We start from the raw sequence: 132,102 nt of genomic DNA, 5'->3' as shown, positions 1-132,102 counted from the left end.
TTTAGCTCGCGTTGCTAGCTATGTTACTAGCTCTTGTGTTTAGCTCGCGTTACTAGCTGTGTTACTAGCTCTTGTGGTTAGTTCTCGTTACTAGCTATGTTATTAGCTCTTGTGTTTAGCTCTCGTTACTAGCTATGTTACTAGCTCTTGTGTTTAGCTTGTGTTACTAGCTATGTTCCTAGCCCTTGTGATTAGCTTTTGTTACTAATTAATTCTTAGTGTTTGCATCTCTGCGTGTGTGTCCGCCCCATTGTCTTGCCTTAGCCCCCGTTCGTGACATAATAGGTCCCCACCTTAAGGACGCAGCGAGATGTATTTTGTTCATGTTTTCCTGGAGTTTAACTCCATGAGGTTTCCCCAGACCCTACCGCTTAGTAGGCCAGCTCCATATGATGGAAGCGACTCATTTGTCGACGGCTTCCTTCTGCAGAGCCAGCTCTACCTGTAGCACCTTCTGGACCCCCAGCCAGCTGAAATCGACAAGGTACGATTCATGATGTCTAGACTGAGGGGTGCTGCTCGTGAGTGGGCCAGGCAGCTGTGGTCTGACGGGAGCTGTGCTGAACTCGGTTAAGGTGTTCGAGGGCCTCATGAGAGCAAAATTTTCACGTAGCAAGCGCCCACTGCAGCTTATACCCAGCATCCAGTGCCCACTGGGGATGTTAAATTTCCCCCAGTGCCCACTGCTGATGTGGTCCGGGTGCTAGTGCCTGCTATCAATGCTCGTGACCTCCCCATGCCCATTGGAGACGCTACACGCAGCAAAGCACTCACTGCAGCTGATACCCGGCATCCAGTGCCCACTGGGGATGTTCAATTTCCCCCAGTGCCCACTGCTGATGTGGTCCGGGTGCCAGTGCCCGCTACTAATGCTCGTAACCGTCCCACAGCCATGTTAGGATCCAGTCAGGATCGTTTGTTTAGTCACCCCAAGGGCTCCAGGGGTCTTTTTGTTTGTTCACCGGCTTTAGAGTCCTCTGCCGGTTTCGTCTGTTTCAATGACTCCTAGTCAGTCTAAGTCTTTGTCTAGGAAAGTTTATGACGGTATCCTGCCCGTTCGGGTAGCTTCATATTCGCCATTGTCGAGTCCAGTTCAGGTCATGTTCGCTAGTTCAAACTCGTCCAGCCACTGTGTGTAGTCCAGTTAATTATATTAGATCTTGCCTGTTTCTAGTCCGTCTGTCCAAGTCTGTCCTGTCTCCAAGTCAGGTTCCAGGAGTTCTAGTTTGTCTAGTCATGTTCCGTGTTCGTCTGTCTCGCTCGGTCTTAGGAGTAAGTCAACGGGTCAGGGTTTCCAAAACGGTCTGTTTGTACGTTCGGGCCCTCCTGCCACCCAGACAGAGTCGAACAGTTCCAAGTCCTCTCCAGTTTTGTTTCCTGTCAAAGTTCCAATCTTTATGTTCCAGCCTGCAGAGTTCAAGCCACAGGCTACTACAGACAATTCTCCTTCAGCTCTGCTGCTGCTGCCACCAGGCTTCAAGCTCTTCAGGTTCCAAGCAGCTGAGTCAAGAAACCTCTTCAGGTTCCAAGCAGCAGATTCAAGAAGCCTCTCCAGGTTCCAAGCAGTTGAGTCAAGAAACCTCTTCAGGTTCTAAGCAGCTAAGTCAAGAAACCTCTTCAGGTTCCAAGCAGCTGATTCAAGACGTCCCTCCAGGTTTCAAGCAACTGATTCAAGACGAATCTTCAGGTCTCAAGCAACTGATTCAAGATAAATCTTCAGGTTCCAAGCAACTGATTCAAGATGAATCTTCAGGTTCCAAGCAACTGATTCAAGACGAATCTTCAGGTCTCAAGCAACTGATTCAAGATGAATCTCCAGGTTCCAAGCGGCTGATTCTGGACGCCTCTCCAGGGTCCTCGCAGCTGGTTAATGATGTTTCCCCAGTGTTTTCGCAGCTGACTTCGGACGCCTCTCCAGGGTCCTCACAGCTGATTCAAGGAGTTTTTCAAGGGTCCTCGCAGCTGACTCCGGACGCCTCTTCTCAAGGGTCCTCGCAGCTGACTCCGGACGCCTCTTAAGGGTCCACGCAGCTGACTTCCGGAGCCTCTTCGCCAGGCTCCACGCAGCTGACTCCCGAAGCCTCTTCGCCAGGCTCCACGCAGCTGACTCCCGAAGCCTCTTCGCCAGGCTCCACGCAGCTGACTCCCAAAGCCTCTTCGCCAGGCTCTACGCAGCTGACTCCCGAAGCCTCTTCGCCAGGCTCCACGCAGCTGACTCCCGAAGCCTCTTCGCCAGGCTCCACGCAGCTGACTCCCGAAGCCTCTTCGCCAGGTTCCACGCAGCTGACTCCCGAAGCCTCTTCGCTAGGCTCCACGCAGCTGACTCCCGAAGCCTCTTCACCAGGCTCCACGCAGCTGACTCCCGAAGCCTCTTTGCCAGGCTCCATGCAACTGATTCCCGAAGCCTCTTCGCCAGGCTCCACGCAGCTGGTTTTTGTTTCCAAGTTGGCGCTCCCCGATGACGCTCCTGTTTTCGAGTTGGCGCCCCCCGATGGCGCTCCTGTTAAGTCAGCACTCCCAGAGCGTGCTTCTGAACTCTCGTTGGCTGATTTTCCATCAGCAGCCTGTGTTCTGACGCTTTTGTCATGCCTGCCTCAAGATATACTTAATGACTTCAAATTTGCCCCGCAGGGTCCAGGACCTCCTTGTGTTTTTTGTTTTCTAGGCAGGAGTGCCTTTAGGGGGGGTTATGTAACACTTGAAGCCTCTGTGTGCTCTGGAGCTTGTCTGCCACGCCCCCCTTCTCCGTGAGCACACTGTCTCCTGCCACACCCTGATTTGTTCATGTGGACTAATTATCTCCAGCTGCTCCTTATTTAAGGAGGCAGCTTTTGTGTTGACTTTGGGACATATTTTGAACTGCTCTGGTGTGGACTTTTGGACAGGACTTGGTTAACCTCTGTAAGCTCTGTTACTAGCTCTTGTGTTTAGCTCGCGTTACTAGCTTTGTTACTAGCTCTTGTGTTTAGCTCGCGTTACTAGCTATGTTACTAGCTCTTGTGTTTAGCTCGCGTTACTAGCTATGTTACTAGCTCTTGTGTTTAGCTCGCGTTACTAGCCATGTTATTAGCTCTTGTGTTTAGCTCTCGTTACTAGCTATGTTATTAGCTCTTGTGTTTAGCTCTCGTTACTAGCTATGTTACTAGCTCTTGTGTTTAGCTCGCGTTACTAGCTATGTTACTAGCTCTTGTGTTTAGCTCGTGTTACTAGCTATGTTTCTAGCCCTTTGCTAGGTTTCCCTAGCTTTTGTTACTAATAAATTCTTAGTGTGTTTGCATCTCTGCGTGTGTCTGCCCCATTGTCTTGCCTTAGCCCCCATTCGTGACATCACCACACTTAAAAGATGTTTTGGCACCGAGGATACCAAGCAATTTAGTGTTTTAGGTTTTATTTTGTCCCATTCTTCCTGCAAACACGCCTTAAGATGCCGTCTAAGGGGTCGCAGATCACGGGCGTTCAGATTAAGCTTGCGCCCTTGGCCTTTATGCACTGAAATTCCTCTCAATTCCTTGACTCGTTTAATGATTTTATGCACTGCAGAGGGAGTATTATGCAAATCCCTTCCAATCTTTCTTTGAGGTACATTGTTTTAACATGTCAATAATTTTCTCACACATTTGTTGACACACTGGAGATCCTCTGATCATCTTTGCTCATCAAAGACTCAGCCTTTCTTGGATGCTGCTTTTGTACCAAACCAGGATTACAATCACCTGTTGACATCACCTGTTTGGAATCACATCATTATTTAGTTTTTTCACCTCATTACTAGCCCTAAATTACCCGAAACCCAACTTTTTTGGAATGTGTTGCAGGCCTGAAATGCTGGAATGGAAGTAATTTAATAAATGAAATGAAGTTAAGCAGATAAAACATGAAATATCTCAGGTTCATCCTGTCTGCAATCAAATAAAAGTCAAAGTAAATGTAAGGAACACTGAGTTTTTATTTTATCTGCATTTTCCATACCTTTTCTGATTTGGGGTTGTAAAATCATTAGGAATTAGGAGGCCATGGCACAAAAGCAAATGACATTATAGAGCAAAAATACACATGCAAAAACTAAATTTTGTGTTTGACATAATACTAAACCAAACCAATAAGATTTATTTGTAAAATATTGCAATAGAACTAAAAACCCCATTTCTAGTTGGGACCACTTCCAAGTTGTAAAATGCCATAAAATATTTTTTTCAACCTTTATTTAGGGTGGCAGTGGCTCAGTGGATAGCACTGTCGCCTCACAACAAGAAGATCCCCAGGTGGGACTGTCTGGGTCCTTTCTGTGTGGAGTTTGCATGTTCTCCCCGTGTCTGCGTGGGTTTCCTCCGTGAGCCCCGGTTTCCTCCCACAGTCCAATGGATCCCCTATAGTAACTCCAATAGGTTTGAAATGGAATGTCCAACAAAGTCATGGTTAGGTGTCCACATACTTTTGTCTATATAGTATGCACTGTCATGGCTTATGAGACTCTTTCTGTTAAAACAAATCATTTTCGGGCGCCCAGGTGGCGCAGAGGGATATTCCGTTGACGCACCAGCACCGAGTTTCTGAACTCTCGGGTTCGAGGCTCTGTGTTGCCACCGGTCGTCTGGACGCCATCTGGCGGACATAATTGGCAGTGCCTGCAGCAGATACAAATTGGCCACCGTATCTGCAGGGTGAGACTGGACTATATGTGGGTGGGTTGGTGGGTTGGTGGGTTGGTGGGTTGGTGGGTCTTCATATGCTGTGTAAGGACTCTGATTGGCAGAAGAGACGCCCGTGCCGGAAGCACGGCCGAGAAGAGGAGGGCTGTACATGTGTAAAGAAGGCGTGGGCAGCGGAATGCTCTCCTTGGATGCAAATCTGGAGTCTGTCAGCAGCAGAAGACAAATTGGATGCCCTAAATCGGGAGGAAAAATGGGGAGAAAAATGCATAAAAAATAAATAAATAAACACACTTGCATCTGCATTTTAAGCACCCACCATTTGGCCTCTGACTAACCAAACTAACTCTGTTAGTTGCCTTATGTCACTAACATTTCAAATTTCAGTGTAAGACAAACACAGTGAATGAAAAGTTTATGAACAATTTTTTTCTTTAAAACCTCCCGTGAGTCTATTTTGCTTTCTTTAAAGCTAATCACAGACAACTGTGTAGTGAAAGCATCCTGAGCATGATAAGAATCTGTCCATCCATCTTCTTAACCTCCAGTAACTACATGACCCATGACCCAGTCTGGTTCAAGTGGTCATCCTTTCTGACCTGCTATCAATTTTGCCTTGACACCCCTGATGGGAAAAAAAAAAGATGAAAAAAAAACAAGCCTCAAGGGTATCAGATAGCATTTCTCTTCTTTCTTGACTGAAATTCAACCTTGTTCCTTATATCTTGCTTCCCACTCCAGTTTCAAAGTGAGCCGTGGTGCCCGTTCACAGCTAAAACATACTGCCCTCTCGCACTTTCTTAACACCGCCATTAGCCATCGTCATTTCCTTCACAACACTTGTGTCGTCTCATGTTGCATCTTCTAGGCATCTGTGGTTTTGCTTGGAGACTTTTTGTTGACAGAAAGAGCTCCAGCTAGGATGCCAGAATCTGTCATTAGCTTTTAAATCACTTGACCATACAGCAGTGGTCAGTATCATTTTAGCTGATAAAATCCTATAAAAACTACTATAAGATCCATGCAAACTCTACATAACTTATACTGTAGATTACTGAGGTACTGTTTCTGAGGTTAGACTCTTTATACCCTGAAAGCATTGAACAATGCAATGCAATATATAAATACAAATTAAAAACTACAATTATTTAAATTCCACCAAAACAGAGTTTGGGATTTTACAGTGTAGTAATATTTACTATGCATTTTATTTTATGTCAAATCTTCATAATGCAAAATACAAATTCCTTATTTCTGTAATGAAATGAAGTGTTAAGGTAATCTAAAAGTCATTTTAAATAACTAAAACCATTATGAAATAAAACCAACAAACACACCAAATAAAAACTGTCTTCATAATTGCAATACTGACTCACTTTCTTAACCGTTTATCCAATTAGGGTCGTGGGGGTGGGGTGCTGGAGCCTATCCCAGCTTTTCAATGGGCGCAAGGCATACAGTAACACCCTGGGCAGGGTGCCAGTACATTGATAATTGCAATACTTTACAAAAATGGGAAAAATCTCAATAAATACAAGAAATGTGAACAAATTTACTCACTCACTTTCTAGGCTGCTTATCCTAATCAGGGTTGCGGGGGGTGCAGGAGCCTGCCTGTATAGCGCAGTGGTAGCTCAGTGGTTAAGGTACTGGACTAGTAATCAGAAGGTTGCTGGTTCAAGCCCCACCACTGCCAGGTTGCCACTGTTGGGCACCTGAGCAAGGCCCTTAACCCTCAATTGGTCAAAAAAATTGTGTTCAGTCATAATTGTAAGTCACTTTGCTAAATGCCAAAAATGTAAATGTATCCCAGCTCTCAATGGCAGTTGTAGGGCAGTTGTAGCCTTGTGGTAAAGGTATTGGACTAGTTATCGAGAGGTCACTGGTTCAAGCCCACCACTGCCAGGTTGCCACTGTTGACACCCTCAGTTGCTCAGACAATATACTGTTACAGTACTGTAAGTTACAGGGCGCTAGTCCACCTTAGGGCAGATGTAAAAAAATTCATTTATTTGGCAAAAATAATGTTGATACAGTGCAGACCTTACAGAGGTATTTTCTTAACAGTAAAGTCCTATTTATGCATTTTTTCTATAAGCCTATACCACCACTGAGATTCGAACTCTGGATCCCCATACTGCAAACCCCATGTGCAATTACCAATGGATACAATGTTTCTGCCATCCCCCCACCTCAGACATAAGCCCTTTAGCACCACTGAGATTCAAATCCTGGATCCCCAGATCTCAGTGGTAGTAGATAGTGTACTATACTAGAGCACCCTCATCAGTAAAGATAATAAGGACTGGCATAGGGAGTGCACTGACATGTGCAATTAACAATGGCTATGATGTTTCTGCCATCCTCTCGCCTCAGACATAAACCTGTAGCACCACTGAGATTTGAACTCTGGATCCCCAGATCATTGGTAGTAGACAGTGTACTTTACCAGAACACCCTCATCAATAAATATAATTAGGACTGGCATGGGGAGCGCACTGACAAGTGCATCTACAAATGACTATGATGTTTCTGTCATCCCCCTGCCTCAGACAGCACCACTAAGATTCGAACCTTGGATCCCCAGATCTTAGTGGTAGTAGACAGTGTACTTTACCAGAGAGCATATCAGTAAAGATAATTGGGACTGGCATGGGGAGTGCACTGACATGTGCAGTTACCAATGGCTACAATGTTTTTTTGCCCTCATCAGTAAAGATATAATCATAATAACCTTTAAAATAATCTTTCAATGAATTATGCAAATATAAAATAACCACACCATATTAAAGAAAAGTTATATACTTTATTATTTTTATCATCAAAAAGACAATTTATATATAAAGTATTATACAGTGATACAGATGTGGTGTTCTCAGCAGGTAAGCAGTGCTACATTATAGTGCTTTGTGGTTGAGATATTTAACTGAGGTTCAAAGCAGTATTTTAGTATGCAGTCCTCTTTTAACCACACAAATCCATCTAGCTGCTCCAGATACAGACATTAAGCGGGTATTAAGTTGTTCACATGTGTCAAGGGAAAATGTAGATTAAGCAATACAATGTTTAAATACTGGCATTTAATGAATGTACAAACATAACCTTATCACAGTCCACACATTATATTATAATACATTATATTAACGTATAATACAAACCTCATTTCCCAAAAAGTTTGAACAGTATAATAAAATCTTTGACTTGTTTTAAATAAAGTAAATAGAGAAACACAGTATTTGAAAGCATGTGCAAAACCCAATAAAAACACTGTATAGTTGCTCAGCTGAAGATTTGCTGAAAAAAGTCAAGAAATTCTGCTTTCACAACAAGATCAAGTGGCGTTTCAGTCTCTAAATTAAAACGCAACGTTACACAGTGGTAAAAGTAAAACTTTTACAAATCACTGCTTTTTGTTTTTATTTCCATTTTTTAAAATTGTTCTAGTTTTTCTGGAATTAAGGTTCATATTAAATGTTAGATTTATTAGCCTATTCTCTGACTATAATGATTTTACATATAAACACAGGACATCTTAAAGTGTACATGATTAGATCAGTAGTTATATTTAAGTGTTTAATATTAAACATTATTTGTATTTACAGTTAATGCAATACATTTTGTATGCATTTTTGTCTTAATGTTATGTTTGCAGTATGATGTTTATTGCATACAAGTTTGCAGATTACTTACAAGCAGGTTTAGATTTTATTATATTTTCCTAAAAAAGTCAAATTGATATTAAAATGTATTTTAAACATAAAAATACATTTATAATGTGAAACGTAATTATTATTATTAGTATCTAGTAGTAGAAATCTTGTAATTACATTTTTGCATTGTTAAAATCTGAAGAACATTTAGAGACAAGAGTGTGTGGGCTGAACGCAAAGAACTTAAATTTGAACATTGAAAACTACAAGTTTATTTTCTACCAGTGCTTCTTAGTGCCTGAACAATGCCAGCACCTAAACAATGCTCCACCTTCTTTAAAATATTCCCATTTGTTTAAAATAAAAATACTGATCTTAGTACGACGTTGTATTAGGTACTTTTTTCTCATAATCATTTCGACTTTAATCTCAAAATAATTTCGACTTTAAAGTCAAAATATTATAAGAATAAAGTCGAAATATTATGAGAATAATCTTGAAATTGAAACTTACACGACTTTATTCTCAAAATCAAAACTTAAAAATATTTTTTACAGTGGCCCTAATACACCGTCCTATCTTAGATTGTTACTCGTGGTACAAGGTAATATCATACAACCACACAGTCCACATTTCACATTTCGTCAAAAAGAAAGTAAAGTTTTTAGTGCACTTACTGTAAACACATTTACTCATAAGGCTTTTCTTCAAAGGTGATGCAAAGCTTGGGATACATTAATATCAAAATTGATTAATAACTTATCAATAAAACAAGAGGAAAAAAGCTCAAACAATAAACCAAACAATTTTTGTTATAAAATTACATTTTAAAAGAATGTACCTAACACTAAATAAAACAACTATAAAGCTTTTTAAAATAAATATCTAAATTAATTCTGAATTCAATTTTAAAAGTTAAAAATCTAGAATAATTGTCTGAATAATGAACTCAGTCTCCTGAACTTAATAGAAACTCTCATGAGTGACAGTGATTTAAATGCATAAAGTAAAAAACAAATACTAAGCTAACTCATGCACGTTGTTTTTTAATTTAAGGTATTTGATGGGTAAATAGAGGTAAGGACACACTGACCAGATTCCTATTTAAATAAAACAAATATTTACACGTCTTTGTATTTCCTACCTCTAAGGAAACCCTATTAAACAAAAACAAGGAGAATCAAGTAGGCATTTTTAGTAAATGTCATTAACATGCAAGCATTTAAGGTTGCATTTTAATATTAATTTTTACACTTTTGGTGACTTTCCAACCTTATGCAGCTTTTTTGCAGTCAGACAATCATTTTAAGCAAAACTCAAAGTTCAGCTTTGGTAAACATTACTTGTAAATTTGTGTCATCAAACAGCAGAACTGTTTTACTATGTTATCCTCTAAAAGAGTGATTCTTTACTTTTCTACTGAGTAGATTCAATGTGGAATAAAAGCAGGGCATGAGATTTATAAGATTCAGTTACAGTTGAGGTCAGATGTTTACATACACTTTACAATTTTGGGATATTAAATACTTCTGCGACTGTTTTTCCTGGGTCTGAATGTTCACAAATCAGTGTTACAGTGTATCACAAAAGTGAGTACACCCCTCACATTTCTGCAAATATTTCATTATATCTTTTCATGGGACAACACTATAGACATGAAACTTGGATATAACTTAGAGTAGTCAGTGTACAGCTTGTATAGCAGTGTAGTTTTACTGTCTTCTGAAAATAACTCAACACACAGCCATTAATGTCTAAATAGCTGGCAACATAAGTGAGTACACCCCACAGTGAACATGTCTAAATTGTGTCCAAATTGTGCCCAAATGTGTCGTTGTCCCTCCCTGGTGTCATGTGTCAAGGTCCCAGGTGTAAATGGGGAGCAGGGCTGTTAAATTTGGTGTTTTGGGTACAATTCTCTCATACTGGCCACTGGATATTCAACATGGCACCTCATGGCAAAGAACTCTCTGAGGATGTGAGAAATAGAATTGTTGCTCTTCACAAAGATGGCCTGGGCTATAAGAAGCCCTGAAACTGAGCTACAGCATGGTGGCCAAGGTCATACAGCGGTTTTCCAGGACAGGTTCCACTCGGAACAGGCTTCGCCAGGGTCGACCAAAGAAGTTGAGTCCACGTGTTCGGCGTCATATCCAGAGGTTGGCTTTAAAAAATAGACACATGAGTGCTGCCAGCATTGCTGCAGAGGTTGAAGACGTGGGAGGTCAGCCTGTCAGTGCTCAGACCATACGCCGCACACTGCATCAACTCGGTCTGCATGGTCGTCATCCCAGAAGGAAGCTGACGCACAAGAAAGCCCGCAAACAGTTTGCTGAAAACAAGCAGTCCAAGAACATGGATTACTGGAATGCCCTGTGGTCTGATGAGACCAAGATAAACTTGTTTGGCTCAGATGGTGTCCAGCATGTGTGGCGGCGCCCTGGTGAGAAGTACTAAGACAACTGTATCTTGCCTACAGTCAAGCATGGTGGTGGTAGCATCATGGTCTTGGGCTGCATGAGTGCTGCTGGCACTGGGGAGCTGCAGTTCATTCAGGGAAACATGAATTCCAACATGTACTGTGACATTCTGAAACAGAGCATGATCCCCTCCCTTCGAAAACTGGGCCTCATGGCAGTTTTCCAACAGGATAACGACCCCAAACACAACCTCCAAGATGACAACTGCCTTGCTGAGGAAGCTGAAGGTAAAGGTGATGGACTAAACCCAATTGAGCACCTGTGGCGCATCCTCAAGTGGAAGGTGGAGGAGTTCAAGGTGTCTAACATCCACCAGCTCCATGATGTCATCATGGAGGAGTGGAAGTGGATTCCAGTAGCAACCTGTGCAGCTCTGGTGAATTCCATGCCCAGGAGGGTTAAGGCAGTGCTGGATAATAATGGTGGTCACATAAAATATTGACACTTTGGGCACAATTTGGACATGTTCACTGTGGGGTGTACTCACTTATGTTGCCAGCCATTTAGACATTAATGGCTGTGTGTTGAGTTATTTTCAGAAGACAGTAAATCTACACTGCTATACAAGTTGTACACTGACTACTCTAAGTTATATCCAAGTTTCATGTCTATAGTGTTGTCCCATGAAAAGATATAATGAAATATTTGCAGAAATGTGAGGGGTGTACTCACTTTTGTGATACACTGTATATTGGATCAGAATTATTTATACTGCAAGTTCTACATAATTTACTTTCCCCCTCAATATTTCTGAATGAATAGAACTGGTAACTGCTCTGTGTCTTTATTAATAGGATTGGTTTAACTGCACCCATTAGACTGAGTCAGAGGCATTACAGTGGAAAAGTCTAGGAAGCTCTGTACTAATCTCAAACAGCACATCTGAGGTAAAAATAGCTAAGAACCACAATAAATACATAAAGATGTGTATTTTAATAATTAATCACAGAAGAATAACAGTTACAGAAGTTCTCTTGACATAATGAAAGTGTATGTAAAATTTTGACTTCAACTGTAAAGCTTTTAACCTGCATTTAAATTATTCCGTAGAAGTCTAGAAGCTGAACTGAATCGGGTTTTATTTTAAACTGTTGTCTCTCTTACTATTTATGGATACCAGGTTAGCTACCCTGATAACACCCGACCTAGACAATTTAAGCAAGATAAATAACCAATAAACTCCCAACCTAAAAAATATTAGTATAAATATTAATATTACATTTATTTTTAATCACATTGCTAAATTTAAAGCGCACATTTTAAGAGTGACCAACATTAAGGGCAGTATTGGATTTGCTCAAGCAAGTGTAGGTTTTTAGAATATCTTCTGAAGGTCTGACAGATAATCATTAAGGCTATAAAACAGGTAGTCTGTGGCCAGATCTGGCCATTGATTTTAGTTTTTACTGAACTGCAGTGTGCATATTGGAACATTGGGACAATTTTTTGTGGATTTCATAGTGGTACCTTGAACTAGGTTTTGCCTTACTGACAGGGTCACCGACACACCACCAAAGTGGCCATCAGATTTTAGTGCACATTGCACAGTCACAGTAAGGAAGCTAAGACAAACAGATAGCAAACAGAAATGTTAGCATTATTGTATTATTTTGCCCTGTTTACCATTCTGTTGTCTTGGTCATAGTGTGCACTAAATATCTTATGCAGAGTGAATAGTAAAGTAGAAGACATTTGAAATTTGGTATTTGTGTCTTATGCCTGATAGATAGAAGTTTTATATGAAATATTTTATTCAGTAACCCCCTTTAGAACATATTATGTTCATATGTGAGATTTGTGTCTCTTCAACTGTTAGTTCTGTTGAGGTTATTCTGATAAGGGCCAGGGTGCTCCAGCCTGAGGCATTCTCACATCTGGAGGGCATTATGTGTGAGGCCTTGTTCACTGTTGGCGCCATGGGTAATGATGAAGACTGTGTCTCATCTATAGGAGATGGTTGATTAATGTAAACACTGTCACAGGAGCCTGGGGTCCCGGGTGAGATCAGATTTCTGTTGGGGTCGCATGGGGCAGTTGGAAATCTAGAGCTAATGCCTTTGGTAGACAAGAAGTCAGGTTCTTTGTCTTTGTGTTTGAATGCTATTGAAAACAGATGTGCTGTATGTAAATCGCTGGGGTATTTAAACCTGAGGTTGGCGTAAGGAAGGCAGAGAAGGAATCGGCTGCCTTCCTCCGGGCATAATCGCGAAATGTCTGTACTGACACTACTCATTTCTTTGAATAAACCTCTTAATTAAACATGAGTTAGTGTCAACGGAGTTGTCATTCCTCATTAGTACTTCACCACGACAAAAGACACCACAAAGATAGATAGATAGATAGATAGATAGATAGATAGATAGATAGATAGATAGATAGATAGATAGATAGATAGATAGATAGATAGATAGATAGATAACATATAAAACGTTACAATTTATGATAAAATATGTATTTTATAATGCCATAATTATTGACTCCCTTTCATCACACTGATAGTCTTGGGATCTTATTATTTGTTCGTGTGAGAGACTTAATAAAAAAGAACACACTATTTTGAATCCCCCATCTAAAATTTGGTGGTGTGGACAGAAACACCTGCATAAAATCGCCACCTTAATAGGACAAAGAAAAAGCAGGACCAGGGCTATTTCTTACACTGTTATCTCTAAGCCCATGATAATGTAAAGCCTGATTGACTATAGTCACCTATCTTTCAGCAGCTTCTAATTCATTTCAGACCTGTAGAATCAATTGTTTAAAAACAGGGGTATGTGTTCTAATAATCTAAAACACAGAAATACCAATCTGCAGAATTTTGACTTTCTTTGGTGCCTATTTGAGTATTTTAACTTGACTAATTACATTTTAAGACTAACAGTAATTTGCCGCTCAGGTGGCATAGCGATAAAATACACTAGCAAACCAGATCTGGGATTTCGAATATATCATATCGAATCTCAGCTAGCAAACCAGATCTGGGATTTCGAATATATCATATAAAATCTCAGCTCTGCCGTCTGGCTGGGCTGGGTGGCTGCATGAATAATGATTGGATGTTGTTCACAGGGTGGGATGAGCCGGACCAGTTCAGGTTCCTAATAACTGATGCAATTATGACTTCTGCTGGATGACTGATGGTGCCTGTGCAGAGTTGAGAAATAATGCGTGCACAAGGCTGATCCGCATATCAACTCGCCTTGTGCAAGTGAAAAAATGTCGGTACTGCACACGTGTCGGAGAGGGGCGTGTGTCAGTTGCGAAGGTCCTCAGCAGTGGAGTGAGTGGCAATCAGGGTGCTCACTACTGATATTGATAAATTATAACAAATAAATGCCAAATGCCAAATACTGTTTGTATTTTTTCCAGTTTTGTATCAAAAGCATTAACAGATAATCTAGAACTTCTAGCCCTATAATACATTAGATCTTTATTCTACTCCTGTTCAGGGACTGGGGTATTGAGCTTAAAGCTCAGCTACACTACAAGCTATACTGACTTTTTAGGGATTCACACTTAAGTTGCAAATTAAAATTTGATATATAGCCTACATCAAATTATATTAATTTCAATTTTTTTGCATAGAAATGATCTCACAAAAGATTCCCTTTATATTAACTGCAAGTTGCAAAGTCAGAATTTGGGAGCAAACAACCACTTCAGTAAAGCAGTTTCTCTCTACACAATTGACTCTCTTAAACTGTCCTCATAGTTTAAAGAGTCAGGGACAGTAAAGGGGGCTGAATGCAAGACAAACTCACTTTGAACCTCTACAGAGGGGAGCTTTTCTCTGAACCTGAACGAGCTCGGTTTGCGAGTACTCTTGAGTCTGTATTTGCGGTAGGCTCTTTGGATGACTGTTGCGGCCATTTCCTCATGCTTTCGTCGAAGAGTGCTGGTTATTGGCTCATATGAGACCTTCGAGGGGTTGTTTGCCATGAATTTCTCCTCCATGCTTGACTTGAGCATGTCCATTTCCCCTGATTCACCAAGCACTTCGGCTGTAAGAGCCAGGAGGATGTCAAGACAGTGAATCTTGTCTCCAGTAACCAATGGAAGGTCCATGGAAATCAGCTTGATCGTGTTTGGCTTTGGAATCTTCAGCGGATCCTTCAGTGTGTCACAGAAATCAGAAAGTGCACTGTAGCTAATGAATTGTGAGGCATCAGGATCAAACTTTTCCCAGGTCTCATAAAACATTTCAAAGTCATCCTCACATAACGGCTCGCTGCTTTCCTCTGTCGCTACGTTGAAGTTCTCCAGAATGATGGCGATGTACATGTTGACCACCACTAGGAAAGACATCACTATGTAGCTGCAAAAAAAGACTATTGCCACTGCAGGATTGCCACAGTTACCCCTGACGTCTGTTCCAGGGTTTTCGATGTATGGGTCACAGTCGGGGGGTCCACTGTTCATAATGGGAGAGAGAAGCCCATCCCAGCCTGCAGAAGTTGTGATCATAAACAGACATATTATGCTGTTTCCAAAGGTCTCAAAATTGAACATGTCATCAATGCCTCCTTCTTTTTTTACATAGCCAAAATTAGACATTCCAAATATTGAAAAGATGAACATGATCAAAAAAAGCAGGAGGCCGATATTGAAGAGGGCAGGGAGGGACATCATCAGGGCAAACAAAAGTGTCCGGATGCCTTTGGCGCCTCGGATTAGACGCAGAACACGGCCAATTCTTGCAAGTCGGATGACACGAAATAGAGTGGGTGACACAAAGTACTTCTCGATAAGGTCTGCAAGCATTAAGCCTGTAGAAAAAAATGTTGATAAGACATTAACATCATATTGAAGCAACAATATTTTAAAGTTTATATATTTTTTGTAGTTTTAATCACACCCATTTCTAAAAGGTGGGTGTTTTTTCTGCTCTGCTATAGATGTGCGAGGCCACAGAACTGGACTGTGCTGTGTCACGGATCCAGCCTCTGTGTGCTCCTGCTGGAGCTCCTGTGCACCTGCCACGCCCTCTCGGTTTGATTGGTCCCCTGCTTATAATTAGTCCTCATCTGAGGGCATTTAAGAGGGGAGCTGGGATTCAGTCTTTGGAGACTATTTTACGTGACTCTGTTCTGTTGGTTTGGCTTTGCTTGAAATTACTTTAGCCAGTGATTTTGGTCTGTCTATCTGTCTGCCTGTCTGTCTGTCTCTCTGTCTCTGTTTAGTCCTGTTTAGCTCTGTTTAGTCCTGTTTAGCTCTGTCTAGTCCTGTACTGTTATTGTTTAGCTTAGTGTTTAGTTTAGGTTAGCATTTAGCATATCTTGTTAGTTTGTCTTGTCTAGTTCCTACCTGTCTTGTGTAACCTTGTCATGTGTCTTGTCTTTTGTTATCATTAAATCTTTGTTAATACATCTCTGCATGTGTGTCCGCCCTCTCGTCTCGTCATAGCCCATAGCATTGCATGCTGTGCCAAAGCTCGCAATATCTGACCTTATCTGACCACTGTAGTATAATACTAGAGAAGTAATGAATAATAACTTTTTCTAACATTCTTGGGGTGAAACAATAGAGAATTACTGCTGTCATATTCAATTTTATTTATTAGGATTTATTATTGGGGATCAAACACATGATGAAGCTATAGCTTTCTCCAAACAATAGTACTTACCCATAATTGAAAGAATGACCACGATAAAATCAAATATATTCCATCCAACATGAAAGAAGTACTGTCGAAGGGCGATGAGCTTGAGCACACACTCTCCGGTAAAGAACATGATGAAGACGAGGTTTATAAAGTACAAGATGCCCTCAGTCTCCTCACTTTGGTCATCAGTCTCCACCATCATGGTGATCATGTTCAGACAGATCAATCCCATGATGAGGATATCAAAAAACTGCTTTGTCACGACGTCAAAGACAAAGCCTTGAAAACAGTTCTTCAAGTAGTTCAGCAAAATGCAGCAAAGAATTATTTCAGCATGAGGGAAAAAATAACAATTAGTGATTTTGTAGTAATAAACTTATTTATTTAATTAATTGCTTAATTCAAATGCTAAGATGAAGTCAAAAGTTTGCATACACATTAAATGAACATGGAAGTGTTCTAGAAATGAGGGGTCAAAAATAGTAGCAAAAACCCAATTTTCCATAATAGAATTTAACTTTGTGGCATCTTCTACTTCCTTTTTTCCCCCTCCCAATCTGGTCGAATCCAATTACCCAACTGCATAACGCTTCCACTCTACTGATGCTGATCTCCACTTCTGACTGTAGAGAGCCGAGACTAACACACGTCCCCTCCGACATGTGTGCAGTAGCCGGCTGCATCTTTTCACCTGTACTGGAAGCGTTCATATGTGGATCAGCTTTGTGTACAGAGAGCTTCACACTGATCAACGCATTATTCCTCTATTCTGTGCAGGGGCCATCAACCAGCCAGCAGAGGTCGTAATTGCATCAGTTATGAGGTCCCGGTCCGGCTTTCCACCCTGTATGAACAACAGCTAATTGTTGTTCATGTAGCTGCCTAGCCCACTCTGCCTCCTACTATCTTGTTAGTGATCATAATTAAATACAGCTTCTTTGTAATGAGTTAAATAGATATAGTTTGCACCCATCAGACTGACCCACCTGTATAATAATGGGTAGTGTATGAAGCTTAAGCTAAACAACCTAGAGTCTTTTGTAAGTACAGATGTCAATAAGTACAAAGTACATGGAATAGTGGCCACTTAGCCAAGGTCAGAATGCCAAGGTCTAAATAGTCAGATATAATCCAAAAACCACAATGCATGTAAACCTTTGACCTTAACAGTATATACTAAGGATGACATTTCATACTTGAGGACGAGGAATTGGTTTCTGTGGTTTCTTTGAGCCTAGTTTCTTCATGGCATTGTAGTACTTCTTCTGTTCTTCTGTCATGAAAAGGTCTTGTCCTCCAAAGTATAGACACAAGAAACTAATTATTCTAAATATATCAATCCCAATCTAGGTTTGGGCAATATACTTAATAAAAGAATATTCATGTGAAAATGGAAAATAAACTGTTGAACATATTTAGTATTCTGGCAAATATGTACATGCAAGTAATGTATTCTGTTAAAATGAATTAAATAAATAATTTAAATAATTTAGAATGAATCTGGAATGAATATTACTTATGCATGTATTCCTACAGATACCAAAATACTCTATATAATGAATTTTTTTTACACTTGTTAACAATAAATAAAGCTGAAACACCTGAACACAAATCATTTCAGGTGTCCACATACATTTGGTGTATATTAAAATTGTTAATGGTGTTGTGTTAATGATACTTATCTTTGACTTTTGTTGGTTGAAATTATCAATGATGACACCAATAAATAAATTGAGGGTAAAAAAAGACCCAAAGATGATAAAAATAACAAAGTAGAGGTACATGTAGAGGTTCGTCTCATATTCGGGTTGTTCATCCACCTAATTAGAAAGATAGATGTAATTAAAAAAAAAAACATCAAGAATACGTAATAGATTCTGTAGGTATGCATTTATTATACATACATTTATGGATAAACCTAATTTACCCACAATTATTCATCATCAATCTAAAACAAATAGTAAAACAGTATTTCCTGTAGTTTTTCTCCCAATCTGGTCATTTCCAATTACCCTGTCGCATTTAGCTTCTTCTCTACTGCTGCTGACATCCACTCCTGACCGAGGAGAGTCGTGACTAACACACAACATCTCTGACACTTGTGCAGTAGCCAACCGCATCTTTTCCCCTGCATGGGGCTCAGTCTCACGCTCGGAGAGTCACACAATGATCCCCATTATTCCCTGTCTCAGTGCAGCCATCAATCAGCCAGCAGAGGTCAATTATAAGGAATCCCCTCCGGCAATCCAACCCAACACATAAACCAATCATTGTTCACAAAGGTGTCCAGCCTGCAGGTAGCAGAGCTGAGATACGAATTCATGAGTCTGAGCAGTCAGCTCTGGTGTGCTAGCGTGTTTTACCACCTTGCCATTTGAGTGCCTTGTGTGCTCTATAATGTTTTAAAAACAGTGAACCTTACAAGACGTGAATCCACAGCAGCGTACATGATATCCATCCAACCTTTGAATGTAGCCTAAAAAACAACATAAATTAGCAGTATTTAATAATGCAAACATTTACTCATTCATTTTTTTTTACTTATTGTGATATTTATGTGTATGAATAAATGAACACTGACCACTTGCAGTAAGGACAGGTAGCCCATGCCAACATTATCAAAGTTTACTTTCAGATTTCTCCATCGCACATCGTGTCCGTCCTCCATTAGTAAGAAACAGTCGGTTTTGTTGTTCACTTCATCAATAGAAAATATCTCCTCAGATGTAATGTTCATGCAGTAATAGAACTTTCCAGCAAACAGGTTCACTCCCATTATGCTGAAGATCAGCCAGAATATCAGACACACCAGCATCACGTTGAATATGGATGGAATAGCTCCAACCAGGGCATTTACCACCACCTGCAAGTTCAGTTGGAGATCAGGAACCACAATACACAGAAATTGAGCAAGTGAACTGAACTGAACAGTTGGAGTAAAAAGTTTACATATTGTACTTGTAAGGGGCATGTTTGTCACAGGAGTCTTGTAATTTCAATTATTATTTCCAAAAATACACTGATCAGCCATAACATTAAAACCACCTCCTTGTTTCTACACTCACTGTCCATTTTATCAGTTCCACTTACCATATAGAAACACTTTGTAGTTCTACAATTACTGACTGTAGTCCATCTGTTTCTCTACATACTTTTTAGCCTGCTTTTACTTTGTTCTTCAATGGTCAGGACCCCCACAGAACCACCACAGAGCAGGTATTATTTAGGTGGTGGATCATTCTCAGCACTGCAGTGACACTGACATGGTGGTGGTGTGTTAGTGTGTGTTGTGCTGGTATGTGTGGATCAGACACACCAGTGCTGCAGGAGTTTTTTGAATAGTGTCCACTCACTGTCCACTCTATTAGACACTCCAACCTAATTGGTCCACTTTGCAGATGTAAAGTCAGAGATGATCGCTCATCTATTGCTGCTGTTTGAGTTGGTCATCTTCTAGACCTTCATCAGTGGTCACAGGACGCTACATACAGGGCACTCTTGGCTGGATATATTTTTGGTTGGTGGACTATTCTTAGTCCAGCATTGACAGTGAGGTGTTTAAAAACTCCAGCAGCGCTGCTGTGTCTGTTCCACTCATACCAGCACAACACACACTAACACACCACCACCATGTCAGTGTCACTGCAGTGCTGAGAATGATCCACCCAAATAATACCTGCTCTGTAGCGGTCCTGGGAGAGTCCTGACCATTAAAGAACAGCATAAAAGGGGGCTAACAAAGCATGCAGACAAACAAATGGACTACAGTCAGTAATGCTTCTGTATGGTGAGTGGAGCTGATAAAATGGACAGTGTGTGTAGAAACAAGGAGGTGGTTTTAATGTTATGGCTAATTGGTGTATGACTATTTTTTTGCTAGTAATTGTTTGATTACAGCTGGTGGCATCTCTGTGCTCATATAAACAGATGTACTAATTTAGATTTACTGCATCTATTTAAAAAGACTGAATAGTGGTCTCTTGCCAATTAGAATTAGAAGCTGCTGAAACACAGGTGACACTGTCCAAGGTCACATGAGCTTTACACAGCCTGGAATTAGAGACTGCAGTGCAAAAATCAGTAGCTTTTTTTGCACAGCAGCCTTGAAGGCTATGTAAATGGAAAGCAGTATGAGCTACTTTAAAGGTTTTTATCATTGTTATGATGGAATTAAAATTTCCTTTAATGAGAAATCAAATCAGGATGTTTACACAGATGAAAAAAAGGTTGTACATTATTTTGTATAAAAGTAATAAAAGTTTATTTTTCAGAAGTTTTGTATAAAATATAAAAGTTTATTTTGCATTTTATCAAATTTTCCTCCCAATCTAGTCGTATCCAACTACCCAATTGCATTACGTTTCCTCTCTACTGATGCTGCTCCCCACTGCTGATTAAGGAGAACGAGACTGTCACACGCCCCCCTCCGACATGTGTGCAGTAGCCAACTGCATCTTTTTACCTAAACAAGTCGAGTTCACATGCGGTACACATTGTATACAGAGAGCCACACCCTGATCAACGCATTATTCCTCGACTCTGTGCAGACACCATCAACCAGCCAGCAGAGTTCGCAATTGTATCAGTTATGAGGTCCCTATCCGGCTCCCACCCTGTATGAACAACAGCCAATTGGACATCTGGCCTATTTGGACTTACAAGGCAATAAGAATCTTGACCAAAGAAGTAAAAAAAAGGGCAAAATTAAAAAAGTTTGCTCAAAATAGCTCCCACAGTCCTGAGCAGAGATGGGAGAACCTGTTAGATGAACTATCTCTACAGCACTCCATAAATCATAAGTCTTTATAAATCTTTATAATACCAACCCAGATTTAAACCCCATGAAACATCTACAAATACAGTGGTACCTTGTAACTCAACGTCCCCTAAACTCAAAATCTTTGAAACTCAAAGCCCTTCATCGAGAAATTTGTACCCTTGAACTCAACGTGTTCAGTTTGTTTTTAAAAATGTATTTATTTAATTTCAAATTAACAATGAACAGTTGCTTTGTTCAGCACTCGACTTGAGCGGTGTGGTAGGTAATACGCCATCAAGGTGCGCATATGAGAAGAATCTGCATTTGTGAGAAATAACAGTCAGATTTACTTTAAAAGCTCCACATGTATCTGCGTTTAGCTGGATTTTCCTAACTGTTTCACTTTTAAACTTGTGTTACAGCTCAGGGTTCTGGGAAATTGTAGGAATCAGCCTTTTATGTTAGTGTTTTTATATTATATTTGTGTTATTTTCAGTGTATAAGTGTCAAAAACAACCCCATTATTTTACATTAGCCTAAAATATATGCAAGTCCACGGGACCATGAAACACATTAACAGGCTTCCCATACATCCTTATGGAAAATTACCTTGAAACTCAAAGCTTTTTAAACTCAACGCCACTCCCAGAACCAATTGACGTTGAGTTTAAAGGTACCACTGTAGAGGTGAAGATGGCATTTTGTTTGAAATCCAGTTTGACAAGGCTTTAGTTGATCTGCCATAAAGAATGTAATAAACTTTACACATCCAGTGTGCAAAGCTTGTATTCAAGAAGATTTGTAGCTGTAATTACTGCCAAATAGGTTTACCAAGAGATTTAAATAATTTAATAAATAAAAGATTCCAGTTTTTAATTTTTAATTCACAAAAAAACTCAACTTTATCACTGTGGGTGATTATATGTGGATTGATCCATAAAAACAGCAATTATTTCCATTCAGATTTAAATCCACAAAACAATGTGTGCAAAAACGTAAAGTCCACTGTACATAAACATTACTGTACAAAATTAGCATGAATATCTTTCTTGTATAAAGCATTAACATTTAATACCAGGGCTATACCACTAGTGGGAATGCGCCAGGGGGTTTAAGTGTTAAATTACAATTTGTAACTAATGTTATAATATTAAGTACTTGCCCTCATCCCCTCAAATCTGGATAAAGCACGAAGCGGCCTCAGAGCTCTCAGGGTCCTCAAGGATTTAATGGGTCCGAGCTCAGAGTAACCCAGAATGTTAGCCGTCAAGCTGATCAGCGACACCTGCACAACAAATTGAACAAATAATGCTTTACAAACTGAAAAACAAACGCAAAACAACTAGTTTCTCTAATAAAAAAAAAAGTTTCAACTGTAGGAAAAAAAGTCTTAATTTCTCCACTTCTAATTGAGAAGAGCAAGACTAACACACACACCCCTTGACACTTGCGCATTAGCCAACTGCATCTTTTCAAGTTCATATGCGGATCAGCTTTGTGTACAGAGAGCAACACCATGATCAACGAATTATTCCTCGACTCTGTGCAGGGGCCATCAACCAGCCAGCAGAGGTCGTAACTGCATCAGTCCTTATCCAGCTCCCACCCTGTATGAACAACACCCAATTGTTCATGTAGTCGAATGGCAGAGCTGAGTTTCAAATCAACGAGTTTGAAATGTCAGCTCTGGTGTGCTAGTGTGTTTTACCGCTGCGCCACCTGAGTGGCTATTTTTAAAAGTTTTACATTGGTTTTTAATTGAAAAGAATGCAAACAAGTTGGGACGGGGACATTTTACCACTATGGTATATCAACTATCTTTCTAACATTGTTCTGCGATAATTAAGGAATTTAGGACACCAATTATTGTAGGTAAAAGTCGATTAAAATAGTGTAAAGCAGATTTTTTTTCATCCTTTCATACACACCATAATGCCAGGCTTTTTTAATGGAAGACAGGTCTTCAATAATTATGTATATTTGTATTGGCCTTTAGGTCACATTGTATAGTTCTTTTGATGTTTATGATGATTCATATACAATCATTACTGTATACACCGACCAGGCATAACATTATGACCACTGACAGGTGAAGTGAATAACACTGATTATCTCTTTATCACGGCACCTGTTAGTGGGTGGGATATATTAGGCAGCAAGTGAACATTTTATCCTCAAAGTTGATGTGTTAGAAGCAGGAAAAATGAACAAGCGTAAGGATTTAAACAAGTTTGACAAGGGCCAAATTGTGTTGGCTAGACGACTGGTACAGAGCTAGATCTCCAAAACTGCAGCTCTTGTGGGGTGGTCCCAGTCTGCAGTAGTCAGTATCTATCAAAAGTGGTCCATGGAGGGAACAGTGGTAAACCGGCGACAGGGTCATGGGCAACCAAGGCTCATTGATGCACGTCGGGAGCAAAGGCTGGCCCGTGTAGCCCGATCCAACAGCTACTGTAGCTCAAATTGCTGGAGATGTTAATGCTGGTTCTGACAGAAAGGTGTCAGAATACACATTTACATTTACATTTTCTGCATTTAGCAGACGCTCTTATCCAGAGCGACTTACAGAAGTGCTTCCATAGTAAACATTTCATTTCTCAAGTTTAAGTAAACAACAGTCGAAGAACACAAATCTGCTGAAACCTGTTAGAACCAAAGTGTTTTTTTTTTTTTTTAGTAAATGTTAGTAAATAAGTACAAGTCAGCTTAAGTGCTTAGTAAAAAGGTGAGTTTTTAATCGTTTTTTAAAGACAGCAAGAGACTCAGATGTTCGGACAGACAGAGGAAGTTCATTCCACCACTTGGGTGCTAGAACAGAGAAGAGCCTTGATGCTTGTCTTCATTTAGTCCTGGGTGGAGGCTCAAGTCGAGCGAGACTAGTGGCTCGGAGGTTGTGTGGTACAGAGCGGGGTTTGATTAGACCACGAAGGTAGCTTGGGGCTGGTCCATTTTTGGCTTTGTAGGCGAGCATCAGTGTTTTAAACTGAATGCGTGCAGCTACAGGAAGCCAGTGAAGAGAACGCAGCAGTGGGGTGATGTGGCAGTGTTTGGGCTGGTTAAAAACCAGATGGGCAGCTGCATTTTGAATGAGCTGCAAGGGTTTAGTAGTGGACATGGGAGCTCCAGCCAGGAGGGAGTTGCAGTAGTCCAACTGTGAGATTACAAGTGATTGGACCAGAATCTGGGTAGCTTCCATGGAGAGAAATGGTCGAATCTTCCTGATGTTGTACAGGAGGAACCGGCACGATCTTGTCATGTTGGCTATATAAGGAGAGAAGGTCAGCTGGTTATCCAGGACAACACCAAGGCTTCGTACCTTATCAGATGGTCTGATCTGGGAGTCATCAAGAGAAATGACTAGGTCCTGTGTTGGAAACTGATCTCCGGGAATGAGCAACAGCTCTGTCTTGCTGGGATTAAGTTTCAAATGATGAGCTGACATCCATTGTGAGATATCTCGCAGACATGCTGAGATGCGAGCTGAGACTTGTGTGTCTGAAGGAGGAAATGACAGAACGAGCTGAGTGTCATCTGCATAGGAGTGGTAGGAGAAGCCATGGGAGGCTATGACCTTACCCAGAGAGCGGGTGTAGATAGAGAAAAGAAGTGGGCCAAGTACAGAGCCCTGAGGAACACCGGTTGAGTTGATATGGATCCCCTCCATGACACTTGGTAGGAGTGCCCTTCGAGGTAGGAGGCCATCCATTGCCATGCTGAACCTGTTACTCCAAGGTTGGAGAGAGTGGACAGGAGAATGCTGTGGTTTACTGTGTTGAAGGCTGCAGAGAGGTCAAGAAGAATGAGGACAGATGACAGTTTGGCTGCTTTGGCTGCATGAAGCTTCTCAGTAACAGCTACAAGTGCTGTTTCCGTAGAATGTGCTGCCTTGAAGCCAGACTGGTACGGATCGTGGAGGTCATTCTGAGTAAGAAAGGCAGATAGTTGGTTATAGACAGCACGTTCAAGAATTTTGGATAGAAAAGAGAGGAGTGAGACAGGTCTGTAGTTGTTAATGTCTGTAGTGTCTAGTGTAGGTTTCTTAAGAAGGGGAATGACCTGAGCCTACTTAAAAGCAGTAGGGACAACACCTGATGTCAGGGAGTTGTTGATGATGGGTGTGATGAAGGGGATTAGGTCCTGTGAGATGTCTTTGAGGTTGGTGGATGGTATAGGGTCGAGTGTGCATGTGGTGGGATTGCTGGATGAGAGGAGCTGTGTAACCTCATCCATGGTGAGTGGGGTGAAGCTGGTGAGTGTGTTGGTGGGTTGAGGGTCAGTTGAAAGTGGGTCAGTCGGAGAGAAGGATTGATTGATTTTGTCAATCTTGTCCTGAAAGAATGTTGCAAAGTCAGTAGCAGTGAGAGAGGCAGATGGGGGAGGAGGAGGAGGAGTGTTCAGAAGAGAGGAAAAGATAGCATGAAGCTTACGTGGGTCAGCAGCAGATTGTTCAAGCTTGGCTTTGTGAAAAGATGTTTTTGCAGCAGTCACAGTTCGTTGCGTATCGGGCAGCAAACCAAACCACAATATAAGGAAGGTGGTCATAGTGTTATGCCTGATCTTCACAAGCTGTTGTAACAAATTTGGCCAACCTTTACAATGGCTAGCACATTAACATGCAAAAAGGCTTGTAGAATGTGGCTGTAAGTTCTGGTATTTATGCTCCTACACTACATATTTTGCAAAATCTTGTTAGAAGAAATTAGACCTGTCAATGCAACAATACAACTACAAATGTGACCAGATAATGTATAAAGCAAAGTAACATTTTAATTAAGATAAAGCAAAGAAAATATTATATACATTTTTTTGTTATTTGAAAGCAGGTACATCATAGTGTTTGAGCATAATGAAACATAAAGACTTACATCTACAATGAGGAAGTCCAGCCAGCACCAAGCATTAGTGAAGTAAACTTTGAAACCATAGGCAGCCCATTTTAGGAGCATCTCAACAACAAAAATGTAGGTGAAGACTTGATCTGCATATTCAAGAATTATTTTAATCACTCTTCTCTCCTCAATGTAAACATCCTCAAAAGCCTGATCAGAAAAAAAGAAAACATGAGAAAAACTTAGAAGTATCCCAAAACCAGAATTGTGAATCTCATAAGCCCTACCCCACACCATACACAAAACAGTGCTATAGCGAATAAGCCACTAATCAGCTCACCAAGGCTCCACTGCTAAGAAGAATCATAAAGATGATGAAAGTCTCAAAGTAGTTGTGCTCCACAATAGTGAAGCAGGTCTTACGAAAGTTCCACCATGACTTTCCTTTGCCCTGGGTGATGTCCACATCAAGGCACGGACAGCGCCTGATACAATCTGCAATACAGGACACAGGAGCAAAAACACTACGTAAAACTTTATTAGTTTATTGATCACAGTCAGTATTATTTTCAAAGGACGCACGTCCCACTCATAAACGCAGACTGGAGGTCCTGTATTTTAGGAGTTGCGTTTGTAATGCCTCTTAATTAAATTAAAATAACAAAGGATTATAGAATGTAAATGATCATTTACTCAGTACCATGTACTGTCCAACACTACTCGTGTCTCTAGTCTTGTCTCCTTCTGTTTCTTTAAATTAGAAATGTCTCCAGTATTTATTGCAGTTCCTTGTATTTATTGTACTCACTGTGTATGTTGTGTGTTGTTTTGCACTTGTGTTCTGTGTTGCACCCTGGTTCTAGAGGAACGTTGTTTCGTTTCAATATGCACTTGTAAATAGCTGAAATGACAATAAAACCTCTGTTGAACTCTTGAGACTTCCATGTTTCTGTAACATGGACCCTGCAGTTATCTGAACACAATGATTAAGTTAGGATGTTTATCTAATTATAGATAAATACACATCAAAATCATGATACACAATTCTTGGAGTCACTGAATTTACATAAAAATTTTAGTCAATTTTTAGTCAATTAGTTTTTAATTGTCAATTATAAATGATCTGAACTTTAGTTATAGTTACAGCTGTATAGTTATTTATAGTTTTTTATTTACACATATTTTAATATTATTATTATTGTTATTATTATAATGCATACCTAACTAATCCCATTTTTATTCATATGCTTATTATTATTATTGCTATTATGTATATAGTACTATGCACATAGATTTAATTCCATATACAACCCCAATTCCAATAAAGTTGGGACGTTGTGTAAAACATAAATAAAAACAGAATATGATGATTTGCAAATCCTTTTCAACCCATATTCAATTGAATACACTACAAAGACAAGATATTTAATGTTCAAACGGATAAACTTTATTGTTTTTTGCAAATATTCACTCATTTTGAATTTGATGCCTGCAACCTGTTCCAAAGAAGTTGGGACAGGGGCAACAAAAGACTGGGAAAGTTGAGGAATGCTCATAAAAAACACCTGTTTGGCACATTCCAGGTGAACAGGTTAATTGGGAACAGGTAAATGTCATGATTGGGTATAAAGGGAGCATCCCCGAAAGGCTCAGTCGTTCACAAGCAAGGTTCACCACTTTGTGAACAACTGCATGAGCAAATAGTCCTACAGTTAAAGAACAACGTTTCTCAATGTGCCATTGCAAGGAATTTAGGGATTTCATCATCTACAGTCCATAATATCATCAAAAGATTCAGAGAATCTGGAGAAATCTGTGCAAGTAAGCGGCAAGGCCGAAAACCAACATGGAATGCCCATGACCTTCGATCCCTCAGGCGGCACTGCATTAAAAACCGACATCATTCTGTAACAGATATTACCACATGGGCTCAGGAACACTTCAGAAAACCATTGTCAGTGAACACAGTTCGTCGCTCCATCTACAAGTGCAAGTTAAAACTCTACCATGCAAAGCGAAAGCCATATATCAACAACACCCAGAAACGCCGCCGGCTTCTCTGGGCCCGAGCTCATCTGAGATGGACTGACGCAAAGTGGAAAAGTGTCCTGTGGTCTGACGAGTCCACAATTTAAATTGTTTTTGGAAATCATGGACGTCGTGTCCTCCGGGCCAAAGAGGAAAAGGACTGTCCGGATTGTTATCAGCGCAAAGTTCAAAAGCCAGCCTCTCTGATGGTATGGGGGTGTGTTAGTGCCTATGGCATGGGTAACTTGCACATCTGTGAAGGCACCATTATATGCTGAAAGGTACATACAGGTTTTGGAGCAACATATGCTGCCATCCAAGCAATGTCTTTTTCAGGGACGTCCCTGCTTATTTCAGCAAGACAATGCCAAGCCACATTCTGCACGTGTTACAACAGCGTGGCTTCGTAGTAAAAGAGTGCGGGTACTAGACTGGCCTGCCTGCAGTCCAGATCTGTCTCCCACTAAAAATGTGTGGCGCATTATGAAGCGCAAAATACGACAACGGAGACCCCGGACTGTTGAGCAACTGAAGTTGTACATCAAGCAAGAATGGGAAAGAATTCCACCTACAAAGCTTCAACAATTAGTGTCCTCAGTTCCCAAACGCTTATTGAGTGTTGTTAAAAGGAAAGGTGATGTAACACAGTGGTAAACATGTCCCTGTCCCAACTTCTTTGGAACATGTTGCAGGCATCAAATTCAAAATGAGTGAATATTTGCAAAAAACAATAAAGTTTATCCGTTTGAACATTAAATATTTTGTCTTTGTAGTGTATTCAATTGAATATGGGTTGAAAAGGATTTGCAAATCATCGTATTCTGTTTTTATTTATGTTTTATACAACGTCCCAACTTCATTGTAATTGGGGTTGTATGTAAATAGCTATAATTATAACTATATATTAATATTAATCCTAGAAGTATAAGTGATATTCTCTGTTTTTGTTGCACAATGCTACTATTTGCAGTTCTGGTAGATGCTCACTGCATTTCGTTGCCTTGTACCTGTACTGGGCAATGACAATCAAGTTGAATCAGTCTATGTATGTATGTATGTATGTATGTCTGTATGTATGTCTGTATGTATGTATGTATGTATGTATGTATGTATGTATGTATGTATGTATGTATGTATGTATGTATGTATGTATGTATGTATGTATGTATGTATGTATGTATGTATGTATGTATGTATGTATGTATGTATGTATGTATGTATGTATGTATGTATGTATGTATGTATGTATGTATGTATGTATGTATGTATGTATGTATGTATGTATGTATGTATGTATGTATGTATGTATGTATGTATGTACAGTGTATGTATGTATGTATGTATGTATGTATGTATGTATGTATGTATGTATCTATCTATCTATCTATCTATCTATCTATCTATCTATCTATCTATCTATCTATCTATCTATCTATCTATCTATCTATCTATCTATCTATAAATTAGTGAAACCAATTTGAAACTACTTACTGTCTAAATCAAGACTGTCACTAACATTGCAGACTAAATAAGCACATGTTAAAATGACTACTGTAACACCAACTGTTCATAGATCAGCCATATCAAACATGCTATACCATACTGGCTCTTACACTGTTCTGCTTCGAGAAAACAGTACTGTAGCTACAGAACAGCCACTTTTCTAATAATAAGGTATCAATGGTAACACATGTACCTATCTGGAGATACATGAACTTAACAGAATGATGAGTGTAGTAGATATCTTACTCTCAGTAAAGCAGTCCACCGGTGCGACGGAATCTTGTTCCTCTTCTGATTCTACTTCTTCAACTTCAGGAGGTTTGTCCACAGTGCTGCAGGTTGATGAAGCGTCATCATCTGCACTTTTCATCTGTCCAAAAGAGACGTTAAATGATGCGTCAAAAAAGACGATAAATGAAAGTAAATCATGGACAATCAACATTGTTTAGCCTTAAATTACCATACAGAGACTGTACAGTAAAACCTCTAAGCAGTGACTGTCAGTGTTTTTCCTTCCAGCACCCCCCACCACCCATACCCATCTTTCTGTTTTCAGAACATTTTCTAAGGACCTTCTATACAGTTTATAATATTTTCCTCTTGTACTTTATTGTGATGATGAAAAAGGTGCTTCATTTCGAAAAAATGGTGATGATCAAAAATTTATTAGGCATCGCAAACTCAAGTCAACGTCAATAAGTGTACATTAATAAATACAGTATATCATGCTGTAACATCTGGCCTCTGCCCATCCATCCATCCATCCATCCATCCATTTTCTATACACAGTGGTACCTTGTAACTCAATGTGCCCTAAACTCAACATCTTTACAACTTGATGCCCTTTGTCAGGAAATTTGTACATTCAAACTAGACATTTACCTTAAACTGAATGCGTTCAGCTCTTTTTTATTTATTTATTTAATTTGAAATTAACAATAAAAAGCTGCTTTGTTCAACGTCATCAAAGTGTGCATATGAGACAAATCTGCAGTTGTGTGGAATAACTGTCATATTTACTCTGAAAGCTCCACATGGATCTGTGTTTATCTGGATTTTCCTTACTGTTTCACTTTAAAACTTGTGTTATAGCTCAGGATTCTGAGTAATTGTAAGAATCAGCTTTTTTTGAATGCCAATTAACATTGATTTTCAAGGTACCATTGTATCATAGTTTCTCACACTTGCCAGCTGCTTTATTAGCAAACGCTTATTCTCTATAACCGTGATACTGGGCTGGTCAGTCTGCTCCAGTTTTCCTCTGGTGTGCGATGCCAGCACACTTATCTCTTTCTGGGAACTCACCTGGTTTTGTGGTGTATGGGCCCTTATGATGGAACAGAGTACCCAGAGGCCTTGAGACGACCCTTTTCAATAGTGGACCCTAGCCCTAAATCTGTATGCATAAGCTGTGCCAAGTTGTAAAGTTGGGATTCTGCAAAGCTGTGAGAGATATACCCTTATAAATTAAAAATACACTCACTAGGCTGACACTAACGCTGACTAAGGCTGACTAACACTAATCATCTCTTCATCACAGCATCTGTTGGTGGGTGGGATATGTTAGGCAGCAAGTGAACATTTTATCCTCAAAGTTAATGTGTTAGAAGCAGGAAAAATGTGCAAGCGTAAGTATTTAAGCGAGTTTGACAAGGGCCAAATTGTGATGGCTAGACGACTGGGTCAGAGCATCTCCAAAACTGCAGCTCTTGTGGGGTGTTCCCGGTCTGCAGTGGTCAGTATCTATCAAACAGGAAGGAACAGTGGTAAACCGGCGACAGGATCATGGGCGGCCAAGGCTCATTGATGCACGTGGGGAGAAAAGGCTGGCCCGTGTTGTCCGATCCAACAGACGAGCTACTGTAGCTCAGATTGCTGAAGAAGTTAATGCTGGTTCTGATAGAAAGGCGTCAGAATACACAGTGCATCGCAGTTTGATGCGTATTGGGCAGCAAAAGGGGGACTAACACAATATTAGGAAGGTGGTCATAACGTTATGCCTGATCGGTGTATATTAAGCATGTTTACGGCAGATCAAAGAGTTCAAACTGTCATACATCCGCATCTACTATATTAGGTTTATTTTTTCTGTTACTGTTATGTGTCTACAGCACTTGGGACATCTTGTACGAAAATATATCTGGTTTTACATGCTCAGTTCAAAAGAAGTTATATTTAGCAACATGAAGAAGATACTGTGAGTGATAACTGCGCTGCATAATTCCCCCCCCCCCCACACTTAGATAGTATTCCTCTTTCACTGACGTATCAACATGTAACTGAAGCTTAAGGAGTAAACAGACCTGACTGACAAAGCAGAATGTTGTACCATTTGCATCATCCAGCTATTTTTTTTAGTTTAGTTTGTGGTGATAACATGAAATAATGAAAAAATGAAATGAAATATAATTCTATGTAGAGAACCTAACATATAATAACATGTTAGAAAATATTAAATAAAATCTTTGGTTCTAACAGGGTTTCAGTAGATCTGTGTTCTTGGACTGTTGTCTACTTAAACTAGAGTAAGGCAATGTTCACTATGGAAGCACTTGGATAAGAGCGTCTGCTAAATGCCAAAAATGTAAATGTAAATATTAAAATGAAGTAGAAATGTATTTTTTTGTAAGTTACATTTAGTTAAAGGTTATGAGCTAATTGTACTCATTATGAAATATATGCTGCTTTAATTTTGACCCCATCATGTTTAAATTTTAGTGAAACAGGCCAGAATGCCTAGCACCACTAGCTTTCCTTCAGCTATGTATCTCCTTCCCTGTGGAGAACCATATCTGCTGATGTCACGCCAGGCATTTAGACACACGAGAGTAAGTTATGCAAGCTGCGTAATTCAACCCATATTGTACACATAGCTTCAAACAGTTGTCTAATGAATCAGAACTTATGCCTCTCAATTAAGCAAATGTTTGATTAGAAATTGGCCTTGAAGTATTTTTGCTCCTAGATTTGAAATGTATAAAATCCATATGCTGGTTTTGGAGGGACAGTTAGGCTATGGCTCTGCAAGCTGATGACTAAGAAATCAAAGAAAGTGGAACCCAAGAGTTCAGGTAGTTGAGCAGGACACGTTAGCTAATCATGCTGTGCTGGTGACTTTTCCCACGCTCCATTGCAGTGACATATGACCTCTGCTGTGTCCCTTAAAACAGATCCGTTTACTTAAGTTGAGCTCCTTATGCTAATTGCACCTTGTACCTACTAATTGTGTTTTACTGGAGGCTATTCTATTTAGCTACTTTAAAACTAAATCAGCACTGTATATACACTGATTAGGCATAACATTATGACCACCTCCTTGTTTCTACACTCACTGTCCATTTTATCAGCTCCACTTAGCATATAGAAGCACTTTCTAGTTCTACAATTACTGACTGTAGTCCATATATTTCTCTACATCCTTTTTTAGCCTGCTTTCACCCTGTTCAAGTATTACTGACATGGTGGTGGTGTGTTAGTGTGTGTTGTGCTGGTATGAGTGGATAAGACAGCAGCGCTGCTGGAGTTTTTAAACACCTCACTGTCACTGCTGAACAGAGAATAGTCCACCAACCAAAAACATCTAGCCAACAGCGCCACGTGAGCAGCGGCCCTGTGACCACTGATGAATGGCTAGAAGATGACCAACTCAAACAGCAGCAATAGATGAGCGATCGTCTCTGACTTTACACCTACAAGGCGAACTAACTAGGTGGAAGTGTCGCATAGAGTGGACATTGAGTGGACACAGTATTGTAAAACTCCAGCAGCGGTGCTGTGTCTGATCCACTTGGACCAGCACAACACACACTAACACACCACCACCTGGTCAGTGTCACTGCAGTGCTGAGAATGATCCACTACCTAAATAATACCTGCTCTGTGGTGGTCCTGTGGGGGGTCCTGACCATTGAGGAATGAGGTGAAAGCAGGTTAAAAAAGTATGTAGAGAAATAGATGGACTACAGTCAGTAATTGTAGAACTACAAAGTGCTCCTATATGGTAAGTGGAGCTGATAAAATGGACAGTAAGTGTAGAAACAAGGAGGTGGTTTTAATGTTATGGCTGTGTATATATATATATATATATATATATATATATACATAATTATTTTTTAATAATTAAGTGTTTAGGTTTTATTTTAATAAATGTGTACAATTGTATTTGTATGCTGAAATTAGTGCAGATATTTAAATAAAATATTATGGAAAATGTAAATAGTGATTGCTTACATACAAGAAAAGCTTACTTTTATTTTTTCATCGAATTTCACTTCATTCTCAGAGGCACTTTCATCATCATAGGGGGTTTTAAAATCCACCTCCCCCTTTGCTATTGGAACCAGTGACATGGCAGGAGATCCATCAAGTTTTTCCAGCTCCATCTTATACATGTTCTCTGACTCAGGATTCGTGTGAATCTGAACCAAATCATGGCTTTTCTCCTCTTTCTTTGGTTTCAGTCGGAACAAACATCTGATCTGTCTGATGATGAAGGCCTTGACCCAGTCGATGCCCCTGGTAATTCTTCCGATAGCAATTTGCAGGTTGTTCACTTCACCATCTTCATCCGATGATGCCAGGTTGTCTCCACTGAAGGAACTGAGCAGCAAGGCCAGGAAGAGATTCAGGACCTGTAAAAACATTGTTCGTATTTTTTAATCAAACAAACAAACTGTACTTCATTGTACTACTTTTTGTTTTATAGTGCATCTTTGATGCCTAAGATAGTATAAAACAGGTATCTTTACCCTTGTTGATGTCATAAAAGAATATATAAATGTCCCATGTTTATCTGGCATCTCATGATAGTAGTATACCCAGAACTTAGTTCAATAGTTTTTAGTATTTTGATCAAATCATATTTTGATCGTATACAGAGCAACTTGTAACTTGTAACTTGTAGAGGGCTTGGGTGGCTCAATGGTAGATTACGCTAACCCACTAATGCTGGATTCAAATCCCCAGCGGTTCTACTGGCCAGTCGGGCATCCACATGCATTGAGGGTTGGGTTGCCTAGGCACCACTATGAATCAGCATCTTGTCTGGAGTGTGTTATTGCATTGCAAGTGATGCCAGGAAAGCTGGACCCAACGTGACCCTGACCAGGATAAATTTTTTATTGCATTTTTCCCAATTTTCCTCCCAATCTAGTCGTATCTAATTACCCAATTGCATTACGCTTCCTCTCTACCGATGCTGATCTCTACTCCTGATTGAGGAGAGCGAGACTGACACGCCGTGCTCTGTGTGCAGTAATTGACTGCATCTTTTCACCTGCACGAGGCGAGTTCACATGCGGATCAGCTTTGTGTACAGAGAGCCACACCCTGATCAGAGCATTATTCCTCGACTTTGTGCAGGCACCATCAACCAGTCAGCATAGGTCGTAATTGCATCAGTTGTGAGGTCCCAGCTCCGGCTTCCCACCCTGTATGAACAACAAGTCAATCGTTGTTCATGTAGCTGCCCAGCCAATGAGTTCGAAATGTCAGCTCTGGTGTACTAGCTTTTTGTGCCACCTGAGCGGCTGCTGGTAAATCGTAATAATAATAAAAAATCATACAAATTCTGTACCATTTTGAATCTATGTAGATATCACCTCAAATCAAAATGCCTAAAACCTAAAAAGACACTAATTTGACTAACAAGAAGAAGTCTAGAATTATATTATTATAATGCTATGCAGAAAATTTAGATCATAAAGCAAACAGGCTGACTAGCTAGCAGCTGTAAAATAACTCGCATTGGTTATGTTTGCAAACAAGTTCCATTTTAATATTGAAACCTTTGTCTTAAATGTGTCATGATTCCAGCCTCTATGAACTCAGGTGCACCTGCCACGCCCACCTCTTCAGGAGCACATGTTAGAGGAAATCGTGATTGGTTCCCAGCTGATTGTTCCCAGGTGCACCTCGATGATGAGCTCAGGGGCATTTAAGCAGGCAGTTTCCAGTCAGTCTTTGGAGACTATTTTGAAGACTATTTATATAATATACCTTTCAAAAGATCTAAGATGAAACCCTATTGTTGGTCTAGCTTTTCTAGTTTTGCTACATCATCAGATTGCTCTAGAAATAGCTAAAAAAAAATATAGCCAACAGTGTTTATTTTAAATGGGTAGTTGATACTTGGAGTAAATAGAAGCTGTGTATAATTAACTTCCAGTGAGAGGATCACATGGTCTTGCTTCACTCCACAGGACAGATTTGCCTTTCCAAGCACGTCGAGCATCATCTACTCCAGCATGCTCAAAGATATCAGACTGGCATGAGCGTTCCAAGCATGTCCAGCATGTCACAAGTTAATTATCTGATAAAAGTCTTTCCAACTGTTTGAATATTTTCTTTTGTATTAAGGGAGGTGGTAATTCGTATGCACAGCTCAGCTGGAACATACTTTCTACATAGTATGCAGGACTGGAATAGCGTCCACAGAGCAGCAGCACCACAGTAGTAACCAGTATCTGTATTACCAGGTGAGGATGTGCCTGTATGACTGTCAGTAAGCCTTTAGTGTTGTATCTACTGTATCTATTATTTCATTTACTGACTCCACTGAGTGGGAGGTGATCACAGGTGAGCCATGGTACCTCCAAGTCATCAATGAGGCACTTAAAGCCTTGCATTAACAATCATAACCTTACACCTCAATTCTACAAAACCAAAGCCCAGCAAACTACAAACCACAATCAAATATTTTTTTTTATTTGCAAAGCTTCCAAACCAGGGTACAAACCCTGGGTACAAACCCTATTTCCAGAAAAGTTGGGACAGTCTGTAAAATGCAGTAATGCAGCAAATCTGTCATTTGTCAATTTGATTGAATCTTTATTTAACTGACAGGGTAGAAAGAAATGATTACTAATGTTTTCACAATCATTGTAATTTGTAAATATAAACAAATGCAGATTTTGATGCCTGCAACACACTTAAAAAAGGTGGGACAGGTACCCAGGTGGCGCAGCGGGATATTCCGTTAGCACACCAGCGCTGATATTCTGAACTCCTTAGTTCGAAACTCAGCATTGCCACTGGTTGGCTGGGCGCCATCTAACGGACATAATTGGCAGTGCCTGCAGGGAGGGATGACTGGAATATGTAGGCGGGGTCTTCAAACTTTGTGAACAGTCCATGATTGGCGGATAGAAGCGCCTGTGCAGAGTAAATGGGTGGAAAAAGGTTCCATTAAGGGCTGCCCGCAGGTCAGAGGAGGTGTGAGCAGCAATATACCCACCTTAACTGCAATTAGGGATCCCCCAGCAGCAGAAGACAAATTGACTACGCTAAATTGGGAGAAAAATGTGTAATATAAATATAAGATATATTTATACATTTGTTGGGGCAGGGGTGTGTTTAGCACTGTGTTCCATCAGCTCTCCTATTAACGAGACTTTTTAATGGTTTGCAAATTGAGGACACTAATTATTGCAGTTTTGTGAGTGAAATGTGGACTCATCTTATCACATCACACATTTCCACTGTCTTTCGGGGGACTGTATTAAGTGACAATGGTTTTCCGAAATACTTCAGAGCCCATGTAGCTATATTTATCATATTAGCATGACCGTTTCTACTGCAGTACTGTCTAACGGTTTGAATGCCATGCACATCCAATAGTAATTTCTGCTTGCCCAGCATCGAAGATTTTTTTAAATTCCCTGAATCTTTTACAAGCTTATGTATGATAGATGCTAAAAGACCTTAATTATTTGCATCCTTGCATTGAGAAATATTTCCTTTTTTAATATATTTTTTTCAATAGGGTAAAAGCATATATTTTGTTAAATAACTTAGACTTTGGTAAAAGGATATGACTAAGGAAACACTTACCACCAGGTTTCCGATCACCATGACCATCATGAAGACGATAATGCACATAGACTGGCCTGCCACCTCCATGCAGTCCCACATGGTTTCAATCCACTCCCCACACAGGATTCGAAAAACAATGAGGAAGGAGTGGAAGAAGTCGAGCATGTGCCAGCGGGGCAACTCGCAGTCCTCAGCAATTTTACAAACACATTCCTTGTAGCTTTTCCCAAACAGCTGCATGCCCACCACAGCAAAGATGAAGACGATTATGGCCAAAACGAGGGTCAGGTTGCCCAGGGCGCCCACAGAGTTACCGATGATCTTAATCAGCATGTTCAGGGTAGGCCAGGACTTTGCCAACTTGAAGACACGCATCTGCAGTCAACATCAAACACAATAAATGACTTCAAGATTATTGATAGATATTAATTTGTGGTCAGACGCCAGCATTTAAAGTGATAAAAAGACTGTTGTAAACTCAAAGAACTCTGTTAAACATGCCACATTAAAGTGCCCAATATTTTACAGTTAAAGTCAAATGTTTATATACTGTTGTAAAGGAAATGTACAACCCCAAATCAGAAAAAGTTGGGACAGTATGAAAAATGCAAATAAAGTAAAAATGCAGTGTTCCTTACATTTACTTTTACTTTTATTTGATGTCAGACAGGATGGACCCGAGATATTTCATGTTTTATCTGCTCAACTTTATTTCATTTGTTAATAAACCTCCATTCCTGCATTTCGAGTCTGCAACACATTCCAAATAAAGTTGGGACGGGGCAATTTAGGGCTAGTAATGAATGAGGTGAAAAAACTAAATAATGATGTAATTCCAAACAGGTGATGTTAACAGGTGATTGTAATGATGGTTTGGTACAAAAGCAGCATCCAGGAAAGGCTGAGTCTTTAATGAGCAAAGATGATCAGAGGATCTCCAGTGTGTCAACAAATGTGTAAGAAAATGATTGAAATGTTTACAAACAATGAACCTTAAAGTAAGATTAGAAGGGATTTGCATATTTCTCCCACTACAGTGCATAATATCATTAAAAGATTTAAGGAATCAGGAGGAATTTCAGTGCGTAAAGGTCAAAGGTCAACGCCCATGATCTTCGATCCCTCAGACGACACTGCATCAAGAACCGCCACTCAACAATAGCTGATATAACCACATGGGTGTGGGGTTACTTTATCAAACCTGTATCAAGCTCTACAACATATGCTGCCTTCAAGACATCATCTTTTCCAGGGACCTCCATGCATTTTTCAACAAGACAATGCAAAACCACATGCTGCACACATTACAAAGGCATGGCTGTGAAGGAAAAGGGTACTGGTACTGGACTGGCCTGCCTGCAGTCCTGACCTGTCCCCAATAGAGAATTTTGAAAGGAAAGATGCGACAATGACGACCCCGTACTGTTGCACATCTTAAGACCACAGTTGTAGCCTGGCGGTTAAGGTATAGGACTAGTAATGGAAAGGTCGCTGGTTCAAGCCCCACCACTGCCAGGTTGCCACTGTTGGACCCTTGAGCCAGGCCCTTAACCCTTAATTGTTTAAAAAAATAAAGTACTGTACAGTACTGTAAGTCACTTTGGATAAAAGCATCTGCTAATTGCTGAAAATGTAAATGTAAGACGTGTTTGCAGGAGGAACGGGACAAAATAAAAGCAGAAACACTAAATCACTTGGTCTCCTCGGTGCCAAAACATCTTTTAAGTGTGGTGAAAAGGAATAGCAACATTACAAAGTGGTAAATGCTGTACCGTCCCAACTTTTTTTGGAATGTGTTGCAGACCTGAAATGCAGGAATGGATGTTTATTAATAAATGAAATGAAGTCAAGCAGACAAAACATGAAATATCTCAGGTTCATCCTGTTTGCAATCAAATAAAAGTCAAAGTAAATGTAAGAAACTCTGTTTTTTATTATTTGCTTTTTCCATACTCTCCCAACTTTTTCTGATTAGGGGTTGTATTTTATGGTAGTCTTGGGATTTCTATGAGTTCCAAATCTTTATAGTTTTCTATGTTGGGTCAAATATACATACAGCAACATTATTCAGTCCCATACAGTATGTGTTCATGATTGATTACAGATGATGACCTGTTTGAGTCAACATGGTCTCCTTCCAAGGACAGGAAAACAACCACAAAACTCTCACCTTATGTCAAGTTTAAATTTGTTCCTGATTGTCATATGTAATCCCAGAACCACTAAAACAGGTCTGCCATCAATCAAAAGCTGTTGGAGCATGTGTTATACTTTCCACAATCAAGCAAGCTTTACACTGCCATGATGCCATGCAAGAAAGAAAATCAGCAACAAATTGAAATTACCGTAGTCCCTGATCCTGCCCTTTGTAGGTCTCAACCACAGATTCTACCCTAATGTTGGTCTGACTTACAATTCAGCCCCGCCTCAGGTTTATAATGGAATCTTTCACCTTGCTCCATGTCTATCTCTAGGTCTCTGTTAGTGATGCTGCTCTGTTGCCATTGGCCACTAAATCTGCCCTTACAATCAATAAATCCTGCTGTATTGTTGGTCTGATTCATCAACAAATTCAGCCTTAGTGTTAATTACCATTCTGCTACCAGCGTATGGCAATGATTTTGGTCCCAGGCCCTGCTCCTTTCCTCTTGTCTGTCTCCAGTGTCAGTCTGGCTTACCAATTCTGTCCCCCACAGTCAAAAATACACTTACCAATCTATTACAAGTATACACCTCCTTGTTTCTACACTCACTGTCCATTTTATCAGCTCCACTTACCATATAGAAGCACTTTGTAATTCTACAATTACTGACTGTAGTCCATCTGTTTCTCTATATACCTTTTTAACCTGCCTTCACCCTGTACTTCAATGGTCAGGTCCCCCACAGGACCACTACAGAGCAGGTATATGCAGTGACACTGACATTGAGGTGGTGTGTTAGTGTGTGTTGTGCTGGTATGAGTGGATCAGACACAGCAGCACTGATGGAGTTTATATATATATTTTTCTTTTCTTTTTTTATATATATATATTTTTTTATAAGTTTTTTCCCAATTTTTATCCCCCAGTCTAGTCGTGTCCAATTACCCTGAATGCGTCCTCTATACTGATTCGACCCTTCACCGCTGACTGAGGACGCCTCTCAACTGATATGCGCCCCCTCTGGTACGTACAGTCAGTACAGCATTTTTCACCTGCACGAGTCGAGTTCATACACTTGACCGGCACTGTGTATGGAGGGCCACACCCCCATCAGCATTATTCCTCAGCCCTGTGCAGGCGCCATTAGTCAGCCAGCAGGGGCCGCAGTCGCACCAGTTATGAGGACCTATGATCCGACTTTCTTACCCTCTAACCCTGAACAACAGCCAATCGTTGTTCATACTGCCGCCCAGCCTAGTCGGAAAGGCAGAGCTGAGATTTGATACGATGTATTCGAAACCCCAACTCTGGTGAGCTAGCGTACTTTACCGCAGCAAAGCATGCAGAGAAACAGATGGACTACAGTCAGTAATTGTAGAACTACAAAGTGCTTCTATATGGTAAGTGGAGCTGATAAAATGGACAATGAGTGTAGAAACAAAAAGGTGGTTTCAATGTTTTGGCTGATCAGTGTATGTCTTAAGTACTACTCTTGCTAACTTAGCAAGCCATTAAAAAGTAAATAACTTGCATGAGTTTATTTAAATAAAGTAGCTTCACGCATAAACTTAATGGAATAATAATAGCAAAGCAACTCTCGTATTTCCAAAATTGCCAACACCACACTAAGTGATACTTCTGTGTGTTATGATTTTGTAAAATTAGAATTTTTTCTTTTAATTGATTGCGTTTTTTGTTAAAACTCAAAGGCATAAATCTTTTCTTTTGTATTTCCTTTTTACACTGAGAAGCATCAGTCAGTATGATGTCAGCTATTTACCAAAACAAAGGTGTGAAGTCCTCCAATGGGTTTGCTGTGCCCCAATGGCTCGTGTTCAACCAAAATGCCCGCTGCGTGTAGCTCAAATTCTTCATTCTCGCCTCCGTGCTTTTTTACATGAAATAGAGGGACTAGTGTAATAAGTTTATTGTATAATTAATATTAGAGGTTTTATACGAGAAGCAATACGTCCTCCAGCAGCTCTACTTGAGTTTTCTTATGCAAGCACAGCTGGCACACACTTGGGACTGGATGTACTAAGAATTTCTACCAGTACCAGTACAGCTCAGGCTGAAGTTTAAACAACTGTCTCCATTTAATTAATTTATTTAGGGTAGCACTGTCACCTCACAGCAAGAAGGTCCCGGGTTCAATCCCCAGGTGGGGCGTCCTGGGTCCTTTCTGTGTGGAGTTTGCATGTTCTCCCCGTGTCTGTGTGGGTTTCCTCCGGGAGCTCCAGTTTCCTCCCACAATCCAAAAACATGCAAGTGGTGTGAATTGGAGATACAAAATTGTCCATGATTGTGTTTGACATTGTGTAACGAGTACTGTTTCTGTCATGAATGTAACCAAAGTGTGTAAAACATGACGTTAAAATTGTAATAAATAATTCATCAATTTAGGAATTTACTTAGGAAGGGGACAGGGTTGGAAGCATCTTGCTTATTAGTTGGTCATGTTATTAAAGTAGTTTTGTTGATCTGGCAACTTGAACACTGTTTAACTGTTTCAACATGAGCTTCCATGCAATAACAGTTTAAATCTTTGTTACTAAATTGTAATTTTTCTGAAGTCCAAGCATTTTAATTGCTAATTGGTTGACCATTTCCACTAGTTCACACTAGAATATGTATCAAAATATGTTTTTTACCTCACTTATCATTTACTCAGTACTATGTACTGGCCAACACTACACTTGTCTCTAGTCTTGTCGCCCTTAATTATTTTTTAGATTAGAAATGTCTCCAGTATTTATTGTACTGTTGTTTATCTGCACTGTGTTTATTCTATTGTCTTGCACTTTTGTTCTGTGTTGCACCCTGGTCCTGGAGTACTTGCATATAGCTGAAAAGACAATAAAGCCTCTCTTGAACTCTCTTATATTTGAACTAGAATTTATGCCCTTCACCCCAAGCAGAGTGCTTTGAACAGGCAATCTGGGCACATGGTGTGGTTTTAGTTATAGCCTTAGTAACTAAACTTAGCTTTAATTTTAGATGTGTTTTATGTTCATGTCATGGCCAGATTAAAGCACACTTTGTGCTACATGTTTTCACCTATGTACATCTAGCCCTTGGCATCTCACAGGTAAAATCACCTGCATGTCAAACTCAGATGTTGCAGTAAAATTATCATTGCACATCCTCCTTTTGTGAAATTGTATAACTCTTTACCATTTATATATGCAAATGTGAATGTACAGTGGTATGAATAAAGGTTTACTTACAAGTCGGAAGGACCGAAGCACTGACAATCCTTCAACATTGGCCAAGCCAAGCTCCACGAGACTCATTGTCACAATGATGCTGTCAAATATGTTCCAGCCCACCTGGAAGTAGTGGTATGGATCCATCGCAATGAGTTTAAGAAACATCTCAGCTGCAAAGATACCAGTGAACACCTACAAAAAAGAACACACAGCTCTATGACCCTGAGATCCAAAGAACTTATCACAATTTCAAACACTGAGCCAATAGCTGCATATTTAGTGCCTTACCAAGTTTCCAATACTCAATACTGTTTCAAAATCAGGAGTCATGGGGTAATGCTCCATGGCCATAAACACAGTGTTAAGTACGATGCAGAGTGTGATGCCCAGGTCCACAAATGGATCCATCACAAAGAGATAAACCAGCTTTTTAAACCTGATCCACGGTTCGCAGCAGTTCCACTTCAGGAAAATGTCTGCAAACTTGTACCAGCAGGGTGGGCATGGTCTTTCTAACTCTTCTAATTCTGAAAGAGTAAGGAGCTATAGATAGGACATTAATGTGTAATACAATTTTTTTTACAAATAAAAGCTACCAAGTTTTTATTTTCTATTCCTAGAGTATGCATTCACATAACCAGTCTTCAGTTATTTGTGTTTTCCTTGGTTAAATACATCTGATTGTACTGTGGTGTATAATTGGGGTCAAAGGTTTACATAAATATGTTGGGAAAATGGGCAGTGTGACATGGCAGTGTTGGGATTTTCATGATTTACTGACTAAATTATTAAAACTGCTTAATTACTGACTAAATTAACAATTCTTTAAAAACAAATCTATAGTTTATAGTGTTTTTTTTAAATGACAGAATTTGCTGGGTCAGAAATACATACATATTTTTGCTAGTTTAACTGCACTTATTTGACTGAACTACAGGCATTATCATAGGTGTTGGATTAGGGGCTGCCATTATTGCAAAAACTAAGAACAGAAACATAACACGGAGACAGTGGTAGCCTAGTGGGTAGGGTTTGGGCTATCAACTGAAAGTCTGAGAGTTTGAATCCCAGCTCTGCCATGTAACCACTGTTGGGTCCTTGAGCAAGACCCTTAACCCACTCTGCTCCAATTGTGCCGTACAATGACTGACCCTGCACTCTGACCTTAGCTTCCAAAAAATCCAAAGAAAGAATCTTGTTGAACTGTACACCTTTGTATGTACACTGATCAGCCATAACATTAAAACCATCTCCTTGTTTCAGCGCTGCTTCTATTAGACACTCCTACCTAGTTGGTTCACCTTGTAGATGTAAAGTCAGAGACAATCGCTCATCTATTGCTGCTGTTTGAGTTGGTCATCTTCTAGACCTTCATCAGTAGTCACAAGACGCTGCCCATGAGGTGCTGTTGGCTAGATATTTTTGGTTGGTGGACTATTCTCAGTTCAGCTGTGACAGTGAGGTGTTTAAAAACTCCATCAGTGCTGCTGTGTCTGATCCACTCATACCAGCACAACACACACTAACACACCACCACCATGTCAGTGTCACTGCAGTGCTGAGAATGATCCACCACCTAAATAATACCTGCTCTGTGGTGGTCCTGTGGGCGTCCTAATCATGGAAGAGCACTGTGAAAGCATGCTAAAAATGTATGTAGAGAAATAGATGGACTACAGTCAGTAAATATAGAACTACAAAGTGCTTCTATATGCTAAGTGGAGCTGATAAAATAAAAGGTGGTTTTAATGTTATGGTTTTTCAGTGCATATATGACAAATAAAGGCATTCTATTATATAACTGATAACAGAAACTTAAAACGTGCCAATTTTGAAGCAAAGACTTCTTTTCTAGACAGCAGCTTCTAAGACAATGGCAAATTAGAAACATACACCACATATTAAGTGTACTGTGTGTAGAACTTAAAAAAGAAATCAAATTGGTAAATGTTTCTTGAAAATATAGATATATTTTATAAATATAGTGTTCCAATAATTTGGTCACAGAAAAAAACATTCACAAAAATAATTGCAATCCCAAGTCTATGAACACTTTTGAGCAAAACGTATTTATCTAGCCCTTCATAACTTCATAGACTTTAATAAAGTTTCAGGAGCTTACCTTCTAATGCATGACTTTGAGCACTCACTGCACTGGCCTTTCTCTTGTGATAGTCCGGTTCTTCTATGAGGTCCACGGTTCCTTTGGATCTATTTAGTTCGGATACCTCAACCGACTTTAAACACAGCAGTATTTCAATTAGGACTTTTTAAGCTAGAATACTTTTAATTAAATGTTATACTGTACACAATTACATAGTTACAAGAAAAAAATGCTATTTAAAACGACTGTGATTTGGTCTCTAGTTTAGTGAAATTAGAAACAATTCTGCCTAAACTATATAAAGTCTACTTTATATGGCTAAAAATATGCTGCCTACTGAGATACCTTATTCTGAGCAATATACTGACTGAATAATGATAAAGCTTTGTGTGCTTCCTCAGCTGCAAATGCAATCCCAGCATTTACCAGAGCAAAATAAAAATGTCTATTATGGAATTTCTGGTGCTGTTTGACTCCTTTATCCATTTTAGCACCTCTGCCTGTGTTTCTAGTTGGTAAAAACGCCTCCATGAAATACACAACCCTGAAAAGTGCACTATAAACAAAGTGATCAGCAGCTATAGTTTGCTGTTAAAATTTATTTTACAGCAAATCTTTGGTTAAGGTACTGGACTAGTAATTAACGGGTTGCTGGTTCAAGCCCCACCACTGCCAGGTTGTCACTGTTGGGCCCTTGAGCAGGGCCCTTAACCCTCAATTGCTTAGACAGTATAATGCTGTCACACTACTGTAAGTCACTTTGGGTAAAAGCGTCTGCTAAATGCCAAAAATGTAAATGTACTTGGCTTGTAATCCAGAGGTCGCTGGTTCAAGCCCCGTGACTGTTGGGCCCTTAAGCAAGGCATTTAACCATCAATTGCTTAGACAATATACTGTAACTGTACTGTAAGTCGCTTTGAATAAAAACATCTGCTAAATGCCTAAAATGTAAATGTGTGTGGCTGTTATCATGACATCATGACTAAAAAAAGACATTATATATAATACAGAGTTCATGTAACACATCATGGTTTGGTTTAATGTCTTTGCTTACTTTTCCATCCTTGAGGGGTTTCATGACAATGTTTTTATGGTCGGTCTTTTCTTTACCACCTCCTTCGTCAACCAGATCATACTTTGCACTGCCATCAGCATTCTTTTCACTTGAAAGTGAGGTCATGCTGCCATTAATCATCTCTTTCTCATGCTGTTCAGACAAATGAAACACTTGTGTGAATGTCTTAAAAGTATTAAATATTCAAACTGATTAAGTTGCATAAGCACAAAATAAAAAAGCCAGTTTGTACTATAACCTGTTATATTTTCTAATTCATTCACTGTCAGTTTTACCACAGCTTTATCCTATTCACAGTCACTGTGGGTACAATTCACTGGGTGAAAGGTAGAAAACCCTGGACAGCTCACCATCACGGGGCTAACACTCAAACAACATACAGGCAATTTTAGTACCTCCAATTAACCTGACTACATGTATCTGAACTGCGGAAGACAATAGGAACTCCCAGAGGAAAGCCACACAGACACAGGGAGAACATGCAAACTCCACACAGAAAGGACCCTGACCGGTCCACCTGGAAAACAAACACAGGACCTTCTTGCTGTGAGGCAACAGTGCCATGCACCAAGCCACCTATATTCTATTTTCGCCTATAGTCTTTCAATATTTAGGGCAGTTGTAGCCTAGTGGTTAAGGAACTGGACTTGTAATTGAAAGGTCATCGGTTCAAGCTCCACCACTGCCAGGTTGCCACTGTTGGGCCCTTAAGCAAGGCCCTCAACCCTCAATTGCTTAGACATTATACTATCAGAGTACTGTAAGTCGCTTTGGATAAAGGTGTCTGCTAAATGCAAAATTTTTTAATATTTTATATTGTCCCATATTGCACTGGTCTGAAATAAATGGCTTCACAGAAGTTTCAATAATAATAATAATAAAAACAACAAGTTTTTATCAAAATAAATGTTCTAACCAATGAAAATCTGATAATATAAACAACTGGCATGAGAACAGCATGCTTGCCTCAGATTGCTTTTTGAGCTGCTCCATTATCCTTGCATACTCCTCCTCCTTCTCTTTAGCTTCAGCTATCGTGGCCTCATTCTGCTCGGCATATGCCATGGCCACAACAGCCAAAATCAGGTTGATCAGGTAAAAGGAGCCTAAGAAGATGATAACTACAAAGAAGATCATGTAGGTCTTCCCTGCTGCCCGGAGAGTCTGAATAAAACATAACAGCATCATGGAATTCATTATCGTACATCACTAAATGTGGTTATTTTTTAGAGGTGCATTTTAGGATACATTCTAACACAAACAGTTAAGATAGTGGTATCTAACAGCCCCCAAATATACCCCCTCCCACAAACAAATACCTCCTTCTTCAAATATACACCCCCAAACAAATAAAAGCTGTCCTTATAGCTACAATCACCAATCACTTTTTAAGTGCACCTATCTGGCTTGTACATTCATTGATTATTTGATAAGTCGAATCTATTATACAGATGAACTTTTGACTGACTGGCCCATTTGTTGCTCTGTACACTTTGTCACCTCATGTACCTCATTTACCAATTTATAGAAACCCCCTTATTACCCCCACTAATCATAAGTTATTTGGGTGGTGAATCATTCTCAGCACTACAATAACACTAACATAGTAATAACATGGTAGTGTGTGTTCTGATACAAGTGTATCAGTTGCAACAGTGTTGTTGAGATTTTTGAACACCTCAGTGTTAATGCAGTTGTAGGCAGTTGTAGCCTAGTGGTTAAGGTACTGGACTAGTAATCCAAATGTCGCTGGTTCAAGCCCCACTACTGCTAGGTTGCCACTGTTGGGCCCTTGAGCAAGGCCCTTAACCCTCAATTGTTTAGACAGTATACTGTCACAGTACTGTAAGTCGCTTTGGAAAAAAGCATCTGCTAAATGCCGAAAATGTAAAATGTAAATGTAAAATGTAATGCTGGAAGGAGAACTGCCATCCAATCAGAAATATGCAGTGTGAGCTGCTCAGGTGGCACAGCAGTAAAAAACTGGGATCACGAATACATCGTATCGAATCTTAGCTCTGCCTGCCGTCTGGGCTGAGTGGCCACATGAACAACGATTGGCCTGTTGTTCAGATAGGGGTGGGATTAAGCCAAATATGGTCTCTCTCATAACTAATGCAATTATGACCTCTGCTGGCTGCACAGAGATGGGAAAAGAGTGCTGTCAAGGTGTGTCTCTCCGTACACAGTGCTGATCTGCACTGCACTCATCAAAGTGTTGGTGACAAAATGCATACGACATGCTGCCCATGTGTTGGAGGGGGCATGGGTTAGCTTCGTTCTCCTCAGTCAGAGCGGGGATTAATCGGGAATCGGGTAATTGGATGCGCTAAAAGGAAAAAAAAGGGGAGAAAATGCATATAGAAAATATATAAAAAAGAAATATGTAGTGTCCGATTAGAAAGTGTCCACTGAAAAGGATTAACAGACATTGTGCATGCAAAAAAACCACTTTAGTCTTGAATATCTCTACACTCATACCAAAATAACACACACTACCATGTTGTTACCATGTTTGTGTCACTGCAGTGCTTCAGGAACAACAATGATTATTCCTAAGTCGCCCAAATAATTACGAATAATTTATAGTTATATAGCGTGCACACCCCCTTTTAAAGTTACTTGCCAATTTCATTAATTGAACACATTCAAGCTGGATTTTAGCCAACCTTAATGTAAATTAATGCCTCTCATCTTGATCCTGAAGTTAACCTGTTTTCTTGAAGTCTATAAATTGACAGTATCCCTTAATCTAAGAAAAATCCAAAAGAGCTTTTGGAAAATATATCTTCAAATTCAATTCAGCTTTACTTACGGTCACACCCGTTATTAAACTGCTATGAAGTACAAATGACTAAGTATGGTATGTGTGTTGGATAAATTTGTGCTTAAAAAAATAAAAACAGGATTATGTTTTGTGTAAATGTGTTACGAGTTCCCTTTGTGCAATGCCATGTTTTGTTTAACCCCAGTTATTAATTGGGATAATAAGCAATATCAGGAAACTAGACACAAAACCTTTACTTGTTCACACCACTGTACTTGATGTGGATATTCATGTATACTTTATTTTGAACAAATTCCAAAGTTTTTATTTATTTTTAAACAATGGTCATTTTTTTCTAGACATTTTAAAGCTTGAATATACTGAATATGCATGCTAAATTACAACCCCAACCCCAAATCAGAAAAAAGTTGGGACAGTATGGTAAACGCAAATAAAATTAAAATGCAGTGTTCCTTACATTTACTTTGACTTTTATTTAATTGCAGACAGTTTGAACCCAAGATATTTCATATTTTGTCTGCTCAACTTAATTCCATTTATTAATATCCCTCCATTCCACCATTTCAGGCCTGCAACACATTCCAAAAAAAGTTGGGACGGAGGCAATTAAGGGCTAGTAATGAGGTGAAAAATACTACATAATGATGTGATGTCAACAGGTGATTGTAATCATGGTTTGTTACAAAAGCAGCATCCAGGAAAGTCATGATCAGGAACAAAGATGATCAGAGGATCTCCAGTTTGTCAACAAATGCGTGAGAGAATGACTGAAATGTTTATGAAAAATGAACCTCAAAGAAAGATTGGAAGTGATTTGCACATTTCTCCCTCTACAGTGCATAATATCATTAAACCATTCAAGAAATCAGGAGGAATTTCAGTACGTAAAGGCCAAGGGCGCAAGCTTAAGCTGAACACCTGTGATCTTCGATCCCCCAGACAGCACTGCATCAAGAACCACCACTCAACAATAGATGATATAACCACATGGGTGAGGGATTACTTTGGCAAACCTTTGTCAAGCACTACAATACAGAGTTACATGCACAAATGCCACTTAAAACTTTACTGTGCAAAAAAGAAGCCTTATGTTAACCATGTCCAGAAGCAGCGTCGAAGTTGACCAGACAAAACATGAAATATCACAGGTTCATCCTGTCTGCAATAAAATAAAAATCAAAGTAAATGTAAGAATGCTGTCCCAATTTTTTCTGATTTGGGGTTGTACGTACATTATAGCAGATCATGCAAAGGTTTCTGAGCATCAGAGAACACCATAGGACTTAAAATATTGTTTGGTATTCCTCATTGCCTTTGACTGATTTGAGTTTGGAATGTATACATGATTCAGTACTCACATAGTAATCTCACAGTTCCGTCAGTGAAGCATAATGAAGCAGAAATACAACATATTGAGCAGAAAAATTTAATAAATGTTAAAAGACTACAAGTTTAGAAAATGTAGATGTACAAACCAGCTGAAACAGGTTTTCCCAGAAGTCTTGAGTCATAAGGCGGAAGAGAGAGAGAAAGGCCCAACCAAAGTTGTCGTAGCTGGTGTAGCCATAGTTTGGATTCCTACCGGCCTTCATACACAAGTATCCTTCAGGACATCTCCTATCAGTCGTAGGACATAGGAAACTCAACAGTATTATATGTACATTCAAACTTCACACTGAACGTTCATTGCTAATGTTTGTTTCAATTTGATTCTTGTCTGTAAAAGGTAGATAATATAATTACTTTTTACAATGCATCCATAGCAAGAGCATGTTACTTTCCATAGGGATATTGGATATATGTCCAATTAACAACACACTAATTTACAAAATATTAATAAGTCTCAGTTTACTTTTCAGTCAGGAGAATTAATCAAGTAAAAAAGTACATCCACACTACTAATCTACTTTTTTTGCAATTTTCTCCCCAATTGTCTCCCCAATCTAGTCCTATACAATTTCCCTAATTGCATTATGCTAACCCTCTACCGATACAACCCTCCACTGCTGACTGAGGAGCGCCGCAACTTTTGTGCAGTCACCTGCACGAGGAGAGTTCATATGTGAATCATATGCAATGCAGATTAAGGACAACAACTAGGTGTGAACAGGGTCACATACCCAGCATCTGAGCTGTTTCCACAGAGAAGCGCGTCATGCGTACCAGGCAGAAAGTAGTAGTTATCTGCACAGAAAAAAAACAACATGGAATATAGTGCAGTGAGCGACATGAATACAAACACTCTGTTAATGCTTTTAGTAGTTTTCTGTTAATGCTTTTAGTTATACACACATACAGAAACGACTCAAGAAGTTTTTTTTTAATTTTTCGTACTTTACTATCAAAAGTCATGGTATCACAACTATCACAACATTAAAACCTACCATGACCTTTTATAACAGAGAAAAATAGTTGGGATGTCAAACACTCTTTTCTTGATGAGTGAACTACAGTATATGAGTGAACTTTAATGTGTTATTATTATTATTAATTCATTATTTATTTAAGTTTTTTTGCAGACACTAAAAAAGAAATCCCACCAATACTGGCTAAGGAAAACGTATATAAAAGCATTTAGATTTTTTCCAATAAACAAAAAAAATTATTTATGCTTAAAAGTTTGAAAAGTTAAGTAGTAAAAAATGTCTTACAGGGAATATTTGTTGAGTCTATGTGGCAAAAAAACGAACAAATCTGGTCCAACTCCAATTCTGGCAATTAAAGCCATCAAAGATCCTTATCCTTGATAAAGAGTGGTTGATCAAGGTAAGAAAAAATCTGTTGCGAGATATTAATAAAAAATAATGTTGAGTATGTACAAAACTAGATCCTAAAAAGTTGGGACAAAATTAAAAATGTAAATAAACAAACAGCAATGGCATGCAAATACATTTTGATCTGCATTCTATAGCACAGTACAACGATATTTAATGTTTATAATGTAACTAATTACCTTTAATGTTTTGGTGTATATATACACTTATTCGGAATTTAGTAGCTGTAACAGACTCTAAAAATGTTGGAATGGGACATGCTTACTACTTTCTTTCAGGAACGCTTTGTAACGGTTGGAAACTGAGGACACAGGATGTTGAAATTTTCCATTCTTGCTTCAAATGATTAAGGTCTAAGTATCTGTATGTGATGCTAAATGTGTATGTACCCATGAGCATTAATGGTGCCTTTCCAGATCTCTTAACATTTTATAACATAAGACATGGGCTTTTGAACTGCGTTGGTGTCAATAAGGATATATCTTTTATATTTTAACCAGGGTAACACAACTTCCAGCAGTATGAAAGGTAGTTTCTTCAGACCACAGCACACATTCCTGTATGTTCTTGATATAATTTTATTTTATTTGTGGATTTTAAATAAGACTTTATTTTATTTTATTTTGCATTTGTACATCCAGGGTTTTCCTAACTATATCTGTGTGCATGTGGTTATATTCATTACAGAATAAATGTCAGTTTTTAACGCAGTGCTATCTGAGGAATCAAAGATTATTTAATGCTGGTTTGCATTATTTATGAATTGTTTTGATAATATTATGGCATGTAGATTTCTTACAGTCATGCCTTAAGAAACGTTCTTTTGAGCCATTTGAAACTATTGTCAAACCTCAACCTATCCTTGGTCAAAAAGTCAACAACTAAGCCTTTGTGTTCATAGTAGCTGTTATCTGGGGAATATCCAGGTGTATTTCCATCATTCCACAAACTTTCCAGCCTTATAGTCTTTTGGAACATGGTGCAAGAATCAATCTTCATCAAAATTTAAAGTTATTAAGGTAAAGACTTTTATCTTCTGTCCCAACATTTTTGGATTTTGTTTATTTTAACCTATTTAAAAAAAAACTCACAACAAATTTCATTTCAATCATTGGGTCACAAAAATTGACCATTGCAAAAAGTCTGCCATTATAAACTGTAATGATAAACATTGTTCCTACAAGCTGATGTCATGCTTAATCCTTTAAACTTCGAATGTAAGTTTTGTTAGCAAACACTTCCACAGGCTACTACTTACCTTGATTGTTGATGTAGTCCGTGAAGTCAAAAGTGCCATTTGTGTAGTTCATGTTAGTCAAGTTGGTCTCATATCTAGGAGGCCATACAACACACTTGTTGCGCAGATTTCCCATAAACAGCTGTAAGCCAATGAGGGCAAAGACGGCAAGACAAAATACAGTCAGGATCATGACATCTGCCAACTTCTTCACCGACTGAATCAGTGCGCCGACGATGGTTTTCAGACCTGCAAAGCACAAACAAATTATCTGACAATACCATAACTACCATTTGTGTAAAATTAATGCATAACTTCTATCATACGCCTATTGAAACAACCTGTCCCAAGGCCCCTACCTCATTTGGTGGCTATCAAATGTATTTTATATACCTGTCAGGAATGGGTGTGACTAAAACACCTGAACCTTAACCTAATTTTTACTAAAGTTGGGGACATTTTGTAAACTACAATAAAAACAAGAATCTGTGATTTGTTTATTCTCTTCATGAATGATGGGGGTGGCATGGTGGCTCAGTGGGTAGCACTGTCACCTCACAGCAAGAAGGTCCTGGGTTTGATCCCCAGGTGGGGCGGTCCGGGTCCTTTCTGTGTGGAGTTTGCATGTTCTCCCTGTGTCTGAGTGGGTTTTCTCCTGGTGCTCCGGTTTCCTCCCACAGTAGAAAGACATGCAAGTGAGGTGAATTGGAGATACAACATTGTCCATGACTGTGATAACCTTGTGAACTGATGAATCTTGTGTAATGAGTAACTACCATTTCTGTCATGAATATAACCAAACAAACAAACATCATGAATGATGTATCATGAAGAAGAGAATCAGGCAACAGTAACCACTGATAGTTAAACAGTTGAAGTCTGGTATCAAGCATAAATCGAAAAAATAACTTGCAAATCTTCAAATATTAGTGTCCCCAATGCCCAAATGAATTGTATTTAATAAGAAGGGTGATGTAACAGTGCTAAACACACCTCTGTAGCAACTTTAATTGTGTTGCAGGCATCTAATTCTATTTGTTTATATTTTTTTAAATATAAAATGTGGGTCAGTAAAACATTCAGAATGTTTGCTTTGTACCTTTGTCAGTTAAATAAAGTTTTAAGGAAATTAACAAATCAGAGATTCTGTCAATATACTGTATATTCAACCATATAGTATATAGCAAGGGTGCCCAATATGTTGATCACAATGAAATTTTAACCCTTCAATCTCTCTGGGCTGAATTTTGGAACTGCTGGCTGAGGAAAAGTATCCAAACGTAAGAAAATGTGCCACATATTTCCCACATTAAAATAATAAAGTCTAAATATCAGTCCACCAGAACACTTGGAAACCTGCTTGAGAATTGGTATCAGCAGATATTTTCCATCAGTGTGATTTTTCAATCGCTTACTCTGTAGTGCTGAATGACTGAAAAATGATGATGCCAAACTTTAAAAAGTAGATTGCGACGACTTGTCAACTGAAAATAGTAGATCCCAAGTCACAAAAGTATGGGCACCCCTGGTATATAGTCTAATTTATGTATTGTAGATTCATTTTTAAATTAATGGTAGACATGAAAAGTGGTTAAAAAAGGTTAGTGGTTTTACCCACCAGGAATCACAGTAATTGTTTTGAGCGCTCGAAGTACACGGAAAGTTCTCAGAGCTGAAACATTTCCCAGGTCCACAAACTCTGTAAGGTATCTGCAGACACAGATTAACAGTATCACATGTTAAAAGCCACATGTTCTATGGACGTTCTTATCATGTGCAACTTTTCTGTTTTAGATGTGCTTCTTTTTATGAGGAAAGTTTTGCATGCAGTGCAGTTTACATTTACATTTACATTTTCAGCATTTAGCAGACGCTTTTATCCAAAGCGACTTACTCAACGAGCAGAACACGATGAGCAATTGAGGGTTAAGGGCCTTGCTCAGGGACCCAACAGTGGCAACTTGGTGGTGGCGGGGCTTGAACCGGCAACCTTCTGTTTACTAGTCCAGTACCTTAACCACTGAGCTATCACTGGCTCACGTTTTTTTTTTTTTTTTTTTTTTTTTTTTTTTTTACAATATGTTTAAAATAATTTATTTTCAGAAACATCTACACTGAATATGTATTAATCTGATTATAATATAAAATATTTACATACAGCTCTGTAGTTAAAATGAGTGCATCGTCAGTCTGTGGAGACCGTATGCTGAACTGAGGAATGGTCTGTTCAGATAACTGGTACCAGTGTTTTTCTGTATAGGTTGAGGCAGATTGCATTGGATCCTCTTGAGCTGACATTATGAAAGAAGGCAGTTGGACTGCTTGGAATCCCTTTCCTGTTGTCTCTGCTGCTGTCGTCGGTACTCCTCCTCACTAGCAGCAAGGGCCTGAGCCAGCGCCAGATCCTCCTGCTCCTGAGGACTGAGTGTAGACTGGGTGGTTCGGGGCGATTCAGCCAGTGACATCTCTAATGCTCGTTGGAGAGCCTGCTCCTCTGTCAATCCAGCCTGAAAGGATGCTGATGAAGGTATTGGATTTTGTGTTGGAGGATGAACCGCTGAAGAGGCCGACGTCCTTTGTGCACTGCTATTCCGTGTGCGTATGTTCCCATTTGCCACAGTCGAAGCATTTCTGGAGCTTCCTGTGATGGATGAGCCTGTTGCGCTACTGCTGGAAGCACACTGAGCTCGTATTAAAGCAGCATGTCCTGATTTAGAGACTGACTTGCCATCAGTCTTACAATCATGGTCCAGTGGATGTCTGTGCTTAAGACAGTAGTTCAGGTGACACTGGTCACAGGTCACACGAATCATTTCCTTCTGCTTGCAGCCTCCTTTGGAGCATTTATTTGTAAAAATCTTTCTTTTTCTTTGTGCAGGATCAGACTTGCAGTCACGGTCTATATGCTCCCCAACCTTGATATCTGGCATTTCCCCTCTTTTGATGGGAATTGGGGTATTGCAAAGTGGGCACACTGGGACTTGGACATCCTTTTTATACGAGGAAGTACACTTGTGACTAGCGTAAGTTATGTGGTCTTTGCAGAAAATTCCTTCACACGCATCACATCTCATCGGCAGAAAATCCAACTGCGTGCAGGACTTTTCTGAACAGTGTTCACCCAGATCTGGAAACTCCATGGCACTATGGTGAAAAGCTGCTGTTTCACGATGTTGTTCTCAGAAGCAGGTGAGTAGTTTCTTGACCAGCAGAACGAACGTCAACACGGACTTCCTTCAAATAAACAGTTAACCTGTTCTTCTTTACTGTGTACACCTAATTAATGTTGTCATGGTGATTGTGGACGCTGGCGCATCTGGCTGCCGCTACCGTTATCGTATTTTATCATATTTTATTGTATTTTTATAGTATTTTTCTTTTCATTTTGATCTTTTTACACACTCCTGTTATTACTACTGCCCCTGTTGCTCTATTTCTTTTTCATCGGATAATCTCAGCGCCTGTTGGATACTAAAAGACTACGGTGTGTGTTGGATCATTTTAAATGATGCTGATGCTTGTACGTTTTCTTCACATCCTGAAATGGTCTGGATTACAATTTACAGCTATGTGGCTAACGGTGGGTGAGTTTTCCTGCGATCAGCACAATGTTGAACTATTCTGTTGACCAGCTGATGAAGTTCAACAATTACACTACTCCATCGTGTATTCTAGTCATCAAACAGCTTGGACTCCTTCGCCGGCCTCGTTATATTCACAAGGGCTCCTGTCCCAGTGAAAGCTTTTCCCACCAGAAAGCTTGTCCCAGTGAGACTAAGGAACTGCTCGGATGGTAAAGTGGGGTTTTCTCAGCATGCGCCATATACTCCCAATGACCAGAACTCCCGAGCAGTATCTCTGTGTAGTCTCGAACCGCGTCTCACCTGGTTGGTACCTGTGGTTCCTGATCAGCCCGCTACACACCTTCAGCCACGGCAGAGACTCCGAGTCAGAAACAGAGGAGTTAATACTGTCAATCTCAGAGCACTGGGACACACACCGTTACTGCAGTCTCATTCTGTGTCAGTCCATATCGCACTGATAAATGCGTGCTCTGTCCATAATAAGACGTTTATTTTAAATGACTTTTTCACTTCTCACGGTTTGGACCTGTTGTTTTTAACTGAGACATGGGCTACAGGTGGTGAATGCAAAACTCCGCCCCCTTCTTGGAACTATGCCCAAAAGTCTCTTCAGTTTACCTCGGAATACGGGTAGAGGCGGAGGAGTTGCGGTGGTGTTTAAACAGCGTCTGAGATGCCAAATGCTGAATATTGGGACTTTTAAAAGTTTTGAAGCATTGGTTTTTAAATCTCACTCTGTTCTTCCATTACTCTGTGCAGTAGTATACAGACCTCCAAAACCAAACAGCGACTTCATCACTGAGCTTGCTGAATTCCTTGCTATGATTGTACCTATGTCTGACAGCATTCTGCTTCTTGGCAGCCCCGGTTCTGGACTGCTTTGCTTGGGGGGGCAATGCCCCCCTCAGCCCCCCCTAGCCCTGGTTCTGGACTGCTTTGCTTGGGGGGGCAAAGACACAATTTGGGGGGGCAATGCCCCCCTCAGCCCCCCCCCCTAGCGCCGGCCCTGCTTCTTGGTGATTTTAATATTCATGTCTGCTGCCCTGATAAATATCAGGTGAATGATTTTAATCAACTACTGGACTCTTTTAGTTTTATTCAACATATTCATAAGCCCACCCATGTGCAAGGTCACACACTTGATTTGGTGTTTTCATCTGGTTTTGATATTGACAAACTAGATATCGAGGAGGCTAGTTTCTCTGATCATATGCCAGTAGTCTTTAGCTTAACTTTAACTGCACATTTCCCTGCTCCTGTTTTAGGGCACTGGTCAAGGATTACCACTTTGTCTACATCTAACGATTTTTCCAGAGCCTTTTCTGACATGTTAAAATTGCCCAACTATGGTCAGACTCATGCTAATGTGGATGAGTTAGTTACTTCTTTTAATTATAACTGTTCAACTGTTCTGGATTCTCTTGCCCCTATGAAATTTAAACACTTAAAACCAAAAGTTCAGCCCTGGTTAAATGCAGCCACACAGGAAATTAGACAGGCTTGTAGAAGAGCGGAACGGAAATGGAGAAAGGACAGATTGCAAGTAAGGTTGGATATTTTTAAAGGTTGCCTTGAAGACTATCATCTAGCTGTTAAGTCCGCTAGAGAGGCATACTTTTCAGGCATAATTGCCAAAAATTACAACAGACCTAAAGTACTGTTCAGTACAATAAATTATTTACTTAAATCATCACCCGAAGTTGGAAATGTTCCTTCTCCTAGAGTATGTGAAGAGTTTTTAAACTTTTTTGTGGAAAAAACTAAAACAATTAGGTCTGGCATTACTTACTTGGGTATAGATTCTCCACTTCCACCGCCGCGCCCGGGTGTCTTTAATAAGTTTAAGGCTCTTTCAATCTCCGAATTAACAGATTTGGTGCTGAAAAGAAAGCCAACAACCTCCCCACTTGATGTGATGCCCCCACAGATAGTTAGGGAGACATTTGATATATTAGGACCTTTTGTCCTGGATATCATTAATACTTCCCTAGCCACTGGTACTGTTCCATCATGCTTTAAACATGCTGTAGTTACACCTCTGCTCAAAAAGCATAATCTTGATGCTACAGTGGTTAGTAACTATAGGCCGATTTCTAAATTATCATTCTTGGCTAAATTGCTGGAAAAGGTTGTATATTCTCAGCTTTTACCATTTTTGACTAAAGATGGTATTTTTGAGATTTTTTAATCTGGCTTTAAGTCTATGCACAGCACTGAATCTGCTCTTCTGAAGGTGACAAATGACTTGCTACTTACTGTTGATGAGGGAAATTGTGCCATCCTCATTTTATTGGACCTTAGTTCTGCTTTTGATACTGTTGACCATGACATACTTGTTGGTCGCCTGGAAAAGTGGGTGGGGTTACAGGGAGAGGCCCTGAATTGGTTCATATCTTATTTTAAGAATAGAACCTTTTCAGTGAATATTATCAGCTATTTCTCTTCTTCTGCTGATGTCTCTTGTGGTGTTCCACAAGCGTCCATACTAGAACCCCTCCTTTTTTCTCTCTATATGCTGCCATTAGGTCTAATTTTTAGGAAGCACAATGTCAGCTTTCACCTGTATGCTGATGACATACAGCTTTATCTTCCCATTAGACCGAATGACAATGGCTCGTTCATGTCTCTTAGCAGTTGTCTTGAAGACATGAAGAGGTGGATGGCTGACAATTTCCTTCAGCTGAATGAAAGCAAGTCAGAGGTTATCATTTTTGGGGGTCCTCATCACATCAATAGTGTCTCCAATAACCTTGGTCACTTGTCTACATGTGTCAAAACATCTGTGAGAAATCTTGGTGTTATCTTTGACTCTGACCTCAGATTTGATAAACAAATCAACTCTGTAATAAGGAATGGCTTCTTCCAGCTCAGAAATATTGCAAAGATTAAGCCTTTTCTCTGCTATTCTGACCTGGAAAAAGTTATTCATGCATTCATTTCTGCAAGAATTGACTACTGTAATTCTCTGTATTCTATTGGGATTAATCAGTCTCTGTTGCAGCGCTTACAGGTAGTCCAGAATGCAGCAGCAAGGTTACTGACTAATACCAAGAAAATAAACCATATTACACCCGTCCTTGCCTCACTACATTGGCTGCCTGTTCAGCACAGGATTCAGTTTAAAGTGCTTTTATTTGTTTTTAAAGCGCTTAATAGTCAAGCCCCGGCTTATCTCAGTGGTATGCTTTCTTCTGCAACCACACAGCGATCTTTAAGATCAGCCACTCAGAACTTGTTGACTGTTCCTAGGGCTCGTTTGAAGCTAAAAGGTGATCGTGCATTTGCAGTTTATGCTCCGAGGCTATGGAACACTCTACCTACTAATATTCGACAAGCACCTTCAGCCGCTGTTTTAAATCACTCCTAAAAACATACCTTTATAAGCTGGCATTTGAACAGTGAGGAGCCGTGGTAATTATAATTGTTTAGTCTATTTTTATCTGTTTTTATTTTCTCTCTTACTCTGTATTTTTATTTGGTTCTTACTTTTTTAACATAATGTTGTGTTATGTATGCTTGTTCGAGCACTTTGGTCAATGTAAGTTGTTTTAAGAGTGCTTTATAAATAAAATTTACTTACTTACTTACTTTACTTACCTGTCCAGACACAATAATGTGGATCCTTTACCTTAGGGTTTTTAAAGCTTTGCTAGGTATTTACAATGACGGTGTAGGTTTTTTTCTATTTTTGTGTTCTTTAATAATTTTGTTCCTAAGAACTTAAGAAAGTTCATTCACCTTAACCATACTTACTACATGTTATTTTACCCATTGGCAACAAATCATAAAACCAGCTGCAAATCTGTATGCAATTTTGTATTTATTTTTTTTCTTGCATTATCTAACTGCTTACTGCTAACTTAGGTTTTAGTTATACACAGATTTACATAAAAGCATTAATGAAAACATTCACTTCAATGTGTTTATGCAGAATTAATATGGTAAAAAGCAATGTGTAGTTTGTCAACAGTCCAAAAGCACAATTTAATCCACCCTAGTAATCGTTCCTACAAGGAAGTCTGTAGAGAAATGAGATGCACAGCTAAAAATAAAGCTGGTAAATGAGCCTCCTTTACAAGTGTACTTTCATCCAAGTATGTCTAGACTGTGTCATAAAGCAAGAGGGAAATAAATAAAGAGACATTAAAATAAGCTGAGTGAAAAATAATAATTTAAGGCATTATTTTGTATAGTTCCTGGCAATACTTCTTTAAATTTTTTATTTATGGCATTCAGCTGCCGCTAAAGGTTTCTAACAGTTGTGACCATATACATTGAGGGTTTAGGGCCTTGCTCAGGGATCCAACAGTGACAAGCTGGCAGTGTAGAGCTTGTACCTACAACACTAGTTCAGTACTTTAACTGTGAGTTACCAATGCCCGGACTTCCCAGATGCCTTAAACCTGGTTTGGTTTCATTTTGGTTTCAATGAAGTACTTTTTTAAATAGTGTTATTGTGATGCCATTTCTTGTTATTGTTATACGTGTTATTTAACAAGATCTAGTGTATATTTAAAATAAACTTACATTTACATATCTGATTTACACCGATCAGCCATAACATTAAAACCACCTCCTTGTTTCTACACTCACTGTCTATTTTATCAGCTCCACCTACCATATAGAAGCACTTTGTAGTTCTACAATTACTGACTGTAGTCCATCTGTTTCTCTACATATCTTTTTAGCCTGCTTTCACCCTGTTCTTCAATGGTCAGGACCCTCACAGGACCACCACAGAGCAGGTATTATTTAGGTGGTGGATCATTCTCAGCACTGCAGTGACACTGACATGGTGGTGGTGTGTTAGTGTGTGTTGTGCTGGTATGAGTGGCTCAGACACAGCAGCACTGCTGGAGTTTTTAAATACTGTGTCCACTCACTGTCCACTCTATTAGACACTCCTACCTAGTTGGTCCACCTTGTAGATGTAAAGTCAGAGACGATCGCTCATCTATTGCTGCTGTTTGAGTTGATCACCTTCTAGACCTTCATCAGTGGTCACAGGACATGGATATGTTTGGATGGTGGACTATTCTCAGTCCAGCAGGGACAGTGAGGTGTTTAAAAACTCTATCAGCATTGCTGTGTCTTGTCCACTCATACCAGCACAACACACATTAACACACCACCACCATGTCAGTGTCACTGCTGTACTGAGAATGACCCACCACCCAAATAATACCCAGTCTGTAAGGGTCCTGACTATTTAAGAACAGCATGGAAGGGGGCTAAAAAAGCATGCAGAGAAACAGATGGACTACAGTCAGTAATTGTAGAACTACAAAGTGCTTCTATATGGTAAGTGGAGCTGATAAAATGGACATTGAGTGTGGAAACAAGGAGGTGGTTTTAATGTTATGGCTGATTGTGTACATTGATTAGTTTTTAAGCTACACATACCATGCAGTTGAACTTTGTAGGTATACAATTAAAATTTTTGACTCTAGCCAATTGTAGCTATTTCATCTCCTCTCCTGTAGCCTTTTTATCAATAGAAAGAGACCATCATAGGACCCCCACTGACCAGAATGTCAGTGACGAAGGAGAATTGTTCTCCAAGCAAAAATATAAAGCCGGCAGTGTCCTGTGATCAGTATCCACTGAAAGTAACTCTACAAGTGCTAACAGGGTATGTATTACTAAAAAGAGGCCGATAAACTTCACTAATTAACAATCACAACAACACCGCTGCACCTGATACATTCATAGCAGAACAACACACACTACCATGTCATTACCATGTTAGTGTCATTTCAGTGCTGAGGATTTTTCTCCATCTGGCCATTTGATTGATTAATGTGGTACAGAGGGTGACAGTCAGATTCGTTTTTTTTAGCAGGGTGCTCACACACTCTGTAAACATAGACATACTTACGCCATGCTGATCACCATGAAATCCAGCCAGTTCCATGGATCTCGAAGGAATGTAAAGTCTCCTATGCAAAACCCTCTGGACAAAACCTTTACGGTTGCCTCGAAGGTATAGATCCCTGTAAAAACATACCTGAGGCACAAGAGTGTGGAATAAGCATAGAATTCATAAAATTCATATTTAATTCATAAAATTAGAAAGGTGTGTTATTGAACTGGGTTGTGATGGAATGTGATTGCTTTTGCTGTTACTCACTCTACAGTTTTGCTCCATTGTGGCGGGTCGCTCATGGTCATGAACACACAGTTGGACAGGATTGTTAACATGATAAACATGCTAAACAATTTACTGAATAGTTAAAGAAAAATTTACAATTTACAGTCACATATAATTTGGCAAAACTTTAATTCTGCATGAACATGATCCAGCTAGTGTTTTCTATGGCATGAGGCAGTGCCACTTACTACTTTTTGTTGTACTCAAAGTCCAATGTGATTGGCAATGCACATACAGTACATGGTGGGGAAAACACTAACAAACAATAAAACTCTTATAGAACAATAGAACAATATTCCTAACAAATATTTGTATGTATATATATATATATATACTGTATATATACTGTATATACTGTGTATATATATATATATATATATATCAGTGGCGATTTCTCTAAGACTGCAAGGGAAGAGCTCAGCTTCCCCTAAAATGTCCAAAATTAAATTGTCAAATATGTACAGTTGTGTTAACATTTCATTGACTACAAATGCGTTAGAACACGTATATCTCGAAGACGAGTTCGTTCAGAATCAGCTAATTATCACAAATCGACTCGATTTTCTTAACTTAACTCATACATTCCCGTAGCGTCAATGCATTTGCCCGCAGAAGCTGAGCGTCTCTTCACCTCTATGGGACTGCGTTGAGGTTTTTTTTGTAATGCTCCGAAACTCGCCGGTCATTGGATAAATGCCTCGATTTTGTCCCGCCCCCGGACACTGAGCGTCTCTGGGGGTGAATGGGGCTGTGGGCGGGTCTGGACGCTGAGCTTCTGCAAGATGATTGGAGAATCAGTGGAAAGGCTGAATCCCATTTTGATTGACAGCTCGTTTGAGCGCTACACTGTCACTTCTCAAACTCAAACTCAAAAGAAGCTTTATTGGCATGACAAATAGGGACATTCGTATTGCCAAAGCAATACACTTGCTATATACTGTATGTACATATATAGTAATATATATAGTACTATAATGAATAAATGAAACAGTAAGGCTTTGTGTGTATTAAAAGGATATGAGTGTATGAGTATCCGGATTGCTATTCTGCGGACGGGATGAAACGGAGAAAGAATATAACACGCTGGCTCAGCACAGAACCTGTTGATTACATTCCCTTTGCTGATCACGATGAAAGTCTGTAAAACATAGTAAACAAGGTAAAGCTAAAGTGCAGCTAGTGATGAAATAACCTACTGTATGTGGAAATTGTAAAATTACCGAGGAACAATTTCCTGTCATTCCATAGTATCAGAACACACTAAGTTTTTATTATTATTTTTCACCATTTTGGCCATGGCCCAAACCACATACACCTAAAAAAGTAATAGGTCAACAGATCAATGTTAATGCTAACTCCTTCAAATCTTTGCCTAATAAAAGTGGACAGAAAAGATTCCCAGTGTTTTACTGAACAACATAATCAATTATTTGTAAATATGAACAATTAGAGCGTGATGGCTTCAACACACTCAAGTTGGGGCAATTTTTGAATGATTATTTTTGAATGACTTGCTAATTATTTAACACTATTTTTTTGCTGTCTTACAAGTAGAATTTTTGCCCGTTCTTGCTCAAGACAAGCATTGAGCTGCTTTACAGTCTTCATGATGCATCATACATTGTCGAATAGACTGCGGACAGACTAGTCGAGCATACACACTGTCTATCCTGCTGTAACACATGCAGAATGAGGTCTGGTGTTGTCTTGCTAAAATAACAATGAACTTCAAGGAAAAAGACATCACACAAATGACATCATATGACTTTTTAAATTCTTAATATATGCCTTTGTTACTTTCACACACAGGCAAGTCTGTAAGCGTGTGTCACACAATATTATACAGTAAAATTTTATGTATGTTGGATAATAAAAGAGCTCAATCTTGCATCGTAATATAATCTTTTTGAACTGATTCCTGAGTTCTGAACCAGGTTTGGCACAATGTGAGCTATAACAGAATCACGAATATAAACACACTCCAAAAAGATAGAGCACAGGCAAAATAAGAATGAAAAGTTACAGCATTTTAAAACATTCCACAATAAGCAGATAAAATGGTAACAGGTAAGGGAGTCATGATGAGGTGTTAAAGGAAGATCCATCAAAGGATCAGTCTATACAAGCAGTGACGGGTCGTATTTCCAATCAGTCCAAAAATAACATTCCTCTATGCAAGACTGCATATAATGTAATCTTTCACCATCTACTGTCCATAATATTGTGAAAGATTCAGGGGAAACTGGAGTGATCTCAGTTCATGTAGGGTAAAGCTGGAAACCACTGTTGAATGCGAGTGACCGTTGCTTCTCTCAGATGACATTGCATGAGAATCCAAAACGCTACTGTGATAAATTTGGCACATGGGCTCAGAAGTACTTCAGAAAACCATTGACACTTAACACATTCTGTCACTGCAACAAGAAATGCAACCTGAGTCTGAGGTCATCTTGGATGGAAACATCCAGCTTCTTTTTGACACTAATGCAAGTTGAGTTCTCTGTGCCAAAGATGAAAAGGACTGTTCAGACTGTTATCAGAGAAAGGTACAAAAGCCATCATCTGTCGTGGTAGGAGGGTGCAGCAATGTGTTTGGCATGACTGGGTAAAGGAACCTTTGATGCGGAGGCATATATTGGAATTTTATGGAGACACATGCTGCCATCAAGGTAATGCCTTTTCCTGGGAAGTTCATGATAATTTCAACAAGCCAATACCAGTTCTCATTCTGTACGCACTACAACAGTGTGACTTTATAAACACAGAATGCATGTGCTTGACTGGCTAGCCTGCAGTCCAGATCTGTTTTCTATTGAAATTGGATAGTGCATCATGAACAGGAGAATCAGACAATGGCAACCCTGAATTGTTGAGTAGCTTAGGTCTGGTGTTAATTAAAAATAGACAAAAAATCCACTTGCAAAACTGCAACAATCAGTGTCCTGTGTTCCCAAACTAATACAAGTCTCATTTATAGGAAAGCTGATGGAACACAATGAATTTGATAAGTGGAAATGTTGGAAATCTTTTATTTCTGACTTTATCATTTAAATACGTAAAGTAATTAGCAAACCACTGATTATTCTTTTTATTGTGCTTTACAAAACATCCTAACTTTTCTGGAAATGGGGTTTGTATTTGTATAGCTGTGATCCTATGGCCCTTTCCATGGATAGAGAGTATACTAACATTTCCTTAAAACTTATGTTTGTTTACCAAAAACTGTTACATGTACTGGGCGGCACGGTGGCTCAGTGGGTAGCACTGTCACCTCACAGCAAGAAGGTCCTGCGTTCGATCCCCAGGTGGGGCGGTCCGGGTCCTTTCTGTGCGGAGTTTGCATGTTCTTCCCGTGTCTGCGTGGGTTTCCTCCGGGAGCTTCGGTTTCCTCCCACAGTCCAAAAACATGCAGTCAGGTTAATTGGAGACACTGAATTGCCCTATAGGTGAATGGGTGTGTGTATGTGTGTGTGTGTATGTGTGTCTGCCCTGCGATGGACTGGTGCCCCAACCAGGGTGTTACTGTGTGCCTTGCGCCCATTGAAAAGCTAGAATAGGCTCCAGCACCTCCTCCCCTGCGACCCTAATTAGAAAAGTGGTTAAGAAAGTGAGTGAGTGAGTGTTACATGTTCTGAAAAGATGAACAAGTTAATCCATATAAAGCAACACAGGACTGACCTTCTTTGCTTTGTAGTAAGGATCGAGCTCCTCCAAAGGGATATTGAAAAGCTCAGATGGAGGGTCTCCATAGATGAAAGGCAGGGCTTTCCCAACTTCCAGGTATTTGGAGGGTTTGGGCAGTTCATCCTCAGGAATCTCAATGTTCTGGGCTTTTCTGTGCTCCTGCTCGGCAGCTTCCTCTGCCGCACACCGCTCAAGCTCAGCCAGAGACTCCTGCGTAAAGCGGCGGAGCGCTGTGGTGCCTGTTTTGTGAAGCAAGCGTGCCATCTTCACATTCTGCTGGACCAGAGACGAAACCAGCTCTGGGTCTCTCAGCGATGCGCTGTCGGCAGCAAAAGACAGTAAGGATAATAGAAAGAGAAAAAGTAGAGACATAAACAACAGATAGAAAGAAAAAAAGGGGCATTTGCTAACTGAACACATTTTATTATCCATGTAGGTGTACATGTACATAAATATAAATATACAAAGAGACCAGACACACTGCTTACAAATAAAGATTTAAAGTCCCATGTTTGGTCTTTGTGGCTATATATCCATTGTGTATTATATATAGTTTTAGTAGACTAAACGTGTTTTAGCTGACTGGATACAGCCTTTATCCAACACCATACATTTTAAGATTTCATCTAATATGAGTATTAGTGATACACAGCTTTAGTGATCTCAAGTAAATTCTCATGGCCTGTTTTATTTTGAGGATGGAGTAGGTTTCTACTCTACACTCTTGCCTTTTTAGATCTCCCAAAACATACCTGTAGGTAGACTGGCCATTGTGTGATGCTTACATTGTTTTCAGAAAAGGCTTGATGTCTTCTATAACCATGACCAGAATAAAGCAATTACTGAGAGTAGATTACTAATATTTAATCTTTAATTTCTAATGCAATGAGCACAGAATGTAGGATAAATGAATGGAGAGTAGTAGAGAAACATGTTTACCCTGTTTCCCAGCTGCCACCTTGCAAACTGCAGGATTACAAACATTGCCCTGTATATCCCTTCCCTAAGCAAGGTCATTTCTGTTATTAAACCTTTATAAAGTAATGCTGTTTGTCTTATTTAACCCACTGCTAATGTAATTGGAGAGTTCTTCCTAAACTGACATTGAGCTTCATCTTCTGTTCAAATTCTTTTTTACCAGCAACCACATGAAGACCTTTCTGCTTGTGGCAGGGCAAGGCAAGTTTATTCGTATAGCACCTTTCATACATAATGGCAATTCGTAGTGCGTTAGGATTGCATAAAGAACCATTGAAAGCATTGAAACATTCCTGAGATCTAGAACTTCAGAAAGGCTTTTTACAAATATAGTTATATATTTTATGGTTAGCTGAACAATCAATGCAGTGTGTAATAGAACTGAGATTCTATTTTTTAATTTATTTTTTCTGGACTGAATGTAGTTGATATGAACATTTTATGAGTCACTGATTCAATCTGCCCATTGGGACTCGATCAAGAGAGCAGCTTGAAGCTTAAGTAAAATTCATTATTAAAAATCAAACAAAAACAGTCAGTTAAAAAGTGTTTAAATAAGCATTGAAATTCAAGTAGAAAATGAAGTATTCATTTGTGCTGTAAAAACCCACAGTACAAACACAAATGCACCCAAACTGCATAGAGAGCTACCTTGTTCATATTTGCCTGCCATTTATTTGTGTTTTTCGCTTGTTTAAAAGCCTGGGGCAGCTACAAAGTGTGGGTAAGATATAAATCAAAAACTTGCTTGCTGACAAACTGTCACTTCTCCTTTTAAATGGGTTGCGGCAAGGATTGTTGCTATCAAACACATTAACTGGTATAACCACTTTGTATCTGAAATAAATTTCAAGAGATATTTTTTAATGACAGTGTAATCCTTCAATAAATACTGCTAAATTTAATCAAAAGTAATTCTCTAAATGTTGAAATCTACTTGTATGTATATATATTTTTATATATTTTATTCCTAGGTAGAGCACACTGAATCTCGTTGTACTTGTACAATGACAGTAAATGTATTTGTATTCATTAGAAACAGTTTATGCTGTATTTTTAAAATTCTAGAAATAAAACCGGCACCTTGCGACAGCGGGTAAAATAGGTGCTGCATAGCATTAGGGTTCTGAAAACAGAGTTTTGATGTTATCATGCATTTAGCCTGGCTAATTCTCTTTTCTTTTACCTTCTAAAACACGAAGGTGGACTGGCTACTCTAAATTGTTTCTAGGTTTTTGCAAGTAGGTGAACGTGTAAATGTTTCCTCTGATAGAGGTCACAGGTCCTAGGTATATATCTGCCTAATGCTTGTGTTTCCCACCCCAACTGTTATCAGGATAAACCAGTTATAACGCAGTTAGTAAACATACAGTATATGTGTGCCAACAAAGAAAATCCATATGGAATTGACACCAATGCTTAACAGTATAAAACAAAAAACATTCAAACACAATTACAACACAGAGGCTGAGATAATAATGCATAAATGCAGCAATACTGTACCATACTTCAAACAATCTGTCATTAATGCAGAACGATTGTATCCTGTATATATTTTATTCAGTACAAATAACAATGATTTTACCAGCAGCTAAAAGCATTTTTTACTTACACCTGGTGAGGCCATAGTTTCAGGTCTTTGGCTTTCTTTACACGTGCAGTCTGATTGCTGCGCCACAACTCCAGCATGGACATTTTTTTCTTCTTGCTCATAATGGCTGTCCGATTATGGTGCGATTTTTAACACAAATGTGGTAAGATAGAGTATAGCAGTCACTAAATGTACAGCAGTCACTAAATGCCTGCTGTGGTGAACACACACTTATATTCTGTCAGTTCCGTTGGACTTAGGTCAAAAATCCAGCCCATTACAGTTCTTCGAAAACAAGTTTCTTGAAAACAATACGCCTATTGATTGTGTTGAAAAAAGACCATTAGTGTACTACAGGGGGTGAATGCATTTAAAATTTTCTCTGATTCTGATTATTTAAGATGAAGTAGAACAGGCTGATCTGGGTACGACTTGTTCAAGCACAGCATGTTCCTATTCAATATGCTTTTCAGTTATCCTTTAGAAACCCTGTTTAAGATGCAACAGCTAAAATAATATATAAAAAGTGTACATACACTTGTACTGTATTTACGTGGTGGTAGGTAGCAAATCTTATGGCAGTCATGACAGTTTTATAATGTCTGCAATAATGTCTTTTCCTGTTACTGAATGATTGATATTTATACTTTTGCATAAAGAATTGTCCCATTATTCACTGGGGGCTTTTCTGAAGATATCTAACTGCCACTCAGGTGGTGCAGCGGTAAAACATGCTAGCACACCAGAGCTGACATTTCAAAGTCGTCAGTTCGAAACTCAGTTCTGCCATCTGGCAGCCTGGGCGGCTACACTGAAAATGATTGGCTGTTGTTCATACAGGGTGGGAGCTGGAGCTGGGACCTCATAACTGATGCAATTACGACCTCCGCTGGCTGGTTGATGGCAAGGAATAATGCATTGATCAGGGTGTGTCTCTCCATACACAAAGCTGTTCCGCATGTGAACTCGCCTCAAGAAGGTGAAAAGATGCAGTTGGCTACTGCACACGTGTCAGAGGGGGCGTGTGTCAGTCTCGCACTCCTCAATCAGGAGTGGAGATTGGCATCGGAAGAGAGAAAGAGTAATGCAACCGGGTAATTGGATATGACTAGATTGGGAGGAAAATTGGGGAAAAAAAATAAAAAAATAAAAAAATAAATAAATAAATAAAGCAAATATGTGTACCAAGATAGTAAGGCACAGAGACTACCAATCAAAGAAACTGGCACTGTCAGTCATCTGTGCTTTCATGCTCCCTGATGGCTCATAAAGGCATGGCAGGTTGACATGACGCTGTAATTTGTGCTGGTCAATATTACTGAATCCCCTCCCAAAGGAACAGCTGCAGAAGTTCGTCATTCTTTTTCTGCAATTCTAAGGAACTTTCATTCGGAAGCTGATTCCGAGGTGGGGTGGAGAGAAAAATTTTGTTAATATGCGTCCACAGAAGTATGTGCTACTGTATCTCCAGGGTAAGTGACAAGTGCCCATAGATGAGGCATTTATGCACTTTAAGATAAAACAAAAAAGAAAACAAGCTAGAAAAAAACAGAACGAGGGAGCTGCTGATATGGGGAGATAACCAGCCCTCAAAATAGCAGCCTACCCTGATAATCTTCACTGGCTTAATTTACTGGCTTCTGTAACAGCGTGGTCAGTGCCTTATCACAAAGGCACCTGGAGAAATTGTGGCTAAAGAGCCACAAAAAAGAAAAAAAGTGGCCAAAGGAAAATAACTATCCTAATAACAAGGTGTCCGAAGTAGGGGGAAGATTGAAATGATCAGCAAATACTTTGGTCAGAATAGAGGTCCAAACACTTTAGACAATCACCAAGAAAGACCCACAGGGACATAAGCCTAATGCTAGGAAACACAGCTAGTCATGCAATTGCCCTTGAGGAGTAAAATCAATAAAGCCCCCAGCAAACACAGGACCACAAAGAAAAGTAGAGAGGGAAAATCAGAAAGAGAACTCAAGAACTCAAGAGAAAGGTCACTGGTTCAAGCCCCACCACTGCCAGGTTGCCACTGTTGGGCCCTTGAGCAAGGCCCTTAACCCTCAATTGCTTAGACAATATACTGTCACAGTACTGTAAGCCACTTTGGATAAAAGCGCCTGCTAAGTGCCAAAAATGTAAATGTAACTGTAAGAGAACTGGGTTTACACCTACGTATATCAGCTACTCAATCCACCAATGAGTAACAACTCAAGCTCTTAACCCAACCTACATCCCAGATGTGCATGATACTGTAATCTGTGCCCCCCCCCCCCCCCCCCTTCCCCCCGGTCTATATGGAAGGTGGGATCAGTATACCTTAGAAAGCATCAAAACAAATCTACATTTGACCTAGTTTTGTGAGTCTGCTTTATTTAATCATGCATCTTTGGCAAATGCTTTATTCTGGTCAAGAGTAGGATGGGTCCGGAGCATATCCCAGAAACAAAAAGTACAAGACATGAATAAAGCCTAAAGAAGGTGTCAGTTTATTATATGGTTTTACAAATAATTCAGAGTACTTGCAAAAAAGAATGCTACACACTAAACAGCAACCAAATGTAAGGACTGAGCCAAGGTCCCAAGGACCCAGAAGATGTGCCACACTCACACACACCCTCAGTAGCGTTAGGACTCATTGTGATTTCAAGCAGGAGAAGCAGCTATCCTGAAAACTGGAGGGGGCACAGCTTCTCAGAGTTCACAATGGGTGACCCATAACTGCATTCTATAAGCCACAGATTTAGCATACCACTTGAATGTTATTTGCTGATTTGTAATATTCAATAATGATGCCACGGTGGCACAGAAACATTGGTTCTACAAACCTGGATTTGATCCTTACCTCTGCTCACTGTGTCTGCATGAGAATTTTCTAGACATACACTGGTTTATTCCTACTAAGTCTTACATTGGTGTAAATATTACATTTTACCCTTTTAATATGACGGATCTTCAAAAAGTTTTCGCACTTTCATATTTTGGTTGGAAACGGTGAGGGTGGGAGGAGTAGTAATTGGTTGTGTCTGAGAGACTGAGATAGTGGCATCTGATTTCCACCTTTTTGGATGCTCAAAGAAGCTTTAAGACAGATGTGTCAAACTCAAGGCCCGTGGGCCAAATCTGGCCCGCCACGTCATTTTATGTGGCCTGCAAGAGCTTAAAAGACGTATGATTGTTGTGATGGTTTGAGTACTTACAGAGACGCACTTTTAATCAATAATTTAATAGGACACCCGCGCCTTGAAGCGACAACCGTTTACATCATAGTCATGGCAACTAACTTTGACCTTACCGTAATTCCGTAATTAAATACAGTTGTTACCATTACTACAGCACTTAAGGTCCTGGGTTCGATCCCCAGGTGGGGCGGTCCAGGTCCTTTCTGTGTGAAGTTTGCATGTTCTCCCCGTGTCTGCGTGGGTTTACTCCGGGTGCTCCGGTTTCCTCCCACAGTCCAAAGACGTGCAGTCATGTGAATTGGAGATACAAAATTGTCCATGACTGTGTTTGATATAAACTTGTGAACTGATGAATCTTGTGTAATGAGTGACCACCGTTCCTGTCATGAATGTAACCAAAGTGTAAAACATGACGTTAAAATCCTAATAAACAAACAAACAAACAAACAAACAAACTACAGAACTTAGTATTTTTACACAAAATGCTAACTCGTTAGCGCTATTTTACGTTTGGTTAAATTTTATATTGAACTTGATGTAACACTTAACTACAGCTATGCGTGTACTGTATTAAGATTTTTATTGTGTTTATTGTTTGTATTTTGTAGTTTTACTCCATTCTGATGCACACAGTGTACAGTTGGGAAGCTAATAAAACCGACCTAACTGTATTTTGGAGGGAGTTGTCTGTCTGTCTGTCTGTCTAGCTGAGAAAGGGGGAAAACTTGGCAAGGGCAGAATTAAAATACACTGTATATACACTGTATAATTGTACATAAACTGCATCTCCCACAATGCATGCCGATTTTGTGACCTGCAAAGTGACCGCATGCCACCACTAGATGACGTTGAGAAATATTTACTAATAATCCCAAAGTGTACAAGAAGAGAAAATTGAAGCAGAAGGATGATACAGTAATTTAATGAAAGATGGGAAAGTGAATAAAAGTTTGTGCTTCAAAAAGAAAAACCAGTACGTTTCTTGTGTTATGAGGCCGTGTCTGTGGTAAAGGTAAAGTACAATATAAATGTAGATATACATTATAAATATACAAGAATAAATTTGGCATTTTGACACCAAACACAGAATTTAGCCTCCAAGAAAAACAACAAATTGTCCAAGACTTAAAAGGTAGACTGCAATCACAGCAGGATACGTTACAATCAGCACTTTGAGGGGCACCATAATGCTGATGTGGCCCTCGGTGAAAATGAGTTTGACACCCCTGCTTTAAGGGGAAAAAAAGTGTGAAAACTTTTTGAAGAACCCTTGTATAAATGGTGTTATATTTATCTTTAAAATTGTTATTCTTGTTAACTCAAAATGTCATTCATAGAGTCTTTCTTAGTATAATTAATAGTAGTTTTTCACTTATAGCAAAAATGAAAACGGACTAAAACGTACACAGGGGTTAAAGAAACAAATCATCAGTGTTAAAGGATTTCAAGCATCTGTTGAGCCAGGAGCCAGGGCAGCACAGCAGTGGCTACCGAAGCAGCTGCTGTAGATCATCAGACTGCGGTACGGTGTTAAATTACACCGCTCTCGATGACTCGGCTCATTCCAGACCTGCTCCCATTCCCTTGGTGTCCCACGCCTAACAGTATATTGCCACACACTTTTACAATGTTTAGTTCAATCATCAAAATTCCTCTTCTTTTGCCAAACTTTTGCTGATATTGCAGTTAATGTGTTACATTAAATCCTCTGTAAAACACATTTATAAATAAATGTAGAGTTTTGTTTAGTGATAAGCGCTAATCTGAAAGTTCTTCACAGAAATACATAAAACATGTGATGTGCAAAAATGGTTGCTTAACAAGGTAAGCTGTTCTATTAATTGTAATTCATTGCTACTAGCTACACAAACAAAATTGCATACCTACACCTGTTGTATAGATAAAAAGTCCTGACCTCCACCTTATCAAACACTTTGGGATGAAAGGGAATGTCCTACATTCTCTTTTGCATGCTCTTTTGACCTAATGGGAACTCCCAGAGACACACAGCTGCTATAGCTGGAAAGAGAAACTGTAAACTCCATATTAATGCTCATGGTTTTGACCATGACCTTATCTAATGACTTAAGTTAACTGAAATATTTATGTTAAACACCTGCTGATTGGTAGCGCCAATGCTTTCTTAATATGCTTAACTGCACACTGTGTTTGTTAATTAAAATTTTCTTTCCCTGCAAGGACACTGTCAATTCGAAACACAAATATTTTATGTGTTTATTTATACAGGTATCCAATTTTTCTACCTACTGTCCTCAATTAATTGGTTGCCAATGCAATAAACCACCAATGGTCTTAAAACTATTTTTTTACAGCCACCAAATATTGGCGCTACAGTGGCTTGGTGGGTAGCACTGTTGTCTAACAGTAAAAAGGTCCTGGATTTGAATCATAGGTGGAGTGGCCTGGTCCTTTCCCCAGTGTCTCCATTTTCCTTCCATAGTCCAAAGGCATGCAAGGTAGGTGAACTGAAGATTTGACATTGAACTTGAAGTGATGAATCTTGTGTAACCTGTAACTACTGTCCTGTCTTTTGTAAAACATCATTTAACACACATATTGCCTGTGTAAAAAATAATTGCCTTTTTTACTTAATGACTGGGTGCTTGACATATTACATCATATTACATTTATCAGCATTGACTGCAACAAAACACTTTTATATAATTGTATATCAGTCTTCCACATCACTATGGAAGAATTTTAGTTAACTTTTTCTGCAGAACTGCCTTAAATAAGATGCATTGTCTGGTTTTCAGACTGGAAGAGCTTATTTTAGACTAGACATTGAGCAGACCACTTCAAACCAGTTTTGTGCTTTTTTGGTTATTCAAATGTGAACTTTCGAACTTCGAACTTTTCGAACTGTATTTTGGATTATAGTCTGCACAACAGGAAATGTGTCTAATCCACCTTTAAAAAAATTCTCACCCAACTAATTTAGAATTGTGATACTGATATCTTCACCAGCTTTCTATAACAGTTAGGTATGTTACAATCATTGCCAGCAGTCAAAAAATAAAGTGGAATTACTACACTGAGAAGAAATTCAGAGCTGGTGAGATAGAAGTTCACCCCCTTCCTAAAACATTGCTATGCTGGTTCATTTTTCACCCTGTCTGCACAGATGTGCACTACATAATGCAGTGTGTCTGTATGTTTGTGCAGTGGTGTGAAACACTAATTGGCGCATTTATGTTGATGTCTTTGTTATAAAATTTTTGTCATAGGTAATGATTTTAGGTTGTTAAGCAAAACATGAAGTGAACAGGTGGTACAGTGGCTTGGTGACAAGTTCAAAGACATGTCAATTAGATGGACTAAAGATACAAAATTACCTATGATGGTGTTTGACACTGAACTTGATATAAAACATATAAGGTATAAAACATTATCCTGATAAATAAATGAAATAAATAATAGAAACATAAGAGGAACAACACCTTTTATACACTGACCAGGCATAACATGACAGGTGAAGTGAATAACACTGATTAGCACCTGTTAGTGGGTGGGATATATTAAGCAGCAAGTGAACATTTAATCCTCAAAGTTAATTTGTTAGAAGCAGGAAAAATGGGCAAGCGTAAAGATTTGAGCGAATTTGATAAGGGCCAAATTGTGATGACTAGACGACTGGGTCAGACCATCTTCAAAACTACAGCTCTTGTGGGGTGTTCCCGGTTTGCAGTGGTCATTATCTATTAAAAGTGGTCCAAGGAAGGAACAGTGCTAAACCGGCGACAGGGTCATGGGCGACCAAGCCTCATTGATGCACATGGAGAGCGAAGGCTGGTCCGTGTGGTCCGATCCAACAGACGAGCTACTGTAGCTTAAATAGCTGAAGAAGTTAATGCTGGTTCTGATAGAAAGGTGTCAGAATACACAGTGCATCACAGTTGCAGGGCTGTTTTGGCAGCAAAAGGGGGACCAACACAATAATCAGTATCAAACATAATTTAACTTGCTAATGAAAAAAAGCATTACTTTATCTTTTTTTACTTACTGACTGGATGCTCGACATATTTCATTTATCAGCACTGACTGCAACAAAACACTTAATTTTTTGATAATTTTATACCAGTCCTCTACATCACTATGAAGGAATTTTAGTTCACTTTTTCTGCAGAACTGCCTTAAATGAGACGCATTGTCTGGTTTTCAGACTGGAAGAGCTCATTTTAGACTAGACATTGAACAGATCAGTTCTGTGCTTTTTTGGTTATTCAAATGTGAACTTTTGAACATTTGTATTTTGGATTATAGTCTGCACAACAAGTTAAACCATAGCTACAGCTTATAGGTGGATGATTTTTTCCTTAAGAACTTTACATTCAAAGACTCTACTTTTAAAATTGTGTTTAAACTGATTTTTTCTAAAGTTGCTTCAGGTCATCTCTTAAAGGTCCCCAAGAGGTTAGAAATAGAGTAACTGGGGCACTACTTCACAACTGCTGGGATCCCTAGCTCTTGAATCTACACCAGGCGACTACACAGACATTACTGGCTGTGTCTGAGGGTGGGCAGGCCAAAGGGACTTTTTGTTCCTGCTGCTTTGCGGCCTCTGGCAAGTGGTCAAAGTGGCCTGTACAGAGAGAGGAAATAATGGACATTAGTGTGTTACTCTTTGTACGCCGTACTGACCCCTGTGTGAACCAAGCATGTGCAGTTGTAGCCTAGTGGTTAAAATACTGGTCCAGTAACTAGAAGGTTGCCGGTTCAAGCCTCACCACTGCCTTGAGCAAGGCCCTTAACCCTCAATTACTTAGACTGTATACTGTCACAGTACTGTAAGTTTTAAGCTTTGGATAAAAGCATCTGCTAAATGCATAAAAAGTAAATTTAATGTACATGAGAAAAGAAGTGGTTGGCTACCACACACATATTGGAGGGTGTGCGTGTGTTAGGTATATACCTTCTTAGTCAGGGTATGAGTTTGCAACGGAAGAGGAGAGATATAACTGGGCAATTAGAGATGTCTAGATTGCAAAATAAAAGGTAAGAATGCATAAATAAAACAAGTGGACCAGTATCTTAACCACATAAATAAAGAAATAGAGTAGTTAGAACCAAGCCACCCCACATTTTAGTAGAAGGAGTAGATCAAGTTTAAAAGTGCAAGCAGAGCGTTATAGCTACATAGAAATCCATCCTCTCATAAAGCCTGGGCCTCAAAGTGTGACCTGAGTTTCAATCAGACATGCATGTAATCCAAAGCCGGTCATTAAAACCTGCAAAAATCTGATGCATCTAAGCTGACAATAAACAGATGAGCAAGGCATCGGATGGCAGCAGGCCAGCCTTATGTGTTTGCACCTGTCATTTAAGTAGAGGAAATGTATGAATGTTGACAGTGAGAGAAACCCCATTGTGTTGACAATGTCACTATTCAAAGAAGGCGAAGAAGGTCATGAGGTCAGTAGCTGCCAACCAGTGAGCTATTTAGCATGGTTCTTCAGTTCCCATGTTTTAAAAAAACACTCAGAGGTACAGAAACTGCTGTGAATATCATGAATTGTTTGATTATTTTTAGGAAGGTGGATGATTAAAAATCCTACTGCTTACCATTATATTTTTATATTATTTGTCAAAAAATTAGAAAAGCTAAGAAAACTTAGAATTAGACATTTTCCTTTGAAAAGACAATGACAAAAGATGAAGCCAATCCAGGAAGCTTTTCCTGAACTGCAGTGGTAGTAGTGCTAATAAAACTATCCAGTATTAGATTCATTTTTGCATGTAATATAGTGCAATGTATACATTATTATAGCCCCAAAACTAATACAGTGGTACCTTGAAACTCGACAACAATTGGTTCTGCAAGAGGCGTCAAGTTTAAAGTATTTTTTCCCATGGGAAACCTGTTAATGCGTTTCATTCCACACTACACATACTGTACATTGCTGTAATTTCATTTATTTTTTTTTACTATTTATCTATGCTATTTTTCTATTTTCTGTAAATATACAAAATTCGGTCCAGCGTGTTAAATTTGTACATTATCTGTAAAGTCTTGTCTGTATATTGTATTGTTTGTATATTGTAGAAAGGTAACAACAGCCGGAAACAAAACCCTTGTGTGTGTAAACATACTTGGCGAATAAAGCTGATTCTGATTCTGATGGTCCTGTGAAACTGCGTATATTTTAGGCTAATGTGAAATAATGGGGTTGTTTTTGACACTTATACACTGAAAATAGCATGCAAACTCCACACAGAAAGGACCCGGACCACCCCACCTGGGGATCAAAATACAATTGAAAAACAATTAACAATCAATAAAAATACAATAAAACCTCTCGAAAAAATCATGAGCTCTACGCAGCAAGAGTTCAAGGTGCAGCAGCGCATGTGAATGTGCCCTAATGCTTACCCCGCTTTACATCACACACACACATCTGGTTTAAGGGGAACGTCGAGTTTAAGGGTACAAATTTCTCAACAAAGAGATTTTGACATTCCTTAAACTCATAAGGTACGACTTGATTTAAGGATTTAGTTGTGTTTTTATTTGTATGTTTATTTTATTGTATTTGTAATATATATTAGGAAGAATACTAATGTATTTAAACCTTTGGAGTTTGTTGGTTTGGTGATGTTTGATAGTGGGTCCAGTGGACCACAGTTTGATCCTTGCCTTCATCTGATCCCTGCTGTCTTTTGAGCTAGCAAAAAAAATACATTCAGGTCAGGAGATACTGTGCGTGTGCCCTGTGATGACTCCTTCCAGGGTGTCCTGCCTTTTTGCCCAATGAATCAGACCCACTGTGATCCTTATCAGGATAAATCAGTAGTAAAACAGACAGTGAATAAATAAATGAATAATTGACATTAATACTCTAACATTAAACAGATTTCTTCTCATAACCGTTGCAAGCTTGGCTAATTAGCATCAAGCCAGACTGTGAGCTCCAGGTTGCTGTTGTAGCGTTACCTAAATAAAATCCTGTTAGTAATAGATAACTGTGAATTGTTTGGCTACCATAAAATAAAGCACTGCATTAGCATAACCACACATGGCCCTGTTAGCTAGCCATAATGCTAGGCTTGTATCGCTTGTATAAATTTCATACTGTGTACTAGATTCTATAATAGAATAATAACACCACCAGGAGTAGATCACTGATTTATTTTGGTATTTACTAGGGATGTAACGATGCACCACAAGACAGTTAAAAATCAGTACACACGTGCCACTATTCGAATCGGTTCTTCGTTTAAGATGAATTGATATTCACTTTAAACAGCAGAGGGCACTGGCGCTATTCACCTCGCCTGGTTGATGGCACTTCACAAAGTTGCCAGGTAGGGGATTATTCAGCCCAATTTATTTACGTGAGGATACTTTCTTTATTTGTATTATTAATTTATTTATAAAATGTTGGATTTGTTTTTAAATTTCATTTAAGGTTTTTTACACAATGACATAGTTTGTACCTACCTCAGAAATAAAAGGACATTCATTATTTAGATAAATAAAAGATAAGCACAAATACAGTATTTTAGAAATAATAAAAGGAAACTTTGTCATAATTTGTCTTCAATTTCGTTTTCTTTAAAAAAATCAGGAAAAAATCTTATCATGAACCCTGTATCATGAATCGTATCGCATCATGGGTAGAGTGTATCATTACATCCCTACTATTTACTGCAGTTGAAATGGTTTGCGAGCCAGCCAAAATAGTGATGGTATTGCTTTTTTTGTAGTGCCCCTGGTGGCTTTCATATATTTTGGTAATATTTGTATATTAATAAATAATAATGTATTACTATAATAAATGGTTATTCAAGTATTTAAAATCTGGACAATACAAGTGGGAATATTAGAAGGAATATTGATGTCTTTAAACTCTTATTTGGAGGAGACGTTTGATAATTCATAATTTCCTGGACCTCAAAATAAAAAGTATGTGCCCCTGTGCACAAAGCAAGGTCCATAAAGACATGGTTTAAATGAGCTTTATTTTCTATTTTTTGCCTCTCATCCTTTTAATTCTACCATTTCCTTGCTCTGTTATCCATTAGCACTCTTATGTTTAGTGTTATCTCCCGACTATCATTACTCTTCAGCACTCTACTGCTCATCACTCGTTCATCGCTTTATTCCCTCCACTCTGTAGGAAGAACCGAGCTCAATGAAATGAAAGCAGTTCCAAACAGAGATACTTTACTCATGTCCCAACTAAAAAAGCATGCTTTTACATTAATGGAGTTGGGCTAAACTTTAGCCTGAGAGCTACATTATCCTGAATTACAGGCAGGATTACAGTGATGAACAGTGTTGAGGTAATGCAATGCAATGTAATGCATTCCTGCAATCTATTTTCTCCTGTCACTAAGAAATGATAATTACACTGATATTACTGACTTAATAATCATTTAGTTACTTGAATTAATTCTGTTGTGTGCTTTAAGAAGGCCTATCTGTGAGAACTGGCCATTATGAGCATTGGGAGATTTCCCACTCACCCAACCTGCCATTTGGCTTAAACCCTGGGGGGGAAATGTAGACCAGTATTAATAGTAAGTAGTTGTAAGTAATAAGTAACAGTAAACAGTACGTTATGATAATATTGTTATTTGTATTAAATGCTAAACATCTACAATTCAGACATGGTGTAAGTGGGCATCTGAACGATAATGAAAGGTCATTCTTAAGTTGTTGGGCACAGATTGGAGACATGTCCAGGGTATTCCTGCATTAACTATTTGAAGCAGTCTTACAGCAACCATGACCAGGATTCAGCGATTAATAAAATTAACGTCTTCAGTCATTTATTTTCTATGGTGTGAATAACCGGTGAGTTGCAGATAAAATTAAATGCTTTTTGTGAAATGGGACCCATCCAAACCAACTGTTTTTGGAATGTTGGATTGTTACTAAAAAGGGCTTAATTTATTTTCTTAATTTCTTCACACACTGTCTATCATACTTATTTCTGGTCATGTCATTTAAAAAAAATCAGCTATGATATCTTGCTGAACAACACTGTGAGACGTGTCTTGTGATCGCCCGTGATTAATCATAGAGGTGACAAATTTCCACACCCCGATGACCCAGCACCCACTGTCTAGCACGGTATCACATGGACGCCAGTATGCCCTACAAGAAACCCCATCTGACCCCATGTGTTCATGTAAAAAACTTTATAAATCTGAAGGAAATAATTTAATAATGCGAAATGTAAGAACCTTTTAGAATTGAATTACTGCACATAATCAAACATAACAGCACAAACTCAGTAGTAGGTACTGGACTAGTAATCTGAGGGTTTCCACTGTTGGGCCTTTGAGCAAGGTCCTTAACCCTCAGTTGATCAAACTGTATACAGTCATAACTGTTAGTGCTTTGGAGTAAAGCGTCTGCTGTTTAACAATTCAGAGAGTTTTAATCACTTATACATGCTTTGTGGTGGAGTGATGGAACATAATTTAGGCAGACAATCTTCTAATTTGGGTCCAAGCCCAGACACTGCCAAGTTGAAACTGTTGCGCCCCTGAGCAAGGCCCTTAACCCTCAATTGTTTAAACTGTATACAGTCATAACTGTAAGTCTCTTTGGATTAAAGTGTCTGCTAAATGTCACTAATGTAAATGTAAAAAAAAAAGCAGCTACACAAACTCAAGTTTAGCTATTCAGAGAAGTCTTAATCACATATAACTGATTTGTTGTGGGGTCTATAGGACTATAATTTAGGAAGACAATATTCCAGTTTCTGAAGTTTGTTTGTTTGTTTATTGGGATTTTAACTTCATACACTTTGGTTACATTCATGACAGGAACGGTAGTTACTCATTACACAAGATTCATTAGTTCATAAGGTTATATCCGTCAAGGAGCTGCTCAAAAATTTTTTGTTGTGCACTGTGCAATGACAATAAAGGCATTCTATTCTATTCTATTCTATTCTATTCTATTCTATTCTAAAACAGTCATGGATTATTTAGTGTCTCCAATTCACCTCACTTGCATGTCTTTGGACTGTGGGAGGAAACCGGAGCACCCAGAGGAAACCCACACGGACACGGGGAGAACATGTAAACTCCACACAGAAAGGACCTAGACTGCCCCACCTGAGGATTAAACCCAGAACCTTCTTGCTGTGAGGTTACAGTGTCTAATTTGTTGAGAAATTAGCTTTACAGTCAATACAGTCCTGTAATTTCCTCTGAAGGTTCTCTGAGGGCCAGTGATAGCTCAGTGGTTAAGGTACTGGACTAGTAAACAGAAGGTTGCCGGTTCAAGCCTTGCCACCACCAAGTTGCCACTGTTGGGTCCCTGAGCAAGGCCCTTAACCCTCAATTGCTCATTGTGTAAGTCGCTTTGGATAAAAGCGTCTGCTAAATGCTGAAAATGTAAATGATGTTTAAATCTTACTACTGGAAAGGCTACAGAAGGCACTTAATTTTAAACCACACTTACATAACTGCAGTATGCATAGGGACGTTATTATTCCATAATATTGAAGCATCATTCAGAAAGTATGTACATGTATCAAACATTGGACCTAATGATTTTTAAAATGGATTTGTATTATTAACCACCACCATACTTAACAGTGGCAGCAAATGTTGTGGGCTAAAGGCACTATTAAGCTTTTTTTTTTTACTTAATTTGGATCAGATATAGAAAATATGGGGGTTTTTACTAAGAAATGTTGAATTTTCACGTTAGCTTTTGATACAAAGACGATTTTTAAAAAGCAGCCTGGTTTTTACAAATTTATTTCATTCAGTAGTGTTTTTTTGTGATTTTCCCACTTATTTGGAATATGTGGATGAGCATTACATCCCTTCCAATCGAAGAATAATAATGTCAGTTGCAAAATGATTATATTGTATTTTAGAAATTATTTAGTGATTTGTTTTATGTGTTAAATAATCCCCTTGATTATTCACCTCATCAAATCAAACAGGATTTTTACTATTTCGGATTACACTTTACTGTGACTGAGTTAGACACTCAGGTGTCACAGTGGTAAATTTACGCTAGCCCACTACTACTGGACCAGTGGGGTCTTTACATGCAGACATGGGTGACTATGGATGAGAGTTAGTTGGTTCTGTCCAGGATGTGTTACTGCATTGTGTATAGTTCTGGGGACCCCTGCAACCCTGGCCAAGATCAGGCAGGGGTTAACACACAAAAATAAAATGAAACTGAGCTATCAATCAAGTAATTATTCACTTATTAGCCTGAATGGAAACAAGGCTTGTGATTGTTACAAACATTTTATCATGAACATGGAACCAGAACCAGAAGGGTGATTTCATCTTTCGGCTTCAAAAGGCCTTTCAGAAACAAACTGTACACACACTGTTCACTGTTCATTTCCTAAATGTCACAAACTAGTACATCAGAGTAAAAACACAGAGAGCATTGTTAAAATCCCAATTTTGACTAGTCCTTAAACCAAAATAAAGTACAATCATTGATCAATCTGACATAGCCTTTATGTTTCCATGAATTATGAGCTGAAATGAGAAATATGAAGACAAATTTAACAAACACTGTTTGAGTGAGTGTGTTGAATTACTCCTGTTGTGTGCTTTAAGAAGGTTTATCTGTGAGACATGGTGTGAGTGGTCATCTGAAAGGTAATAAAAGATCATTAGGTTGTTGCATATTATTATGACTAATATTAATAAATTAATAATGGTCTAATACACTAGGGGTTAAACTCTACTGTTGTTATCAGCCACCTGTAAATCAGCTATGTCTGATGTGGGAGGTACGGCCGAAGCTCTGTTATGGATTGGAGCCCTGTCCAGGGTATTCCCACACTGACCATTGACACCAATCTTACAGCAGCCCTGACCAGGATTTAGTGATTGATACAATGAACGTCTTCAGTCATTTATTTGTTATAATGTGATAAGCTAATGAGTTACAGAGAAAATTAAAAGTTTTTTGTGAAATTTGACCCATCTAAGTTTGGTTCTAAGTTTGGTAAATTGACTTTACACACTTTCCACCATACTTATCTGTGGTCATGTCATTTAAAAAAAAATCAGCTAAGGAGACTTGTGCTTTGACCCCAAACACACTTTACTCACAACTTACTCAGTTTAATAACCAGACATTACTTTTAAACTATTGCATCTATAGAGGACCTGCTATACAGCAACATGCTTCAGGTCACTATCAGCATTGGTTTTATTTGGATACTTTGGTTTTTTTCCACCTCTCAAAACCATGCTGAAGGCAATTGGATGTTTCTTATTGCTCCATGTGTAAGCGTATGAGTGTGTGTGGCCCTGCAATGGATTGGTGTTCTTTTTAGGATGTTTTTAGTGTCTTTTTTTCATTGAACATGAGATTGTGTGTCTCTGGCCACAAGTTTAACATTTCTATATATTCACAAAACATAGTACCAACATTTCTGTGGAACAAATGTGAGTGTGAGGTGAGTGTGACTGTGTGACTTTTTCTTTATGCATACCACATAAACACAACTCCACAAACATGCTGGTTTAGCATGCTGTAAAAGTAGCCTCAGCTGGGAAACAGAGAGTGTGTGTGTGTGTGTGTGTGTGTGTGTGTGTGTATGTAAGTGAGAGAGTGAGAAAGAAAGACTGGGGTGGCACACAAAGGTCATATACCAAGATGGCCAACACACCAAAGCATTAATACCACATAGTGCATGGCTGGATCAGTGGTGGCTCAACATTGGCTTTTTTGGGTTATTTTTCCCTTTTATCTCTCAATCTAGACTTTTCTTATTCCCAGCTGCTTTCGCAATCCCCTGCCACTTGTATTACCCTGCTATAGTCACAGAGGGTTCAAGTACTGTCACATACCCCCTCCGATGTGCACCAAGCATGAGCTAACCGCTTCTTATTCACCGGTCAGTGGTGAATCTAATTTTCTGTGTGAATGTCCTTACTGCTTTGTAAAGCCAGTCCCTTATTTGACCCCCTGTCTGTAGTTACTGCCGATTATGTTTCAGCGGCACAGCAAAGATTTAAACTCGGATCTTAGTGTGCTAGGAATTGAAGTTTTAGGACCCACCCACACAAAGCTAACACTGTTTGGTCCTTAAACAACCCTTAGTTGCTTGAATTCTATCATGTCTCAAATGGGGTATATTAAATCACAAGTGTCTACTAAATACTTACACCACATGGACAAAGGTACAGTATGAGGATGCCCCTTTTAACTTTTTGAGTTCAAACAGGTGTATACAATTTTATATAAAGTAAATGACTATGACTATGATTATGCACAAAGCAATAGGGTAATAAAGACATTATTTGACAGATTTAGAGTAAAGGACCTCCAGTAATACAACACTGATTGTTTCCAGAGTTTTTCTTTCTGCCCCCACAAACTGTTACGGAGATAAAATATCATAAAAAAGCTGAAACAAGTTGGGTAAACTTTAAATATTGATAATTATAAGCCAAGTAAATCATTATATTTAAATTAAAACAAAAATGGTAAACTATTTAGATACACTGTCTGGCCAAAACAAAGGTCACACACTCTAATATTTGGTTGGACCGCCTTTAGCTTTGATTACGGCACGCATTCGCTGTGGCATCGTTTCCACAAGCTTCTGCAATGTCACAACATTTATTTTTGTCCAGAGTTGCATAAATTTTTCCCCAAGATCTTGTATTGATGATGGGAGATTTGGACCACTGCGCAAAGTCTTCTCCAGCACATCCCAAATATTCTCAATGGGGTTCAGGTCTGGACTCTGTGGTGGTGGACTCTGTTGTCTTTCACAATTTGAGCCCGATGAACCCTGGCACTGGCATATTCCAAGATGACAATGCCAGGATTCATCGGGCTCAAATTGTGAAAGAGGAAGAAAAAATCCATTGATGGAATAACCTGGTCGTTCAGTATATTCAGGTAGTCAGCTGACCTTATTCTTTGGGCACATAACGTTGCTGAACCTAGACCTGACCAACAGCAGCAACCACAGATCATAGCACTGCCCCCACAGGCTTGTACAGTAGGCACTAGGCATGGTGGGTGCATCACTTCAGCCGCCTCTCTTCTTACCCTGATGCACCCATCACTCTGGAACAGGGTAAATCTGGACTCATCAGACCACATGACCTTCTTCCATTGCTCCAGAGTAAAATCTTTGTCTCATTGTGTAAAATTTTCTCACTGACAAGTGGTTTTCTTAAGGCTACACAGCTGTTTAGTCACAATCCCTTGAGTTCCCTTCACATTGTGCGTGTGGAAATGCTCTTACTTTCACTATTAAACATATCCCTGAGTTTTACTGTAAGTTTTCTACCATTTGATTTCACCAAACGTTTAAGTGATTGTCGACCACGATCATTCAAGATTTTTTTCCGACCACATTCCTTCCTCGAAGATGATGTTTCCCCACTGTCCTTCCACTTTTTAATATTGCATTGGACAGTTCTTAACCCGATTTTAGTAGTATCAGCTTCTCCTTAGATGTTTTCTCTGCTTGATTCATGCCAATAATTTGACCCTTCTGAAACAAAAACATCTTTTCCATGACCACAGGATGTGTCTTTCGACATGGTTGTTTAACAAATGAGAAGCTACTCACTGCATCAGTTAGGGTTAAATAACTTGTTGCCAGCTGAAACATAATCACCTATGCAGTAATTATCCAATGGTAGGCTCTTACCTATTTGCTTAGTTAAATCCAGGTGGTGACCTTTTTTTTGGGCAGGCAGTGTATCTTGACTATGTATAAGAAGGAGGAGAGTTTGGCTGAGAGTAACTTGGGCCCACTGATTCCAGGAAAACCAGATCCATGATGACTCCGACAATGATAAAACAGTGATAAAACATGGAACTGAAATGATATGTACTGGAGGCTTATGATGGAAAATCTTTTCCACAACTGTCTCTCATATCTTAACATGAGCGTCTTCAAGATCAACAAACACAACCTTTAGATTCATATTACACCTCTTTGGCTCCCCTTGATGTCTCTAAGGCCAGTGCTTGAAACATGGCTATAGGGATTTGCAGATATTTGGAACTGCAGCCCCAAAGCATAATGCATGCTTCAATGTGGGTATTTTTTGGTGATGCACAGTGTTGCTTTTAGCCAAATGCATGAGACCATAACACGTTTCCTTGTACTTTTGGCTGATGTATGTCTTTGCAAAATTTGTGTAAGGCTAACACATACTTTCTATGCTTTCATGAGCTGCGGCTTATGCAATGTCACTAGGTGATCAGAGACTCTCAAAGCAGACATGGATGAGCTTGTATGGCCAGTTTTGGTTGATGAGACAGGAACGTTATCCTTGTCATCCAGAGAGCAGGATCAATAAGCTTTTAGCTTTAGACCTTTAGGTGTTTTGTGGCTTTTCCATTGCAACCCCTCTGAAGCCATTTTGTGTCAAGCAATCTCAAGAGAAGCCATAACCAAGCATCACTTGAAATATCCCCAACAAAGAGGCCAAAAGTCTTGTAGTTTGATTAAATTAAAGTCTTGTGACTTTATTTCAGCACTTAGAAGATATCTTTATCCAAAGCGATTTAAAGTGCTATGAGAGTATACAGGGTTAAGGGCCTTGCTTAAGGACCCAGCAGCTCAAGGGCTCAACAGCAGCAACCTGTACAATATTGGTGGGGCTTGAACCAGCAACCTTGTGATCACTAGTTCAGTACCTTAACCGCTAGGCTACAACTTCAGATAGCACCCTCACTACTCTTAAACATGGGGTGGTCTCATCATATTATAGTGAGGTCAGGCATGTATCCAGGCATGGCACTCTGCTTAGAAACAAGGTGGAAATTAATCCTGCACACTACTAAGAAATTAAAACTTGCTTCAACGTGCTTACAGTTTATATTGGAAAAGCATCCTATCGGCTGATAGCAAAGCTGAGATTCAGACTTAAGAACTCACGACCTCAGCACTGTTGCACCACCTCAGCTCCTCTGCGTGCTTACTTAATTTTGAAGAGCAATCTTTATTCTTGCTGTTCAAGGTGCTAGTTGTAAACACTTTCAGCCACTTCCACATTCTTTAAAGGCATCTTGCATACTCTTGCAGAAGCAGATGTTTCAAGTGACTGGTTAAATAATGCCTTCTTGATTAAGAGTTTTAGCTGCTCTTGTCAACTCTGTTAACAGAACTATTGGTGACAGTTTGTATGCAGTGTTAGAGAGACCTCTAAGGGTAAAAACTAAAATCTGCTGTGAAATAAAAATAAAGAATCAGATTACATTGCATCAGCATTCTCCATCAGACAATCTGCACTTCCTGAATAAGAGCAACTACACTCGAATAGCAGCGTCTTTCTCAGCAAGGCTCAATTTTGCAGCAGGTGAATGCCTTTCCCATGTGCAAGAGAGTCTGCACTCTGTCTTATGTTACTGTGGATCTCCGGATCTAATCATGCCAAGCTATGCAGCGTGCCAGCTACTGGATCTAAGATTTAGCTCTGTGAAAAATAAATGCCTGACATAGTTACCTTCACACCTTACACTTTAGCATGTTTTGGACATCTACCTGCCTGTTCAGCTGAACTGTGAAACACCTGAAATGTGTTAGATGGGTAAGATGGGTCAGACTTCTTATGCAGCCGAGACCTTTACAAAGAGGTCATGACTCTTGTGTACCTCATAAGATTTTAGCTGCGTTTCCCTTATCTTTACACCGATATTTCATGGACACACTCGAGAATACAATTTAGTTAAATGAATCAAATATGCAAGTCATGTATATGATATATAATGATATACATGACATGTGATAACCTTTAAATACTTAAAACCTTGAGATCAAGTTAAATATAGCTCAGAGAACACTTTGAAACTCTTAAGTCATGCCTCTAAAATACTAAGAAGCCTTGAGTGTGAAATATAACTGAATGTAGTCAGTAAATTAAATTAAGTAACTCACTTCATCACAGTTGAAGTAAAAGTTAAGACACATTCGTTTTAAGGCATAATTCTCTCATTGTGCCCATATAAATAGGGCTAGTTTGTCCAAACCCAAAAGAACTTTGACAGGTTTCTGAAAGTGGATCACAGATCAAGTACATAAAAGGCAAGTACATAAAACAGTAGTATTTTGCCAATGTCAGCTTATGCTAAGAGACATTTTGTCAGATGTAATCCAAAAAGCACAAAAGGTCAGAACTGGAAAATGATGGAACACTGTTGGCAATGTCCATTGTCAAGTGAGCATTACATTGTCATGAACTAATGACTAATGACTGCCATGCAAGAAAAAAACTGCTCCATAATCAACATGACTGTAATTTGTTGCTGATCACATGACACATGGTAAAGCATGGTGATGGTGTAGATATTAATAAATAAATAATTTTAACTGTAAAGTAATGCTTAAAGAAGTGATGACTTCAGTTTGTGCAGGCCACTGTTTATTTATCCACATACTTTTTGGCCATATAGTGTACATTCAATTTGTGTGTGTGAATTGTACAGAGGTGGCTTAATGCTTAAGACATTATATATTTGACTGGAAGGTAGGGGAGGTAACCCCAACCACTGCCAAACTGCTGGTATTGATGCTACATGGACTGGAATTTATCCTGTTCACGTTGTAAGATGATTTGCATAAAAGCGTCTGGTGGAGGCATAAATATTAACTGGCAAACAATGACAAAATACACAAAATACTAAAATATATTATTGAGACTGCTAAACAAATAGAAAAGCAAACATTATATTCCTATTATATTATATTTATGACGACGTAATTATTAACGAAAGTATGAACAGTGTTCCATCATTTTCTAATTCTGTTTTTGTGCTTTTTGAATTACAGCTGACAGTATGGACAAGATTTTACTTAGCATAAGGTTACAGATTGGGTTTTCTTCCTGACATTGGCAAAGATACCATGGTTTCGTGTACTTTGCTTTCAAGTGCCTCCAACTGACATACTAAATATAGTAGGTTTTATAAAACTGTTAGAAAGGTTGTCCACATACTTTTTGGCCATATAGTGTACATACAATTTGTGTGTGTGAATTGTACAGCGGCAGCTTCATGCTTAAGACATTGGACTTATGACTGAAAGGTTGGGGAGGTAACTCCAACCACTGCCAAACTGCTGGTATTTGGCCCCTTGTCAAGGCCCTGACGCTACATTGACTGGAATTTATCCTGTTCACGTTGTAAAATGATTTGCATAAAAAAAAGTCTTAAAAACAATGACTACACAAAATATAAAATATAATTTGATTATTGAGACTGCTATTATATTATTATATTATATTATTATCATTATATTCATTTAGTATTTATTTCGAGATTTAAATATGAAATACTGCCTTTATTTAGGAATCTATGTTATACTTAATGCAACTATCACGCTTATGTATTTTGAATTATTGCATTCCCTTACTAGTCTTCTCTTATTATAGGAGAAGTTCATTAGTACCCTGTTTTGAAGCGCGCTTCCAATTAATACACGCGCAGTTCAGCACCGAGTGCGCTCCAGCCTGTGGCGCTCAAATCCAGCACACTCCCTCCCAAACACTCACACACACACACACACATACACACACACACACGACTGAACTCAGCGCTCAGTGTAGAGAAATAATAACCCATTCATTTTTTACCTTTATCCTGCTGATTTGGAGTTTCCTTCTTTTATCCGCTATAGTTTAACGCAGGCGCTCCTTTAGCGCGCGTCTTAAGCTCGCGCTTACCAAATGTGCGCGCGCCTGCTGTACCCAGCACGTAACCTGAGAGTTCGCTTCAGGTACCATCATCTCCTTACAACACACACACACACACACACAAATACACAGCACACATCCCCTCCTGCAATCACGGGGCATTTATTCCTTGGGTGCAAGGCAGGAATACAGCCTGGTCAAGGCGCCAGTCTATCACATGGCACCTCACACTTACTTACTCACTCACTCATTTACTCACTCACTTACTTACTTATCCACACACTCACTGACTCACCCATACACCCCCCTACCCATGCACTCTCACTCACTCACTCACCCATATACTCACTTACTTACTTATCCACACACTCACTTACCCATACACCCACCCCACACACACACACTTACTCACTTACTTACTTACCCATACACTCAATCACTTACCCATACACTCACTCACCCACACACACACTCACTCTCTCATATACACCGATCAAGCATAACATTATGACCATAACTGACTGGTCTGTGGCTATGCAGCCCAATACGCAACAAACTGTGATTCACTGTGTATCCTGACACCTTTCTATCAGAACCAGCATTAACTTCTTCAGCAATTTGAGCTACAGTAGCTCGTCTGTTGGATTGGACCACACGGGCCAGCCTTTGCTCCCCACGTGCATCGATAAGCCTTGGCCGCCCATAACCCTGTCACTGGTTTACCACTGTTACTTCCTTGGACTATTTTTGATAGATACTGTCCACTGCAGACCAGAAACACTCTAGGCAGAGATGCTCTGACCAAGTCGTCTAGCCATCACAATTTGTCCCTTATCAAACTCGCTCAAATCCCATTTGCCATTTTTTCCTGCTTCCAATACATCAACTTTGAGGATAAATGTTCACTTGCTGCCTAATATATCCCACCTACTAACATGTGCCGTGATAAAGAGATAATCAGTGTTACTCACTTCACCTGTCAGTGGTCATAATGTTATGCTTGGTCGGTGTATATGCAATTTGGACTGCCATGGTTTAGGAGATGAGAGAAAATTCAAGTACCTAAAGGAAACCCACACAGACATGTGGATAACTTGCAAAACCTGACATGAGGATTGAGCCCAGGTTCATAAGACCCGTGCTGAGGCGCAACACCCATCATGCTACTTACTGAAAGAGTGCTTTTGTCTGTGCACTCTCAGTGCCTGTCCCAAGTCCAGATAATAATAAGGAGAGATCAGGAAGGGCATCCGGCATAAAACACTGTGCCAAGATTGGTATATTGACTAGATCTACTGTGGCAACCTCTAAATAAGGGAAGAGCTAAAAGAAAAAAATATGCATTTCTCCTTACCGGACCAATAAGGTGAACTTAATTCTGCTCAATATTAGTTAAGGGCCAGCAACAACCTGGCGGTGGTGGGGCTTGAACCAGCGACCTTCTGGTTACTAGTCCAGTACCTTAAGCACTAGGCTACAACTGCTCACTCTTTAGTAAAAGCAGTACATTGTACAGTTCTAATAAGTTGTTAATGTTTAGATGTTACAATCAGACAATTAGAAGTAGGCAGAGTAAAAACATCAACATTATTTTACTATTTAAACAAACAAATGCAAAAAAAACAAAAACAAATGTGAACAAAATGTGCAGGTTTTTAAACTTTACACTATTTAGTTTTGAGTCTAATTACATCATGTTTTTCAGTCCTTTGTTATTGTTGGATATTTTTATTAAAATCACAAAGCTGGTCCTGACTGCTTCAGTTCTGGATGTGTTCAACTTTATAAAAAGTCCTTGTTGCTTTTGCAGTTTAGTTAGTGAAACTTCAGGTGTGACGCTCCGCATCGTTCATGTATTTCTCAGTTTAGTACCATAACAGCGATTTAAACCCTAAATTGTGATCGTTAAACAGCTTTACATCTGACTTCAGTGAATAAATACTTCAGAACTTCATGTCTTGTTAAAAACTCGACCGTCAGTCACACTCAGTTCTGTTCGCATTACGGTGAAGCTGATACACTCTCACACTCGCACACACGACTTAGCACACTCAATTTTGTCTTATGCTGCTGAGAGATGCCAGATTGCATCCGAGGAGAGCACGTCACTGTACACGCCTCTTCCGACACGTGCACAGTCCTCCTATTCTCGCCCCTGCATTTTGCACAGGTGTCTCTTTCACCAATCAGAGTCCTTACACAGCATATAAAAATTCACCCACCCACACATAATCTGGCCCCCATCCTGCAGATACAGTGGCCAATTAGTATCTGCTGCAGGCACTGCCAATTATGCCTGCCAGATGGCACCCAGCCAACCAGAGGCAACACGGAGTTTCGAACCGAGGATTTCAGAAACTTGGTGCTGGTGTGCAAGCGGAATATCCTGCTGCGCCACCTGGGCCTGAACGTTCATATTTTAAAGTATTTGTGGGGCGGCACGGTGGCTTGGTGGGTAGCACTGTCACATCACAGTAAGATAGTCCTGCGTTTGATCCCCATGTGGGTTTCCTCCAGAAGCTCCGGTTTCCTCCCACAGTCCAAAGTCGTGAGGTGAATTAGTGATACAAAATTGTCCATGACTGTATTTGACATTAAAAACTTGAGCAGATTATTTTTGTGTAACCAGTAGTTACCTGTCCTGTCAGGAATGTAACCAAAGTGTGTAAAATCCTAATAAATAAATAATAAAATAAATGAATTAAAGTATTTATGAAGAACTCTTAGCTTCAAGTATATCTAAAAATTTTGAAATCGCATGTGAAAATGTCAAAATGTGCTGTATCTGTATCTAAAGTTCATAGTAGATGGTAGGATTCATGATCAGTGTTGTCGTCATGGAGTACAAAGTCATAGATTATAAGAACATGATTACTTCTCTGTAATAAGTAGTGTAACAGACTGTAGTATAAATATACATGAAATCTAATTTAGTCTGCAGTGGTTAAATGTGGTTTGCATTTGCAGATCACTCTCCCCACAGCCACAGCATCTTAAAATGCTAGCTATTAAGTATAAGTGGTATAAATGTCTGCCATGTTTTCATTTGTAAGCAGTAAAGATTTTAATGAAGTGAAGGCCTTTTGCTGTGTCTATTAAGTGATGAGCAGGTGGAATTATTCTTCAGGCCACTCAAGGAGGATGGAGGTCCCTGGTCCCTGAATCTGGTTCCTCTCAAGGTTTTATCCTGTAATTTTAGGCGGGTTTTTCCTTGCCACTGTCACCCTCGGCTTGCTCAGTAGGGGTTTGGTCTGTCGGTCCTGGATTGTGTAAAGTTGCTTTAGGACAATGTAATACAAATAAATGTAGATTTTAAAATTTGAGGAATGTAAACAAGCACAGCTCAGTCATTTACAGATGCTGGTTTCATGACCATACTGTTTAATTACATTTTGGGTGGCACGGTGGCTAAGTGGGTATCACTGTCGCCTCACAGCAAGAAGGTCCTGGGTTTGATCCCCAGGTGGGGTGGTCCGGGTCCTTTCTGTGTGGAGTTTGCATGTTCTCCTCGTGTCTGTGTGGGTTTCCTCCGGGTGCTCCGGTTTCCTCCCACAGTCCAAAAACATGCAGCCAGGCTACTTGGAGACACTGAATTGTCCTATACTATAGGTACCTAGCTGCTAGGATGTATAAATCAGTGCATTGTAGTGTCGGTCCCAAGCCCAGATAAATAGGGAGGGTTGTGTCAGGAAGGGCATCCGGCGTAAAAACTGTGCCAAATCAATACTGCGGATCACGATCCGCCGGCGACCGCGAATGGGAGCTGCCGAAGAAATAGATTGTTTAATTACATTTATTGTCTTATATGACATACTTTTATGCCTCTGTCAAAACATTATTGTATAAATATACAGAATCCATGTACCATGTAGTTTAAGCTTTGTGTGTAGAACTGGCTGCTTGATTTCTCACACTTTGTTCACCTGCTTTTCAGTTGTTGCATATTGTGGACATCACAACGACAATTTCTTTTGTGTAATAAAGTACTGATAGGACTTCTGGCTCTGTCATCTTGAATTGGTATATTGGTAAAATATATACGGGTTTTTATAGCATAAAATTGATTGGTGTGCGTCTAAATATAAATGAAGTACTGCTAAGCTAACGTGTTCGACTCGACTGAAGCGAAATTACTCTCCACGGTAGCGTGTGTTTGTCTCCATCTAGTGGTGAAGCAGTAAAATCACACCACTTACATTGCGTTTCACTAAGGATGTTCTATTTACCTTGGAGGGTGATCAAACGTTCAGGTTAAACTTTAATTTAAAACAGTTAATTCATTGTGGATGTTTTATTTCTTAACTGCGAGGGTGATCAAAATTACAGGTAAAATTTTAATTTCAAACAGTTAATTTATTTTGAAATATGTTTTACCTTCACATAGCTACTTAAGAATTATGACTGCATGTGCATAATAAACCTGAACCATGTCATATTTGGAATTCAAAAACTATATGTTCCTTATATATCCCTTCCTTCAGTTTAAGTTGTTCCTTAAAAAGGCAATATGTTCACTGTCTTTCTGTATACACTGGTATATTAAAAGTAGTATTTAGAAATAAATAACTTATTGTAATGCAGTGACAGTAATAATTTAGGTGGAAAGATGATACAGAAATATTATTCTGTTTTATGCTAAATTATGGGGCACATTTTGCTTTTCCATCTCCTTTTTTATGTTGACTTGACCATGAAATGAGCCGTGTCCAGTGTAATATGCAATTTGCTGTAAAGGTCAAAATGTAAGGTTTGTGTTTAGCGATTTAACATTTTTTATTCGCGTATGAAACATGATGCGCAAAATGCAATATGAGGCGGTCCTAGCTGTTAGTAGTTCGCTGACAATGTTTGATGTATGTGTTTACATATTGAGTACATTTGGTCCCTTTGGGGATTCCATAGTCAAAGAAAAAGTGTTCTTCTCTACACACATGATCATTTCTGTGATGTGATAGTTTGTGTACAGTTTATTTCTTTCTCATAAACTCAGTAAACTCTAAAGACATTAGGTTACATTATAAATCGGTTAGAGAAAATGTTCAAGATGTTGAAGTGTAAAGCAGCAAAAAAAAAAAACACAACTCGTGTAACTGAGAAACTGACTGACTCCCAACGGAGGACCAGTATTTCTGTATTAAGATTGTCTGTACTGTGTATTGCAGCTTCAATTGATTCTATAATTTCATTTATGAGTGTTATTTAATGACTGTAGTGAAATGTGGCACTTTTCTTTGTGTTTTTTGAAAACGAAGAATTAATTAAGGCTTGAGAAAAAGATACAGCCTCAAAAATGCATCATTGTTTTTTTCATTATTATGGATCTTAAAATATGAGCACATTGTACATGTTTACACTAATACATTCTAACGCACTTAGTAACTCCTCACAGAAACATGAAACCAGTTACTACTGCCTTGTATCATTTAGGTCCATTGTTGTGGGAAAAGCAGAATGTACAGTCATGGCAGCAGAGGGAAATCCTGCATCATTATCATAACTTTCTATCTATGGCTCTGACTGTCTGACCACATGTTGGAACACACTGGAACCACATTCCACTAATAGCTTTTTCTGGCTTTTTCCTATATCTAGAAGAGCATTTCTACACCTAAAATGTATTCTTTTGGAAGTTTTCTTTTTAACTTTATGTTTTTGTGATGTCAGAATGATGCAAACAGATTTTCTCCTTTGTTATTGTAGTATTCACTGCCAATTTCTTTTTATTAATACTTTATGAAAATCTCAATAACTCACTTTCTTAACCGCATATCCAATTAGAGTCACCAGCTTTTCAATGGGCACAAGGCACACAGTAACACCCTGGACGGGGTGCCAGTCCATCGCAGGGCAGACACACATACACACACCCATTCACCTATAGGGCAATTCAGTGTCTCCAATTAATCTGGCTGCATGTTTTTGGACTGTGGGAGGAAACCAGAGCTCCCGGTGGAAACCCACGCAGACACGGAGAGAACATGCAAACTCCACACAGAAAAGACCCAGACCGTCCCGTCTGGGGATCGAACCCAGGACCTTCTTGCTGTAATTATTTATTTAGAATTTATTACTGTCCCAATATTTCATGTTTCACCACCACTTGATCCTGGCCAGAGCCTCCCTGAAATCACTAGGAGCAGTAACACACCCCTGGACAGGGCGTTAATCCATCATGGGATCTCTTTTCTAATTTCCACATGATTGTTCTATGTAAAATCCTGCATTATATTGTCCATCATTCAAAGTCTAAGTCTAGTGTTCTGTAAAAACATAAAAACAAGGAAGGGAAAAAAACTGAGTGCTTTAAAAGGATGAACTGATTTCAATTTGTCCCAACACTAAAATGACTAATTCCACCACTACACTACATGACAAAGTTAAATATAAATAGCTCATAGCTAAATTAACACTGCAATCTGTTTAACTTTTTTCCTATCCCACCAGTTCGCCAGCATCAGAAAATAGCCTTAATTACCCTGGAACTAAGCTGTGGTGAACATGGTGAGAACAATATTTAGAAATGCTAATATTCTCTTCAGAGAGCCATCATAGCCAGACCTTATCACTTGTCACTCCAGCCTCCGGACCTTGTATGGCTCATCATGGTGTCTCACATGTTTTTTTCCTTCACTGTGATAGAGCCTGAGGGATCTGAACAGAGTATAAAAACAATCTGAGCTAATTAAGCTCTCCAAAATTCTTTGTCAAGCTCTTTCTTTTGTGGCAAACATGGCTACAAAGAAAGCTGAGTCCAAAAAGGAAGCAGATAAAGCAGTTACACTTGAGCCAGAGAGACCCAAGAAGCCTGAGTTTGACCCCAAAACTATCACAGTGAGTAATTCAGACTATTTTGGATTTTTTATTTGAGTTAGTTAAATGATTAATGGTTTAGTGTAGAACCCATTTCTATTGTAGAGGTCAATGAAAGACACTTTCGATTTTTAGGTTTTTAATAAATTGGCTCTGTGTAATCCTGTTTTATTTTAAAACTGTAGACCATTTTTTAATGTAATCATTAGGGATGTAACGATACACTTTACCCATGATGCGATGCGATGCGATTCACGATACTGGATTCACGATACGATTTTGTTCCCGATTTTTTAAACTAAAATTGAAGACAAAATAAGTTTTCTTTTATTATTTCTCTTAAAAAAAGAAAATTAAATAGTGTATTTGTGCTTATCTTTTATTTATCTAAATAATTAATGCCCTTTTATTTTTGAGGTAGGTACAACTATACAAAACTATCTTGAATGATGCCCAATTTGGCTGAAAACCCCCGAATCTGGCAACCTAGCGTATAGCCCAGTGACGTCAACCAGGCGATGTGTATAGCACCAGTGCCCTCTGCTGTTTAAAGTGAATATTGATTCATTTTACAAGTCAAATCGGTTTGAATCATGGAATTTTTTAATCGGTTATTAACTGTCTTGTGGTGCATCTTTACATCCCTAGTAATCATTAATGCTAACTCTGGACATTTGATGCTTTTGACAATTTTGTATCATCACTTGTAGACACAAAGCAGGAATACAGTGGACAATCCATTGCAGGGTTCCAGCCATCCTTTCAGTCCCCTAATTCCTTGTTAGTGATTCCTTGTTTCTTGTTAGTAGATTGACTATAACTGGTGACATTTATTTTCTAAAAAAAAAAAAAAGATTTAGTTACTACAACCATTGTTCATAGCACAGTATCCTTAAGTAATCAAATGATAGGCAGCAATACACCTTAAAAAAAAGTTCCTCACAGGTTCTCTGGAAGGATAACAAGAAGTGATAACTGATAGGTTATATAATTTCTACTTTGGCATAGCAGGATCTTGAAATGGTGCAGAAATGCCCTGGAAAGAGTGCCAACCAATCACAGGGCTTCAGCCATCATGCCCAGACATAGTCAATCATGTCTGTGTAAATTCATGACTGGCCAATAGCACCACCTAGGTTCAAACCCAGAATCCTAGAGCAATAGATCAATGTTACACCCAGGCAGCTGAAAATAAGATGTTTGACTTATTGTTTCTTTATTTTTTAGATTGAGTTTACACCAGATCAGATTGAAGGTAAGCTTTTTCTTCAAAATATGGTACACATCACCAGAGCTGGGATTTCGAATACATCGTATCGAATCTCAGCTCTGCCATCCGGGTGAGCTGGGCGGCTACATGAACAATGACTGGCTGTTGTTCAAAGGGTGGGACAAGCCGGACCAGGATTCCTCAGTCAGTCAGTCAGTCAGTCAGTCACCCACTACATACAGTTATCATTAAACAGACGAGCATGTTCAGTGTCAGGCTGCGGTCACAGAGCTGCTCCACGGACAGGCTTAGAAGGTCCTTCGTCCCCAGAGCTATTAGGCTTTTAACTCCACTGGGCAGGGACGGCTGGCTGTAGCTAAAGGTTCTAACGTAGCTATGTGTGTATGTACATGTATGCACATGCATGTGTATATACTGTATATGTGTATGTATTTGCATATGTGAATATGTGTATATGTATGTATATGTATGTATATGTGTATGTATATATATGGCTATATTGGCCCAACTCATTGTGCAATATTTGTCAAATGTCACTTTACTATTTAATAATGTAATAATTTAATTACTATTCAATCTAACTTTATACTGAAACTATACCTCATGCATAGTCATTACATTTACCAGTTATACATTTTCTTTAAAGTACAAGAACTACTGTACTTAGTTCTGGTTTTTCTGTTTGCTTTTGTTTTGTACTGTAGTGTACGGTACTGTAGTGTTTATACATTGTATAATGCTACTGTGGCTTTAATTTCCTTCGGGATCAATAAAGTATCTATCTATCTATCTATCTATCTATCTATCTATCTATCTATCTATCTATCTATCTATCTATCTATCTATCTATCTATCTATCTATCTATCTATCTATCTATCTATCTATCTATCTATCTATCTATCTATCTATCTATCTATCTATCTAACTGGTGCAATTACGACCTCTGCTGGCTGATTGATGGCGCCTGCACAGAGTTGGGGAATAATGTTGATCAGGGTGTGGCTCTGTGCACAAGGCTGATCCACATATGAAAGTCAAAAGATGCAGTTGGTACTGCACACGTGTCAGAGGGGGCATGTGTCAGTTGCGAAGCTCCTCAGTCAACAGTGGAGGGTTGTATTGGTAGAGGTGAAGTGTAACGCAATCAGGGTAATTGGATATGACTGAATTGGGGAGAAAAAGTAAAAACTGGTACAAATAATAAAACATTATTTAATAGTATTATTTAGTATTTATAATAACATTAAACTAATATGACCAAAAATATTACTAAAATATTTAAGAGCTGTGTGATGTCCTGCATAAAACCAAACAGAGTGTCTTTATGGAATACTGACTGTTAAAAGAACGAAATTGTCATGTATATCATAAATTTGCTCTAAAAAATAAAAATGTTGTCTTTAATAATACTGTAAATTTGTTTTATTTTTTATATTTTTGTTTATGCATTTTCTACCCTTTTTAGCATATCCAATTACCCAATTGCATTATGCTTCCTCTTTACTGATGCTGATCCCTGCCCTGATTGAGAGGAGCAAGACTGATTCACTCCCCCTCCGACACGTGCAGTAGCTGACTGCATCTTTTTACTTGCAGAAGGCAGATCTGCTTTTTTGTGTACAGAGAGCCACACCCTGATCAATGCATTATCCCTCGACTCCATTAATCAGCCAGCAGAGTTCGTAATTGCCTAAGTTAATAGGAGTCCCTATTCGGCTCCCAACAGCCAGTCGTTGTTCATGTAGGTGCCCAGCTTCCAGCTGGATGGCAGTTCCGAACCGATGAGTTCGAAATATCAGCTCTGGTGAGCTAGCGTGTTTTACTGCTGCACCACCTGAGCACCCTATAGTATTTTTTTTTAAACTGACATGTTTATTTGTATGTGTATAACTATTTTTAAAATCTGTCAAAGTTGTGGATGCCTGTGTGTTTTATACGACACATATTATGTAAATGCTAACCTAAAAATATTTTTTCCTACCTGAAAAAGTGACATTTTTAAGACATTAAAGCAATGTTTTATCTGAACTTTTCTTTCCAAACAGAGTTTAAGGAGGCCTTCATGCTGTTTGATAGAACACCAAAAGGTGAAATGAAGATCACTTATGCTCAGTGTGGTGATGTAATGAGAGCTTTGGGCCAAAACCCCACAAACGCTGAGGTCATGAGGGTGCTGGGCAAACCCAAAGCTGAAGGTCAGCAATTTAAACCCATTGTAATCCATTGTAAATTTAAACACATTGTAATGTACAAACAGATATTGTTTTTTATAAACCTGATTGGTTTATTTATTTGTTATTGGAGCTAAACTATTAGCTCCAATAAACTCCATTTAGAGTATTGGTATTGTTTTTAAAGGAACATTTCCTGTTGCTTTCTGCTCTTGTATAGAACTTAACACCAAGCTCATGGACTTTAAGACCTTCCTGCCCATGTTCCAGCATGTGTCCAAATCAAAGAATCGTGGCACATTCGAGGACTTTGTGGAGGGGTTGCGGGTTTTTGACAAAGAAGGAAATGGCACCGTGATGGGAGCAGAGCTTCGTCTAGTTCTTCAAACATTAGGTAAAGAAAACGAGTCAAATGTACACTGATCAGCCATAACATTAAAACCACCTCCTTGTTTCTACACTCACTTTCCATTTTATCAGCTCCACTTACCATATAGAAACACTTTGTAGTTCTACAATTACTGACTGTAGTCCATCTGTTTCTCTGCATGCTTTGTTATCCCCCTTTCATGCTGTTCTTCAATGGTCAGGACCCCCATAGGACCACTACATAGTAGGTATTATTTGGGTGGTGGATCCTTCTCAGCACGGCAATGACACTGACATTGTGGTGGTGTGTTAGTGTGTGTTGTGCTGGTATGAGTGGATAGTACACAGAAATGCTGATGGAGTTTTTAAACACCTCACTGTGACTGCTGGACTGAGAATAGTCCACCAACCAAAAATAACCAGCCAACAGCGCCCCGTGGGCAGCGTCCTGTGACCACTGATTAAGGTCTAGAAGATGATCAACTCAAACAGCAGCAATAGATGAGCGATCGTCTCTGACTTTACATCTACAGGGTGGACCAACTAGATACGAGTGTCTAATAGAGTGAACAGTGAGTGGACACAGTATTTAAAATCTCCAGCAGTGCTACTGTGTCTGATCCACTGTGCTGAGAATGATCCACCACCTGAATAATACCTGCTCTCTGGTGGTCCTGTGGGGGTCCTGACTACTGAAGAACAGGGTGAAAGCAGACTAAAAAAGTATGTAGAGAAACAGACAGTGGACAGTGAGTGTAGAAACAAGGATGTGGTTTTAATGTTATGGCTGATCAGTGTATTTGTATATATGTTTTTTTACAATAAATATTGTCTATAAGCAACTTTACAGATTCCAGGAACATAACTCCTGATGGACAAACTGATCGGCAACTCAGTGGCTCTAAAGAATCACCTCTAAATTCAGCACAAAAATGTAAACGAACCTTGCTTTTAAAAGAATTGACTAAAATATCTTAATCACTGTGTTATAAACTTCCTATAGGGGAAAAGATGACAGAACGGGAGGTTGAACAGGTGATGGCAGGACAAGAGGATAGTAATGGCTGCATTAACTATGAAGGTACAAGCCTGTTTTAAATCGTATGATTAAAAACATCCCACGTACAGTATAGTGTATTCAAAGGAGTTCAACCTCCTTTTTTAATGTACATTTTGTGGCATGTAGTAGATGCTTTTATCCAGAGCAACTTCTGATTTTAACAAAGCTTAAACTTACGACAGTTTAAAAAGTTGAGGGTTAAGGGTCAAGGGTCCAACAGTGGCAAGTTGGCAATGGTAGCCTTAAACAAGCAAACAAATGTAAACAATCAAAAAGTCCACTTGTTACCATTTGAACTGGACATAGATTGGAAAGGAACACACATAGACTTTGAGGGCCCACTATTTACACTGCATATTAGGACAAAAAACAGGCCATGGCAAAACATAGATTAATTATATACACTGATCACCCATAACATTAAAATCACCTCCTTGTTTCTACACCTACTGTCCATTTCAGCTCCACTTCCCATATTGAGGAACTTTGTAGTTATACAATTACTGACTGTAGTCCATCTGTGTCTCTGTATGCTTTGTTAGCCCCCTTTCATGCTGTTCTTTAATTGTCAGGACCCCCACAGGACCACTACAGAGCAGGTATTATTTGGGTGGTGGATCATTCTAAGCACTGCCCCATGTGCAGCATCCTGTGACCACTGATGAAGGTCTAGAAGATGACCAACTCAAACAGCAGCAATAGATGAGCGATCGTCTCTGACTTTATGTCTACAAGGTGGACCAGCTAGGTAGGAGTGTGTAATAGAGTGGACAGTGAGTGGACACGGTATTTAAAAACTCCAGCAGCGCTGCTGTGTCTGATCCACTCATACCAGCACAACACACACTAACACACCACCACCATGTCAGTGTCACTGCAGTGCTGAGAATGATCCACCACCCAAATAATACCTGCTCTGTGGTGGTCCTGTGGGAACAGGGTGAAAGCAGGCTAATATAAAGTATGTAGAGAAACAGATGGACTACAGTAAGTAATTGTAGAACTACAAAGTGCTTCTTTATGGTAAGTGGAGCTATATTTGTGTGTGTGTGTGTGTGTGTGTGTGTGTGTGTGTGTGTGTGTATGTGTGTGTGTGTTTGCTGTTGGAGGTTATTAATTTGATAATGATTGATATTTTACAGCTTTCATTAAACACATCATGTCTGGGTAAAGCCAAAATATCAGAGGTGAGTCAAAGACTTCATGTGTGTAATTGAAATGTGTATAATCATGTGTAAGGAATATACAGGGGTAATATACTGGATGTCTGTCTATCTGTCTATATATAGTACAGTAAAAGTTTTTGCCCCTTCCCAATTTATTATTATTATTGAATATGAGACAAATTTATTTATTTGTCTCATATACAAACTATGTTTTAGATCATTATACTACTTTTATATTAGACAAATAACCCAAGTAAAAACAAAATGCATTTTTAATGAAGATTTTTATTTAGTGAGGAAAAATGCTGTTCAGCCCTACCTGGCTCAATGTGAAAAAGTAATTGCCCTCTTAGCTATTATATCAGCCAGTTAACCAAATTAAATTGATGACTGGGTTAAATTTCACTACCTATCCAAAATCATAAAAGAGAATTTTTACCCTTTAGGTTTGGGGGAGGGGCAATTACTTTTTTACATGGGTGAAAAGGTTGACTTAATGTTTATTAATTCAACCTGATTCAGTAATAATCATTTAAAGGCTGCAGTTTACTTGTGTTTAATGGCTTTATGTATTAAACATGTACAAAGACATTCAAATGAGGTGAATTGGAGATACGAAATTGTCCGTGACTGTGTTTGATATTGAACTAACTACCGTTTCTGTCGTGAATGTAACCAAAGTGTGTAAAACATGACATAAAAGTCCTAATAAACGCAATATAATAAATGCATTATATTGACATCTGGGACACCTTTCTATGCATTTTGCATTTTTATATTACTGATTTTTTATTTAATCTTGTATGGGAAATGTAATTAGTTTGATTAGATTAGTACTGATCTGACTGAATAAAAACAATCTTGATAGTGGACTCAAACATTTGCACCATACTGTCTACATGCAGAGCCAAAGTATTCTAATAATAGTCTGTTGGTCTAACATTTGTCCTTATCTCTTTCAGGATCAAGTCCTGTCTACAGTCATTGCACCTTTTAACCATCACACAGGACTGGAGAATAATTTCACTTCTAAATGAAAAAACTACATTTTTAAAATGAATGTATATGTGATGTATCCAGGGTCAAGAGCTACAAAGTGATCGGTTCTAATTTTTTCTACTCATACTTTGACGATCAATAAATAAACAACTACAAATCAAAGCAAAGAAACCCTGCATACCTGCTTATTCAGTTTGTGTTGGAATGTGTAGGGTTACATTTAAAAAAAGGCTTTGATATTGCTAACTTTATAATGAGATATACTTGCTGTCATAGCTGCAATAATGCCTGCAGAGCTGCATGACTGTACTGCAAACACATACCTGTATTGCATTTAGGTTTAAATGCATTACAGGTAATTAATGCAGTATTAATAGTACAGTAGACCCTTGAGTTACGAACGGTTTACCATACGAACATTTTGGGTTATGAACTATCTTTTTCAACTTGACGTACAAACAAATTTCGGATTACAAACTGAAATTCGCGAAACACGTGACATCACCAACAAGTTGACTCCGACCGTCTCTCTCTCTCTATATATATATACATACAGTGAGCGGACGGTGTTTTTTTGGTGTTTTCTTCATATTTTGTAAAATTCTATATTAAAATGGCCTCAAATAAGGTGCAGAGAAAATGCAGTGATGAGAAAATGAACAAATCTATTACATTTGTTGTTGTATAATTACTCCTGCCAGTAGCTGTCACTGTGTATCAGACAGAGGGGACAGTGAGTGAGAGAGAGGAAGGAAATCGTAAAGTAGTCTTTCTTTCGTGCAATAACAAAATACAACACTATTTAAATAAAGAAGGAAATAATAGAGAAATATGAGAGTTATTATTTTTTCTGGTAGATACATTTTATAAAAAAAAAAAAAAGGAAATGTATTATGGTGTATGGTACAGAACACGTACTGTACTGAAATGTGATGTGTGTTTTCAGTACTACTGTGTATTGTTGTTTATTATTGTTTATTACAGGAATGTCTATTTTATAATGTAAGATTTAAGGGACAGTATACTTGTATTTTATAACAAAAAAGACCATTTAAGGCATTAGAAAGGTTAGGTAAGGGGGTGGTTTGGGAGGTCTGGCATGAATTAATTCTATTTACATTATTTCTTTTGGGAAAAATAGGCTTAACTAACGAACATTTTGACTTAAGAACAGCCCTTCGGAACCAATTAAATTCGTAAATCAAGGGTCTACTGTATTACATTATACCTTTAAGGCTGTTTTTAACTTGCTTAAGAGTTAGCTCTGCAAACACTTCTTTAAGGATATGGGTAAGGGTATAGTAATGGATTTCAGGTTTGCAAATTAACTAGTGATATGTGATGGAAGCAGGAAAATCACTTAGATGCGAAATTCATGGGTACTCCACAACCAGAATTGAGAAACGCTGATCTAAACAGACCATGGGCAGAATCATATTTTGGTTTGTAATTTTCTGCATCCTAGATAACAAAAACCCTAACCCTAACCCAAGGCCAAATTCTTACAGGAGCTTCTTTATATGAGGAGCTTAAAGTAAAAAAAGTCACTGATTCAAATGAACAGTAAACTCTGCACTGGTCTTAGACTTTTTCATTAAAAACAAGTGACTTATCCAGAGTATGGACAAGGTGTCATATAACTGAATCAGGAAAACAGATCAGATTTTGTTCCTTTTCCCAGAAAAGGATTAGAGCTATAATGCCATGCTGACATTTCCCTACCTCTCAACACTGAATATTACACAGTACCTGCCTTCACACACTGAATAGGAAGCCTGTGTTGTTCCAGCATGACATGTGATCAGGTGTACCATTGTTGCTATTCATTACCTAACCTTTCTGCTGGAGGTGACACTATTTCAAGCTGCATGATGGAAAGCGTTACGTGTCTTAGATACGAGAGGAGGTGCTGAGTTCTCCTACACCGTTAACTCCTGTTTAATAATGGGCAGTTGTTAAGTGTATAAAGACAAGTAAATAAGTGTAGTCATAATGCAGAACAAAATGTTCTATGCTGCACTATGATTATTCTTTTCAGTTAAGAAGGGTCACCGTTCCCTACTCATAATGACCATCAACTAATCATTGTTATAATTGTTTGCAATGAATAAAAACATTTGTAAACGTTTTAAACCTTTTTGGACTGCCGTCCCCTCCCTCAAACACAGCCAATTGTGTCTGTTAAGCACCAAGCCAGGCTGGTAGCACAGTTGAGATTCAAAGTAAATAATTTTCCTCTCTAGTGGGGTAGCATAGTAGCATGGTAGCATTGTTTCACCCAGGTATGGAAATCTGCAGTTTTTGACCAACTCAAAGCAACAAGTCTGTCACCAACAACTATACCCCAGTCACTCAAATCTCATTTTACTCAATTTCTGATGATTGATGTGAACATTAAACAAATCATTTAGACCTGAGATGTTCAAACAAGGGATGCTCAAGTGGCATATGCAGTCTAACATGCAAGCTCATCACAGTTAAGACCAGTAGACACATGTAGACAAAAGTGGCCATGGTGGGAATCACCAGTGCCTACTTGGCACTGCAACAGTGACTCCTACTGTCTGGTCTGTGTGCTAGCAAAGGAGTACTGAGAACACATCATTCTTATGTGTTGACTACACGTCTCTGTAAGTGTTGACTACTGGTTAGTGTACAGAAACAATCTATGGTTTTACAAGTGTTATCCAGTGAGGGTGTCATGCAACCAGTAGTGCACTATCCAAACTTAAAACAGAGAAGGCAGTAGCTAAATATTTTATATTAAATGTAAAATAAGCCAAGGACAACCAAAGTAAACACAACATACAATTTTTACTATGTTATTTATTGAAAAAAAAAATATCCAACAAATTTCAAGCTACTTAAACAAGCAGTTAACTCATTTAAATTGATAATTGAGTTCAATTACACTAAACACAACCAGATATGATAGCATTGTTGAATTACAACACTACTTAAATCAGCACTTCCCAACCTTTTTTGTACCATGGGCCAGTTTCATTTCAAATATAATTTCATGGACCAGCGGGGGTGGAGGGACTTAAAACAGAATAACTGTACTACTCACAAAATAGCTTTTTTCGCTGCAACGAGACGCTGCTTTCACCTGGGGGTGATATGAGATGATAAACACCCATGTGTTGGAAATAAAAGCCTACCTATCACTTACCTATTAATCACTTACCTATTAACAACTTTATTCACCTAGGAAGATTTTGTGCTTTCAGGTCTTCAGGGGGTTGGATGAAACTAGTGTACCCGAAGAAAACCCACATGGATGCAATTTCTTTTATTACCATTATAGCAAAATTAAAACAAAAGATCAGTAACTTTCTAAATAAAAACATAATAAGCTAACAGAATCATTGTTACAGGTAATGCAATATCATCTAAAAAATTAATGAAAAATTACAAATAATTATTTTAATTGTAAGCACAGTCATAAATCTTTATAAATGCACACTTTTTGATCTTTTATACAATACATACAACAACTATAACCGTTACGATATTACACTATTTGAACACTTTCCTCACCTGGTGTAATCTGACAAAAACATAATTTCTTATCAAGTCATGAAAAACAGTCTTACGCAAAAATACCTGAAAATAGTTGAATGTACAGTGTATCACAAAAGTGAGTACACCCCTCACATTTCTGCAGATATTTAAGTATATCTTTTCATGGGACAACACTGACAAAATGACACTTTGACACAATGAAAAGTAGTCTGTGTGCAGCTTATATAACAGTGTAAATTTATTCTTGCCTCAAAATAACTCAATATACAGCCATTAATGTCTAAACCACTGGCAACAAAAGTGAGTACACCCCTTAGTGAAAGTTCCTGAAGTGTCAATATTTTGTGTGGCCACCATTATTTCCCAGAACTGCCTTAACTCTCCTGGGCATGGAGTTTACCAGAGCTTCACAGGTTGCCACTGGAATGCTTTTCCACTCCTCCATGACGACATCACGGAGCTGGCGGATATTCGAGACTTTGCGCTCCTCCACCTTCCGCTTGAGGATGCCCCAAAGATGTTCTATTGGGTTTAGGTCTGGAGACATGCTTGGCCAGTCCATCACCTTTACCCTCAGCCTCTTCAATAAAGCAGTGGTCGTCTTAGAGGTGTGTTTGGGGTCATTATCATGCTGGAACACTGCCCTGCGACCCAGTTTCCGGAGGGAGGGGATCATGCTCTGCTTCAGTATTTCACAGTACATATTGGAGTTCATGTGTCCCTCAATGAAATGTAACTCCCCAACACCTGCTGCACTCATGCAGCCCCAGACCATGGCATTCCCACCACCATGCTTGACTGTAGGCATGACACACTTATCTTTGTACTCCTCACCTGATTGCCGCCACACATGCTTGAGACCATCTGAACCAAATAAATTAATCTTGGTCTCATCAGACCATAGGACATGGTTCCAGTAATCCATGTCCTTTGTTGACATGTCTTCAGCAAACTGTTTGCGGGCTTTTTTGTGTAGAGACTTCAGAAGAGGCTTCCTTCTGGGGTGACAGCCATGCAGACCAATTTGATGTAGTGTGCGGCGTATGGTCTGAGCACTGACAGGCTGACCCCCCACCTTTTCAATCTCTGCAGCAACGCTGACAGCACTCCTGCGCCTATCTTTCAAAGACAGCAGTTGGATGTGACGCTGAGCACGTGCACTCAGCTTCTTTGGACGACCAACGCGAGGTCTGTTCTGAGTGGACCCTGCTCTTTTAAAACGCTGGATGATCTTGGCCACTGTGCTGCAGCTCAGTTTCAGGGTGTTGGCAATCTTCTTGTAACCTTGGCCATCTTCATGTAGTGCAACAATTCGTCTTTTAAGATCCTCAGAGAGTTCTTTGCCATGAGGTGCCATGTTGGAACTTTCAGTGACCAGTATGAGAGAGTGTGAGAGCTGTACTACTAAATTGAACACACCTGCTCCCTATGCACACCTGAGACCTAGTAACACTAACAAATCACATGACATTTTGGAGGGAAAATGACAAGCAGTGCTCAATTTGGACATTTAGGGGTGTAGTCTCTTAGGGGTGTACTCACTTTTGTTGCCGGTGGTTTAGACATTAATGGCTGTATATTGAGTTATTTTGAGGGAAGAATAAATTTACACTGTTATATAAGCTGCACACAGACTACTTTTCATTGTGTCAAAGTGTCATTTTGTCAGTGTTGTCCCATGAAAAGATATACTTAAATATCTGCAGAAATGTGAAGGGTGTACTCACTTTTGTGATACACTGTATATTCATTAATAACAAGAACACACATGGAAATACGTCCAGAGTAGGTATGATGTTTCTCATATCGATGCATTTAAACATGCCCGGCTCAAATATAAAAATCAGCCCGCTGTAGCAAGAGCCAAACTCACTCACAAGCTTTCAACCAAGACTGAAAAACTTCAGCTGATTTACCAAAATGGCTAAAGGTAAGACTTTTACTTTCAGTAGGTGTTGCATTTCGACTGTGGTATTTAAGATACTCTAGTGATTAAGAAAACTAGGAATAAAGAGGCTAATCCTTTGTAACTGCTTCTCATTCTTCTTCATATTTAAGCACAGGATGCATTTTGTATAATATGTGAATGTACTGAAAGTTTGAAGATGCAAATGTTACACTGAGGGTTAAAATTTAAGAAGTTTCATTACCAAGTCAGTAGAAAAGAAGGTCTTTTGCACTGCTGCAAGCTGCAATATTTATGTATAGCCTGGAAACAGACTGGACACATTTTGAAATTATAAACCATGATACGAAATTAGGGATTAAATAAACACTTGAATTTGAATTAACTTTCTAATTGCAACCATCAGGTTGATCTTGTGTAAGAATACCAAGTTTCATTTTTTAAACCTTAATCCAGGCACAGAAGCTGTAATTTTTCTAAATTTATGCAATTTTTTTCCTTCTTAGTTAAAGTTTGCATAGTTAAATTTGTTAGGTTTGAGCCTAATGATAAAATTTCCAAGCAATAATCTCAAAACACACAAATATTTAAAATACTGTTACTGTAACCTAGCCAAGACTGATTTTTATTCATAGTCACAAACTGTTCTACATTTAACCTATTATATGTTTGTCTCTTGTTTTTAAGTGTTGGTGCTGCTCTCTGTGGTGGCTGTGAATTTGTTCATTAGCCACAGTGCATCGATTGAGAACCAACGTCTCTTCATCAATGCAGTCATCCGTGTGCAACACCTACATCAGCTGGCTGCGAACCTGATAACTAACTTTGTAAAATCATTTCATGTCATATGTTTAATTTACCCTATTAAAAACTATAGTAATTGGGGCACCCACCACCACTGAGATCTTGAACTCTTAGGTTTAAATCTCAGTTGTGTTATCGACCAGCCAGGAGCTCACACAGACACCCTTGGCTGTGTCTGAGGGAGAGACTGGTCAAGGGGGTTTCTCATTGCTGCTGCAACTGTGTCCTCTGCTGGCTGCATGAGGGATGTTTGATTTACGGATAGTATTGCGTGACTGCTCTCTGTAAGACCCTGTCTCTGGCTGGTGAAAAGAAGTGGTCGCCAACTGCGCATTTCAAAGTGGGCTCGTGACAGTCTACAGCTTTCCACAGTCAGAGTAAGGGTCTGCAGCAGCAAAGATTACAATTGGATAATTGGATAAATGTGGATTGAGAGAAAAAGAGAAAATAGAAAATAATAGGAAAAAGAAAAGAGCTACAGCACATTATATAGTTTTTACATGTCTACACTTTATACATATATTCTTGTTAGTAAGTAAATAAAATACAATTCTATGTAACTACTTGATGTCTTATGTTGTGTTGACATTTTGAAGGAGGAACAACTGTCACCTGAAGATCGCAGGCAGTTGAGCAAGATTTTCCCCTTGTCCTTCTGCAACTCTGACTCCATCGAAGCACCAACTGGCAAGGACGAGACCCAGAAAAGCTCAGTAAGTCTCATTTTAAGAATTCAGATTTAAAGATTTTTGGATTGCTGGGTCATATTGTATTATTATAGCATTAGTTTATCAAATTATAGTAGATTGGTGGATGGGTGGATAGTAGGTGTGTGGGTGGGTGAGTGGTTGGATAGGTTGAAAGCCAGGCATGGGTTAATGCTTGGGCACATGGATAATGGAACTGAAGGAAGGTAGTAAGATAGTAAGTGTAGGAAGTGAGGATTGGTAGAAAATGGATAGGTAAAAGAGTAAAAATAGTAAGTTAATTTGGATTGATGGATACTTATGTAGAGATGGATGGATGAGATTATATGTAGGTAGGTGTTTGGGTGGATGAGTGGTTGGATAGGTTGAAAGCCAGGCATGGGTTAATGCTTGGGCACATGGATAATGGAACTGAAGGAAGGTAGTAAGATAGTAAGTGTAGGAAGTGAGGATTGGTAGAAAATGGATAGGTAAAAGAGTAAAAATAGTAAGTTAATTTGGATTGATGGATACTTATGTAGAGATGGATGGATGAGATTATATGTAGGTAGGTGTTTGGGTGGGTGAGTGGTTGGATAGGTTGAAAGCCAGGCATGGGTTAATGCTTGGGCACATGGATAATGGAACGGAAGATAGGTAGAAGATAGATAGGTGAAAGAGTATTAGGTTAATTTGAATTGATGGATAGTTATATAGAACTGGATGGATGGATGGATGGGATTGTATGTAGTATGTAGGTAGGTGTTTGGGTGGGTGAGTGGTTGGATAGGTTGAAAGCCAGGCATGGGTTAATGCTTGGGCACATGGATAATGGAACTGAAGATAGGTAGAAGATGGATAGGTAAAAGAGTAGTAGGTTAATTTGGATTGATGGATAGTTATGTAGAGATGGATGGATGGATAAATGGATGAATTTTGAGTGAATGGATGAGTTTTGAATTAATAGACAAATAATATGATGAGTTTATGGATGGATGGATAATACTGTTTTGATTTAAATTAATGTTTTAAAAAAATCTTGTTTTTGTAAGGTGCTAAAGCTGTTGCAGATCTCCTACCGTCTGATCGACTCGTGGGAGTTACCCAACAAGTTCCTTGGAAACCCAAACCAGATCTCCGAGAAGCTGGTTGACTTAAAAATAGGCATTGAATTGCTTATCAGTGTAAGCAATGTAAAATAATAGTAACTGAACTTGGTTAATGTAAGAATGTGTAGTACAGTCATTTTATTTCTAAACTGGATAAATAATTGTAATGAATATTTGTTCCTCAATATTATGTAACATAATTGTTATATATTATTATCATGCACAAGTACAATTATGTTTGCTTTAAATATTAAGCATGCAATCTTATTAATATTGTTTATCTTATTAAGCTTGTTTATCTTTTCCACAACTCCTACAGGGATGTCAGGATGGCCAAACTAGCCTGGATGACAATGACTCTCTGCTTCTGCCCTTTGAGGATTTCTATCAAACGTTGGGTGATGGAAATGTGAGAAAGACCTTCCGATTGTTGTCCTGCTTCAAGAAGGACATGCACAAAGTGGAGACCTACCTGAGTGTGGCCAAATGTCGGCGATCCCTGGATTCCAACTGCACCCTGTAGGGGAAAAAAAGAGTGCAATTAGCCACAGCTTTAATTCCAATGTTGCTAAATATACTCATCTTTTGCTGAAATTTCCCTCCAGATATTTTGTATTTATTCTGCTGTCTGAGAAAAAATTTATCCATTTGCATGTTGGTGAATCAGTAAATGTCACTTGTTTGTCTCTGCAGATATAAGGGTGATAAGAGGACATATTTCACAGTGGTGCTATACAAATGGCTTAACAGTTATCAGATATCTGTTGTAACTTGGTCACTTTTTTTGGCAAACTGCGTAATGTAACGAATGTGTATGCTAACTTTGAATGGACGACTGATCTTCTGGACAAATGTAAAACATTCAAAATTACTTCCTTATCAGACCTAATATTTTTAACTTATTGTTTCAGTCTATTTATATATATATAAACATTTCTTTTGTCTTCTTTTGTGCTTATTTCAATAAAGCTTAATTCTGCAGTACAATATTTGTGACTTTTTGAATGCATGATTCTAGATGGGTTTCATAACAAAGCTAGAATTTATTACCCATTGATATCCTTACTCTTCCCAATTTTGAAGCTTGAGAGTCAATAAGAAACAAAATATGTGTATAAATCTAATTTAAGTAATCTATTGGCAGGGCTCACATTCTTGCCTGCACAATGAAGCAAACATTAGCAAACTTGAGGATGGCCCGGGCTTTAGGTAATAGCTATTATCAGCCTTTAACACTGAGCTATGCCCAATTACATTGCACCCTCTTCTGCTGTATAAGTAGGCCGCTCAGATGATAATCCTAATCTTTTCAATCTTTTTTAATAAGTCACCTAAACATTCAAATGCAGTAGAAATAATAGACACAACTCTGGCTTGGCATTAGTGCTGGAGCTGTACTTACAACAGCAGTCATGAACAGCAATCAGTAAATTAAATACTGTCCTGTAAAGTCCCAAGACAAAAATATTCCAAGAATTCAAGTATATTTCAACATATACATTTGTAATGACCTTACAGTCGAAGTGTAATTTTGCTGTTTAACCTGACCTAATGCATATCACAGTGCAGGTCTTTCTTACTGTTACCCCTTTAATACAATTTTTGCCAGATGTTTAACATTACATTCTGTTGAGCTGGAGGGTCTCATCTGATATGATGGATGCTTATATTTGTTTAATTAAACACAATGCTTGACATCCTAAAGCATGTTTAGCCTTAATTATTTATTCTTAAAGCTAAAAAATAATTTTTTGCTTTGATGATAACATGTTTTCAAGACAGCAAGAAGTCTCAGTAAACTGAGAAAAATATTAATTGTTATTCCTACTTTTCTTTGTCTTCTTTCAGCTGCTTTTATTATGGGTCACCGCAGCGGATCAGGTAAGATAAGATAAGATAGCCTTTTACTATCCCACGGGGGGAATTTGCAGTGTTACAGCAGCTTTCAAGAATATAAAAATAAAACAATACAAAGTGTTTACACAGTAGAAAAGTAAGAATATGTCAATAAAGGTTTAAAAAAATATAAACAGTCTTTTTAAGGAAAGTTAACCAGATAATTGTATTGCACAAGGTACAGTAGGTATTGCACATATTTTAAGAAGTTATTGCACAGAGAATATTATAAACAATGTGAAAATATTGTGATGGTGATTATCTGCATTTGGGGTGGTGCTGGTTATATAGCCTGACAGCAGAAGGAAGTAAGGAGCTGCGGTATCTCTCCTTCGAGCAACGCGGGTGAAGAAGCCTGTCGCTAAAGGAGCTGCCCAGTGCTGCCACAGTCTCATGCAGTGGGTGATCTCTGTTCTCCATTAAGGATGAAAGCTTGCCCATCATCCTTCTCTCCCCCACTGCCTCCACTGAGTCCAGGGTGCAGCCCAGGACAGAACCCGCCTGTTTGATCAGTTTGTCCAGTTTCTTCCTGTCTGCTGCTGTCATGCTGCTGCCCCAGCAGATAACACCATAGAAAATGGCTGATACCACCACCAAGTCGTAAAAAGAGCTGAGAAGGGCCCCCTGAATTCCAAAAGAATGGAGCCTTCTATCTATCTATCTATCTATCTATCTATCTATCTATCTATCTATCTATCTATCTATCTATCTATCTATCTATTCATCATCTATCTATCTATCTATCTATCTATCTATCTATCTATCTATCTATCTATCTATTCATCATCTATCTATCTATCTATCTATCTATCTATCTATCTATCTATTCATCATCTATCTATCTATCTATCTATCTATCTATCTATTCATCATCTATCTATCTATCTATCTATCTATCTATCTATCTATCTATTCATCATCTATCTATCTATCTATCTATCTATCTATCTATCTATCTATCTATCTATCTATCTATCTATCTATCTATCTATCTATCTATCTATTCATCATCTATCTATCTATCTATCTATCTATCTATCTATCTATCTATCTATCTATCTATGTCTGTATGTCTGTCTTTCTGTCTATATCTATCTATCTGTCTGTGCGTCTGTCTTTTTGTCTGTCTATCTAATAATTTTAATAAAATAAATCTATGACTGCGGATTGTTTTTCTTCCATATGAAGGGGTCCATGGGGACGTGGTGATTTTACGTACAGTGCGTATTTACGTAGTGGTTACGTAGTAGCGCGGGAAACTTGTTTACGGAAGTTCGCACATGTTATATTTACCCGCAGATAATGAAACAGACTATATAAGACATTAAAGACATAATTACAATGTAAACAGGCAATGTTTCTAATTATTTGAATGTGATAGTTCAGGCGGAGGTTTGAATGAGCATGGAGGCGGACATTATTGAATTCAGGGTTCCAACTGAAAACAACAAGACCATTTTTATTTGGGATATACAGCCTTCGTTTTCAGAAGCGTTCATTTATGTAAGTAGTGACTTTAACAAAATACATCTAATGTCGTAGTAAGCATGTTGTTTTCTGAAATAATACAACTTTAAAACAAAACGCTAGTAAAATCGTTTTAGAATGAATGTTTAAAGTGAATCGACTCTTCTAAATCACTCGTGTAAAAGATTCGGTTCCTTTGTTGATTCTTTCTATCTTCTAACTCAGTGGTTCTCAAACTGTGGTACGCGTACTAGAGGTGGGCGATACCGGGAATTTTGGTATCGATCCGATACCAAGTAAATGCAGGGCCAGTATCACCGATATCGATACCGATACCGATACTTTTTAATATTTAAGCTTCATAGATCCAAAGGATCCAAAAGACCTAGGATAGAATTTCGCCAAACATTGTACGTGACAACAAAATACTTTATTATCACAATCAACATTTTTGTTTAGAAACAATGGAACAGTAACAAAACAAAGTTTGCCTTAACATTAGGAAAATAAATCTTTTTTGAGGTAGAAAAGGAGAAACCACAATACAAAAATAAAATAAAAATTCTCCCCTCACTAGACATCTTTTCTAGTTCTTTCTTTCTTTGTTTCTTTTTTCAAATAGAATTGTTCTTATGAAAAACAATAAAAAATAAGGAATTTTCTTCCTTTCAGTGCAATTCTGTTTTTTCTTAAATAAACAGAGTGTAAAAAAATATCACTCAACACAACTTAAAACAAAATCTCCTGAGGTAGAGGGCTGACAAACCACAATACAACAAAATTAACACACCACAACAAATACTGTAAACAGTTTCAAACTTATTCTGTTTTTTCTGAGGAGAGCGCTGAGTGGGCGGGTCAGGCTGAGCCTACCTGCATGGCTGTTTGGCTATAATTTAATAATTATAAAAATGACACAAAATGTGGAAATTACTAATAAAATCTGTTTCAAAGTGATGGGTCGCTCGCCAATGATCCGATTCTATTGAACGGATCTTTGAAATGAACGAAAGGAACCGAGTCTTTTATTTCTGCGCAGTTCTAGACCGTAATCCACCCATTCAGCTTCGCATCAGTAGAGGGAATTAATCGTAAATTGTAATAAGAGCTGTTTATTGTCGAAATTCAAATCCGAAACACTTTCAGTATCACGGAGAGCGAGACACACACACACACACACACACACACACACACAGAGAGAGAGAGAGAGAGATAGAGAGAGAGAGAGCTAGTAGTATAATGGCAAATAATTGAGAAATAAACTATAAACTTGTTTAATTGTGTTAAATCTGATTATTTCATGGCGCTTATGTTTTAAAGCAGAAACAAACACAGTCACATCTCTGCACAAGAGAGGATTGTTCTGAAACTTAATGCGATGCAACCACAGTGTGTCTCTTCTCTGTAGTTTTTTTCCTTTTGAAGTAACTTTTTTTTCTCGTTTAAGTGTTGTTTGAATTAGGAATTCATTTAAGACAAGGTAGCAAAATTTGATATTAATATCGGGGGTGTCTTATACAGTAGTTTACCTAGTAGCGCCTCCCGAAAAACGAAGAGCCATTTTTTTGAACGGCTCTTTTAAAGGAACCGAGCCAAAAGATCCGGCTCCCTTCAAGAAGCCATAATTCCCACCACTAATATATACACACACACCTAATTAATGTGTGCCATATGAGGTTCTGTCATGAGAAACATAGGTGGTACTTGGAGGTTTTGGTTTGATAATGGGTGGTACTTGGTCTAAAAAGTTTGAGAACCACTGTTCTAACTGAATCGTTTCTTTCTGGGTCACAGCTGGACTGGACGCCAATCCAGTACAATCCAGCACTGAAATACAAAGCAACACCATTATCACAATACTAATGGTGTACTAATACTAACAATACTAATACATACTTCACCATTGCATTATTGTAATTATTCTGTGATGCTTTGTTTATATTACGCCAGAAGTAGCTCAGCATTTTTTCTACCAGTGGGTAGCACTGTCGCCTCATGGCAAGAAGGTCCTGAGTTCGATTCCCAGGTGGGGGGAATGTTCTCCGCGTGTTTGCGTGGGTTTTCGTCCGAGAGCTCCGGTTTCCTGCAACAGTTCAAAGACGTGCAAGTGAGGTGAACTGTAGATACAAAATTGTCCATGACTGTGTTTGATATTGTAGCGTCACCGCTAGGGGGCCGCCACGGGCTTTACCCAGAAGCCCTTGCGGCCATGCTGTCCGTGCTCACCGTGGCCATGTATCCCAGTGTTGGGGATGTGGTGGCTGCGGTGAGAGCTGGATAGGCAGCTTATAGTGTAGTCTGTTGTATGATTGTCCGTGTGTATGAATGAGTGTCTGTCCCAAAACCACTGAGTGACCTGCCAAGGGCAGCTCTCTCTCGCCTGCGCCACAATATTAAACTTGAACTGATGAATCTTGTGTGACCAGTACCGTTTCTGACATGAATGTAACCAAAGTGTGTAAAACATGAAATTAAAATCCTAATAAATAAATAAATACATTTCATCTGACCCATGAGCATGTTTCCTGTTAAAGTCCCAGTAGCGGTCAGCAAACTCCAGATGCTTATGTTTGTGGATAGATAACAGGAGAGGCTTTTTTCTGAATAGCCTTCCACAAAATCTGTTGGCATGGGGATAGCAGATGGTGGTATTTCTTTCCTAAAATTAATCTTAACATCATCCAAAGCTAGAATATGTTTAGTTAACATTTTAACATCAGTATATTTGAGGGGTGTCCCCTCCAATGTAATTACAACTGTGGAATAATCTAATTCACTACATCTTCATTTCTTTTAACCATTTAGGGACAGTGGTATCCTAGTGGGTGGAGCTTTTAACCATTTAGGGACAGTGGTATCCTAGTGGGTAGAGCTTTGAGCTATCAATCGAAAGGTTGAGGGTTTGAATCTTAGCTCTACCATGTTGCCAGTGTTGGGCCCTTGAGCAAGGCCCTTAACCCTCTCTGCTCCGGGGTGCCATACAATGGCTGACTCAGCGCTCTGACCTCAGCTTCAGAATGAGCTGGGATGGGCAAAGAAAGAATTTAATTGTACTGTACACCTGTATATGTATATATGACAAATAAAGGTATGATATGCCCAACAGTATGTAAACTTCTGACCATGAGCTAGATGGACATCCAAATTTAAAGCTTCCATATGGATTTTTTTGACTGTTGCTACCAAGACAGCAAAGGATTTGTCTGAAACACCTGAACTGAATCATTAGAATGGATGTCCACATACTTTTTTTGGCTATATAGTGTTTATATTATACAATGGTATATTATAACCAAGAGCAGATCTATTATAAAAACATCTGCAATGCTAAACCCCTGGTGTCGCTTTGTTTTGCAGGAGTCTCTGTGGAGTGTGTATTCATCTTTTGGAGCACTCTACTTATTGAAGGTGTGTCCCAACGCTGCAGTGGCTTCACCTGGATTCTATGCACTGGTCAAGTTCTACTCTGCTGTGCAGGCATCAAAAGCTCAGAGAACTACAGATAAACAGACTCTGTTCCAGGATGTTCCCCTAAAAGTAATTATGTGCTTAATTTTCCATTAACCTTGGATGTTTTTTTAAACCTTGCAAAGTTTAATCAGATACAGAAATGAATTTAATATAATTGTGTTTTATAAAGCTTTTTTAAAAAGATGCAGTTGACTTCTGTTAATCCACTGTCTTTCACTTTCCAAGAACCTGCAAAAGGTAAATTGGCTACGTGTTGCTACAGGTGTGAATGAGGGGGTGAATGCTTTGCGTCACGTGTTTTCTGGTAGCATTAGGTACCATCATGACACTAACCAGAATAAAACCGTTGAGAATAAGTAAATAAATGATTTTGTTCCTTTTATAATGTTTGGATTTGATTTGTCTCACCACTAGATGTCATACTTTACCTTCAGTGTGGATGTTATCTCTGGCTTAACAGTTGCCATTTGTCAGGTCTGTTTTGTCCATAGTCATTATATAATTTAGTGAATATTTTTAATTGTTGAATAGTTATTCTTATATAAACACAATTCAAGTGTTCAAGGTGTGTTTTAACCCGGGTAAAAAGTCAGGAGCTGTTACAAAAGCACCAAAAGTATAATGGGTATAAGAGGATTTTCATGACATTGATCAGTGAATGTCATTGGTTGTATTGTCCAGAAGTTCCAAACTCATGGCACCACAGCAAACCTGCCTGGCCATAGGAGAAAGCTCAAATTTCATTTAGGGCAGTCTCACCAGGACAGAAAAAAAAACATGTTACTGCGAAACATTTACCTGCACCATAAACAGTCTGTTTTTATAATTATCATTGTCAAAACTTGTACAGTATCAAAACAACAAATGTCTTTCTCCTGTGGAGATATTAAGAGGCATTTGCATTTGATCCCGCTAATGCAACAGATCAAGAAGAAGACGTGAGCCAAGTTCGGGCAAGCCGCAGGAGGGAAACTCGAAAATAGCAAACATCTTTGCAGCCTTTGGAATATCCGAATGCAAGTCTAAATTTTCATCTTTGATGATGAGAATCACAATTGTTGGAACACTACAATTCCTCTTGGTTATAATATACCATTACATAATATACCATATCTAATATACACTATGTGGCCAAAAGTATGTGGACATCCATTCTAATTATTCAATTCAGGTGTTTCACACATCAATTGCTAACTTTGTAGCAATAGTAAAAAAAAAAAAAAAATCCATATTGAAGCCTATGGTTGTGGATTTAACAGTGGATGTTTTAAAAGCAGCTGATAGAGATGCATACAAGAATCCCAAGGGTATGGAAAAGCTTGACATGACCTTGTTTCAGTAAATATTCTTTCTCTGTTTACCGAGCCTTCTGGTTATATATTTTGATTCTATAAAATTCTATATACATCACCATAATACCTTTTAAGGTGGTGGGGGGGGGTTTGAATATTTCTGATGGTGTAGCTGTTTATTTATGTTATATCATATAGCAAATATTATTTGACACTTTATAATGGCAGCATATTGAGTTATAATATTTTAACATTTTGTGACTGTACAGTATATTACTTTTACCATTAATATTTACCCACCCACCTGCCAATAAACATTTATTTGTTATGTCTAGGTCAGGCTAAGCACAAAGCAGAACCCAACCTTCCTCTCTGGATCCCCATCACTTAGCCATTCAAAGTGCCTAGAACTGGCTAATCATTACCTGGGCTACAATGGCTGGTCCACTCACATAATCACTGTAAGTATAATAATATAGCCATACAGTACATTCATTTTTTCTTTACTGACTGCTTCATACTGGTTAGAGTTGAACCTGGAAACACTCATCACAGAGCAGCATCATCTACCCGTTTATTTTCTTGCTAACTCCCTCATTATTAATACAGTGTAGCAGTTTCAACTTCTGCACGTTTTTTGGGGGAGGGTAAGAGGTTTCAGTCAGAGGTGCGAAGTTTGCAGAGTACCTTTCTCTGGGTACCTGAAGAAAACACAGATGGACCTCTTAGAGCAAACTCGGATTTATTTATTTACGTATTGGGATTTTAATGTCATGTTTTACACTTTTACATTCATGACAGGACACGTAGTTACTCGTTACACAAGATTCAGCAGTTCTCAAGTTTAATGTCAAACACAGTCATGGACAATTTTGTATCTCCAATTCACCTCACTTGCTTGTTTTTGGACTGGAAGAAAACCGTAGAGACACGGGGAGAACATGCCCCACCTGGGAATCAGGACCTTCATGTTGTGAGGCAGCAGTGCTACCCACCAAGCCACCGTGCCGCCTGGAGTGAACTCGGATCCACAGAACTTATGTTGCCTTATGTCATCCACCAACTGCTTAGTCGTGCAAGCCGACAGCCAAAATCTAGTTTGGTGAATAAGCAAAGTCATTAAAAATATTTACTGTGAAAGGTTCTATAAAAAAAGTGAAGAGTCTAATGTACAAGACTAACAGGCAAAGTGAGTGCTTAAAATAGGCATACCAGTTCATTCAGTTAATATTTGTTTTCACTTTTTAGAAGACTTCACACTTAATACTGACATATTATCTGATGATTTAAGTAACCAGGGATCGCTTTGTGTTCCAAACCACACCTTATGTGCCACAAATTGTGTGACTATACCTTTTGCAGTGCATTAATTAGGCATACTGTTTATTACAGCAGTGTGCAGTTCGGCACATGGCCCACTTTAACTCACCTACTGTGAGCCTTACCATCTTGACATGTTTTTGACTTAAAATTCAAAATGGGTTTGTATTGCTTAGTAATTCTTTGTTTTTATCCACCTTGCACCACTTTAATCTCTTGAAAAAAGCTCTGTAGACCTAATTTGAAATCTCAAGTATCTCTGGAAGGGTGTTAATAGCCATAATGTTAATATATTTCATATATAATTGTGTGCAAAATAATTTAGTGTAGTTTCAGCTCTGCACATTTACTTTTTTATTTATTTTTTGCTTTTTTGGCACCATCTTCCCTTAGCTAAAGGATATCTCAAAGTGTGCAGACGCTGGCTGGAGCCCAGATACAGACGATGAGGGAGAACTGATAAAATACGGCTGCTTTGTTGAACTGACTCTACCACAGCATGGAGTGACGTGTCGTGGGATTGGTGTTGCTGAGGAGGTTGTCGACCAGGAGAAGGGTGAGAAGGGCAAGGCTACAAGTATTTGCATGCTTATATTTAATTTTAATAATACAATAATTGGAACAGGGAATACAACTGACCTCAATGTCATGTGAGCACTGACAAGGTGGAGACACCTTTTTTTTTTTTTTTCTGCCAAGTTTCTGTTTTCTTATTTTTATGTCTTGTGCTTTTCTGTGTCAAACACACAAGTTTATAAAAAGTATATAAAGAGTTAGTTTACCTAATTTTCAGGGGTGCCAATATATTGACCACAACTGTACATGGCAGGTCTGTAGATAGTAATTGAGTATGTTGTTTATGTTTTCTTTCATTAGCTCTAGAGGAAAGACTGTGGAAAAGAGGGCAACTGATGAAATGGGCAAAAGACAAAGCAGTAGTTGCAGCCTTTGAAAAAGTGTTAATATTAGTTCTTGGTAAGTAACAATAATAATCATTAATTAATTAGACATCTTACTCTGAGAGTGGTTCTTACCTGCTTTTGCCTGCTAAAATGTGGTCTAAAATTATAAATTTAAACTAGGGCTGTCATGCAATTAAAATTTTTAATCGAGATTAATTAACCAAATTTCATTTAAGAACCAAATTAAACCGATTAAAGAGATTAAATTAAACAGATTAAAGAACCAAATTAATCGCAATTAATCACAAACTAATAACTAAGTAAAATTTGAACAGTTATGCACATTTTTATTGCAAGAACATATTTGCCAATAAAAACATTCATAAAATTATGATAAAAGTATGGAGCTCATGGGCCCCAGTGCAAAAAAAAATTGGGGGGCTCAACAAATTGCATATGCTGATAGCTGATCAGAGTGAATTAAAAGTACTCACTCAGAAGTTAGACTTCAAGTCCAAATTCCTGCCTCTGGTATTTTTAATGCACAGTTTTATTTATTTTAATTTTACTTAATGTAAAAATTGTAATATAATAATAATGACCTGGTGAGTGCAGCCAATATGGGGGGGGGGGGGGGGGGGGGGGCAGTAAGGTGAGTGGTTGAGTTCTTGTCTAATTTAAACATATCCATAGTATTTGTTTGAGCTTCATTAGGATGCTGTTTTTTGCCTTTCAAACTGCAGTTCATTTTATTTTAATTAATAGCAATCTAAGTATCATTTTATTTCTGGAACTAAATCATAAAATCTAAATAGTGCTATAGATACAAATATATCAGTTATAACCTTTCTGTGCTATTATACACTATATGACAAGAACCTCTGTTAAGCACATCTTAATTTTACAGACTTTTTTCAAAAATCCCAGATTTCACAGATAAAAAAAAAAAAAGCACCACATTTCACGGCAGTCATTAAATTGCATTCATAAATTGAATGATCGCTTAAATGGAAGCTACAATACACAGCACAGCTACCTTAATAGTTGAAAATTGGTTGAGAGTTTTCCAAACTCGCTAAACATAAATTTTACATTTGTATATTTCACTGGTCCGTACTGTGATTTTCAAGCCGTAAATTAGTTTTTTTGCATTTTCCCACAGTAAAATAATTAATTCCAAATATCAGTCCACCCTCACTGTAACCCTGCTTGAGAAATAGCATCAGCACCTACTGTCCATACTACACAAATTTGGCTGACACCATTTAGTGCAAATCAACAGAATAAGGTTAGTGTGTATTTTTAGTCGTTGGCTCTGTAATGCAGGTGTCAATATAGGCTGCTAAAGTGCATTATAAAAAATTTAAAAGCTTTTGAAAAGGATGAGGGCAAACTTTTCTTTTTTAAAACGTAGATCAAGATAACCTATCCACTGGAAAAATAGATTTCAATTATTTAAAGTATGGGCACCCCTGTTTTAGATAATAGTAAGGACTGTTGAGCTTTATGCCCCTCAGGTAATGGAAAAGTGGCAGTTGAATGCAGATTTGATCCGGAGGAAGTGCTCCCGGATGAGAATGTCGAGGAGGTCATACAGGTAAAAGTGTTCATAGTTATAAGAGAATTATGCCACTAACTCACTGTGATTTCAAACATACCATTGTGTAAAAGTTCTTAACTACAGTACTTTGGTATTTATTTGGTGAACCAACTCTCACACCAATGCATTCCAGTATTTCTAAGCTCACTCACTATGGCTCTTATCCTAGGGATTGTCATCATTCATCAACATTTTTATGGTTTTTTTTAACCACAGCTTAATCCTGGTCAGGGTCATGGTGGGTCCAGTTATTCCAATGCAGTGCAATGCAAATTTCCCTCCATCAGTCATGTCTGTATGTTGATGCACCGGCTAATAGCACAGCTGGGGATTCGAACCCTGGATCCCAGCGGTAGTGTACTTGCTCAATTTACAGATTTAGTAAAGAAGCCCAAGACTTCTTGTTTGTGGTATTTCTTTTAGAATAATCTAGGGCAGATAAATGGCACACTTGCCCACTACTGCTGAAATATGGGGATCTCGGGTATAAATTGCAGTGGTGCTATCAGCCAGTTGGGCATCTGCATAGGCATGATTGGCTGACATCTAATGGGAAAGGATGGCCAATACAACCTAGCCGTTGGAAGGTGCATTTGTCAGTGTACTCTCAGTGCCGGTCCCATTTCAAGCCTGATAGAAGTTACACCAGGAAGGTTGCCTGATGTAAAACCTAAAAAAGCCAAGACTGCGACTTCCATGTCAACATAGGCAATCATATATTTATGTGGACCCCCAACTAGCTGATAGCACTGCTGGTGAAATTATGCTTTGCTTTTTATACAGATTTAGCCTGTGTAATAATAGCTGTTTTGGTGTTCATTTATTATTTCTAGCATCTTTAACTTCCACTTGGTTTCTCCCAAAGGTAAATGATGTCCCTTGGAGCGACTTCGAGTCAGGAGGGGCAGAGGAGGAAGATCTGCCATGGGACTTTACAGTGGACCTCACTCATTAGCCTTATGGTTTGGGTTAAAATTGTGCATTGCAGTAGTTGTGTAAAATTGTCTGTGTTTGTGTGTGTTTTAAATATGTAAAAAATAATTGCATTTAAACTTATAATAAACAAATGTACATTTGTACAATATCATATAAGTTTATATCTGTTCAGCGATCACTTAAATAAAGTTTCCAACCTGAACCTGCACACACACACACACTTACATACATATATACCATCTTATCATTGTTCTTCACCAAATGTATATATATTAAAACCACCTCCTTGTTTCTATCAGCTCCACTTACCATAAAGAGTGGATAAGACGCAGCAGCACTGATGGAGTTTTTAAACACCTCACTGTCACTGCTGGACTGAGAATAGTCCACCAACCAAATATATCCAGCCAACATCTCCCCGTGGGCAGCGTCCTCTGACCCCTGATGGAGGTCTGGAAGATGACCAACTCAATAGATGATCGATGGTCTCTGACTTTACATCTACAAGTTTAACCAACTAGGTAGGAGTGTCTAATTGAGTGGACAGAGTTATTAAAAACTTCATCAGCATTGCTGTGTCTTATTCACTCATACCAGCACAACACACACTAACACACCACCACCATGTCAGTGTCACTGCAGTGCTGAGAATGACCCACCACCTAAATAATACCTGCTCTGTGGTGGCCCTGGGAGAGTCCTGACAATTGGAGAACAGCATGAAAGGGGGCTAACAAGGCATGCAGAGAAACAGATGGACTACAGTCAGTAATTGTAGAACTACAAAGTGTTTCTATATGGTAAGTGGAGCTGATAAAATAGTGAGTGTAGAATCAAGGAGGTGGTTTTAATGTTATGGCTGATCGGTGTATATATAGTATAAATCTAATTTTAGCTAATGTCAATATGCCAAACATTTTGAGGCATATAATAAGATAGTAGACTGGTGAAACTTGTAATAATTGCATTTGCCCAGTGGCTATAAAATAATTGCTCAAGCTTCATTCATCAAAACTTGGAAGTGAAAATCTGGTGGCTTCACTGTTCCTATTTTTACCCTTTTAGCTTAAAACACTTTCTTCTACTCTGTGAGCCAAATAAGGAACCACTGTACCTAAACCATTAACTCATTAATTTTTAAAATTCTGTCACATGAACAACCAGATAATTCATGTTAAATTTGGTCATAAATGAACATTTATAATAATTTGTTGTTAGAGTTGTCATGTATAGCTACACACTTAAGGTGTGGTGGGCAAAATAATAATCACTTTGTTTTAAATGTAATTCTGAATGTTTATTTGTTTATTAGGATTTTAACATCATGTTTTACACTTTGGTTACATTTATGACAGAAACGGTAGTTACTCATTACACAAGGTTCATCAGTTCTCAAGGTTATATCGAAACATAGTCATGGACAATATTGTATCTCCAATTCATCTCACTTGCATGTCTTTGGACTGTGGGAGGAAACCGGAGCACCCGGAGTAAACCCACGCAGACACGGGGAGAACATGCTAACTCCACACAGAAAGGACCCGGACCACCCCACCTGGGGGATCGAACCCATAATTCTGAATGCAACAGTGGAAGAATTTTTAAATATTCAACAACATTTGTTGTTAACGGGTAAAGGTACAAAGATCTCTTTTGACACACAGTGTAGAAGAAAGTGTTTTAAGCTCTAAGGTTAAAAATAGGAACAGTAAAGCCACCAAATTTTCACTTTAAATTTTTCATTAATGAAGCTTTTATGAAGCAATTATTTTATAGCCACAGGGCAAATGCAATTATTACAAGTTTCACCAGTCTACTATATTTCCTCAAAATTATAAGCAAAGTTACAGAGATCCCTTTTTGACATTGTACTTTAAATTCTACTCTACTTTTTATTATTTGCCCTAAAGCTTTGATTTACGAGTTGCAGTCTTGTGTATATGCACTTGTAATATGTGAAGGTCGAAATAAGGCATTAGTCATAGCTAGCTGGGTGTGTGTGTGTGTATGTGTGTATGTGGTTTCGCTTCCGTCCTGATACACAGCCCCAGAGCCTTAGCACTCTATCTCTTAAGAAATTACTTCAACACTGGGGGATTTTGCCTTTTTTCCAACCTTTCTTACCATCAGTCTTACTCTGCCAGCTTTCATTTTTCTCAAACACAGTTTTCACTTTCCAAGTCGCAACATGCTTCTGACTGTGGTTGGTATGGTTAGATTCTTTAAGTGTTCTGATTCTTAAAGTGCTTTCTGATACCAATAGGCAACAGCATGTATAGTTGTAATGCAGAATGTTCTCCCTTTTGTGGAGAAACTGATCCTTGGTAATAATTGAACCTTCCAACAAGACAATCCCAAGCACTCTTCCGTGTCAAACAAACCTTGGTTAGGGACTCAATGCTGGAATGTCCCTTAGTGACCTTTTTGGTGCCCAGATTTAATCCAATAGAAAATAGAGGATGAGTCAAAATTATGTTAACACTTAAATGGCGGAAACCATTTATTCACAAAACATACTTCATATGTGTAAGATGATTCACAGGACACACAACACACAAAAACCAGCAAGCCACAGTACCATTTAAAGCCCGGACACACATTTCACGGGGAATAGATCTATTTGTGTTAACATAATTTTGACTCACCTGGTATTTGGTGGGATTTAAAGAAAGCAGTTGCCGCACAAAAATCATCAAACCTCAGTGAGCTGAAAGCTTTTGTAGGAGAAGAACAGGTGGAGATTCCACTAGAGAGATGTCAGAAGCTTCAAGTACTTATTGAAATCACTTATCAGAGGTTCCACCAAGTACGTAGGTACATGGTACACATGGATTTGTTCCAAGTACTTTTACTGCTTGTATCCCAGTGAGTGCAAAAGTTTGCATTGAATTACAGTTTTAAATAGCAAAAAAAAAAATTGTTAAGATATTAATAATGGAAATATGAGCATTCTCATACATTAGACAACATAAATGAACAGAGCTAAATACTTGGCTTTCACCAAGAACCACAATTTGGATTCTGTAAGAACACAAACTTGTCTTATTTGCTTTTATAATGTATTTTAATCTCTTTTGTATTATCTGAACAATGTTAAAATCCTCTTAATGGCTTTCTAATTTTTTTTTAAATATACAGTGCCTTGCAAAAGTATTCAGCCCCCTTGAACTTTTCAACCTTTTGCCACATTTCAGGCTTCAAACATAACGATATGAAATTGTAATTTTTTGTGAAGAATCAACAACAAGTGGGACACAATCGTGAAGTGGAACGAAATTTATTGGATATTTTAAACTTTTTTCAGAAATAAAAAACTGAAAAGTGGGGCGTGCAATATTATTCAGCCCCCTTGCGTTAATACTTTGTAGCGCCACCTTTTGCTGCGATTACAGCTGCAAGTCGCTTGGGGTATGTCTCTATCAGTTTTGCACATCGAGAGACAGAAATTTTTGCCCATTCTTCCTTGCAAAACAGCTCGAGCTCAGTGAGGTTGGATGGAGAGCGTTTGTGAACAGCAGTTTTCAGCTCTTTCCACAGATTCTCGATGGGATTCAGGTCTGGACTTTGACTTGGCCATTCTAACACCTGGATACGTTTATTTGTGAACCATTCCATTGTAGATTTTGCTTTATGTTTTGGATCATTGTCTTGTTGGAAGATAAATCTCCGTCCCAGTCTCAGGTCTTTTGCAGACTGCAACAGGTTTTCTTCCAGAATGGTCCTGTATTTGGCTCCATCCATCTTCCCATCAATTTTAACCATCTTCCCTGTCCCTGCTGAAGAAAAGCAGGCCCAAACCATGATGCTGCCACCACCATGTTTGACAGTGGGGATGGTGTGTTCAGGGTGATGAGCTGTGTTGCTTTTACGCCAAACATAACGTTTTGCATTGTGGCCAAAAAGTTCGATTTTGGTTTCATCTGACCAGAGCACCTTCTTCCACATGTTTGGTGTGTCTCCCAGGTGACTTTTTATAGATATCTTTGAGAAATGGCTTTCTTCTTGCCACTCTTCCATAAAGGCCAGATTTGTGCAGTGTACGACTGATTGTGTCCTATGGACAGAGTCTCCCACCTCAGCTGTAAATCTCTGCAGTTCATTCAGAGTGATCATGGGCCTCTTGGCTGCATCCCTGATCAGTCTTCTCCTTGTTTGAGCTGAAAGTTTAGAGGGACGGCCGGGTCTTGGTAGATTTGCAGTGGTCTGATACTCCTTCCATTTCAATATGATCGCTTGCACAGTGCTTCTTGAGATGTTTAAAGCTTGGGAAATCTTTTTGTATCCAAATCCGGCTTTAAACTTCTCCACAACAGTATCTCGGACCTGCCTGGTGTGTTCCTTGGTCTTCATGATGCTCTCTGCGCTTTAAACAGAACTCTGAGACTGTCACAGAGCAGGTGCATTTATACGGAGACTTGATTACACACAGGTGGATTCTATTTATCACCATCAGTCATTTAGGTCAACTTTGGATCATTCAGAGATCCTCACTGAACTTCTGGAGTGAGTTTGCTGCACTGAAAGTAAAGGGGCTGAATAATATTGCACGCCCCACTTTTTAGTTTTTTATTTCTAAAAAAAGTTTAAAATATCCAATAAATTTCGTTCTACTTCACGATTGTGTCCCACTTGTTGTTGATTCTTCACAAAAAATTACAATTTCATATCGTTATGTTTGAAGCCTGAAATGTGGCAAAAGGTTGAAAAGTTCAAGGGGGCTGAATACTTTTGCAAGGCACTGTATTCCATTGTAATCTGTCAGAAGTTGATTCTTGTTGTAATGTTCCAGCATACATCTAAAAGCATTTTAACGTTTTGTAATTTACTTTTTTGAGTTTAAGTGTAAATGTAAATTTGATGTTTTTCTATCTGGGATTTTTTTGTAAATTAGACAGTTTATTATTTTAATGTTAATACTCTGCTGGCAACATATAAAATAATTGTCCAACAAGACTTTATAGAATGGGCCTTATAAAAGACGATGTATGTTGGAAATGTAGAAAAGAATGTGGTACATATATGCATGCACTATGGGAATGTCCTAAATGTTCACCTTTGTGGAGGAATGTATTAGACTTTATGAGTAAATGGTTGGGATGTGATCTGCCCAGATCACCAGGACTGTGTCTCCTTGGGAACAAAACTCTAGTGCCACACCTAAGCAAGCCTATGTTTTGAATATTAAAAACTGCACTTTTAACCTGTGCTCTATTAATTTTAAGGTGTTGGAGGGAACCTCAAACTCTAATGATGGAGAGTGTGGCATGTAAAAAGATGCTGGGCAGATTGAATAGGACAAGCAATAACAATGGGATAGTTTCAGTAAATACTTGTCTGGAGGGCACTACCAAACCTTGTAAATACACTGAGGGGCAGCATGGTGGCTAAGTGGGTAGCACTGTCACCTCACAGCAAGAAGGTCCTGGGTTCGATCCCCAGGTGTGTGGAGTTTGCATGTTCTCCCCGTGTCCGCATGGGTTTCCTCCGGGTGCTCTGGTTTCCTCCCACAGTCCAAAGACATGCAAGTGAGGTGAATTGGAGACATTAAATTGTCCATGACTGTGTTCGTAATGTAACCTTGTGAACTGATGAATCTTGTGTAATGAGTAACTACCGTTTCTGTCATGAATGTAACCAAAGTATAAAAACATGACGTTAAAATCCTAATAAACAAACAATAAATACACTGATGAACGGACATAACAGAAATGGTGTACAACTGTCCGATTTTTGTCAATGTGACTAGCAAATGCCTTGTTTATTTATTTTTCTATCACAATCATCAATGCTTATGTATACCTGCCTGATTGTAAATGTATTTGTGTATTTGTTTTTCTGGGTTTTTTTCTTTCTTGCTTTTTTTTTTTTTTTTTTTTTTTTGTTATTTCCTTCTTGTTTGCTGAATACCATATTCATGTCAAAAATCTAATACAATTGAAAAAAAAATACTCTGCTGGCAGCATGACTTGGCATGATGTCACGAAGAAGAAAGTAGTACTGTTGCCAAAAGAGGAAATTTTGAAATACTTATTCTTTTTTGTTTCCATGAGACATTACAAGCAGTTACTTTGTCTGTATGGAAAGTGTGGCCAAATTCTTATCTCATACTTCCTTTTGAGTTTTATTTTCAAAGATTAAAAACTTATGATGGATCAACCTTCCCAAACGTCTTTGAAAGCATCAAACCTTCCAACCATTATAAAGGTCTTGTTTGCCATGTAAAATGTTTATATATGCAGATATATATTTTTACCAATGTTTTTATATGATACACTATATGGCCCAAAGTATTTGGACACTTGACCATGAGTTTGGACATCCCATAAAAAATGTTATTAAAATAGAGTGACCTCTGTGTGATATTTTCAGTTATAACAGCAGCCACTCTTTTGAGATTTTGACTTTTGATTTAGTCAAAAGAGCATTTGTATGGCTGGGAACTGATGTTAGTCAAGAAAGCCTCAGTTGATGTTTCAGTTCATTCCAAAACTGTTCAGTGAGGTCTTTGCAGTTTCTTTAAACTAAGCTTCTCTTCATGTCTTTATCGATCTTGCTTTGTGCACAGGGGCACAGTCATGAAAAAGGAAACAGCCTTCCCTAAACTGTTGCTGCAAAGTTGGCAGCAAGTATTACCATATTATTGATTTATTATATCTGTAGGCAATTGTTGTGGCTGTAACACATCAGTTGGAAAATTAGAATGAGTGTCCCAGTAGTTTTGTGTATATAGTTGTATATACGCTGGGTTATCCCCGTTTCCAACAAGTCAAATTTATTTGTGTAGCCCTTTTAACAGTAGACATTGTCTCAAAGCAACTTTACAGAATCCAGGACCGACAGACCAAAAACGCCTGTTGAGCAAGCCAAGGGCGACAGTGGCAAATAAACACTCCCTCAAAATTACAAAAAGAAACCTTGAGAGGAACCAGACTCAACAG

The 132,102-nt window shown here is 38.7% G+C and overlaps 5 protein-coding genes across 6 annotated transcripts; 3 read left to right on the top strand and 2 right to left on the bottom strand.

Annotated features, from left to right (window-relative positions):
* Positions 1 to 14,457: 14,457 nt before the first annotated feature.
* scn4ab (sodium channel, voltage-gated, type IV, alpha, b) lies at positions 14,458 to 68,753 on the bottom strand. 2 transcript variants are annotated; one of them, XM_063016080.1, is made up of 26 exons: positions 68,653 to 68,753; positions 66,057 to 66,381; positions 63,398 to 63,516; positions 62,358 to 62,447; positions 62,106 to 62,234; positions 54,262 to 54,353; positions 52,665 to 52,892; positions 50,753 to 50,816; positions 50,108 to 50,249; positions 46,788 to 47,008; positions 45,824 to 45,911; positions 44,788 to 44,893; positions 42,954 to 43,192; positions 42,684 to 42,857; positions 37,331 to 37,687; positions 33,748 to 34,131; positions 29,747 to 29,870; positions 26,310 to 26,464; positions 26,006 to 26,179; positions 22,303 to 22,425; positions 18,963 to 19,244; positions 18,804 to 18,857; positions 18,064 to 18,201; positions 17,578 to 17,682; positions 16,403 to 16,673; positions 14,458 to 15,545 (listed from the first exon to the last, which is right to left on the bottom strand). In XM_063016080.1, exons 1-26 carry the CDS (start codon positions 68,751 to 68,753, stop codon positions 14,458 to 14,460), a joined length of 5,373 nt encoding a protein of 1,790 aa, XP_062872150.1. The 2 variants fall into 2 exon arrangements, with proteins under 2 accessions (XP_062872150.1, XP_062872158.1); XM_063016088.1 differs by having other exon boundaries at positions 33,772 to 34,131; positions 44,788 to 44,902; positions 45,824 to 45,976; positions 46,811 to 47,008.
* LOC134333930 (AN1-type zinc finger protein 2A-like) lies at positions 54,299 to 56,654 on the bottom strand. Its single transcript, XM_063016100.1, has one exon. It carries the CDS (start codon positions 55,781 to 55,783, stop codon positions 54,941 to 54,943), a length of 843 nt encoding a protein of 280 aa, XP_062872170.1. The 5' UTR covers positions 55,784 to 56,654; the 3' UTR covers positions 54,299 to 54,940.
* Positions 68,754 to 97,172: 28,419 nt separating the features above from the next.
* Positions 97,173 to 103,256, top strand: myl4 (myosin, light chain 4, alkali; atrial, embryonic). Its single transcript, XM_062990860.1, has 6 exons — positions 97,173 to 97,274; positions 98,481 to 98,508; positions 100,531 to 100,680; positions 100,877 to 101,050; positions 102,029 to 102,106; positions 103,228 to 103,256. Exons 1-6 carry the CDS (start codon positions 97,173 to 97,175, stop codon positions 103,254 to 103,256), a joined length of 561 nt encoding a protein of 186 aa, XP_062846930.1.
* Positions 103,257 to 109,656: 6,400 nt separating this feature from the next.
* On the top strand, positions 109,657 to 112,806 carry gh1 (growth hormone 1). Its single transcript, XM_063016070.1, has 5 exons — positions 109,657 to 109,705; positions 110,369 to 110,508; positions 111,082 to 111,198; positions 112,224 to 112,355; positions 112,600 to 112,806. Exons 1-5 carry the CDS (start codon positions 109,696 to 109,698, stop codon positions 112,801 to 112,803), a joined length of 603 nt encoding a protein of 200 aa, XP_062872140.1. The 5' UTR covers positions 109,657 to 109,695; the 3' UTR covers positions 112,804 to 112,806.
* Positions 112,807 to 115,452: 2,646 nt separating this feature from the next.
* On the top strand, positions 115,453 to 125,299 carry rdm1 (RAD52 motif containing 1). The gene is made up of 7 exons (XM_062990859.1): positions 115,453 to 115,679; positions 119,001 to 119,180; positions 120,742 to 120,867; positions 122,120 to 122,282; positions 122,603 to 122,701; positions 124,146 to 124,225; positions 125,094 to 125,299. The coding sequence occupies exons 1-7, from the start codon at positions 115,575 to 115,577 to the stop codon at positions 125,181 to 125,183; spliced, it is 843 nt and encodes a 280-aa protein (XP_062846929.1). The 5' UTR covers positions 115,453 to 115,574; the 3' UTR covers positions 125,184 to 125,299.
* Positions 125,300 to 132,102: the final 6,803 nt, after the last annotated feature.

Source organism: Trichomycterus rosablanca, chromosome 2 (genome assembly GCF_030014385.1).
Source record: "Trichomycterus rosablanca isolate fTriRos1 chromosome 2, fTriRos1.hap1, whole genome shotgun sequence".
NCBI lineage: Eukaryota > Metazoa > Chordata > Actinopteri > Siluriformes > Trichomycteridae > Trichomycterus > Trichomycterus rosablanca.
The sequence above is the reverse complement of the archived record's forward strand: the minus strand, read 5'-3'. Positions and strand labels throughout refer to the sequence as shown.

Coding starts and splice junctions, on each gene's coding strand:
- scn4ab (XM_063016088.1), bottom strand. CDS start 68,753: ATGAGCAAGAAGAAAAAAATGTCCATGCTGGAGTTGTGGCGCAGCAAT. Junction 50,817..52,664: donor GGACTACATCAACAATCAAG/GTAAGTAGTAGC, acceptor TTTTCTGTGCAG/ATAACTACTACTTTCTGCCT. Junction 29,871..33,771: donor AAAGTGCCTCTGAGAATGAA/GTGAAATTCGAT, acceptor TCTTTTGGACAG/ATGAAAAGTGCAGATGATGA.
- LOC134333930 (XM_063016100.1), bottom strand. CDS start 55,783: ATGGAGTTTCCAGATCTGGGTGAACACTGTTCAGAAAAGTCCTGCACG.
- rdm1 (XM_062990859.1), top strand. CDS start 115,575: ATGAGCATGGAGGCGGACATTATTGAATTCAGGGTTCCAACTGAAAAC. Junction 120,868..122,119: donor GGTCCACTCACATAATCACT/GTAAGTATAATA, acceptor ATCTTCCCTTAG/CTAAAGGATATCTCAAAGTG. Junction 124,226..125,093: donor ATGTCGAGGAGGTCATACAG/GTAAAAGTGTTC, acceptor TTTCTCCCAAAG/GTAAATGATGTCCCTTGGAG.
- myl4 (XM_062990860.1), top strand. CDS start 97,173: ATGGCTACAAAGAAAGCTGAGTCCAAAAAGGAAGCAGATAAAGCAGTT. Junction 97,275..98,480: donor TTGACCCCAAAACTATCACA/GTGAGTAATTCA, acceptor TTTATTTTTTAG/ATTGAGTTTACACCAGATCA. Junction 102,107..103,227: donor TGGCTGCATTAACTATGAAG/GTACAAGCCTGT, acceptor GATATTTTACAG/CTTTCATTAAACACATCATG.
- gh1 (XM_063016070.1), top strand. Junction 110,509..111,081: donor CGAACCTGATAACTAACTTT/GTAAAATCATTT, acceptor GACATTTTGAAG/GAGGAACAACTGTCACCTGA. Junction 111,199..112,223: donor ACGAGACCCAGAAAAGCTCA/GTAAGTCTCATT, acceptor TGTTTTTGTAAG/GTGCTAAAGCTGTTGCAGAT.